Source organism: Centropristis striata, chromosome 1 (assembly GCF_030273125.1).
Source record: "Centropristis striata isolate RG_2023a ecotype Rhode Island chromosome 1, C.striata_1.0, whole genome shotgun sequence".
Lineage (NCBI taxonomy): Eukaryota > Metazoa > Chordata > Actinopteri > Perciformes > Serranidae > Centropristis > Centropristis striata.
The window spans coordinates 21,459,522-21,585,606 of NC_081517.1; the positions used below are offsets into that span (position 1 = coordinate 21,459,522).

At 41.3% G+C, this 126,085-nt stretch overlaps 3 protein-coding genes across 3 annotated transcripts; 1 reads left to right on the top strand and 2 right to left on the bottom strand.

The window, feature by feature from the left end:
* Positions 1–18,057: 18,057 nt before the first annotated feature.
* On the top strand, positions 18,058–46,439 carry LOC131972789 (adipose secreted signaling protein). The gene is made up of 6 exons (XM_059334509.1): positions 18,058–18,237; positions 32,824–32,922; positions 38,221–38,357; positions 41,640–41,793; positions 42,853–42,978; positions 44,789–46,439. Exons 2-6 carry the CDS (start codon positions 32,904–32,906, stop codon positions 44,884–44,886), a joined length of 534 nt encoding a protein of 177 aa, XP_059190492.1. The 5' UTR covers positions 18,058–18,237; positions 32,824–32,903; the 3' UTR covers positions 44,887–46,439.
* A 2,224-nt stretch (positions 46,440–48,663) lies between these two features.
* On the bottom strand, positions 48,664–72,780 carry btr01 (bloodthirsty-related gene family, member 1). The gene is made up of 11 exons (XM_059334498.1): positions 72,655–72,780; positions 65,090–65,630; positions 63,880–64,060; positions 62,037–62,132; positions 60,846–60,935; positions 60,162–60,305; positions 53,703–53,850; positions 53,246–53,290; positions 53,091–53,117; positions 52,832–53,007; positions 48,664–50,151 (listed from the first exon to the last, which is right to left on the bottom strand). Exons 2-11 carry the CDS (start codon positions 65,617–65,619, stop codon positions 49,783–49,785), a joined length of 1,806 nt encoding a protein of 601 aa, XP_059190481.1. The 5' UTR covers positions 65,620–65,630; positions 72,655–72,780; the 3' UTR covers positions 48,664–49,782.
* Positions 72,781–86,060: 13,280 nt separating this feature from the next.
* Positions 86,061–111,588, bottom strand: LOC131958625 (transient receptor potential channel pyrexia-like). Its single transcript, XM_059331617.1, has 17 exons — positions 111,559–111,588; positions 108,950–109,036; positions 104,858–105,008; positions 103,844–104,005; positions 102,374–102,483; positions 102,024–102,135; positions 101,344–101,372; positions 98,964–99,055; positions 98,737–98,851; positions 94,615–94,785; positions 93,449–93,519; positions 93,128–93,295; positions 91,681–91,799; positions 90,601–90,805; positions 89,267–89,477; positions 89,088–89,146; positions 86,061–86,474 (listed from the first exon to the last, which is right to left on the bottom strand). Exons 3-17 carry the CDS (start codon positions 104,979–104,981, stop codon positions 86,195–86,197), a joined length of 2,028 nt encoding a protein of 675 aa, XP_059187600.1. The 5' UTR covers positions 104,982–105,008; positions 108,950–109,036; positions 111,559–111,588; the 3' UTR covers positions 86,061–86,194.
* Positions 111,589–126,085: the final 14,497 nt, after the last annotated feature.

Sequence of the window (126,085 nt, forward strand, 5' to 3'; positions counted from 1 at the left end):
AGAGCTCGGGCTGGTGAGGAGAGTTGAAACACTCACAACAACAACCCCGCTGCCCTCAAAACCTCCATCCACCAAAAAGGAGCTGATTGAAAAGTGTGCTGTGGTCTTCACAGGACTGGGTGAGTTTCCTGGAGTACATCACATACACGTTGACTCATCTGTCCCCCCTGTGATTCATGGTTGCAGAAACATACCTCTTTCGACCATGGACTCACTAAAACACACACTAGAAGATCTGGAGAAGAGAGAGGTGATAAAACCTGTCAACAAGCCGACTGAATGGGTGAACAGTCTCGTTGCCACAAAGAAAAATAACGGTTCACTAAGGGTGTGTTTGGACCCTTGTAACCTGAATGAAGCTGTTAAACGCCAGCATTACTCTATTCCTACTCCTGAAGATGTGCGCAGCAAACTGGCAGGAAAAACCATCTTCACCATCTTGGATGAGAAAGACGGATACTGGCAGATTAAGCTGGATGAGCCATCTTCAGAATTGTGCACCTTTAATACACCTTGGGGCCGATACCGTTTCCTCAGGCTTCCTTTTGGGATTAAGTCAGCCAGCGAAGTGTTCCAGCAAAAGAACTGTGAGACCTTTGGTGACATCCCAGGTGTACACATTGTTGCAGATGACATGATCATAGCTGCGGCCTCAGAGCATGAACATGACAAAATCCTCCACGAAGTGATGGAGAGGCCAAAGGCAGCGAATGTGAAGTTCAACAAAGACAAAATACAGTACAAGTTAGACACTGTAAAATACATGGGGCACATCATCACCTCAGCAGGACAGAGGGCTGACGATGCAAAGATCAAGGCAATCGTTGACATGCCGCCCCCAGAGGATAAACAAAGCCTCCAACGCCTGTTGGGAATGACCAAGTTCTTAGCGCAGTACGTGCCAAATGAAGCTTCACTGAATCAGCTTAAATCTGTAGGAGGAGTTCATTAAAATATGAAATGTGGTCATTTAATGAAAGTGGGCGTGGATATAGCATAAGGGGCGGGGCTGTATGAAATATTATGATTTAGAAGTGTTACGGGCTGGACTCTGATGAAGCATGAGAAGTTTGGAGCAGATCGGACAAAGAATGGAGAAGTTATAACGATCTCGTGTTTTATGGCGAGACGCCATATTTTGGCGCCATGCCACGCCCACATAGTGTGACTGTCGGTAAAGATTTGAATAACTTTTGATCCCAAAGGCCTTGTGATGGAACTGACCAACTTTGAAGTCAATCAGCTTAAATCTGTAGGAGTTCATTAAAATATGAAATGTGGTCATTTAATGAAAGTGGGCGTGGATATAGCATAAGGGGCGGGGCTTTATGAAATATTATGATTTAGAAGTGTTACCGGCTGGACTCTGATGAAGCATGAGAAGTTTGGAGTAGATCGGACAAAGAATGGAAAAGTTATAACGATCTTGTGTTTTATGGCGAGACGCCATATTTTGCCGCCATTCTACGCCCACATAGTGTGACCTCCGGTAAAGCTTTCAATAACTTTTGATCCCAAAAGCCTTGTGATGGTAGTGACCAAGTTTGAAGTAAACTAACCCTAGGTAGACACAAGTCATGTGTATTGGTGTATTAATTTGCGTTTCGATAGGTCATATAGTTTTTTATCAATCCCTGTTCAATGACCATGATCATTTTTGGAGAAATTCTGAGATTATAATTGGTGTGTATTGCACGGAATGTTCGTGTCACAGTGTGTGACATCATCGCCAGAGTGTAGAGGGAGAGAAAAAATTGTCAAAAAATAAATTTGAAAGCTGCGCTCCAGGCCGCAAATTGCACTATACAGAAATAATTTATACATAGAAACGTAGGAATATTTGTCTTCTCTGTCAGAGTTATAGTTTGGGCGTAGGACTCACAGATGCGCCACCAACACGCACCAACAGCCTCATTCGGTCCCATATTAAAAACGCAGGAGGATTTCGGAAAAAAGGAAGATGGAACAGTTTTTTAGATCGCTCTAACAAAGCAATTTTTTCATTCTTCTTAAAAAAAACACATATGTAGACGTTCAGGAAGAACTCAGGAAGCTCAAAGTGAAGTCGGATCAATGATAGGTATTATGGTTTTGCCAAAAATGCTTTCTGTTCGAGGCCAGAAATTCCACCTGTCAATGTTCCGGGACATTAGCAGGTGTCAGTTAATTCTGTTGATGGCTTTGATCTGATTGCCTTTGATCTTTAATGTGATTACAGTTACAGACACACACACACACACACACACATGCGTGTAAGCACGCACATCCCTCACACATGCATACACATGCTTCAAACTCGCACACACACACACACACACACACACACACACACACACACACACTAACTTTATGTGATTTTAATTACACACACACACACACACACACACACACACACACACACACACACATTTTGAGGTTAAAGGGCATAGTTTGAAATCTCTGAAGAATCTCATCATAGTGTACACACACCGGCAGTTGCCCCCGTGGCCTTTTCAAAATTTCCAAAAAAGGAAATTTTCTAGTTTGTTTTATCATTGTCATCATTCAAAGCAATTTTGTAATGATATGCAAGACTTTGTAAATGAAAAAATGGGTACTACTATACATTTTACTGTGTTTGATGTGATGCTCTATTTTATTTTCGATAAGATGGACAACAACACTGCCTACATAATACAACTTCTAATTATCCTTGGAAAATGTCATATACACAAATCTAAATGGTCTGACTCCAAACCCTGCTTCCGTCGTTTTATTATTGAACTCGAGCAGTATGGCACCACACTTGAAGGTGTAAACAACAACAAAGCTGCAAAGACACTCAACCTGTTAAAGACTGTACGTTTGATTTGATCTTTTAATTTTAAAGGACTGGCAATGGACTCTTGAACCCCCTGATGTATTCAATGTTCAGTGAATAAATTTATGTCATTTGTGAAAAAAATAAAATAAATAAAATAAATAAATAAATAAAAAAGTATATGTAGTGGAGTGCTGCATTTACACCCTTGAATGCAGCTCCAGGATTGACTCCTCCCCCTCAGCCAACCCCCTAATCACGGCTAAATAAAAGGCAGCTGGGAGCCTGGCTTGGCCTCTGCCAAGCCTTGGTCATTGGTGTGACTGCTATTTGCCAACAGTCTGAACAGTGTGCTACAGAAGCCTGCCATTCCATTAGTCCCATAGAGTAGAATTCCTGCTAGAGATGGTGTAGAACCTGATAATGTAATAAATTCCCGATAATGTAATAACCCCGATAATATGATAAAAATCTGCACTTGAGTCCACTGAAAATGTAATAAAACCTGATAATGTAATAAATTCCTGATAATGTAATAAGTTGCATTTCCCAATAATGTAATACACTTTTTTTTTTACCAATAATGTAGTAAAGTATAACACCAAGCACCTTTAGATTTCAAGAAGCTGTTGAATGCATTTGTGTGTCATGGATACCTCGTTTGTGAAAAACGGATGAACGGGTCAAAAGTTAATAAACATTCAACTTTGACCTGTTGGTGGCGCTAGAGGTCTTGAGCTAGTGTTGCCTACACAGTATCACCACTTGAACTCAAGTAATGGGTGGTCTGCTGTTAAATTATTACAATATTGGGGAATTATTACATTATCAGGACTTGCAAAATGAAGGCTAACCTGATAATGTAATAACCTCCAATTAATGTTTTTACATTACAACTTTATTACATTATTGGTAAAAAAGTGTATTACATTATTGGGAAATGCACTTTATTACATTATCGGGAAGTTATTACATTATCAGGTTTTATTACATTTTCAATGGACTCAGGTGCAGATTTTTATGACATTATCAGGGTTATTACATTATCAGGAATTTATGACATTATCAGGTTCTACAGGTGGTGAGTAGGATGAGCTACAAAATTCACAATTGCAGCATGGTGAACTAGGAAACTATATAACTTGGGGTTGTCTTTTTGTAGGTTCACCTGCTGCTGTTCTGCTTGTATTTGCTTATTGTTTTCATACTGTTTTATTTCTGTTAACCAACTGGATTGTGCTTGTTGTTTTGTTCAGTGGCGGTTATACACAGGGGCCTACAGGGGCTAATGCCCCTGTTAAGAAGCCCTTGGCCCCTGCTGTGGCCCCTGTGTCAAATGAATAATAAAATTATCAATTTATAATAGACGACGGAACAATTCTCACCTATTTTTTGATCATTGTACACAAAAGGAACCCAGAATGTGTATATTGTATAATAGTTTAATTGTGCAATAAAAGCTTGTGTATATATATAAAAAAATAATTCTCACTGTACTGCACTTTCAAAATAAAAAGTAATTGTGCACAAAAATTTGAAATGTCATTGTCATACAAAAATAATTGTTGTTGTTAAGTCTCATTGTTTCAATCAATGTATTTGTATCTTCCAAATATACTTAAATGCGATTATTAAAAAAGCTAAAATAAATGTTTTGAATGCTTAAAAATCATATTTTCTTTTTTTTAACCTCTGATTAAACACTGGCCCCTCCTTGGCCCCTACAGTAAAACTGGTCTAGAACCGCCACTGGTTTTGTTGTTTAATTAATTTTGTTTCATTTTTCTTTCAGCAAGTTGAGTGTCAACTGAAGGGAGGCTAGTCCCTTATGGTGGGGTCCCTTTACAGTGTGTGCATGTGTGTAAATAGGTTCACCAGGGACACGTGTGGATTTCCACCAGTTTGCTGTGACTTGCTGTGCTGCACTAGTGGTGAGTATTGGTGGCACCCCTGGGCACTCCTTGTAGTAGACTGCCTGCCTCAGTTGACTTCGGCTTAGCTCTTATTTTCATTTGTCATAATTTACTAATGGCAGTTTGTATATTTTAAGCACTATTTTAGAGCATAGATTAAAGAATTGTTTTAAAGAAAAATAATTTAATAAACATACTTAATTGTCATTCTGGTTTCTGGTTTTAATATTGTGTGCATTAACTTCTTTTCTCCCTTCTTTAGCCTGCTATTTTAAATAAACAAGTGGTATATTTTATTGTTACTTTAAAGTAAGTCTCCTGCTTTAGTTAAATGCCACATTCTGACCTCCCGATTGTGTAACAGCCAGTTTAAACCAGAAATAACGTGTTGAAGGGATCTAGGATTTGTCAGACATTAGAGGCGTTTCTAAGCAGAATATAAACAATATTAGTTGTATCCTTTTAAGGCTAAAAGTAGACCTAGCATTGTGCGCGTGCACGGAAAACTTTTCTCACTCAAGAGAGGTAGTAATTCCACTACAAGGTTATATTGGTTATTGCCACTTCCACTTTCATTATGTGATGTCCACTAGTGATGTGTCGATTGCAAATAACTGATTCAAAAGAATGACTGTTTAGATGAATGAATCTAATCACTTCCTGAAAACAGTTGTTCATTTCTCAACCTCATGTTTCTCTCTCTAGACTAGCAGTGTGAGCACACTCTCCTTCTTTTTCTTCTTGTGTTCTGCTCCGGAGCTCCCTCTCCATCTTGACTGAACTGACTTTCTGTCTAGGCATGGTCAGTCAGTGATTTGGTTTGTCTACTCAACTTTCAACACAGAACCGGATTTTGATTAGCTCCAGCCTGCCTGTCTCTCTGTCTCTTGATCAGTGAGTCAGTGATTCCTACTCTGAACGTACAAGTACAGGAACATACTCTAAGCCACATTAAAACCAACTTCTCATCTGTGTGAAAATTTGGTAACACTTTACGATAACCATAATTTACAAATGGTAAATAGATAATTTATTAATGTTTAATCATTATTTATAAATGGCAAATATATAGTATATTAATGTAAGTTACTATACCATTAACAAACAATTCAATTATAATCAATTATGTTTAGTAATGGACTATTTATTAACGGTTTATAGTTGCACTCATAACATTTTTAACACTATATTAAGCATTTGTTTGATTTATATAGCTTTAAGAAATTGGTTGTAAAACATCTATTACGATTAAATATGTAGACCTATTTGTAGAACTAGAATTTGTAGAAAAGTGTTACCCAAGATTTTAAATGCATTATATTATGTAATATATTGTAATATTTTATTTCATTGTACGTATGTATCTCATATTACATGCCAAGCAAGGCCGGATTAACCATATGGGCAAGAGGCCCTCGACCTCTAAAGGGCCCAGGGCAGTGTGGGCACAAGCAAAATATCTGGTTGTCTCTCACTGATATGTTAAACTGTCCATCAGAGCAGTTGATCAAAAATGAATTTTGAGGTGATGATGAGGGTAATTTCTGTTTAAAATGAGCTGAGGACCAAAATGCTACTTGATTCTAGATTCTTGATTTTTGTTTGTGTCTTGTCTTCCTCTGTGATGCCTCTATCAATTCAATACGTTTGTACTGCTGGGAATAGGTGTTGTTAAATAAATATTGGATGCTTTGAAAGTGGTTGCTTACTTATTTTTTGTAAAAATTGAGGACACTTCCTTCCCTATCTTTTTCTATCTTTTTGTACGGTGTCCTTGAGTGCCAAGAAAGGCGCCTTCCAAATAAAATGTATTATTATTATTATTATTATTATTAATAATAATAATAATAATAATAATACTATTATTATTATCTATGTAAATGGGTCAATTTTGCCAGATTATAATTAACAGAATGGATTTAATTAATAATGATCTATGTTGGAAGTGTGGGGCAGAAAGGGGCAAATTTATCCATGATGCATTATGGGAATGTTCTAAGATCCTCCCCTTGTGGGAAAAAGTTATAGATTATATGAATCATTAAATTGTGAACTTCCCAGGTCACCAAGACTATGTCTCCTTGGAGACAGAACTATGGTACCCCTGTTGAACAAATACAGTTTTAGAATATTAAAAACTGGCCTAATAACATGTGCACAGACTATTCTGAGGTGTTGGAGGGACCCCAAGCTCCCACACTGAGTCTGTGGAGAACACAGATGATGGAGACTGTGGCATGTGAGAAGTTGTTGGGGAGGTAAAATTGTGAAAATGATATGATAAAAGAAAAATTTGATATTTTTGGTAGACAGGTGTGTTTATTTGCTTGCCTTGCCTACTCACTTGACTGTCTTGTTTTTAGTTAATTTATTTTCAGATTTTGTATTTTATTTGTTTATTTGTATATTTCATTTATTTATTTATTCACTATTATTGTATTTTTATGACCTCCATCCTGTTTGTTTTGTTTGATGTTCGTTTGTATGTTGTAATAATGAAAATATAATAAAAACTTTGAATTATATATATTGTGGCGTTTGCAGCCCGACACGGCGGGGGCTAGCTGGCAGCGGGTTTTATTACCTCTGTTAACAGACTATGAACAGGGTTGGAAGAGTGCCCAAAATAATAGACGCTGATAGCTGAACACTAACTGGTTTTCTAACTATGGCGTTTTGCAGCCTCTCTCCTCCGCTGTTTCTCTGAACTACTTCTCTTTTACTCCTGCTTCCCGCTTCCCGCCCCCTTATCCCAAACTGGCCTATCAGGCTGAACTAGGGCAACTCCTTCCCCCCACAAACTCCCCATCAGTCCCCCCCATAGTCCTGCAGGGTCGCTACACGTGTGTCATAGCATCGCTTCTGACGGACCCCTGCCAGCTGGGCTTGGCGTCTGGCAAACCCGTGGGCTGTTTCAAGGTGGTCCTGTAACTGTCTGGCATACTCCGGGCCAGCCATGGCATCTGGTGCATCGGGCGGTTGTCCAAAGGCCAGCTCCGGTGGCGTTCTAAGCTCCCTGCCCAACATCAATAATGCAGGAGTACAGCCAGTGGACTCTTGGACCGCACTGCAATATGCCATGAGGATGAGGGGTAGCTGCAGGTCCCAATCCTTCTGATCTGGGGCGGTGGTGAGGGCTAATTGGGCGCCCAAGGTCCACATGAATCGCTCCACCAACCCATCGCTTTGTGGGTGAAGGGGGGTAGTTCTGGTCTTTCGAATGCCAAGCTGGCTACACATTGAGGTGAATACTTGCGATTCGAAATTCCGCCCTTGGTCGGAGTGGAGCTCGGAGGGTGTTCCAAAGCGACTGAACATTCCCTGTACCAGGGCTTCGGCCACAGTCGCTGCTTCTTGGTCAGGAAGGGGGTATGCTTCCACCCACTTTGTAAAGTAATCGATAGCGACCAACACGTACCGGTTCCCTCTAGTGGTACGGGGAAGTGGACCCAACACATGAACTGCCACCCTGTCCATGGGTGCCCCAACACGGTGCTGCTGTAAAGGCGCACAGGACTGACCTTGGGGGCTTTTACGGGCAGTACAGGAATCGCAGCGGCGACAGTAATCTTCAACATCTCTTCGACTCTGGCCCCAATAGAATGCCTGCCGCAGCCGTCTCAATGTCTTCGTCACCCCAAAGTGACCTACTCCGGGGGATCCATGATGTGCCTCTAGCACTTTGTCCCGGAAGTCCTTTGGGACGACAACCTGCCATCATGGCTCCCCAGTGGCCGGCTCACACCAGCGCCTCTTCAGGACTCCTTCCTGCAGGTCCAACCCAGGCCATTGGGACCACAGGCCTCTGACTGCTGCTGACTGGGCCACCACATCTTCCCAGAGCGGCCGGTTGCCTGTTTCCAGCCACCCCATGACCATTTTAAGGTCAGGGTCCTCAGTTTGCAGTTCACCCCACCCACTCACATCATTGGGTAATAGGGCTCGACAGATCACCTCTCCGGTCTGTAGGTTAGCTGCCTCCCGTTCTTCAGCTCGATTGCAGTGGTGACAGCCTGGAGCACACGGTCGGCGGGAGAGGCTGTCTGCATTTGTGTGACTCTCACCGGCTCTGTGTTGTATGGTGAACTGAAAGGCCTGGAGTTGTTCGATCCATCTGGCGACTTGTCCTTCAGGCTCTTTAAAGGACATGAGCCACTTCAATGCAGCATGATCAGTGCGGATGGTGAATGGAAGGCCGCAGAGGATGTGTTTGAACTGGTTTACTGCGTCAATCACTGCCAACAGTTCTTTGCGAGTGACACAGTAGTTCCTCTCTGATTTATCCAAGGTACGACTGTGGTAAGCAACAACACGCTCTCCGTCAGGGGTCAGCTGTGAGAGTACAGCGCCAAGGCCTGTGTTGCTAGCGTCTGTGTCCAGGATAAACGGCAACTCCGTGTTTGGTGCAACGAGCACTGGATCCTTACATAAGGCCTGTTTCAGCTCATGGAAGGCGGCATTCTGTTTTGGTCCCCACTCGTAGGTTGTTTCTTTGCGTAGTAAGTCAAACATGGGGGCAGCTATAGTAGAGAACCCAGCCACGAAGCGTCTGTAATAGGATGCAAGTCCCAAGAACGATCTTAGCTGGTGGATGTGGGTAGGAGTAGGCCAGTCCCTGACAGCTGCGACCTTGTCTGGCTCTGTCATAATGCCAGCTCCACTGACCCTGTGACCCAAGAAGGAGACCTCCTGCTGCAGGAAGCTGCATTTCCCAGGGGGAAGCTTAAGGCCTGCATGCTCGATCCTCTCCAGTACCTCTGCAAGGCTCTCAAATGCTGAGTCAAAAGATGGCCCATGGACAAGGACATCATCCAAGTAGACGAGGCAGCGTTCAGGGGGCATATCCACAAGGACCTTTTCCATCAGCCTTTCAAATGTGGCCGGGGCATTGCATAGCCCGAATGACATGGTGGTGAACTGCCACAAGCCGCGTCCCGTGGTGAAGGCGGTCTTGGGTTTGTCCTCTGGGGCCATGGCCACCTGCCAGTACCCACTCTGGAGGTCCAACGAGGAGAACCATGCTGAACCGGCCACGTAATCGAGGGATTCGTCTATCCGGGGCAGTGGGTAGGAGTCCTTCACAGTTCTGTCATTCAGGGGTCGGTAGTCAACACAGAACCTTGAGCCCCCATCTTTCTTAGGAGCCATTGCTACAGGCGACACCCACGGACTCTCCGATGGCTCGATTATGCCAGCATCCCTCATCTCTTGTATCATCTGGTCAACAGCAGCTTGGCGGGCTTTGGGCAACCGTCTAGGCCGCTGGCGGATTGGCTGTGCATCACCTGTTTTGATGGAGTGCTGCACCAAATGCGTTTGGCCAACGTCATTGGGGCCAGTGGCAAAACTGTGTTGGTACTCACACAGAAGGTTCCATAACCTACCCTGCTGTTCAGAGTCTAGCCCCTCTCTATTCTTTTCCCAGATGCCTCGGATTGTTGTATTGGCTGCTGACTCTCCCCCGGGTAGGTCGACCACACCTGCAGTCTGTACGACAGCAGGGGTATGTGACTGGATGTGTGTGTCTGGTTCTGGGGCCATGAGGTTGTCGTTGGGCAGAGGAAGAGGGCTATCTGCAAAAGGGGCCTCCCATTGTGGAGGACCAGGAGAGCATGGTGGGTTCCCCTCTGTGTCACTGTTCCTATCATTCTGGAAGGGGATGGATGTCCCGTCTTCGAATTTAACGGTCCGTTCTCTGAAGTCCAGTGTCACCCCTGCCGCACACAGGAAGTCCATTCCAAGCAGACAGTCCTCCTTTATTTCAGCGACCCAGACTGGTTGGCTGGCTGAGTAGGTCCCCATTTCCATCAGAGCCTCCCACCTCCCCAGCATGGGAGCCTTACTTCCGGTAACTGTGGTGAGTGGAACATCAGTGGCTTGGGTTTTGGTCCCAGTTGGCAGGAGGTCTGGGTGAAGGAGTGATGCAGTCGAGCCTGTATCCAGCAGGGCTTGGGTTTGTTGGCCATTAACCAACACAGGTACCCTACAGCAGCCAGCCATGAGTGGGCTATGGTTGAGAAGGGCATGGGTGACAGGGAGGTGGAGTGCTCTTGCAACAGGTTGTGTGCTATTGTCTGTGGGGAACGAAGGGTGGCTCGGGTTGCTCCCCTCTACACCGAGCCCTGAGCGTTTCCCAACTCCGGCACCTGCAGGGCAGAATCGGGCACTGTACAAAGACGCCATGTGTGACCTCTTTGGTGGCATCTCCAGCAGACTGAGTTCTGCCGGTCATCCGGCGGCACTGCCTTGCGTACCAAGCCTGTTGGGAATGAGGCAGATCCATGGGGATGAAGAGCTTGGGTCTTAGGCTGCAATGAGGCCTGTCTAGGTTGGTTGTCAAAGCCTTCTGTGAAGATGTCTTCCACTGCCAATGCTTTCTCCAGTGCTGCCTCCAAAGTCTGTGGATCCGCAAGTCGAACTTGCTGGCGTAATTCGGGGGGTAAGAGGCCACGAATGAAGGCTTCTTTAGTTAACACCAAGCGTGTTGCATCATCAAAGTCAGGGAACCCCCGTTGGGCGAGGTAGCGCAGCTCTGCTGCAAACACCCCTAATTTTTCTCAGTGTTCCCGCACTCGTTCGTTAAACCTCTGCCGCATCACAACTGCAGGGCTGGTGCTCCCAAACCGTCTCTCTAAAGCCCTTAATATAGCTTGTGGATTTTCTAGGTCGGCTGTGGTCACATCCAACAGTACTCTTCTTGCCTCCCCTTCCAATGCAGAGACTAATTGAACAGCCCTTTCAGCTGGGGACCAGGCATTGGCTGTTGCTAGCAGCTCAAACTGGGCGCAATAGGTTTCCCAAGAGGTGAGGCCATCATAACGTCCGACTTTAATGTGGCCGATCCTGGGGGTAGGGTCTGGGACTGCTTTTTGTAGAGTTACCAAGGCAGCAGTCAGTGCGGTAGTAAGAGCCGGGACCAGGTCACCTTGTTGGTTAGCAGCAGCAGTCATGGAACTAACAGGGGCTGTGATGGGGGAGCGACACCTGTCAAACCTCCCCTTAGGGTAATTAGCCGTCTCTGTACCCTCGCCTGAACGGTGGCTAGATTTTGCATTTTTGTAAGCATTATTATCATCAGCATCCCCAGCTTGAAGTGGTTTTCTAACACTGCCTTGTGGTTCCCCCATCATGGGCATTATACTGCCTCTAGAGCTATCCAGGAAATGTCCAAAGGCACGCTCCATTGCAATGCTCATTCTCTGCATAAAGTCATCTTCTATTTTAGTTGTAATGTTTTTTTGTAACTCTGGGATAGAACTTGGCTGGCCATCCACTTTACCTTGAGGAGCTGTCAGAGTGGTGACGTCATCGTTGTCTGATTGGCCGAGGTGAGGTCTCCGTGCGTGCCGATTGTTTACCTCCGTCTCGCTGGCGTATGGTTTGGCCGTTGGGGCCATCGGGGATTTCAGTCAGCAATGTGGCGAGTGGTGAGTCAGACTTTTTTTTCTTTTCTCCTTACAACTTGGCTGGCATTAGATGGCTTTGTCTTTGGCAATTCTGGTGGTGTGTATGGGTTGAAGAGGTCGGATTTTCCGATTCCCTCAGCCATCACGTTCCTCAGCTAGCAGCTAGCGGTAGCCCGCCTATGTGTGGGGAATGGAGGTTTGGCGATCCCACTTCTGACACCAGTGTGGCGTTTGCAGCCCGACACGGCGGGGGCTAGCTGGCAGAAGGATGAAGACACAGTGGCTGACGTTTAACCGGGTTTTATTACCTCTGTTAACAGACTAAGAACAGGGTTGGAATCAAATCAAATCAATTAAGAGTTGGAAGAGTGCCCAAAATAATAGACGCTGATAGCTGAACACTAACTGGTTTTCTAACTATGGCGTTTTGCAGCCTCTCTCCTCCGCTGTTTCTCCGAACTACTTCTCTTTTACTCCTGCTTCCCGCTTCCCGCCCCCTTATCCCAAACTGGCCAATCAGGCTGAACTAGGGCAACTCCTTCCCCCCACAAACTCCCCATCAGTCCCCCCCATAGTCCTGCAGGGTCGCTACAATATATATATATATATATATATATATATATGTGTATAATTGCCAGATTATACTGATGCTTTCATCGTTAAATTCCTCCGTTTCCAAGAGAAGGAAAGAGTCCTCAGATGGGCCAGACAACATAAAATGGATTACCCCGGCTCCGTGCTGAGAGTGTATCCAGACATCAGCGCTGCTCTGGCAAAAAAAACGGGCCGCATTTAACGCCATCAAAAACTCTCTTTACCTGAAAGGAATTAAATTCCGCCTACTACATCCTGCCCGTCTCCATGTCTCGTTCCGGAATGAGAACTTTTACTTTGACTCTCAACAAAAAGCCCAGGACTTCTATGATGAGCGCATCTCTTCCACTGATAAGTAGGAGCGGCTCATTAAAGACGCCGGCTACATCCGGACTTAATGCACGGTAAAATTTATGAACGATTATAAACTGTCAGTTTTGGAAAAGATGTTCCAGAAAGACATTGGACGTTGAACATAATGCGCCTACTGTGCATTGTAGACACATTTGCAGATATAGGAGCCCTGCCCGCTCGGTGTGTGATTAGTTCACAGATTTATGTCGTACGGAAGTAACAGAGTTTATGGAGTCCCGCTGCTAGTTTTTGTTCTTAGGACAAGCTTAGGGAGGATTAGGTGTGTTTATCTGTTCCCTGTTCTAAGGGTTTTTGTTTTTGTTTTGGGGAATCGGGGTGGTAGGTCCTACAGATTTACTTTCATTTTTATTATTATTTGTGTGTTAACACTACTTCCTTCTATAGCGCAGTGTTTCTTCTCACCATATTCTTATAAATTTGATTATGGCTAATACTGCAAAAAAAGGAGTATCTGGTTTGAGATTTGTCTCTTGGAATGTTAAAGGCATCAACGGCCCAGTTAAAAGGGGTAGAGTTTTTTCCCACTTAAAGCATCTTAAAACAGAAATTGCTTTTTTACAGGAGACACATTTGATTAGTAAGGATCATCATAGATTAAGGACTTCATGGGTTGGCCAAAGTTTCGACTCCAATTTTCGTAGCAAAGCAAGGGGTACAGCAATTTTAATACATAAAAAAATACAGTTTAGTCCAACAAATGTAATAACTGACCACCAAGGCCGGTTTGTTATCGTCTCAGGCTCCCTTAATAGTTGTTCTTGTCAATCTCTATGCACCCAATTGGGATGATGTGGCATTTATTAGGAAAGTAATCTCGCTTTTACCAGATCTAAATTCCCACCACTTAATCTTAGGGGGTGACCTTAATTGTACAATAGACCCTTTGTTAGACAAATCATGTCCAAGGCAGGATCCCCCCTCAAAAATGGCTAAAGTAATTTCATCATTTATGGATCAAATAGGAGGTGTGGACCCATGGCACTTTCTATACCCTGATAAAAAACAATTTTCTTTTTACTCTCAGGTCCATAAAACATTTTCAAGAATTGATTACTTTTACATTCATAATTATTTTATTCCTGTTGTCGATAACATAGAATATTCAGCAATTGTGATATCTGACCATGCTCCACTGCTACTCGACCTTTCGTTTACACTCTTACAAAAAACACGCCCTTCATGGAGGTTGAATTGTGCATTGCTGAACGATGATGGGTTCTGCAAAACAATCTCAAAAGTAATTGATGATTTTGTTATTACTAATAAATCTAATCTCATATCCCCATCTCTGCTTTGGGAGACACTAAAGGTGGTAGTCCGAGGAGAAATTATATCTTACTCTGCGAGACTAAATAAACTGAAAAAACAAAAACAGAAACAGCTCATGGAAAGCATAACAGAATTGGATAAGAAATTATCAGTATCTCCATCCCCTGAATTAGACAAGGAGAGACAAAACCTTCAAATGACCTATAACTTAGTGTCAACACAAGAAACTGAACATTTTTTGTTACGATCACGTGGATTTCTTTATGAGCATGGTGAGAAGGCAGAACGCCATCCGTCACGTCAAATTAAAAGCCAATCCGTATCCCAGCAAATTAAACAGATTAGAACCCCTACAGGTGAACTTACAGTAATGCCATGTGTCATAAATGAAACCTTTAAAACATTTTACTCGGAACTATAAACTTCACAATCCCCAACCGACAAAACAAACATGATGAGTTTCCTGGACAACTTGAAATTTCTAACTATATCCCCTACTCAGAAGAGTGAAATGGATCGACCCTTAGAAACTTGCGAAATAGCAGATTCAATTAAACTAATGCAAAGTGGTAAGGCCCCTGGCCCTGACGGCTATCCTATAGAGTTTTTCAAAAAATTTGCTGATAAATTAATCCCTCTCCTTTTCGACATGTTCAACGACTCTCTGGACCGGGGAGCCCTACCACAAACTCTCACCGAGGCATCAATAACCTTATTACTAAAACCGGGCAAAGAAGATTCTGATTTTAGTTCTTACCGTCCCATTTCTCTTTTAAATGCTGATTATAAGATTTTAGCCAAAGCACTGGCCTTAAGACTTGAATCAATTATGCCAAAGATCATTTCAACCGATCAAACTGGGTTCATTAAAAACCGACACTCGTTCTCCAACATTCGCTGTCTCCTCCAAAATTCTTTTTTCCACGGCATCCGGGGAGACACCAGAAGTGGTGGTCTCCTTGGATGCGGAGAAAGCCTTCGATAGGGTGGATTGGAGTGATCTGTTGGAGGTATTAAAGAGGTTCTACATTGGGTCTAAGTATATATCTTGGATTGCACTTTTATACTCCTCCCCTAAAGCATCTGTAACCACTAATGGGATGAAATCCCAATATTTCACTCTTGGCAGAGGAACCCACCAAGGGTGCCCTCTGAGCCCACTGCTGTTCGCCCTAGCGATTGAACCTTTATCAATTGCACTTAAATCGGCCAGTTTTACTAAAGGAATCCACAGATATGGTTTGGAACATACACTTTCCTTATATGCGGATGATTTATTATTGTTTATTTCTGATCCAATAACTACCATCCCTAAGACAATCAAATTGCTAAACAGCTTTGGTACATTTTCTGGTTATAAATTGAACTTCTCAAAGAGTGAATGCTTTCATGTAAATAACTTAGCTCTCCAAATCCCCGATGTGCACCTCCCATTTAAAATATCTAAAAACAGCTTTAAGTATTTAGGTGTGCATATCTGCCGTAAGATGTCAGATCTATACAAGAACAACTTTCCATCCCTAATCGACAAGCTTAAATCAGACTTGGAAAGGTGGCATAATTTGCATATAACTATAGCAGGCAGGGTAAATTGCATCAAAATGAATGTGCTTCCACGTTTTTTATATCTTTTGCAATGTTTGCCCATCTTTTTACCTAATTCCTTTTTTCTTGTCATAAATAGACTAATTTCATCTTTTATATGGAAAGGCAAGACTCCCAGGATAAAGAGAGAGTTTCTACAAAGGCATAGTTCCGTAGGTGGTTTGTCACTCCCTAACTTAAGACTCTACTATTGGGCAGCTAACATACACAAAATGACTCTCTGGATCCACGAACCTGAATTAAACTGGTGTAAACTGGAAGCTAAATCTTGCTCTACCTCACTCTCAGCCCTGCTTACATCAAAATTGCCCTTTCAATCATCACAGTTTACATGTAACCCAATTGTCATCTCCACCCTTAAAGTTTGGTTTCAATTTCGGGGTACTTTTGGACTCCAAGGAATGTCTAATCACTGCCCTATCCATAATAATCATCTCTTCCTGCCTCCCATCACAGACAATGCCTTTTCTTTATGGCAGAGCTCAGGCCTTGCCAGGTTAAGGGACTTTTATATTAATAATGTCTTTGCTAGCTTCAGTGAACTATGTGAAAAATATAACCTTCCAAAATCTCATCTATTTCGATACTTCCAGGTCCGTAGCTTTGTTAAATCAAATAGCCCCTCTTTCCCCAAACTTCCGCCTAACTCAGTAATTGACTCAATTTTGGACATTCCTACAAATCAGAAAGGCCTTATCTCAAAAATGTATACCTTAGTCTCCCATCTTAGAGAGACATCTCTTGATAAAATCAGGAAAAGTCTGGGAAACAGAACTTGGCAGAGTTATAGATGACAGTGACTGGGACTCTGCATTAACTCGAGTAAATAACAGTACATCTTGCCCCAGGCTTAATTTGATACAATTTAAGGTTGTCCACCGTATTTATTTTACCAATTCCAAACTCTCTAAAATCTATCCCAATATCGCAGATACATGCAATAGATGTCACATGACACCAGCAAACATGACACACATGTTTTGGTCCTGTCCCCGTCTGCAAGTTTACTGGACAGCTATTTTTAAACATCTTGCAGAAGCACTAAATATTATTTTGACACCTTGTGCAGAATTGGCCATCTATGGAGTATTATCAGACCCTCAAACAGTTAGGAAGAAGTTTAAGGATAGTATCGCCTTTGCATCTTTATTGGCACGTAGAAGAATTTTGTTGGATTGGAAGTCGCCATTTGCCCCCAAAGCTTCCCTTTGGCTTAAGGACCTCATGCTGTATTTAGACCTGGAGAAAATTAAATATAATCTGAGGGGAACACCTGAAAAATTTGTTTCTGTTTGGGGCTGTGTGATTAGTTACATAGCTAAATTGAAGACACTACAGGATAAATAAAATGCTCTCCCCTGACAATTAACCTCTCACCATATTTAATTTCTCTCTCTGCCTCATTTCAACCCATGGACAATGCTATATCTCTGTATGTTGTTGGTTTTCATGTACTCATTTATTTTTCTATCTACTCATGGTAAAAAAGAAGGATGTGTATTATTTCTAATTTTCTCTGATTTGTAACAAGACTATGTAGGACTGGGAGGGGGGAGGAGGGGAAAAGGGGTTGTTTTTTGTTTTTGGAAAAAGAAAAAAAGTCTTTATTTCTCACTGTATGTACTTTTGCCTGTCGAATGAATAAAAACATTTATAAAAAAAAAGATTATACTGATGCTGATGTGTTTTGTTTTCATAACATCATATGTGAGTGAGTAGCCTTGTGGTGCATTTGTAGTTCTATGGTGTATTTGTAGTTCTATGAGCGTTTAAACATCTCTACATGAAAATGTAATTGATGACAGTTAGTTATTGATGTATTGAGTATATTAACTGTATTTTACAGTAATTTATTCTATATTTTGCCAGATTATGGTGATTTTGGGGTCGTGATAATGGAGCCCTTGAATATTGTTGCCCAGGTTTACAGCGGAGTGTTAATGTGGCCCTGATGCCAAGACACATTCATCTAAAAGCAGGCAGGTCAAACTGAAACACACAATCTGACCAAAGCCTTATCTGTCACCGTGTCCTGTGTTGTAGCGCCTCCCTCTGTTAACTCCTTGTTTATTTCATAACTTTAATCATCAGACAGACTTTAGCGACGCGGACAGCACGCGCGTGTCCGCAGAGAAGGCGCACGCCCGCGCGCATGTAGCATGTTGGAGCGTCATCTGTACCTGAACACCGCAGGAGCCTCCACCGGGACAGACAGGCTCAGACGGACGGACGGGGTGCTGTGGATGTTACCAGACCGCCATCACCGGGACTAACGGTACGTATCTCCCAGGGGAGGGTCGTGGTCGGTTCTAGAGCTGCTGCAGGACCAGACCTTGAGGGCGTGTCTGTGTTTTCACCGGCCGAGACTCATTTATTTATCCGTGAGAAATAACGAGGCTATTTCTGTCCATTGTGCAATCAGACTCAGTGCAGCGACAAAGGGATGTCTCCAGAGCTCAGAGCAGGTCACGTTTATCATGAGGAGGGTCTCAGTCACTGACAGCAGGGTGTTGCCTTCTCTAACTCCACAAATGAGAGGCTCACTTCAGTCGGGATAACTTCAAGTGTTGGGACATGAATACAACATGTTCATGTCATGTAGCATAATCTGTGTCCATGGTTTTGAAGCTAAAGACATAATGTTAGAGATTCTGCCATGTAGCCTATGTCCATAGCCAAACATCCAAAAGCCACATGAAGAGAGGAAAACAATTAGTGAATATCTGATTACAAAGCAACTTGTTTCAGGTTGTTCCACACCCCCCTCTCTGCCAGAGATTCCAATTTATGATGACATAAAAGGCATGGATCATTATATAAGTGTATATATATATATATATATATACACACACACACACACACACACACACACACACATATATTATGGCGAGTCGTTCAGGAAATTATTATGTATATGGATTCAATACCTGAGAATATATATATATATATATATATATATATTAAAACCTGAGAATATATATTGAAACCTGAGAATATATATTAAAACCTGAGAATATATATTGAAACCTGAGAATATATATTAAAACCTGAGAATATATATTGTAACCTGAGAATATATATTGAAATTTGAGACTATATATTGAAAATCTGAGAATATATATTAAAAGTCTGAGAATATATATTAAAACCTGAGAATATATATTGAAACCTGAGAATATATATTAAAACCTGAGAATATATATTGAAACCTGAGGATATATATTGAAAATCTGAGAATATATATTAAAAGTCTGAGAATATATATTAAAACCTGAGAATATATATTGAAATCTGAGAATATATATTGAAAATCTGAGAATGTATATTAAAAGTCTGAGAATATATATTAATCCTGAGAATATATATTAAAACCTGAGAATATATATTGAAACCTGAGAATATATATTAAAATTTGAGAATATATATAAAAACCTGAGAATATATATTGAAATTTGAGAATATATATTAAAACCTGAGAATATATATTGAAACCTGAGAATATATATTAAAATTTGAGAATGTATATAAAAACCTGAGAATATATATTGAAATTTGAGAATATATATTGAAAATCTGAGAATACATATTAAAAGTCTGAGAATATATATATTAAAACCTTTGGTTAAAACCTTTACTATATATTCAATATATATTCTCTTCATATATATATATATATATATATATATATATATGAACCCAGTTATCATAAACAATTAAATACAAATAAATACAAATACAGGCATCACAACAACAGTGAAGGAGCCTCAGTAGAGACTCATAAGGAGCAGTCACACTGACCAAAGGAAATGGCTTCTTTATCCTTTAGAATCAATTTAAATTCACTGATTGTGATCAGTTCAGTTTCTAGTCCTTTTGCAAACTGTTCCATGACAAAGGGAACCCCTCCTCCGCTCCCTCCACTGGCTACCGGTGGCTGCGCGGATACGCTTCAAGACTCTAGCTCTGGCGTACTCCGCTGCTAATGGTTCAGGTCCTACTTACATCCAGGACCTTGTCAAACCCTACACCCCTGCCCGTCCTCTCCGCTCTGCATCAGCCAAACAGCTGGCAACCCCCACCCTGCGTGGGTCAACTCGCCTCAAAACCACTTCCAGACTTTTCTCTGTCTTGGCTCCCAAATGGTGGAACGAGCTCCCTACTGACATCAGGACCTCAGACAGCCTGTGGGCTCAAGGCCTACCTCTTCCAACAATACCTCTGTTAAGTCATGGTCACCTAACATATATATTTATAAAAAAAAAAGCTCTTCTTTTTTCTCTTCTTCTTTTCCTCTTTAACATATAGCACTCCTGTAGCGATAACAGTTAGCTCTTAAAGTTATGTACTTACTTGATTCCTGTGGTCTAAGTCTAGTACCATCAGGTTGAATGCACTTATTGTATGTCGCTTTGGACAAAAGCGTCAGCTAAATGACATGTAATGTAATTTAATGTAAAAAGGGACAGAGCTAAAAGTAACTAAAAGCTTTCTTACCTAATTCAGTTCTCACTCTTGGCTCCAGCATCTGTACAGTGATTTGTGAGAGTAGACCATGTTGAGTTTTGTTTCGACACATGTATGCACACAGGTAAGAGGGAAGCAGCCCAAGAATACATTTATAGATAAAAACTAACCAATGAGATAACCTGCGGACATACAAAGACGGCATTTCAGCAGTGGCATACGGGGAGAGATTTAATCCCATATGGTGTTTGAGAAACTGAGAAAAATATATACACTGTCTTGATTATGTTCTAATTAAGAATGAGTTAACTGTGTGTCAGCACACTCAAGTTAATGAGCTGCTACACTGAGGACAAAATTAGAACACATCTTGTGATGAAATCACACCAGTTGATGCCAAACACACACACACACACACACACACAGATGAAAACACATGCTGTCACGGCTGGTAAACCTTGCTCTAAGATACAGGATTGAAATTAAACATTGTTTAAATAAGATAAATAACATAATGCTATTTATTTTGTTTAATAAAAGGACAAGGTTCTCCTGTTCAATAGGAAAGGAAACCTTAAATGACTTCTGTTGTGATCTGGTGCTATATAGAAAATACATTTAAGTAAAATGAACTGCACCTTATATATATTAGGACACAGTGCATTCATGTCCAATGAATAGATGTTACTAACTTGACTTGTTCCCCGGAAAGTGACTATGTCTCCTTGTGTGGTCCTGCTCAACACCAACTACTGTGGTCCTACTAGACACCAAGGTTATTATAGTTAACCAAAACTAACGAAATAACGAAAACTAGAATTGAAAAAAAGATTTTGTTAACTGAAATAAAAATAAAAATGAGACTTTAAAAAAAAAAGATACTAACTGAAACTGTATTGTATGGTTACAAAACTAACTAAAATTAAAGTGAAAATGTCCTTTGTTCTCGTCTTTGTCAACTTTTTTCATATATAATCCAGTGTTTCTATTAGAAAGAGGATTCTGTTAGTGAACATGCAGGAACACATGGTAAATATGTTTACTGAGACTGGGATGTCTACACTCCAAAACCAAAATTCAAAAGACCTGGAACTGTAAGAGTTAATAACCTTATTGGGGCTAATATGGATAAACCAAAGGAAATAAAAGCAACATTTATTATGACCTCTTTGAATCTCGCACCCAACACATAGCCCATTACAAAAAACTAAAACTAATAAAAACTAAACTAAAACAAAGCATTTTCAAAGAATTAAAACGTAAAAAAGTAAAACTAGCAAACTCACTCTAAAAACTAACTAAAACTAAAACTAATTTGAAAACAAAAATTCACAATGAAATTAAAACTTAAACTAATGAAAAATCCCAAACTATTATAACCTTGCTAGACACCCACTACTACCATTATCATCATTAGGGCCACGGGGCAATCGCACCGAGCACTGGTCCCATACAGCAATAGCTGTAGGGACAAAGCCCCGAGCACTACTGTTATACTGTGGATTTTTTCTTCTTCCTCTTCCGGACGCAATTTCATCCCGCTACTAGTCCTACAACTCAAAGAGTTGCAGGACAAATTATACATCAAAACGTGCGGTTTGATCTGGATTGGTGTGCTATTACTTTTCTCTACAGAATACGAATTTTTCGCGACGTAAAAAAACTGCCCAAAATTTTGCATTGAAATGAATGGGACAACCGAAAGAAAATGAGAGAAAGGACTTCCGGCGGCGCCATGTTCATGTAGGACGCAAAGTTTGAGCTCTGCTGATTAACCACCCTAACAAACGACATTTGAACTATCCATCCATCCATCCATTTTCTTCCGCTTATCCGGGGCCGGGTCGCGGGGGCAGCAGGCTAAGCAGGGCATTCCAGACGTCCCTCTCCCCAGCCACAACGTCCAGCTCCTCCTGGGGGACCCCGAGGCGTTCCCAGGCCAGGAGAGAGATATAATCCCTCCACCGTGTTCTGGGTCTTCCCCGGGGCCTCCTGCCAGTTGGACGTGCCCGGAACACCTCTAACGGGAGGCGCCCGGGAGGCATCCTTACCAGATGCCCAAACCACCTCAGCTGACTCCTTTCGACGCGAAGGAGCAGCGGCTCTACTCCGAGCTCCCTCCGGATGTCTGAGCTCCTCACCCTATCTCTAAGGCTGAGCCCAGCCACCCTACGGAGGAAGCTCATTTCAGCCGCTTGTATCCGCGATCTTGCTCTTTCGGTCACTACCCAAAGCTCATGACCATAGGTGAGGGTTGGAACATAGATGGACCGGTAAATCGAGAGCTTTGCCTTCCGGCTCAGCTCCTTCTTCACCACGACGGTCCGGTACAACGTCCGCATCACTGCTGACGCCGCACCCAACCGCCTGTCCATCTCACGCTCCGTTCTACCCTCACTCGTGAACAAGACCCCGAGATACTTGAACTCCTTCGCTTGAGGCAGTACCTCTCTCCCCACCCAGAGGGGACAGTCCACCGTTTTCCGGCAGAGAACCATGGCCTCAGACTTGGAGGTGCTAACTCTCATCCCAACCGCTTCGCACTCGGCTGCAAACCGCCCCAATGAGTGCTGGAGGTCCCGGCTTGATGAAGCCAAAAGAACCACATCATCTGCAAAAAGCAGAGATGCAATTCTTAGGTCACCAAACCGAATCCCTTCCTCCCCCCGGCTGCGCCTTGAGATCCTGTCCATGAAAACCACAAACAGAATCGGAGACAAGGGGCAACCCTGGCGGAGGCCAACACCCACTGGGAACGTGTTTGACGTTGTGCCGAGTATGCGGACACAGCTCTCACTTTGGTTATATAGGGACCGGATAGCTCGTAGCAACGAGCCCGGTACCCCATATTCCCGCAGTACCCCCCACAAGACTCCCCGAGGGACACGGTCGTAGGCCTTCTCCAAGTCCACAAAACACATGTAGACTGGATGGGCAAACTCCCATGACCCCTCCAGAAGTCTCGCAAGGGTAAAGAGCTGATCCGTTGTTCCACGGCCAGGACGAAAGCCGCATTGTTCCTCCTGAATCTGAGGTTCGACAATCGGCCGGAGCCTCCTTTCCAGCACCCTGGAGTAGACTTTCCCGGGGAGGCTGAGAAGTGTGATTCCATGGTAATTGGAACACACCCTCCGGTCCCCCTTTTTAAAAATGGGAACCACCACCCCGGTCTGCCACTCCACTGGCACTGTCCCAGACCTCCACGCGACACTGAAGAGGCGTGTCAACCATGACAGCCCAACAGTGTCCAGAGCCTTCAGCATCTCAGGGCGAATCTCATCCAACCCTGGCGCCTTGCCGCCGGGTAGCTTTTTGACTACCTCGGCGACCTCTGCCAGGGATACTGGTGAGTCTTCCCCTGAGTCTTCAGACTCTGCCTCCTCTACAGAGGACGTGTTGGCTGGATTGAGGAGGTCCTCAAAGTGTTCTTTCCACCGTCTGACGACATCCACAGGTCGGGTCAGCAGGTCTCCGCCCCCGCTGAGCACAGCTTGGGCCAAGCCCTGCTTTCCCTTCCTGAGACGCCCGACGGTTTTCCAGAACCTCTTTGAGGCCGACCGAAAGTCCTCCTCCATGGCCTCCCCGAATTCCTCCCATACTCGAGTTTTTGCTTCAGCGACTGCCGCAGCTGCAGCCCTTCTGGCCGAACGGTACCTGTCTGCTGATTCCAGAGACCCCTCGGCCAGCCAAGACCGAAAGGCCTCCTTCTTCAGCTTGACGGCCTCCCTCACCGCTGGTGTCCACCAGCGGGTTCTTGGGTTGCCGCCACGACAAGCACCGACGGCCTTCAGGCCACAGCTCCTACCAGCCGCATCAACAATTGAGGCTTTGAACATGGCCCATTCGGACTCCATGTCCCCAACCTCACCCGGGATGTTGGAGAAATTCTTCCGGAGGTGTGAGTTGAAGACCCTGCAGACAGGGACCTCCGCTAGACGTTCCCAGCACACCCGCACTACCCGTTTGGGTTTGCCAGGTCTGTCCAGCATCCTCCCCCGCCACCTGATCCAACTCACCACCAGGTGGTGATCAGTTGACAGCTCTGCTCCTCTCTTCACCCGAGTGTCCAGAACATGCGGCCGCAGATCTGATGACACGATAATGAAATCGATCATCGATCTTTGGCCTAGAGTGCTCTGGTACCAGGTACACTTATGAGCCACCCTATGTTCGAACATGGTGTTCGTTATGGACAATCCGTGACTAGCACAGAAGTCCAATAACAAAACACCATTCGGGTTCAGATCGGGCAGGCCGTTCCTCCCAATCACCCCCCTCCAGGTACCATCATCGTTGCCCACGTGAGCGTTGAAGTCTCCCAGAAGAACTATAGAGTCTCCAGGCGGTACCCCTTCCAGAACACCACCCAGAGACTCCAAGAAGGCCGGGTACTCCGAACTGCTGTTCGGTGCATATGCACAGACAACAGTCAGAGACCTTCTCCTCGCGACTTGCAGCCGCAAGGAGGCGACCCTCTCGTTCCTCGGGGAGAACTCCAACAAAGCGGCGCTCAGCCGGGGGCTTGTGAGTATCCCCACACCCGCCCGGCGCCTCTCACCCTGGGCAACTCCGGAAAAGGAGAGAGTCCAGCCTCTCTCCAGGAGTTTGGTTCCAGAGCCCACGCTATGTGTGGAGGTGAGCCCAACTATTTCTAATTGGTAACGCTCCACCTCCCGCACAAGCTCGGGCTCCTTCCCCGCCAGCGAGGTGACGTTCCACGTCCCCAGAGCTAGCCGCTGGAGCCGGGGGTCAGCACGCCCAGGTGCCCGCCTTCGCCTGCCGCCCGACTCACACTGCACCCGACCCCTATGCCCTACTCTGCGGGGGGTGGGCCCACAGGTCGGCGGATCCATGTAGCTTCTTCGGGCTGAGCCCGGCCGGGCCCCATGGACAAAAGCCCGGCCACCAGACGCTCGCCTGCGTGCTCCCCTCCCGGGTCTGGCTCCAGGAGGGGGCCCCGGTTTACCCGTGCCGGGCGAGGTACGCTGATTGTCATGGCTCCGCTTCATAGAGGTCTTTTGAACTAAACCCGGCAAAAAACATGCCCAACGACACCACAAAGACAAACGCTACCGATAGACTCTCCAGATATCAATTTAGAAACAAAGAAGGGGAGGAGAAGTCGGTAGAAACAGCTGACGCTAACAAGCCTGCTAAGCCTGACACAGCTAGCACTAGCAAAGGTGCTCAAGCAGCGGCCAAAAATATGGATGAGATGCTGCAAGCTATCGTCCAATCCAACCGAGAAATACAGGAGGATATTTTACAGATGAGAATGGATGTAAAGGAATTTAAAGGCCAAACCAAGGAATCATTCACAAGACTTGAAACATCAGTTGGAGGTTTGAGTGCACAACTCACGAAACTTGAGAAGAGGGTCGTTGATGCGGAGGAGCGTATAACAACCACGGAGGAGTCCACCGCGGCTCACGGGAAAGCCATTGGCTTCCTACTGCAGCGTGAGGCGGAACTTATGGAACGGTGTGAGGATCTTCAGAACCGGGCGAGAAGGCGAAACTTAAGGCTGTATCAGGTCGCTGAAGGAAGCGAGGGAGGTGACATGGTGGCCTTCATTAAAAAACTACTGCCGAAGGTGCTGACAGACTGGCCGCTAACGGAGGATGACATCAGGATTGAACGGGCGCACAGAGTGCCTATGTCGAAACCGAAAGATAATGATCCCCCTCGCTCCATCGTGATTGCGTTCGTGGACTACGCGGTGAAGGAACAGATCCTGCAGCGAGCCTGGAAACAGCGCATAGTCAAGATGAATGAGAGGCAGATCTACTTCGATAATGACTACTCACCGGAGTTGCAGAGGAAACGCACTCAGGTCAGATATGTTGTTAAACAGCTGAAGGATAAAAATATTAAAGCTAAGTGCATGTACCCAGCTCGGCTGAGGATGACGGTGGACTCGGAGGAAAAAACTTTTCAAACGGTGATGGATGCAATCCCGTTACTGAGGGACTTAAAGATCCAGGTCCGAGTTGACGAGCGGGATAAAGTGGAACGGGAGCTGACCAGGCACAGGTGGGAGAGACGGGACGGCAAACGAGGTAGACGGAAAGTCGGCATGTTTACAGAAGAAGACTACAGGTTTTTCTTCCCCTGAAATATCTGGTTTCTTTTTCTCTTACATTAGACAGCTTTGTACAGCTGTGAATTATATTTTGTTTGATGGACTTAAGTTTAAAAAAAAAAAAAAAAGTTTAATGTTCTCCTTAACCTCCCATTACAGTGGTGTTGTTGGGGTACATATATGTTAAGACTTATTTTAAGTTTATATTACTATTCTTCTTATATATTTGTTTCTCTCTATATTATGCCGAGCTAGAATATAACAATAGCATATTATTTAATCGTTTTGGGTGGTGGCATCAGCTGCTCTTGACTCAATATGAGTGATTTACACTCAGCCATTATAAGGCCGCAGCAGTTTACCCGACGGAGTGGGACTGCTGCACAATGTGACATTATCCCGGAGGGACTCTGCCACCCTCCGCCCAGTTCCACACGGGGACTGGTCACTCCTGGAGTTAGGCCAGTTGAGGACTTGGAAGCCAGTTTGATGTGTTTGTTTTCTGATGTTCTTTGTTGGAAATTGTTCATAGTTTCTGTTTTTTCGTATGTTACTTCCTTGACAATTGATAAGACTTTTACAAATGGTGACAGTGCATCTGGGACTTTTGAACTGAATGCAAGGCATTATGACAGCGAAGATTAAAAATAGTGTCCTATGGATGGGTTGACTGTGGTTAGTTACAACATAAAGGGTCTGGGAAGTCCGGTTAAAAGAAAGAAAATTGCAATGTTACAAGAGACACACTTGTCTGAGGCAGAACATCTTAAATTAAAGAGGGATTGGGTGGAACAAATATACAGCGCATCTTATGAAAGAGGGAGAAAACGAGGGGTTGCTATTCTTTTTGGAAGGAATGTCTTTTTTAACAATGAAAAGGTACTCGAAGATAAGGATGGCAGATATATCATGGTGATAGGTACGATTGGGGACAACAGGTTTACATTCCTGAACCTGTATGCACCAAATGAGGACTGTCCAAATTTTTTTAAGAAAATAGCATCCAAATTGGCAGACGAAGGGGAGGGAATCATAGTGGTTGGAGGAGACTATAATTGTGTACTAAATCAGAATATGGACCGACTACCTGTTGAGAAGGGACCTCGAACTAGAAAATCAGTAACTGTTCGGGGAATGATGGATGAGTTGGGCTTGATTGATGTATGGCGTTATCATCATCCCAGAGACAAAGATTATACATATAGGTCCCAGGTTCACGGGAGTTACTCCAGATTAGATATGTTTCTTGTTTCAAAGGCTGATGCACATAGAGTGACAGAGTGCAAGATAGAACCTATAACCTTGTCGGATCATGGCCCCATTAAAATGAAAATAAATTTAGGTCGGGAAAAAACATTCAAATATTGGAGACTTAATGTCTCAATATTGAATGACCCCCTAATCCAACAGGAACTTTGTGACAGGTTAAAAGAATATATGGTTATAAATGACAGCGGAGATGTTACTCTGTCTATTTTATGGGATGGTGCCAAAGCTGTTATGAGGGGACATATCATTGAAATTACATCAAGGATTAAAAAACAAAGAGAAGCCAGGAGACAAGAATTGGAGACTAAAATTAGGAGGTTAGAAAGGGAACACAAAATATCAAGAAGGGGGAATATACTGGAATTGCTAAAACAGGAGAGACAAAAATTAGATGACCTACTCACATATAAAGCAGAGGGAATGCTCAGATTTGTGAAAAGGAAATATTATGAAATGGGTAACAAAGCAAGTAGGTTATTGGCATTTCAGTTACGGAAGGCTCAATCAAACCGTGTTGTACCCAAAATTAAACATCCTGACACAAATAAAATTACCTCTCAACCGAAAGAAATTGCAGAGGCGTTTGCTGCATACCATAAAAAATTGTATGAAGGTCAAGAATTATTAGGGAAGAAGGAGAAAATAACAAAACTTTTGGATACGATACAACTGAATAGGTTATCACAAGATGAGGCTGAGATGCTAAGCTCCCCCATAACTATACAGGAAGTTAGAGATAGTATTACTAAGTTAAAGAACAATAAATCCCTGGGTGTCGACGGATACTCTGGGGAATACTATAAAGTTTTTGTTGACGAGCTAGCCCCAATTTTATGTTGTGTATATAATTATGCTCTGGATGAAAGGGATCTCCCAAAAACCTGGTCAGAGGCAATTATTTCGGTTATACACAAAGAGGGAAAGGACCCCACTCAATGTATGGGATACCGGCCAATAAGTTTGCTTTGTCAGGATTTAAAAATCTTGACTTCCATCTTGGCTAATAGAATACAGAAATGCATTCAAAGATTAGTGAACTCGGACCAAACAGGGTTCATTTCCGGACGGCAGGGCACTAATAATGTTAGACGAGCCTTAAATCTACAATCCATTGCTTCTAATAGAAAGACCCCATCAATGCTCCTCAGCCTCGATGCCGAAAAAGCATTCGATAGGCTGGACTGGACATTTTTGGAGCAAACGCTGGCTCGTATGGGCTTTAACGAAACCTTTCTGAGTTGGATTGGAGTGTTTTATAAGAACCCGTGTTCTAGAGTCAGAGTTAATGGTCAATGCTCCGATCTCTTTGATGTGGGACGGGGGACAAGGCAGGGGGACGCACTTTCGCCGGCCCTGTTTGCTCTCAGCATTGAGCCCCTTGCGGAATTGATTAGATCCAACCCCCTTATACAAGGGATAAGAGATGAGGGTGGGCACCAACATAAAATAGCTCTATACGCTGACGACATATTATTATTTATTGAAAATCCCGTCCAATCAATCCCAGCTCTTTTACAAAATCTTAACGACTATGGGCTAGTATCTGGTCACAAAGTGAATCAGAGTAAATCGGAGGCAATGATGGTGTCTGGGGCATGGCCTAGCCAGCTTGATGATATAGTGTCTTTTCACAAATCTAAACAGGGTTTCAGGTATTTAGGGATCACACTCACTCCCCAAGTATCACAATTATACACAGCGAATTAAAAAAAAATTATTTGCAACATTTATGGATGAGATGGTGAGATGGGATGTTCTGCCGCTGTCTCTTTTGGGTAGAGTAGAGGCTGTTAAGATGAACCTGCTTCCCAGACTCTTGTTCTTGTTTCAATCTCACCCAGTCGGGATCCCGACATCGGTATTCAGTATGCTAGACAAGCTCATATCTAGGTTCATATGGCAAAATAAGAGACCAAGAGTGCGGCTTAAAACGCTCACTCTTGAAAAGAACAGGGGTGGACTCAGCCTCCCCAATATAAAATACTATTTTTGGGCAGCGCAATTTACAGCAGTGGTAGCCTGGATTAACAATGACAGCGAGACTGGATGGGTAGACATAGAACAGAACTCGCTGCCAGCTATACCTCTATCTGCCCTAGTGTTTCTGAGCAAACAGTCCCAGAAAAAAATTGTAATAAAAAATGTATGGGTGAAGCACACCTTAAAAGTATGGTCGACTGTCCAAAAGAGAATCAGAGGGACGTCTGCCCTTTCACGGGCGATGCAGATTGCTGGAAACCTGGATTTCTCCCCCTCAACAACAGATATTACTTTTAAAAGGTGGGCAGGCAGGGGGTTGAGAGTTATTGACCAGTTGTTCTGTGATAATGTTCTACAGCCATTCTCATATCTCCAAGACAAATTCTTTTTACCTTAAAGTGATATGTTCAGGTATTTTCAGATTAGGCATTACATCACAAATCAGGCAGATTGGAATACAATTAAAGGTGCCCCGTCACACACATAAATGTACTTTATCAATATAATTAGACATCAAGTACCAAACAAAAAACATGTCACCCACATATACAGAAACTTGTTATTAGATACATCGGATAATACTCTTTATTTTAAAAATAAATGGGAACTGGAGTTAAATATTATAATTGAGGATGGGGAGTGGGAAACAATATGCACTGGATGTCATAAGGGTATAAATAGTAACATGTGGAAAGAGTTTGACTGGAAAATGAAGACAAGATTCTTTAAGACACCTTTGGTGGTTTCCAAATTTGTAGATGAGCCAGCTGCATTATACTGCTGGAGAGAATGCGGGATGGTTGGCGACCACTTACACATATTTTGGGATTGCCCAAAGCTGCTTCCTTTTTGGAAGGGGGTAAAGACCGAGATCGATACAGTATTGGGGATTGATTTACTGTTTAGCCCAAGTCAGTTTCTCTTTGACCTAATTCTTGGCGACACTTACACCAAGGACCAAAAGTACTTGTTACACATACTTTTGATGACTGCTAGAAAAATGATGACAATAAAATGGAGGAATCCACGGCCACCTACAGTGGCACAGTGGAAACAGAAGTTGAGGGAGGTTTATGGAATGGAGGCTTTGACTGCTCAGTTACAATTACGGTCAGATATCTTTAAGAGGAGGTGGCTACCTATTGCAAGGTATTTCTCTAGCTGAAGGGATCTCACACTGTGCTGTACTGTCCTGACTGTCCAATATTCTTTCATTTATTTATTTAATTATACTGTATTCATTATTATTCAGCTTGCTGTAACCCAGTATGTCTTCTGTCTTTGTTTAGTTTTTTTCGCACTGCCATGTGTACTCTGTGCTGTTGTCAAGGAATGTTTTGTACCATGTTCTTTCTTGTTAATTAAAAATAAAGTTAAAAAAAAAAAGAAAATGAGAGAAAAAGAACAATAATTGGAGATTTTCAAACGTCTACTTCTCCGACATAATTTCACCTAGAGACTCCATTTAAACTTTAAACAGTAGACACAAGTCTTGTGTATCGGTGTATTAATCCACGTTTCGATAGGTCATATAGTTTTTTATCAATCCCTGTTCAATGACCATGATCATTTTTGGAGAAATTTTGAGATTATAATGGGTGTGTATTGCACGGAATGTTCGTGTCACAGTGTTTGACATCATCGCCAGAGTGTAGAGGGAGAGAAAAAATTGTCAAAAAATAAATTTGAAAACTGCACTCCAGGCCGCAAATTCCACTCTACAGAAATAATTTCTACATAGAAACGTAGGAAAATTTGTCTTCTCACTCACAATCCTCTGGTAAAGCTGTCAGAGTTATAGTTTGGGCGTTGGACGCACAGATGTGCCACCAACACGCACCAACAGCCTCATTGGCTCCCATATTAAAAACGCAGGAAGATTTTGGAAAAAGGGAGATGTAACAGTTTTTTTAGATCACTCTAACAAAGCTATTTTTTTTATTTTTCTGAAAAAAAAAAACATATGTAGACGTTCAGGAAGAACTCAGGAAGCTCAAAGTGAAGTCGGATCAATGATAGGTATTATGGTTTTGCCAAAAATGCTTTCTGTTCGAGGCCAGAAATTTCAGTCTGTCCACCTCTGCTGTCACTATGCTGGAACAGGTGTCAGTTAATTCTGTTGATCGCTTTGATCTGATTGCCTTTGATCTTTGATGTGATTACAGTTACAGATACACACACACACACATGCGCGTAACCGCGCACACTCCTCACACATGCATACATATGCTTCAACCACACACGCGCACACACACACACACACACACACACATTTTGAGGTTAAAGGGCATAGTTTGAAATCTCTGAAGAATCTCATCATAGTGTACACACACCAGCAGTAGCCCCCATGGCCCTTTCAGAATTTCCCCAGAGGAAATTTTCTAGTTATCCATAATGTTTGGCCAGGTCTGTTGCTACACCTGCTGCTGTGGTCCTGCAAAACGCTCACTACTGCCATGGTTCATCTTTGGGCCTGGACTGCACCTGCTACTGTGGTCCTGCTAGACACCCACTTCACTTTCATCATTATTAGTCATATTTATTACACCATTACTGCTAATTAATACAGACTTCTTTTTTTAAATTTGATTATATTCACTGCTACTATTGGTATTAGTGTAGCGGGTGTCACTCTGCATTGTGTTGAATTTTTGGGTAATTGAGGACACCACAACGACAAGATAGTTGAAGCTTGTTTATTGGCTCCTTCTCTTTGCTCTCAAGGTCTTCGCTTTGTTATACAGTACAGTAGTGAGCAATACAGATGGCCTCCTACTGTCACCACCTTCACTCTCAAAGTCCCAAAACACAGAGAGTAGACATATATAATAGTTACAGTAACAGTAATAATTTTCATTCAAAACAATATTTACATCTTTATATTAGCATTCATCTTAGTCCTTCTATTATTACTGTTACTATTACTACTGTTCTCCATATCAGTTGAGGTCCAGCGAAGCCCTGTGATATCGATTCACAATGCACCATCTCACCAAAAAACCCTCATATGTAGCATAATGCTGACACCATCAGAACTAACAAGCTCTGTTTTCCTCTCTGTCATAGTCTGTCCTTTTTACTCGGGAGGTCAGTGATGACATCACTCGGCTATTGCCTGAAACTTCCCAATTCTTAACCACATCACCATGGCAACAGGAAGAAAAGGTAAGTTTGACATGTTTAGACTTCCACCACTTGGCACCAGTTTAGTGTGTAGCTCCCAATAGCACGTCTACTATAAAGTACACTGGATTTTACTACTAGGCAGTTGACTCAGCAGCTCCTCAAAGTGGAACGTCATGAGACTGAGAGAGTCCATGAATCAGACACTTTGTGGCAGTATTGCTCTTCTAGGCCATGACTTACATGTTGCCTTGTCTGTTTTTCTGTTCACCTCTTTTGTTGGCTTCAAATCCGAAATGTTGTCATATATCATGTCGGTTATATTTTCCAGAGGCCAAGCAGCCTGCTAAACCTTGAAAAAGTGAACTCATAACATCATTGCAGAGCCACTTGTTCAATCCTGGCTGCCCACGATGTGACAGCAAACTGTTATTGTGCCCAGGGCACACTTACGGAGCCCGTAAAGGGACTGAAGCATCGAGTTCATCGTTACACTCGTCACCATCTTGTGTCGCCATTTTGATTCCGATACGGGGAGCAGACCATATTTGGAATGTGGAGGAGCGAGAGGGATCTGATCACTGACTACATCCTCTCTACACCTCAACCTGACTGAGAGAAGTCACTGCTAATTCATGTTAGCATTAACTGGAGCATTAACTGGGATGTTAGTTTTGGCTAGCAAAAAACAAAAACAAAGTGTTCGTTACTGACCTCAGAAAACTGAACAGCGACTCCTTGGCGTGTCTGTTAGTCCAACCAAACGCTGAACAAGACATTTTTACTGAACAAAACGTTCAAATAAACTGTCATTAAGTGAAAATACAGTGAAAGGGTCAAAGTTATGAGACCAAACCGCTAAACGTCCTTTTTTATATCTATATAACCTTATATATAACTTTATTGACACGTTGCCGTGGATACGCATTGTCCTGCTTCTCTCCTGATGACGGCTCGCCTTGTTAGTGACCTGTCAATCAAAGGTAGCCACGCCCCATATCAGACGATTCTTTATCTTCTATTCCTTTTCTAAATGGGGCCATTATTAGAACTATTTACATGAAATTCTGTCAAAGAAGATTTTTTACTAGTGACTGAGACCATAGTATTGTCCTAAAAACATTTCTGAGGTAATAAATCAAGTGAGAAGTTTCAAATTTTGCATTGAAATGAATCGACAGATTTTTCTACTACTGCTTAATGATGTGGAATTTTCGGTAGAATGCAGCTTAAGGCACTTCCTGGTTCGCCTCCATGCTCAGACATGGAGGCATGCCGCCTGCATGTGACACAGACATCTAAACAGCTGCATCTTCCAGCTGATGCTCATCAAGCATTAGATTTGTACCTGCATTAGAAGAATGAGATAACATCTGCTCTCTAATTTGAGATGGAACTACATTTATTATCCATCTAAACTGAACACGTGATCAGACAATTCTTCTGCACTCCAAACATTCTCAGTTGAGTTGTAATGTTTTCCCAGGAATTCTGTCGAGGCTGTATTTGGAACTTTGGATTATTTCTCCTTGGAAAAGGATTGATCTGTCACTAGAACAATGCTATGTCACAGACATTAACAATGTTTGCAGCGATACTGAGGGGCAATTGAATCTTCCAGTGAAAAGAAAGAAGAATCAGTACTGTACAAAGTGAGGATGATTACAAAAATAATGTTATAAATTGTCAATCAATTAACTTCATAATGAGTGCTGTAAAGAGAACAAACCTAAATGAAACCCATATTGGTAGTACTGCAGTGTTTTGCACTGAGAACTTATTGCACAAGCTACACCTCACAGGGAGGAAGGTACGTATTCTCCTTTGAACCATGGGCCAGGAGAGAGTAGTAGGAAGTAATATTGTGTCAGGGCTGGAGGTTGCAGCATTGCAAAACTCCATGCCTGTGAACAGAGGAAATATTCCCACCGAAAAGGATATTGAACGATGGTCACATCTAAAGCACATTTTCCTACCTCAGATTGATGCAGGAATTGAGCTACTTATAGGAGCCAATGTTCCTAAAGCACTTGAACCTCTGGAAGTGGTATGTAGCGTGAATGATGGACCATATACTATCCGAACCTTGCTGGGCTGGACTGTAAATGGTCCACTGACAGGAAGCAGTGGAGACTGTTAACTGGGAGCATCCTCAAAAAAACTGGGAGCATCCTCAAAAAACTCAACAGAGTTTCAGTCGTGAACCTGGATGACCTTGGCAGCCACAATTTAAGCATGACTTCCCTGAAAGCAGTATTGAGGAGCAACAAGCAATGTCAAGGGAGGTTAAAGGTTTTTAATGGATGGAGATTGTCAACAACTCTGTGAAACAGGTGGAGGGGCATTATCGATTGTGTTGCCTTTAAGAAACAGTGACATCAGCATGCCAAACAACAGGAGAGTTGTTGAACAGTGCCTGTGTTATTTGAAAAAGAGGTTTCTGAAGGACTCAGTATTTCATACCGAGTATAACACCTTTATAAATGACGTTCTGGCTAAAGGCTATGCTAAGAAAGTGCCTGAAGAGGAGCTGGACCGTGGTGATGGAAAAGTATGGTACATAAAACATCACAGAGTCTACCATCCCACTAAAAGGAAGATCAGAGTTGTGTTTGACTGTGGAGCAAGATATAAAGGAACATCACTAAATGCTCAGCTTCTACAGGGCCCTGATCTTACCGGCTCTCTGATTGGAGTAGTGATTCGATTTAGGAAGGAACAAGTTGTCAACATGGCTGACATAGAATCTATGTTCTATCAGGTCCAAGTCCTTCCTGAAGACAGAGACCTCCTCAGGTTCCTCTGGTGGCCAAAGAGAGATACGCAGCTACCACCCGCTGAGCATAGGATGAAGGTGCACTTGTTTGGAGCGACATCATCTCCCAGTTGTGCCAACTTCGCCCTCAGAAAGTGACCATGGGCATGACTACAGCAAGGAGACAGTGGATAAACTACTGCACTGTTTTTATGTGGATGATTGCCACTTGTCTGTAGACACGGAGAGGGAAGCAGTGATGCTTTACAGGAACCTGGTGTCTTTGTGTTCCAAGGCTGGATTCTCTCTCTCAAAGTGGTTGAGTAACAGGACAGGACTGGAGTGCTGGAAGTCATCCCAGAGAGTAACAGAGCAAAAGGCATTGAAGGATTGGACATGGAGCTGGACTCACTACCGGTGGAGAGAGTGCTAGGTGTGGAATGGAGCATTAAATCAGACTCCTTCAAATTCAGAATAGTACTTTAGGACAGACCACTTACCAGAAGAGGAATCCTCTCGACTGTTAGCTCCATCTATGATCCCCTTGGAATGCTAAGCCCTGTTGTTCTAACAGCTAAAAAGATCCTGAGAGACCTGTGCAGGAGAGGGATAGGCTGGGAATATACTGTGCCTGTCTCTCAAAAGAATGGTTGGGGTAGCTGCAGCAGCTGCATCCGTTGGAAAGATTTGAGGTCAGCAGATGTATGAAGCCACCAGGCTTTTGACAAGTTACTGCAGCCCAGTTGCATCACTTTTGCGATGCCAGTGAACATGGATACAGAACAGTGACTTACCTGTTGTTGAAGGCAATCCCCAGGATGGAGTTTATCGCTGCAACTATGGCCAGCCGAATCGACATGCTGTGGAGGAAAGAGTTACAGATGGATCTTTTGGACTCTGTATTCTGGACGGATAGCACATCGGTGCTGAAATACATTAGGAATGAGACTTCACGGTTCAAAGAATTTGTTGCAAACTGGGTCTCACAAATCTTCCAGGTTTCCTGTACTGCTCAATGGAGGAATGTGGACACCAGCAGCAATCCAGCAGACATAATCTCCAGAGGTGTGAAAGTTGAGGTACTCATTGCTGATGCTACATGGGTGCCACTTTCTCTTGCATCCTGAGAGTGAATGGCCTGTTGCACCTGATGACCTCTATCACCTTTCACTTGGTGACCATGAAGTCAAAGAAGTGGTTGCAATGAATGTTGTGCAGGCCAGGAAAGAACCTGTGACTCACCTAACTGAGTACTTTTCCCCCTGGATAAGGCTAAAGAAATCAGTGGCATGGCTCTTGAGGATTAATAGTTGTCTCATGTCCTGTGTATTGAAAAGAAGACAGTTATATCTGACCTTTGCGCAGTCTGACATCAACAAGGAACAACAGGCATCATCAGGAAATGAAAGATTCTAAGAGGACAGCGGTGCACAGTAGTCTCACTGTGAAAGACCTGGAACAAGCTGAGTTAGCCATCATCAAGTTCTGTCAGGGAAAAAGATTTCCTGAAGAAATAACTACTCTCGCAAAAGGGCAGCCAGTTAAAAGGTCCAGTCACCTTTATAAGCTCTGCCCACAGCTGCAAGATAGAGTCCTAAGAGTTGGTGGAATGCTCAGTAGATTGTCTTGCCTGTGGAAGAGAAACATCCTATAATACTATGGACTGTGAGTCAAATGTTTCAAGGAGAAAGAAGATTCAGGTGTGGATTAATTACTGGACATTAATTTTTAAAACTTTATTGTTGAGTCTTTTCTTATGTTTATGTCTCCCACATGATGTAATTATTTACATTAATTCAATAATTAGGGGCTGGTGTATAGGGGCCATATATTGCTCTATTGATTGATTATTTTGTGTTCAATTAGTTTTGTCTTCTAATCTAATCACTCTTTTGAATTGGGCATATGAAAACACCTACATATTTGGTTACCCCATGTGAGGGATTGTACTATTGTTGCCCCAGTGCACAACAGGGTAAAACTTATTTTACAAAAATAAATTTTGCACAAAGTAGGTCGGCATTCAGAAGGTTGAATTCAAACAAATGAAAACAAATAAGAATAACATACCATGTATTATGTTGCCAATTCCAACAGCTGTGTCTGCTGCTGTGGTCCTGCTAGACTCCCACTATCATCATTACCTTGGATCATGGTTGGGCTAGGACTGTGGCAGTGCCAGCTGCTGTGGTCCTGCTTAACACCCAACACTACTATGATGGTTATGACTCATAATTTTTTTCATAATAACTGGTATTACTACAGATAATTATGCTATCGTATTCGCTATAAACTTGCTGTAAAAATCAAACAAAACAAAACAAAAACGTTTTCATATTGGCACATAGAGCTTGACCAATATATCAGTGGACTGTTATTGGTGGCATATCAGTTTAGGCATATAGTTTGTTCTCTATTACCAGTGGGATAAAATCTAGATTTAATGCCGTGACACAGTTGGCAGGATGCTGATGCAAGCTACTTTTTATTTTTTTATTTTTTTTTCTGACTGTCTTAATTCTTTGTTTTTTTTTTGCTATGGTTGCCATGTAAATTTAAAATCTGTATTTTCTTTCTGTCACCAGGATCCACTTCGAAGGCTGGTGGGGTGCGTTTCCCTGATGACGACCAGCCACCTGGCTCTCCAACAAGGAGAGACAATGAGTCAAACCTCTGTACTCTCATTGCTGTCCTAGAAAAAGATGGCAGCTACTTGGTCAAGGTGTGTATCCTTCCCTTTCTTGGTGCGTCATAAGCATGCAGCTATAATCCATAATTGTATCTATCTATAAATTCAGTTATCTGTTTGTGCTTGTGTGTGTGTGTGTGTGTGTGTGTGTGTGTGTGTGTGTGTGTGTGTGTGTCATCCCATCGACATCACACTTGCCAGGTGTGTTGCTGAGGACCCAGGGAGGTGCAGTGCTAATTTTAAAAGATGAGCTCAGATTGTGGCTAAAAGATTGTTAATAGTTTTGCTGTGGCGCAATGCAATGGAATCAAAACAGAACACAACTATATCATGGCAGGTGTATTGTTCAAGGCCTGAGGATGCACAATTTTGCATGTGAAGCGGTTTGGCTGAGCACTTCTGCACAAAACTGCAAATTGCACCTGCCCCAACAGGCGCTGCACTAGAATAACAATGAATGAAATGACACGTAGTGATGAACCAACAAATCTGCAGCTCTCCTAAACTTTACACAGCCTTTTACTTTCTGCTTATCACTATTGTGTTTCACTCATATATCATAGGAGATACAATCCTGGTCTCGAAATAAAGATATTTGTTCTCATTTTCCAGACCTAAGTAGCAAATGGTTCTCAAGGAATCTGCCCCTATCCTCTCCCATAGGAATAGATCTGACTTTTTCCATTTTAGATCTGACACTACCCAGCTTGGTTTGGCAAAGATAACAGAATTTACAGTGACCCCTGGGTCAATCCAGCCATGTTACACACATGAAAGGACCAAAAGATCTCTCGAGAATGGGAATGGACCAGAGGCCATTAAAGAGCCTGAATAAAGAAAATCAACAGGATTAATCAATTCCACTTTGAGAATAACCTTTCCGTCTCTCTATTTTACACACACATATTATATCTCTTCCCCTTTGCTCAAGCACATCCTCCCTTCTTCTTCTCGCCCAAATGTGAACAGATTAGACTGACCTGCGATCACACATTAGAATGCAATCTCAAATGACTTGACACTCTATTTTGATTTTCACATGATGAGACAGAACAAAAACATCGAAAATGCAGAATATTCATAGAATATGTTTTGTGTTCAAACTTTTCACACCAAGTCTGACACAAATATTTGCCTTCTAAGACTTCCACTGAAAATTCTAGTTTCGCACCATCACACAGCTCGCCATTGCCTGTACTATAATAAACCCACAATATACTCTACATGCTGCAGACAGGCTTTGTGTTTTGGAGCATAGACTTAGTTAGTGCAGAAAAGTTGTCACATCTGATGGTCACATCTCCTCTGGTTGGTGCCAAAGACATTTTATTGTAGTAATCTCTCTCAATATGCTGAGATTTGTTGTCTGTATCTCTCATGACTGAACAGACTCTAATGTGTTTATCATATTTGTTTATAAGTGATACATGGCCTGAATACAAGGCTTAATCAGAGAAAGAAAGAAAGAAGTCTACTTACTTTTACGGTAAAAAGATATTGGCACTGTTGATTTCACATTTAAGATTGCCATTTTATTCCATTTATCGTATAAATAAAAACTTTTTCCATCAAAAGAAACGCTGTTCTGCCATATCATTTTGTCAGAGATATGGTGTTTAGTGCATTTAACAGTGAGAAAAAGTATTTTTTACAAAAGATAAATACAAAAATTACAGTGATGCTTGTTCATATATTACAGTATATAGAGTATTTTACAGTGGAGTAATGTCTTTTTTAAAAACAAAAAAACTGTAAAAAAAAAAAAAAAAATACAGTTTTGGCTGATATATACATTTACGGTGTTTCATTGCTACTAAATCTGAATTAACCCATTAAGGCCTAAAGCGCCTGGAAAAAAATGCCTGGAAAACCTATGGGCGATTTTCAAATGACCCCCTAAAACCTGAGGTTTTTCTGGAAATTCAACACCTACTAAATAATAGATTTTTCAGCCTCTGTAGCAGATAAAAATGAAATTCAAAAAGTATTTGAGAGCTTATACCCGTGGCTTTCATACGAAGTTGAGTTTATTTGTCCAAACCTTCAATACATTTTTTTAAAAAATCAACAAACTCAGCAAATGTTACATTTGACTGAATAAAAAATCCTATGCATAATACTAATACATGCCCATTAGCAAGATGCAAACATGATATGACCACTGGAAGAACAAGACAGTTCTTATTAGCCTACTCTAATAAAAAAAAAATCATAATAATAATAATAATAATAAAAATTAATAATAATACATTTTATATATTGCACTTTTCAGGGTACTCAACGACGCATAAAGTAATATAAGACATAAACAGTCATGATTTCTTATATCATCATCACAATCAATTAGCCTATTATTATTATTAATATTAATATATTATTAATAATATTATTATCTCCAGATGGCCACAAATCTGTCTGTTCTTTGGTGAAAATATGTTGTCTAAAAACATATTCCTCATCCATAACTCCCGGTCGATTGGTTCCGAGGTTTCAAAGTCGGATCAGCAATTAAATGATCGGCGCTGTTTTAATCAGACCGCTTCCGTGACTTACTGCTGAGCTCCTCCACTATAGTCATCTTCCTTCATGATTTCAAAGTTCTGGAAAAGTCCGATGTTGCATTTTGACACTCCCACATGTATTCTGATCATGTTCTGATGCATTTCATTGGCCAAGAGACCGAAAATAGGTGGAAAAAAATACAAATACTACAAAATGACATATCCGCTGTCCCGGCCTTAATGGTAGAGTGACGCAACAGCGCTCCCGGCTTTAATGGTAGAAATGCGGTAATGCTTTCCCGGCGTCAATGGGTTAACCCATTTATCATTTTACAGTCTTTTACTGTCATGGTTTAGCAGGATGCGCTTAACTCAAAATCCGTGGATTAGCCACGGAATCACTCAAATTGCCGTGAAACTGACACGGATTTTGCTACAATGCAAGTTAATGACAGTCATATCCCGTGGCTATTCCAACATACAAAGTGATTATGTACATTCACTGAGTGAATATTTAGAAAGATTCCGTGGCTATTCCACGGATTTTGAGTTAAGCAAATCCGTGGCTATTTCACGGATTCCTGTGAGACCAGGTTCGTTTTTACAGACAAAGATTTCACATTTACAATATATATGATACGCTCATTTAATGTGTTGCATTGCTGCAGGCAAATTAACCTGGATATATGGAGCAGTTAGCTTAAGTGCCCCCTGGTCCAGATGACAACAGAAATGGTGCTTACCCCTACAACAACAACACCCACCTCCAAACTTTCTTCACCATTTGCCTCTATTCTGTCATTCCTCTCTTCAGGCTGGTTTCCTGAAGTGCCACCACTGTTATGAAATTGTCTTCACTGTCCCAGATGTTCCCACACTGGGCAAAGAGCTCTCCTGTCTTCCTTCCTCCTCACCATCTCGGAGGTTCCCCAGTCTCCGGGTTCGTCATATCAACTCCACACTGGAGGGTAAGACCAGGAATCATTACGGAACAGTTAGCTGCCATGTTTAATTCATAAAAAGTCAGCCTTTTATAGTTAAGAAGTTGAAATTATTATTTAATGAACAAGACTAGAGATAGACCGATATTTGCGTTTTTTACTTGTATCGCCATCGGCCGATACGTGCTTGTGTTCGCCGATCAATTAGCCCATTTCACTGAGCCAACACCAGGCAAGGCTCGGTGCAACATCTGCCATTCTCTGGTGAGCTGCTGCTGATACCGGAAAAAAGAAAAACACATCAAATATGTGGATCATCTGAGGCGCCACCACCTCGAGGCCGAGAACAACATACACATTGCTTGATATCCAACTTAATATTAATATGTTTTGTTTGTTTTGTTAATAAATGTTTATTTTTTTTGTTTAAATTGAGACTTAACATTTGTTATCATTGTGTCATTTTTATCATGTAAATGGAGGGAGAAAAGGCAATATCGGCTTCAAGAATCAGCCCAAAAAAATCAGCAGCACATATCGGGGAGGTTAAGACTGATATAACTGAAATAATCGGTATCAGCATTGGCTTTAAAAACCCGTATCGGTCGACCACTAAACTAGACTGATCTATATACAGTACTACAAATATCATGTAACAAACATTTTCAAGCTGCTGTGAGGCAGAGCAGATTGTTGGGTTAGTAAACCATTGTTTTTATGTATGTACAGTAGTGTTCAATATAATAGCAGTCCAATGTGACTAACCAGGTAGTAATTCAGGTTTTTAGTATATTTTTTATTGCTACATGGAAAACAAGGTACCAGTAGGTGCAGTAGATTCTCAGAAAACCAACAAGACCCAGCATTCGTGATATGCAGCTCTTAAGGCTGTGCAATTGGGCAATCAGTTAAAAGGGGTGTAAATATTGAGCTGAATTTAATTCAGAGTTTTGGTATGGCCCCTGCGAACTTCGTGGTATTGGTCATGTGGCCCCTTGGGAAAATTAATTGCCCACCCCTGCTCTTGAGACTCTAATAACGTAATTGTAACTGCGTATGTTAAGGAATCCTCTTTCTCTCTTAAAGGAGGAGTAAAGGTAACATGTGAGTACAAGACGCACCAGGAGGGGGTGCTGCAGGAAGAGATCACCCTGGTAACCAGGGGGAGTAAAGGGAGCAGTCTGAAGATCAGATTCCAGGCCAGGGTCATTGGTATGTGCACACACACACACACACACATACACACCTATGTGTATTATAAGGACACTTCTCTTCAAACATATCTGGTGGAGCTGGAGTAGGGTACCCCCCCTTTCCACACGCCCTAGACCAGTGGTTCTCAAATGGGGGTACGCATACTCCTGGGGATTCGTGAAGGCACTTCAGGGGGTACATGAGATTTTAAAATATACATTTAAAAAGTAGCATCCATGCAAAAATCCTTTAAAAATAATTATTAATAAATATTTTAGGAAAATATAAGTGTAAGTTCACAAAATTAATTTTATATTCAGTAGGATATTCAATATCATGATCCTAATAACCCAGAGTCTCCCCCATACCAGGATGGTTGGACCCAACCTGTCATATGCCACCTGGCATCACCTGTCAATCACTTGAAAACTCAAAGATGAAGTCAAAGCAGTTATAGTTTTAAATGCTTATATGCTCACTGTTTTTACTACATTAGTTTGAATCACTACATTTTAGTGATGAGAAATATTTGCAATAAATGTAGTCATGGATTATTAACATTCAACATGTTTGAAATAGTTTTTTTTCTTCAAATGTTTGAATTTTGTATGTGTTTATCAGTTCCAAAGTTTAATAAATCAGACATTGTTGGCACAGCGCTCTGGTTTTAAGCATTTTTTTTTCAACCAAAAATGCTTTGCCCTGGTTAGGGGGTACTTGGCGGAAAAAACATTTCACAGGGGGAACATCACTGGAAAAAGGTTGAGAACCACTGTCCTAGAGCAATGTGTTAGATATCAAAAAATCTATTTTGAGCCATACAGCACAGATCTCACTTCAAAGTTAGTATACACACAACAAAACTCAAAATTTTACAACCTGACTTTGTGCATCATTATAAGACATGTGTGCATAATTACAAGACATAGTTAATTAGATAGATAAGTCCCGCCCATGACAGAAAACAATTATGAAGTCTAACATGATTTGAAAGGACAGTGGCAATACAACATAAGCATGTCACTGAAATGTATTAAAGGGTCAACCATGAATAAATGGAACATGGCTAAACACAAACACAAACATGAAGGCACTGTGCATTAAGAGGACGAAGTTCATATACAGTGTCGGGTTGTTGTATGCAACACACAGCACACCTGCACTGTGCACTGTAAAAAAGAAACTGTTGTTTTTACGATGAAAGACCAGCAGCTGTGGTTGCCAGAACTTTACTGTAATAAAGCTGGTGCAAATATCACAGTAAAATGATATTAGCACTGTTGATTTCACGTTTAAGATTGCAATTTTATTACATATTTTACCTTTACATATTTTAGAAAATACTTCATAAATTCTGCATAAATTAAAGATTTTACCATAAAATATTACAGTATATTTATGTTAGAGATATGATGTTTAGTACATTTAACAGTGAGAAAAAGTATTTTACAAAAAATAAATGCAAAAATTAGAGTGATGGCTTGTATATATATATTACAGTACGGTGCCAGTGTATTTTACAGTGAAGTAATGTTTTTGTTTTGTTTTTTTTATAAAAATTTTTTAAAAATATAGTGTTTTGGCTGACATATACATTTACAGTGTTTCATTGTTCCTGAAACTGAATTAACCCATTTATCATTTTACGTCTTTTACTTTCATGGTTTAGCAGTTTTTCACCGTAAAATCTACAGACATTTTTTACAGTGTATAAATTTACTTTAGCTTACTTAGCTCTGATTAAGGCTGACACCTTACAAGTGTAACACCATGAGTGAACACAAACTTTCTTTGTCTTTTCTTCCTCCATCCCTCTTCCTGTGTACAGACCCACATCGCGGGACTCCCATGCTGCTGGAAGGGGTGAGGTGCCTGGGTGCTCAGAAAGACGCCAACAGAAAGCACAGCGATCGTGGGAGGATATGATGAAAAAATACACACATATAATAGATATGTATCCACAATAGTGTTATTCAGTGACTGGGTCATGGCCCAAAGTGGTACTATGGAAACAGCAAGATGTGGTCCCCAAATTTGAAACATATTTATTAGGGCCGGGACTCAATTAAGAAAATGAATCTAATTAATTAGAGGCTTTGTAATTCATAATTCGAAATTAATCGCATTTTAATCACACATTTGACCTGAGAACAGTGTGAAGTAATTTTTTTCACATGGATTTTTAGTATACCATTGAATAATGACTAAATACGTAAGCTTAAGCAACAAAAATATTTTTTCAGTCCAACAGACCAGTAGCCTGGCTAACACCAGACTAATCACAAATGAGATTAGTCTGGAAACCAGCCATTCGTTTCTCTGTAGAGGAGGCGTGGTTTACGATCCTCCAGAGCCGTTTATTGGGCGCTTAGAATGTCAATCAAAAGCGTCTGTAGGTAGCTCTTAGCCAATCGTATCAGTTATATCAGATGACGTATGTAGAGCGACAGAAATTGATGTTTGTTGTGTGTGTGTGTGTGTGTGTGTGTGAGAGAGAGTGTTGCTTGCTGCTTTGCTTCTCCAGTTCTCGCTTTCTGCAAGATTATTTATTTTCACGCCTTCATCTACATCCACTGATTTTATGGGCAATAGACGAGCTGCTGCGGGTCTCTCGGCGGCTCCGCTGTCCCCAGGGTCGTAGTGAGATCACCGGTGTTACAGCATTGAGCGGTATCGGGGCTAGTTGGTAGATCAGGCTTTTGCCAAATCCTGTCAGAAGAAAGGCTAAAACATCCTTTCTCGTGGTGAAACATGAGTGTAAAGTCAAACGTCCTTTTTTTAAAATAAACTTTGGCTCTTAACTATTTAAAACGGCGTCTACAGCTAAAGAGAGTTTCGCGTCTAATGCAGCCATGTTGGATCCGTAAGAAAACTACAAAACTACAAGCTTCCGTCTGCCGAGTAGTACGCGTCATCGTCTTACCGTCCCTCTGTGATTGGATCCCTAAAACAGGGCTAAGAAACGGCTGTAGTTTCCAGACTGCCTGGAGGTTTGAAATGAAATTTGAGCATGCAAGGCAGTATGGGTATACCCAGGCTAACAGACCAGTGCAATTTTTGCCATTAAGTGTAGCAATAGCATATTTAGAAATATAGTACATTTCAGAAATTCAGGTAGCCTATAGGTAGGTAGACCTCCTGTAAACTATAATACTTTGGTTTTTTAAGTAAAACACAATCCACGCTAGCTACCACACTAGCCGCTAGCTGCTATATGTTTTGCATTGAGGTGATACTTGAGGCTCGATGTGCTGATATGTGAATTCCTTGTTGCTTAGCAACACAACTATGCTCTTATTGACGCTTCCATCCGTTGTTTTTTTGTAACAAAATGTCCCATCATCCATGGGGCCAACCAAAGTGCTCTCATCAGCTTCTTCCTTCATGTTCACTGTGGTTTGTTGTTGTCTGAACTCATGAACGCTAGTTGGTGCTCCAGTATAATCGGTCAGCTTGAAACCCATCCAGTGAGAAACGTTCTGCGGTGCAAAAATAAGTGTGATTAAAATGTGTCAATTTTTTAAACGCATTTGTTTTTGTGTAATTAATTAATCTTAATTAACGCGTTAAAGTCCCGGCCCTAATATTTACTTACCTCGGAAATAATAGGTCTGTGATGTTTTGCTCTTGCAGTATTTTGAATTATTTGTTGGAAAATAGCAGATCAAACAAATTCTGTGATCAAAATGGATTAGTTTACAAAACAATAAAAGATGCAGTGTCATATAAAATATGTGCTTTATGACAAGGCTTCACTGCAAAAAAGCTTGAATACCAGCGTGCAGCTGTGGATGAGCATTTAAACAGTTGTTAACCCGTTTAGATAGCCATGAGCCTTTGTTGTTTGAGGTACAGGAAACCAGCACTCAGCACAAGCACAAGCACACACGCACACACACACTTACTATTCTGCCCTACAAAGTCTAACTGCAGTAACTACATTTTTGGTTGATATTGAGTTATAACCAGAAATGAACTACTTAATGTCTGTTTTATGTTTTGACAAAGTTTTAGATTTCAATTTTACTTCATTTTAGAGAAATAATGATGTAAAAATTGCAGTAAATACAAAATCCAACTCAAAAACTTAATAGGGACATTATTAGATAGTGATTAAGTAAAAAGTGATAAAACCATATTAAGACTAAAATATAACATTACTTTATAATATTAAGTCTAAAATACACAAATATTTGAAAAGAGTTGGTAAACACTTTTAAATAAATTTATAACAAAATCAATTTGAAAATGTTTATTCACTGAAAAAATATAAAAGCTGAAAGAAGACAACAACATTATAGCTACTGCACTCTGTTTATCATTACTATTAGAACCTTTTACAGCAAAACCGGAGTGAAGTAATTATATTTTTGGGGTCAAAGGTCAAATAAATCGTCATGATTTTTTAGTATAAAAATTATCGACAATTCATGTAGAAAAATATGTCATATCACTTATCTACCTATAACCCATTTGGCTGGCTAAGTAACAAACGTTATAAATCTTGAAAGCAGATTTTCTCAGTTTTACCTTATTGCGCAGTTACTGCTGTTAGACTTTGTAGGGCAGTACACATTATGCCACTGCCTAGAGGACTTAAAGTTACCTTTTACTTTGCCTACAGTAATACAATGTTACTCTTTAAAACATATGTGTTTGTGATTTACATTAAGAAAAACAGTTGACTTGCACATTGGTAGTGGTGCAATAATCAATGCTATTCAATCTTTTCACAACATTTCATGGCGGTTTCATGAGTAATGCTGAAAAAAACAAAGTAATTTCTTGTTAAATATTTAAGACAGCCAGCTGGCCTGGAGCCACTTACATTTTTTTTTATGTTGACTACCTGCAGGCAGTACGCTTGAAATTCAAAACAGGCATGGGGATCAATATCTTATCTTTGGACATCATGAAATATGGATTTTTGACAGATTGTGGTGTAGAACAGAAAAAAGGGTTTATCTCTGATTGAGCTGAAATGTTATTATTATCGTTTTTATTATTATATTCATGCAAATCTTTTTTTTTTTAGCAATAAGGGCTGCATTTTCACTGCATGCTTTGTAAAAAAAATGCATTAAGCACATTTTCAGTTGATATCAGCATAACCTTACTTATGTGTATTATTACATAAGAAAATCATACAATAATTTGCCAAGTATGAGTTCTATTGAGTGAGTTGGCTAAATAGACATTATACTGCTACTGTATGTCAAAGTGTAACTAAATCACCTGTTGTGATCTGTGTGAACAAGTTATGCAGGTCTGGTGAATTATCTTAGTGGCAACACAAACATGTAATTTACTATTACTATGTTATTTATTGCATTGTAACTTCAGAAAATCTCACAATGTTCCACTTATTGATTACAGGAGTGTACTTTTTGTACTACTGTCTGATATGATTAACATGAAGATAATGTGTCTATTCTTGGTAGATCTTCAGCTTCATGCTTACATGTTAGCCTACAATCACTTTTTATATGGATGCCCAATCAGTGTTCATGGTATTTTTTGTCCACTATAGCAATAAATTCCACATGTGTACTATACTTACTGAGTGGGCTGAGTTCAGCTCACAGAACTGTGACTTGTGTCACCGTCACCAACTTCACTACCTGACGCAAGCTTACTTTTGGTTTCACAAATAACTAAAATAACAAAAAAAACAACTGTACACCCTCTGACTTCAAGTTCCTCTCTATTAGCAAACAAAGACAAACAAGCGTAAACTCAATGTAAAAACACTTCATTCTAAATGGACAGAAAAACAAAGAGTGAATTTTTATCATTTTATTTTTGATTCTGTTGATGTAAGTTTGTTCAGACAAAATAGACAGCTGCTAAAGGAAATTTTGTTTTAATGCATTTGATGTACCATTACATATATTGTCTACATCTCGACATGTTGTATATATGGACACGAGAAAAAGACAAAGTTAATACAGTGAACATGAGGAAAAAGACAATGATTCATTGTATTTGGAAAATGTTTAATAAAACTTTCTAGGTAGGCCTTGTGGAACAAATATTCCATCCACATAAATTGTAGGTTGTGTTGTCCAAGGGCCTGTTCATCACAGCTTGGAGCTTCAGTTTTTTTCAGGTATTCATTTTCTCACAATGCAGCTGAAAGAGTCTGAATTCTTCTATTTTTTCAGCACATAATAAGCCAAAACCTGAAGATACTGACTGTGTTGACTTCAGTCTAAAAGTATTGATATTGGCCCATAAAACAATCACATCAGTGTCACATAATATAATGGTCTCGAAAAAATGCTCTCACTACAATGAAATGCTACGATGGTGACTCACATCATCAACAAGAGTCTCAGTTTTGCAGTTGTACCCAATTTATGCAATTCCATGTTTAGGGACACCAGCATGCAGGAATATTTTATTACCGTAGGCAAAATTAAAACATTTTACTGTAGGAGAAAGAATGCATGGTTTCTGCATGGTATTAACGTAAAGTAAGCTTATCTGTAAAGGGGAGACTCATGGGTACCCATAGAAACTATTTTGATTCAGATATCTTGAGGTCAGTAACCCTTTTGAAAATGGCAATGCCAGTTTTTACTTTTGGGTGTTTTTTTTAGCTCAATTCCTGACAAGATATCATGACATGGTTGGTACCAATGGATTCATCAGATCTTTTTTTTATGGTAATGGATCACAAAGGGGTTAACATACGGCCTGCTCATTATCTACTCTATTGCAATGAAGGAATCAAGCAGATGTGATCAAATCTGTTCAGGAGGTGTCTTTCTGTGGAAGCATTCCTTATTAGTAAAGATGCTCTTAACTTGTTGGCTCATTTCATTCTGTCATTGCAACAGGGCAAATGATTAGTGGGGCCTCATTCCGGCCTGATTTATTAGTACAGGGGCTAAAGAATGCATGGATGGTGTCAGGAAAATTATCTGTGAATGTATGGATGAGCAATTTGGCCTCCACATTGTAGAAGGACAAGAGTCCTTTATCACAGTCCACATAGATTCCAATCCGGGATGGTCTGAGGTTAACTGTCAGGTTGTTTGAGGGTTCTGTTCGGAAGGCATAGTCAGTCCGATCTCGGAGGCTGAGGAACCAGTAGCCATGGGCTGGACTTACGGTGATCTTACCCTTCCGATTGATGGTACGGCTTGCAACTCCTAGATCCCAGTCAGTCTTTCCTCCCACCTCCACCTAGAAGGGGGAAGCACGGTACAGATCACTCCAAACAGTATAGCCTTTCTGACTATCAGGGTAGGGTCAATATTAAATTAAAATTAAATTGAATATGGAAATTGCATGGTCAAGTTATTCCCTTGTGCTGGAATTTCCTCCCTTGATCAAAGCTGTATCCTCAGTTCCAATTTTACAGTTTCTCTGCAAGTTTGAATCTCTCCATTTTATTGTTCAGTGTTTAGGCTGATATCAAAGAGGACGAGAAGTCAAATCATTGACATCAAAAAAGCAAATAGAGAGAGAAACGTGTAACCGTGACATACTACAGAAAATGAATGGATAAGTTACAGGGACTGAGCTCCTTATATACTCGTGTTGGCACCATAGACTGTGTAAATAATGGATGTAGTGACCGTGACATCACCCATAGGTTTGTGGACTGCCCGTTTGAGGCTTCGAGTTCAGCGTTACACTTGTCGCCATCTTGTTTTCGGAAAGGGAGCAGACCATATCTGGACTGTGGAGGAGCGAGAGGGATCTGATCACTGACTACAGCCTCTCTACACCTCAACCTGACTGAGCGAAGTCGCTGCTAATTCAAGTTAGCATTAACTGGAGCATTAACTGGAATGTTAGTTTTGGCTAGCAAAAAACTAAAACAAAATGTATGTATGTTACTTAGAAAAACTGAGCAGCGACTCCTTGGAGTGTCAGTTAGTCCAACCAAACGCTGAACAAGACATTTTTAATGAACAAGACTTTCAAATAAACTGTCATGAAGTGAAAATACAGTGAAAGGGTCAAAGTTATGAGACCAAACCGCTAAACGTCCTTTAAATATATAACTTTATTGACACAGTGCCGTGGATAGGAATTGTTCTGTTTCTCTCCTGATGACGGCTCGCCTTGTTAGTGACCTGTCAATCAAAGGTAGCCACGCCCCAACTCATACAACTCTTCTATTTCCTATTTTGTTCTAAATGGGGCCATTATTTACACTAACATCAAATTATTTTGAAGATAATTTTTTAATAGTGAATGAGACTATAGTGCTGTCCTTAAAAAAAATTCTGAGGTAATAAATCAAGTGAGAAGTTTTCTCATTTTGTATTGAAATGAATGGACCAAAATGCTTCCGCAACCTGTTCCCTGACATTTTTGGTAGAATGCAGCTTGAGGCACTTCCTGGTTTGCCTCACTGCTCAGACCGGGAGGTTGCTGCCTAGTTGGCACAGTGGCAGTTATTTTTAGACATGTTTATACATGGTAACTTGTCAGACAGATGTAACAACATATATGTCTGATCAGGTGTGGTCATCTTATATGGTCACCCTGTCATAGCTGAATGAAGTTCTATTCCTGAAATACCACATACCTATGCATCAAGTTTGCTGAGTTTACGAATACATGCTGTGCAGATTTATTAAGAAATGCATCCTAACAGTCACTTACTAAAGAGAGTTGGGGATTTCAAAGTCACACGAGTCACCTAGAGCTTGGTGAATGTTTCACAAACCCCAGCTCTCTCATAGAACAAGCCCACCAGGCATCTCCACTGAGCGCAACATAGCAATTTATTGGCCCACCACCCGCCCAAACCAACTTTAGGACGTGGGTTTGCAGTGGCAATCACTGAGTGCCTAAAATGTAACTATTCTGATTCATCAGTGGTGCACAGATTGATTTTGTGATTGCAACTCAAGGTAGACACTATAGGACTGTCACTTTTTCCCAAAGTCAAGTTCAGATGAGTCCAAAGTAAAAGACAATTTATTCAAACTAATTTAAACTTGTACCTCAGCACTTATTTCTCCAATCTATGGAATGCAGTAATTTATGGACAATAGACAATAACTAATTCATTAATGGTGTATATTAGCCTGGCCAGACTATAACACAAATGAGATATAGTCTGGAGACCACCTATTAATTTCTCCGTAGAGGAGGCGTGGTTTACGATCGTCCAGAGCGGTTTATTGGGCGCTACAAATTTCTATCATAAGCGTCTGTACGTAGCTCTTAGCCAATTGTATCAATTATACCAGATGACGTATGTAGAGACGACAATGACCGGGGTCTCGCTTAACCCCATTAGCTTAGCCACTAATGGGGCTAGTTGGTTCATCCCTCCTTGTTCTGTGATTGGATACCAAAAGCAGCTCGGGCAGCAGAATTTGTGGCCATATGATATGATCAGTTTGGATGACTTGTGCTGACGATATCATCGTCCATTGCGATGTTTCACTGTGGACATCTTCATATGCCTATTCAGTAGACATCGCCCAAGAAGGTAGGAGGGACGAGTCACTGAACTAGTTAGTTTAGGTGAGAAGAATATAAATGTATGTATACATGACCGGCTGCCATTGACTTGTACAACACAGCTACACATAGCGCTTTTCTAGTCGCTTTGCGACCACTCAAAGCGCTTCACACTACAGACTGTGCTCAATCATCCGTTCACACACACATTCATACTGGTGGTAGAGGCTACCCTAAACGGTGCCACCTGCCACCATTGGGATTCATTCTCACACAGACGAACGCAGCATCGGGAGCAATTTGGGGTTCAGTATCTTGCTCAAGGATACTTCAACAGGTTGGCTGCCATGGTCAGGGATCGAACCACCAACCCTCCAATCGGTGGGCAACCCGATCTACCAACTGAGCCACAGCCGCCACATTCTGTCTCACCTACCTCCCAGTAATGCCGTCCTGTGCTGAAGCCCTGGCGGCCCAACACACACACCACCCGGTCAAATCTCTCAGGGTTGTCAGGTACTGATTGATTGCGGTCACCACAGTGCACCTGCTTCCCATCTGCTGAGATGATGAGGCGTGGATGGGCCGTGCTGGCATCCAAAGTAATGTCAGCTGACAGATTAAGAGAGGTGGTTGGTGATAATAAAGAAAGAGTTAAAACAAGCAACTAAAAACTTTTTTTTTTTTACATTTACCTGCATATTCTTGAACCCTTCTTGTCGCTGCAAAGAAAAGAAAACATATTAACTATATGATTGATTTAGCAATTTTTATTGATTCATTGAATTGAACAGTATGAGAAGAACTTGATCCAAATAAAATTTTGTGCTGAGGAGGCTCCGAATCTTACTTGGGTTGTGCCTTGGTACAGACTGGTCCAACAAAGATTGCTGGCCTGTTGATTAGGGGAAAGAACATTTCTTTCATATTGCTCTTTGGATCTTGTACAGTTTATTCTTTAGTGGACACATGAGTTAAGCACTAAATCAAAAAGGCAAGAGACATCTTAGAGCTTCTACAATCCTGATTCAAAAAAAGAGTTGTTACGCTGTGTAAAACGTAAAGAAATACAAAATGTTTTACATTAAGAATTCATAGGTTATATTTATAGAAAAAAGCAATTGAATACATTGAATCATTGCATTCTGTTTTTATTTGCTTTTTTTGCAGCGTGTAAACTTTTTTGGAAACAGAAATATTGATCTTTGATTGGACATATAATGACTGTTTACATTTTTAGAGGGGAGAGTGTTTCCCTTCAACACATTTACTTGACTAATTTCACTCAGCTCTGAATGAAGACTTACAGACTTTTGGCAATTGCTGCATCTGTTCCTGAAAGCACTCCATCATTTGATTGACAGTCCTGAGAATCACTCCTGAGGTCAGCTTAGACACCACAGAGACACTTGACCAGTCCTTAGCCTGTGGAGGGGTGGACAGAGCAGGGAACGTCTGCAGAGACAAGAAATGTCAAAACAGTCAACCTCAGATGTTTTGTCTTGGAAAATTTAAAGGCGCTAACAACATTCAGTCTGGGCTAGTATTGCTTCCACACGGCTCTCACCAGAGTTTCATTTACAGTCAGAGTCTGGGCCAGGAGTGGTTGCACATGTCTCTCCTCTCTAATGTCTTATGCAAATATGTACTGTAATGCTCCCTATACACCAGAAGACTCTCAGAAGATTTGGAAAAGACTCCTGGAAGACTATCAGCTCACACCTGCTCACATCTAAAGACAAGTGAGAGTTTTTAGTCCAAGCCTAGTCTCACACTGAGATTCTCCAAAGACTCTTTCAGGGTCACTGTTTGCAAGACTACAACTCGATTCTTTTAGCAGTTTTTTCCTACCATGCAATTTTTTCCCCATCAAGCTCTTAGTAAAAACTTACTAATGGAGGAGAAGCAGCTTTTGGCTCCAGCTGCTCTAGTGTGTTCAGTGGTTTGTGTTGTTTTTCTGACATGAAAAGTTGACTATTTCACAGTAAAAATAGATATAAGGAAGAATAAAGAAAAGGAACATTTAGAAATGAATTCATGATATACATGTATGTCCTATTTAATTATAATGTGTTTAATTGAATAATTATATTTATCAGCTCTATCTACTTTCATTTAGTTAATCATACATTAATCATTGATTATTAGTTACTTATTTATGTACACATTTATTTATATTTTATTTATTAGGGGTGCACCGATCGATCGGCTGATTCTTTTACGTCAAACCGATCTTATCTAGCATCTGATCTACCTCGATAATAACCCCCCACAGGCGAAGCAGTGCTCCCAACTTTGTAGCTAAATTTAGCAACTTTTCAGACCCCCTTAGCAACTATTTTTCAAGAAAGCAACTGGAGACAAATCCAGCGAATCCTTCTTACTCTTAGTAAGTACAGTTAGGCACAGTTAGCTCTGTAGCAGTACACTCAAAAAAACGATTCAAGCCCTTCTTAGATGTGACACATTAATGTATTGTTTGTCTAATGAAAATATATCAATTAAAATCAAATCAAAAGTAGTTTAAGAAGTGTAACTTAAAATTTATTAATTTACTTCCGTCCTACCCTTCAACCCAAAAAGAATGAGTTTCATTAGCGGAGCATGCGCAGGTGACCACCGTGACCACGCCCTCTCAGTCTAACGGTCCATGCAAACTGGCGCGCACCATTTCCCCCCCGTCGGACCTTCTAGGGGGGTCGGGGTTATGCCCTTCTGGAAGAAAATTTGACTCAAAGTTAAATGCATCAATCTGGTGTTTTTGAGAAATTAAGAGGCTAGAACACACAAACTGGAAGCTATTGAAGAAAAACACATGCATTTTCTGTAAAAATATTGATATAAAATAGAATATGCAAAAAAAAAATCCAATTTAAAGAGCTGTGTCCTGAGGACTATTTTCTGGAATAATTTGAGGTCATATGACATGGAAGTTAATGAAGTCAAATTTCTTATTTTTTTATTTACACAAGCTATTTGTTCCATGTGTATTTTGCGATGTTATGACACTTTAAATTGTTTTAGCGCGCATAAAATCATTTTCAGTCTGTACAACAGCAACACACCTCAAAGTGCACCTCAGCAGTAAATGACACACACTAAGCATTAGTTTTGTTCAAAAAGTAATTGTAGAATGTAAAGATCTAACGTTAAAGATCATAGGAAGCACTCTACAGAGCTGACACGTATCTTTCTTGAAATGTGTGGTGTAGACTTTTTTTTTGTTTTTGTTTTTTTGGTCGTTGTATTCGGTAACATCAGTGTTGTTACAAGTGTATTGTATGGGAAATTTTCCACACAGCGGCAACCCTAGCATGGATCTCTGCAATATTCACTGTATTCATCAATATTTCAAATTCTGTGGGAGGGTTATGTTTATGATCTGTGCAAATAAATAGTATATTTTTTTATGTTAAATGATTGTTATGTGTTTCTGTTTTTCAGCCATCTGCTGTTGAGGATGCCGAGAATGACATTGTCTCTACAGTTATGGGCATTCACACAGTCCGAAGCCATGAGTTTGGGGAGCCAGATCACGTGTGTGGGTCATCATTAAAGGCGTGAAAGTCCTCACCAATGTAGGAAGTGCCATAAGGTCTTTCATCTCACTCTTTGGGCTAATTTATGCGCTGGATCTTAGTTTTCCAGAGAACCTGAAATACACTTTTGAGTTTGTCCAAAAAACCCTGATGAATCTGGATGCACACCGGCTAAACACCAAAATACAGCAACTGAAAATCAAGCTGTTCATGTAAAAGATGAACAGGTGAAAAGTAACACTTGGACTGGGGACTTGTTTTTGTTTTGTCTGAACTGAGCTTTGATTCATAGATAGTAGAGCACTGTACTGTTATTGCTCCTACCTGATGTTTTGCTTCCTGGAGCAGTTGTCTTAAGCCTGCGGAATTTTGGAATTGCATTTGTAAAATGGGCAGCATTATCCAAACATGTTTATGCACTTTTATTGTTGAGTTTTACAGAGTGTACAGTACTTAAAAAAAGAAAGGAAGGATGTGTTATGTATTTAATTGTGCCAATTGTGATATTTACTACCCAGTGACTTCCTGTTCTGTGAATGGTTCAAAGCGCCCACCTCTGTAGTATCACTGTTTGCAACTGTGGGGCATTAAGGAGAGTTGGGTTTCGTAAGATTTGAAAATGTGGCTGCCAAAAGTGTGTTTTAATGTAACTTCCTGTATGTAACTACCATATGTGTTTTAAGGTGCTGAAGTTTCATAAGGAATGTTATTGACTTTACAGGTTACATTTTAAGGTTTCTAAAATCTGTAAAATGCATTGTTTATCTGTTGAGTTTCAAATGCTTATAAATAAAAGCACCTCAACCAGGTATGGTCTCATGTCCAAATTAATTTATCTTTAATTTTCATTTCTATGTTTTTAGGTTGAATGAACACAATTTCTTTATTTTAGCACTCCTTGACATAAATTAGTTGAGGTAACTCAATTTAAATACAATACATACGTTTTTAATTTGAGTTCAACCAAATGTAAAAAATTGAGTTACATTAACTCAAATACATTATATTGCATCGATGCGCTTGTTTTGAGTTGGGGCTACATATATTTGTTGGATGGAAATTCTGCCCACAATTTAATTGACTTCATCCAATTAGTTATTTTTTTATGTGCTGCTGCTGCAGGAGGTGTTCACTTAGCGATCTCTGTTTGTTTACAACAAGCACCGGACACTCTGTGCGCAGTTAGCGAAGCCGGTTAATTAACAATCACTATGTTTATGATCAGCTGGGACTCTGTGCTTAATTAGCCATGCTGCTTTCAGCTGCTGACGTTGTGCACAGTTTGCGACGGTGAAAACCAAACGTCACCTCCAGAGTCTCTAAACCCCTCTGGGAGCTAACTTGTCCCGCTGTGGAAAACCGTGGAAAACCCTCTCCTCGGTTTTTTTCTTCTTCTTCTACAGTTTGGTATCTAGCCGCCGCACTGTATCATCAATTGCTACGCTGCCCCCGTGTGGAAGGCACCAGTAATACAACTTTTTTTCCTTCCAGATATAATGAACTATTCGATTTTTTTATGATTTAATGACCAAAAAAAAAAAACCAAAAACTCAGGACACTTTATTAATGGTTGCAGTTCTTCTGTTAGTTTGTCCTGTAAATTGTTGCTATTTAATTTAAGTTCAATATTTTATTAACTACCTCAGGCATTGTGATTTCCTTTATTTGTTAAAGAAAAATACTGCTGTGTTATTGTTTTTCAATAAAATAAGATCCAAACATTGAAGGTTCAGCTGTGAGTTATTTAAAAAATCGGCATCGGCCAAAATCGGAATCGGCAGGTCAGGCTTTTTAAAAATCGGTGATCGGTGATCGGCCAGAAAATTGCAATCAGTGCACCCCTATTATTTATGACTGAGTCTACGAGCATTATTGTGATGTGACTTTTTCCTGTGGAAGTGGTTTTACTGGCCGGTCTGGAACCGGGGACCTTTCCCCTGCTCATCTATTGGTTGTTGATGGTGTTACGTCACTGAGACTTGAGATAATATCAAACACGTTTGATATGATCAAACACAAGACTAGGAAAAGACTGATATGAAACAGAGCAGATTACTACCTTAAACTTAACCATGGAGATGACGGGAGCGCCGTGACTCCAGTAAAACTCCTAGATTTAATAAAGACTTTCAGCTTTTAGTCTGGGACTGTGGAAAATCTTTTGGTGTAAGCCCAGCATAAGTGGTTGAGCTCAAATTACAGCAAGCAGAAATGCTCCTACTGGCTAGCTAGTAACCACTCGCTCTGCAATGTGCACTTCCCAGCCAAGCCTCCACGGGAGAGCGGTTATATGGATATTGCAGCTGATCAGCAGATCATGAATAGGGTTGCCAACTCCCCGAAAAATAAATAAGGAACACCTCATTGGCAGGGCCGGCTGTCCTGATTGCCTTCGGAGGAGTACCAGTGGCATTGCTGTTCGAAGGTGTATTGCCCCGTAAAGCAATGTCGGCATCTGTGTCACGGTCACCTACGCATGCTGCTTTGTTGTCTTCTGCCATCTTCTCCTCGACCAATGGGATGAGCGTATTCTGTATTGTCATACTGGTGTGTGAATATGCTGTCAGCTCATTGGTCACAGAGCAGGACGGGGCCTGGGAACAAGTTTACCGTAAGTTTACATATAAAGCGCCCTGTTACTCATTTTTCATTGGCATTTACTGACTATTTTTTGACTGTCACAATAATATGGGACAAAGTGCGTCCCTTTTCACCTCAATACGGGACGGGTGCTTTTGTTTCTTAATACAGGAAGATAGGGCTGCACAATTAATCAAATTTTAATCGTAATCACGATTTTGCCCGCCACGATTTAATTAACCTGATCGTCGGCGATATTTCCATTTTAAAATGCGGCCCTCCTGCATATCTAATTAATCACTTTCTACACCAGTCGTCCACCAACCACCAGGGGGCGAACACATAGTTAAGGTTTCATGCAGGATATGACGTAGTAATGGACGCCACAACAACACGCGCCATTTGTAAAAGCCGGCGAAGCCGTGTTGCCAACTTTGTTGCTATATTTAGGGACTTTTCAGACCCCCTTAGCGACTATTTTTCAAGGGATGGTTGGCAACCCTAATCACGAAGGAAGGGAGAGGCTGGAAGAAGGGTGAGTGCTAACAGTACTAACAACAACAGTGCATTTAGTGCTAACCATAGAGCTATCAGTAGTAATGGGAGTTTGTTAGGTCACATTCATTGGGGCTGGGGCTTCTGTGTGTAAGCAGTGTTGATCAGAGACACCAGCGTAGTTAGCAGTAACTGCAAGCACAGCTCACCCACAGAAGTGCAGAGTGTCAGCAATTAGCAGTGGGAGGGAGGGAGAAAAAGGGAGGGAAAAAATTTCAAATAGAGGGAATCACATACATTGAAATATATATGTGCAGCCGGACCAGCTGCCACAACAATGAACAGAGATTATGGATTACAACACATTCACTGCTCAGGACAACATTACTCAGAACTACTTAGTCAGCAAATATATTAACTTTTGTATGATAATTATAATAATAGTAATAATGGCAGTAGTAGTAGTAGTAGTAGTAATAATTAATAATTAATAATAATAATAATAATAATAATAAACACAAATATTAATTATCTTTTTTTCTATTTAAATAGAAAAAAACACAACATTATCACCAAAGAGGGTTATACAACACTGTCCATTTTCTATACTCTCCATGGCCAATTTGGCGGGTTTTTACAGCAGACCTAGAATATACAATACTTTGACTTTTATTATTGTGACCAGGGTATCATTACTGTACCTGATTGGCCACAATGAAGTCAATATAAAAAGGATTTAGTGAGTAAATGAAAGTCGTAACCATGTTGCAGTAGTCTGAACTGCACTTGTAAACAATTTATGCATAATAGCATAAACAATTATGCTATTTTACAAGTGGAGAACCACTTACTGTTATTATTCTGTTATTATATTCTGTACTGGCCAGAATATTCTTCTGGCCAGTACAGCAGGATGCAGGAATTACAGCCTAGGAACCAAAACTACAACCAGGTTCATGCGCTCAAAATACAAATAGACGTTTCAAAGTCCACAGGTTCCTGGAAAAATTCCTGCATTGGAGAAGGTACCTGATGATACATTCCTAATTTTCTATAATTTCCTGTGAAAGGGTTAATAAAGGCTCTATCTAAACACTCCCATAAGCATTGATTTAACTAATGGATGTCTGGGGGGATTGCTTTCATTCATACCTTGAGAAAGAGTATATAGTCTTCAGACAGAGCCAGCTGGCTCAGTGCTGCACTCTTCTTTTTAAGCTCAGCTATCTCCTCCTCCAGCTCTCTCAGCAGGCCCTGAGCTCTGTGCTCAGCTGCTCGCCGAGTCATCTCTATCACCTGGGGGAACAGATGCCATGGAGTTTATACCTCACAATGTTTATGTTTATATACAATCATAGGACTTGCACTGTAAAAAAGGTGTGTCTAAAAACACTAAATGTAAGGGAAATGATCTTGCTGCATGGACAGATAATTTCACTTGACAAGATTTCTTAAATTAAGATTTAAGAAATCAATCTAAAGAAAGCAATCTAGAAATAAGCATGTTGAAAGCTTAAAATAAGAAATTAACTCTTAAAACAAGATAAATTAAAGCTGCAAGCAGCGATGAACTGACCCCAACAGAGTGCACTGCAAATTATTTGTTTCTTACCAAGATACAAAAACTTTAGATTTAGAAGTGTCAAGATTAACAATCTTAATTTAAGATTCTTGTCAAGGTAAATTATCTGTCCATGCAGCAAGATCATTTCCCTCAGATTTAGTGTTTTTATCTTGTTTTTAGACACACCTTTTTTGCAATGTGCCTACTTTTATTTCAGGCCAAGAGTTTTGTTCTAGGATTCTCTCCACAGTTCCTGTGTCAGTGTTATTTACCTCCAAGACTTCAGCTTGGCAGTACTCCAATCTGGAGATCAGTTTGGAAAACACAGTAACAGCTCCGTCGGTCTCTCTCTCAGCAGCAGACTGAATAAAAGAAAAAAAGAAAAAAAAACACTAATTACTGCACATGGTGTATACAGGTAAATGTGGAGCAATTGGCTGCAATCTGAAACAATTTCTTTCTAATTGAACATCTCTACATGAGAAATGGAGAAGTATCCTAATCCCTGGGATGGGATTATAACACACAGGCTAGTTGCCGTATTGATAATCATATATGATTGTGGTGTACATTATTTCTCTCTGTCAAGTCAAGAAAAATGAAAAACTTCTGACTATAAATGCATATCCCCTCCAAGACAATAACAAATTGCAATACGTTTGTAGAAACAATCCCAGTGCAAATTTCAGTCCCTTCTACCCACTCATCAAAGTCCACTTTGCCATCTGAAACAGTGACTTCTTCGATACTATCACTTAGCAAAGCCAAAGTCGATTTTACTGTTAAGATTTTACTTAACCCATTTTAGCCGGGAAAGCATTATCGCATTTCTACCATTAAAACTGGGGGCGCTGTTGTGTTATTCTACCATTAAAGCTGGGAAAGCGGATAGTTATGTAGTATTTGTCGTTTTTTTCCAACCAATTTTCAGTCTCTTGGCCAATGAAATGCATCAGAATACATGTGGGAGTGTCGCAATGCAACATGGGACTTTTCCAGAACTTTGAAATCATGGCGGAAGACGACTATAGAGGAGGGAGCTCAGATATAACAGCTATAAACTCTCAAATACTTTTTGAATTTCATTTCTATCTGCTGCAGAGGCTGAAAAATCTATTATTTAGTAGGTGTTGACACTTCTGTTAAATTTCAAACTTCAGGTTTTAGGGGGTTATTTTAAAATAGCCCAGAAGTTTTACAAGCATTTTTTCCACGCGTTTTAGGCCTGAATTGTACACACATTGTAGCACTTTAAACAGGTTTTATCAAACAAAAACAGGCATGCAAGTTTGATGCATTACTCATGAGAGTGTTATCAGATTGCACCTTTTCCTAATCTCCTCTTTACTTGTCAGACTGGACAGTCTGGTGTGAATAACAATGCTAACAGTCTAATGTGTCTGCAGTCTTAAAGCAGGACTGAACCTGGAAAACATCCATCTGAGTAAAGACTGAAAACTCACCTGTATCTCTTGTAAGGAGTTGCATATGTCCTTGACTTTCCTCTCTCTCTCATGAATGAGATCCTTTAGCTCCACCTCTGCAATACCTAACTGGGACTGAAAAGACAGAAAACCCGTTTGTTTAGGACTGACTACCCAAAATGTTTTCATAACTGCACTTGACTGCTGTATGGGCCACAGTGACCGTGGCTGTAGTTGAGATGAAGTGAAACTGCAGTCTGCAAGTTATTGACCATAACATCATCTTTAATGAGCTAACACCATAACACCCACATATATTAAATGCAACCAGAGGAGGTGAGAGGATGATGAGAACACAGTGCTGTGAGTGAGTGAGAGGAGGTGGGGCTGTGTGGGCACCCCTGCACTATATGTGTGAGAGGGAAAAGAGGGCATTTTTAAAATGTGTTTTAAAAGTGAGGACAGCCTCATGGAAATTTGTGAAGCCTATATCTTGCTTTCAGACCATTTATTTTCATTGTCAAATTCATGTTTTTGGCATCTAGCACAGTGTCACGAATGTTTTAATGTTTAATTCAACCACAATGACACAATGTTTCTCCTGATAATGGATCCATTCCATCCATCCATCCATTTTCATCTGCTTATCTGTGGGGCAGCAGGCTAAGCAGGGCATTCCAGACGTCCCTCTCCCCAGCCACAACGTTCAGCTCCTCCTGGGGGACCCTGAGGCGTTCCCAGGCCAGGAGAGAGATATAATCCCTCCACCGTGTTCTGGGTCTTCCCCGGGGCCTCCTACCAGTTGGATATGCCGGGAACACCTCTAAAGAGAGGCGCCCAGAAGGGTCCTTACCAGATGCCCAAACCACCTTAACTGGTTCCTTTCGACGCAAAGGAGCAGCGGCTCTACTCGGGATGTCTGAGCTCCTCACCCTATCTCTAAGGCTGAGCCCAGCCACCCTACTGAGGAAGCTCATTTTGGCCGCTTAAATCCGCAATCTCGTTCTTTCAGTCACTACCCAAAGCTCATGACCATAGGTGAGGGTTGGAACATAGATGGACAGGTAAATCGAGAGCTTTGCCTTCAGGCTCAGCTCCTTCTTTACCACAACGGTCCGGTACAACGCCTGCATTACTGCTGACGCCGCACCAAACCACCTGTCCATCTCACGCTCCGTTCTACCCTCACTCGTGAACAAGACCCCGAGATACTGGAACTCCTTTACTTGGGGCAGCAACTCACTCCCTACCTGGAAGGGGCATTCCACCATCTTCCGGCAAAAAACCATGGCCTCCTGAGACTTGGCTGACTCTCATCCCAGCCACTTCACACTCTGCAGCAAACTGCCCAAATGAGTGCTGGAGGTCCCGGTCTGATGAAGACAAAAGAAACACATCCTCTGCAAAAAGCAGAGATGCAATTCCCAAGTCACCAAACCTGCCTTTGCCTGCTGCCCGGCTCTCTAAGCACCTGACCCCTATGCCTAACCCTGTGTAGTGGGCCCACAGGGTTGCGGATCTACGTAGTTAGCACAGTTGACGGTGGACACAGGCCCAGGCACCAGACACTTGCCAGGTCTGGCTCCCGGAGCGGGCCCCGGTTTACTTGTCCTGAGCAAGGTACACTGTTCTTTCGTCTTCCGCTTCATGGGAGTCTTTGAATCACACTTAGTCTCACCCCTCCCCTGGGACCACTTTGCCTTGGGAGTCCTCACCAGGAGCTACTCCCAGTCACTGGGGCACACAGACCCTCCAGCACGTTCAGGTGGCCATTCTTGGAGGGCAAAATGCAGTTACAGTGAAAACAGAATTTTCATCTCCAGTTTGCCAACTTGCACTAACTGACTGGCACACACACACACACACACACACACACACACACCTTCCTGATGTGCCATTCTCTTTTGGCAGGGATAACGTTGTGTCCCCGATGCTCTGCTGTCTCTACACAGAAGCAGCAGACACAGGTGTTATCAGTGCGGCAGAAGAACTCGAGACCTCCCAGGTGGATGGGACACACAGGCACATCTGGGGAAGCGTCACTGGGACCGCTCAGAGTGTACCTGTCATAAATATAATTAAAGATAATTGTTTAATAATTTTTGTCATTTGTCATATGCTGCTGCACACATCTTTAATCATGGTGGTCGTCTTTAACAAACAACTCACTGCCATATTAACTTCATCATGTTGAGGAGTGAATTACAGCGTTTGCTTTGGATTGGCCCAACAAGACATTGAACAATGCAAACTGGGGTGGGAACTTTTAAATTATTTTTCAAATTTTATAGAATAAACAAGTCTTCATTTGCAGACTGGAAGGCCTGGTAATACCAAAGAAGGTATTACAGACACCCCTTTCCTGAGCAACATTTGAGGCATTTCCCAGGTGGTCAAACCCTAACCTCTTCCATAGAGGACATCTTGGTCAGGTTCAGGACTTCCTCAAAGTGCTCTTTCCACAACTTGATTTGCCAGGCCCTGCTTTCCCTTCTTGAGTTGTCTAACATTTTACCAGCACTTACTTAAAGGCCAACCATATTTCTTTTCAAAAGCCTCATTAAACTTTGGGTAAGAGAAATTAAACAGAAATGAAATTTTCTCAGTAACATTTTTAATGGCCTTTAAAAACTTAATGTAAGGATTTGAAAGTATCTAGCTTTAATGAATCTAAGTGGTAGCATCAACAACGGCATTTACAAACATAAAATATATGTCTGGATTGTGTAATATTTCTACAAAGGATAAAAAAAAACAACTAACCATTAAAATCAATTCTTTGGACCAACATTTTAAAAAGTGACTAAAATGAATCTAAAATGAGATGTCACACACTAACCTTGCGACAGCTGCCACCTACAGTACCGTAGGCTACTGCGGGTGGCAGTTATCGAATATTTTGTTTCTTTTACTCCGCCCGGTTAAAATATACAGTCTATGGTTAAAATACGGGAGATTTACAGGAAAATACTAATACTGGAGGACAGCGGGAAAGAAGGGTAAAATAAACAGGATACCCGGCCAAAACAGGATACTTGACAGGTATGGAGTCATGCCCCTCATAATGTAGCTTAAGGAATGTAGTTTGGCACCTGCGGGGAGGTGAGTAGGGTGGAGGAGGGTCTTGGTGCACATTGTTCTGAGCCTTGAGGGAGTGTCGAGCATTAACTGGACTGGAGCTTCGGCGGTTATTGGTGGTGTGAGGCCTGCCAGGAGTTGGCAGCCGCTGAAAACGAGTCATCATCTCAGCAAAGACGGTCTCTGGCATCTCCCCTGGCCTCTGAGATGGAGACAGGGCCAGGTGTTGATGATGATCCTCCACTCCTCCTCCAGCTCTTCCATCCATTGGCATATTAGGGTTGGCCACCTGCTTGAAGTGTTCAGTGATTTCCTTCAGGGTTCGGTTGATATGGAGCTCTGGTCGCTTCTGGAAGGACTCCTTGCAGAGGGGACACTGGTAGATCTTGGCGCTCCCTCCTCCTCCATCCCAGTAGGAGGAGATGCATGCCTGGCAGAAGCTATGGCCGCATGGGGTGGAGACAGGGTTGTTGAACACCTCCAGACAGATGGAGCAGGTGAACTGGTCTTCAGACAGAAAGGCTGCAGGCAGCGCCATAGCCATCTGATGTTTAGCTGTATGAGAGACAGTGTCACCATTAGCAAGTCATTCAGAATATATGACATACATAATGACAGACTGGATCCCTTTTATGATCTGCTAATGTTGCATTTGGGTTGTGAAAGATGTGATTATTTATTACTTATTTATGGATACATTTATTTATACATTTTAACTGGGTCTCCTTACTGTTGTCTTTACTTAGAAACAACGCCCCCAAAAATCTAAATATATGACATCGCTATATTTTTATTTAGGACTGAGCTTACTAGCATTACTACTGTTACTTTATCATCAGGGGCCTTATGTATCAATGCTGCGTACGTACAAAAACACTGCGTACGCTGTTTTTTCTGCACACGCCGCATGTATGAAAAGTGAACTTGCCGTGAGAATGTGCAGACCGCTCCGCAACCTTTCGAGGTGCCGTGAGAATGTGCGTTGGCACCGCAAACTTTTGTTTGGCAGAAACTACTGTCTTTTATGCTCTATTTAAAACGTGTTTCATGTCTTAACTCATACTACACACAACAGACATTATTTTTATAGTTCATAGCTCTCGGAACATCAATAACCCTTTCTGAATATGAGGGGATAGATGATTTTTGTTATGATATTTTACATGTCACTTGCCACCTGCAGACTGCGGCTTATTAGTGCAATAATAGTATGTTGAAGTCTGTATATTTCATGAGTAGTTAGTATAGGTTACGCATGTTTTTAAGTGTGTTCATTTTTGTAGGTTAGTATATATTCATAAGTCTATATGTTTTACTATTTGTACTATTTTTATAAACATATATACTTACATATATTATATATTTATATTTTTATTGGAGTAAATGGAGAGAAACCAAAGTTCCCCCGGTAACCAATAAAGTATTTATGATTAATATGGAACCCAATAAAAACCTAGTGAAACACGTTTTTCACAGATAACATTAAGCCTAAATCACTGTGTCAAAGTTCCGACTGTTTCCCCTTTGGTTTAACACGGAGATGTTAACACCACAGGTGCGCAGCGACCCATGACGCACAGATCCCTCTCTCCCCGGACAAAACACGTGTGGGAAAAGAATAACTCAGGTGAGGGACATTATTGATCCTGTATGTGATGATTAATTAGGACTACAAGGTGTAGGCAATTAAGTGTGGCTTGTACGATGCGTAAACATGATTTTGGCACACATTACACAATGGCTGCTTTGTTGGCGCTGGAGGATATCAACAACGGTAGAGGTCGTAGGGAGCGGGTCTTCAGAGACCACGCTGATTTTCTGGCCCATGATGATGACTGGCTTATGAGCCGGTTCCGGTTGCCAAGAGCAAACCTCTTGGAAATCTGTGCCGAACTGGGCCCAGATTTACAGAGGGCGACTGCAAGGTCCCGCGCATTGCCAGTCCCATTGCAGGTCCTCACGACCCTGGGGTTCCTCGCAACAGGAGCTTTCCAGAGGGAGCTGTTGGACATCTTTCAGTCATCCCTGAGCCGAGCTATGCCAGCCATATGGGATGGCTTAATCCGCATGCTGCCCAGGTACGTCAATTTCCCTTACACTGTGGGTGAGCAGGCCAATATCAAAATGCAATTTGCAGTGGCAAGCCGATTTCCAAATGTAATTGGAGCGATCGACTGCACTCATATTGCTATACGGGCACCATCAGAAAATGAATTTGCCTATGTAAATAGGAAGCATTTTCATTCCGTTAACTGCCAGATCATATGTAACGCTGAAATGCTCATTATGAATGTTGTGGCAAAGTGGCCTGGCTCAACCCATGATTCCTTCATTCTGAGGAATAGCAGTGTTGGGACTAGACTCCAACCAGGAGCTGTGCGTGACGGCTGGCTCCTTGGTAAGTTATGGCGTTATTTTTATGATTCAGATTATAGCTGTTTTACAGTTAATTGGCCCTTTGCCTGTCAATTTAACAGTATGTGGATTTTTAAAGTAAGTTTTAATTAGCTATAATTAACTTTGTGCATTTTGTCAAATACCTCAAAGGTGACAGTGGCTACCCTCTAAAAACGTGGCTGCTAACCCCGCTCACCAACCCATTAACCCAGCAGGAGCACCTGTATAACCAACTCCACACTCGGGCTCGGTCGGTGGTGGAAAGGACAATTGGGCAGCTGATGGCGGTGGCGGTGCTTGGACAGCAGTGGTGGCGTGCTGCTGTACAAACCACTGAAGGTGTGTCGCATTGTGATGGCCTGCAGCGTGCTGCACAATATGGCACAAATGTGTGGCGTCCCCATGGCGCAGGAGCTGTGGGAGGATGGACCAGAACCCGGCCCACTAAATGTGGTACCACATGTCGCAGCCATACAACAACGCTTGGATGTCATTCAGGGTAATTTCAAACATTTATTTAATTTTTTTAACCATTTCTTTTAACACTTCACATATATTTGTCAATATGACATTTTGATTGTTGATTCCATCACGTATTTCACTCATCGTGTGAATGATTTCTCTCTGCGTCTCCAGCACTTCATTTGTGAGGACACGGCCAGACTGCTGCCTTTGGGCATAGGGCGCAGTCAAGGTGGACGCACTGGATCCCCCTGGTTGCGCGTCAATAATGCCAATGACAACAACGTCCCCGATTATGGCGGCCACCCGTTCATCTTCTGCCGTCAGCGCTGGTGCTCCTTGGCCTCCACCCGTGGCAGCCACACTCTGTCTGTGTGCTGATAGCCATAGTCCACCTTGTAGGGGTTCAAGTAGGAGATCTGTGAGCATGACATCCAGTATGATACCTGTACAATATATTACATGGTTTTACAACATCTCTCAACTCACCTTAATGTCAGACCTTTTTTTTTTATTTATTTCTGCCATGGTGCGGATCTGTGATCCAGCTGTGTTCACAGCCACAGTGACACCTTGCCACTCTGTCTGCTATCGCTTGATGCTGATCCCGGAGCTGAGGCCACAAAACAGCACATTTTTCCTGGCCTCCACCTCCGAGATCAGCACATCCAGCTCGCAAGCAGCGAAGTTTTTCTTCTTCTTCATTGAACGTACATTTGCCATTGTTCTTTCAAATATCAGCGAGCAAGCCGGCGTGAGCACAATTTGATACATGTGGAGGTGAGTTTGCGTACGTACTTCTCGAGTTTTGGGAGTACGCCATCTTTCAGTATGAAAGCTACGCACTATTTGATACATGAGGCCCCTGATGTTTAGCTGTATGAGAGACAGTGTCGCCATTAGCAAGTCATTCAGAATATATGACATACATAATGACAGACTGGATCCCTTTTATAATCTGCTAATGTTGCATTTGGGTTGTGAAAGATATGAATCTACATCAACCCAGTGCAGATGCAAGAATTTTACTTTCTTGCAAACTGGTACTGACACACTAAAATAATGCAGGTGAGTAGTTAAGCAAGATCTAGAAATTTGGGCATGGTTGGTTCAGATTCCATCCGACCATGAGGCTAAACCTGCAGCTCATCCATCGTTAAAGTAATCTGATGATATTCTATCATTTTTCTTACTGACAACAACAGACTGAAACCAACAGTTAATGTACTGTATATTACAGTCTGATATCCAGTGTGGGCAAGTTGCTGATAATTAGTAATTAATTACAATTACTTCTATGGAAGACTAATTTAATTACTTTCCAATTACTGTATTATTAAAGTAATTAAGTGTGATGATGCTTCAGGTCTCTTATAAACACCCAATATTTTAGTGTTGCTTTTAGTGTGGGAAAAGTATTACGCAACATGTTATTTGCAAAGCAGTTGTCGGTCACAATGTTTGAACAACCAGCTGTTTATTTAGCAGATGAGTCATAGATATACTGGGTAGGCAGTTTAATTAGGTTTGTCTGTCTCTGTCATTGTGTGCTGTATGTTAAACTGTGTCTTCATCCCTAAAAAGAATGAATCCCAAAATGAATGCTACTTGAAGCCAGAAAGAAGCCATGTTTGGATGAAGAATCAAAGTATACATATTTCTCTTCCTGAGGAATAGAATATAAGCACATACACAAACAGCTTCTGTACAGGTTGTCCCAGTTTGCCATTGGTGAACCTGATTTTGAAATCGGGTTGCAGCATTTACAAAAGTGGAAACTTCACAGACAGCCTTCTCTCTTGTCTCTAATGCTGGGCTTACACCAAATGATTTCCCCAGTCCCAGACTAAAAGCTGAAAGTCTTTAGTAAATCTAAGAGTTTTACTGGAGTCACGGGGCTCCCGTCATCTCCATGGTTAAGTTTAAGGTAGTTATCTGCTCTGTTTCATATCAGTAACACAATCACCAACCAATAGATGAGCGGGGGAAAGGTCCCCGGTTCCAGACCGGCCAGTAAAACCACTTCCACAGGAAAAAGGAACATCACAATAATGCTAGTAAGCTCAGTCCTCAATAAAAATATAGTGATGTCATTGTTTAGATTTTTGGGGACTCTGTTTCTTAGTAAAGAGAACAGCAAGGAGACCCAGTTACAATGTATAAATAAATGTATACATAAATAAGTAATAAATAATCAATGATTAATGTATAAATAAAAATAAATATAATTATTCACTTAAACAAATAATTAAATGGGACATAAATGTATATCATGAATTAATTTCTAAATGTTCCTTTCCTTTATGCTTCCTTATATCTATTTTTACTGTAAAGTAGTCAACTTTTCATGTGATATAAACAGAAACCCCTTTTCAGCTTTGTGAGGGGCATTTTGTGGTGTCTTCTTCTCTTCTTTTTTTTTTTTTTTCAACACAAACCACTGCACACACTAGAGCAGCTGGAGCCAAAAGCTGCTTCTCCTCCATTAAGTCAGTTTTTACTAAGAGCATGATGAATAAAAAAAATTGCATGGTAAGTAAAAAAAAACAGATAAAAGAATCTAGTTGTAGTCTTGTAAATAGTGACTCTGAAAGATTGACAGTCTGTCTAAAATCTCAGTGTGAGACTAAAAACTCTAAACACTTGTCCTAAGATGTGAGCAGGTATGAGCTGACAGTCTTCCAGGAGTCTTTTCCAAATCTTCTTAAGGTCTTCTGGTGTATAGGTAGGATAAGATCTAAATAATGCTGCATCACACACTGCAGGATATTAGTTTGAGCAGACAGACACTGTCCAACAACTTTCTGTAAAAATGCTTTCTAAAAAACAAAAGCAGAAGGCTAAATGATTCTGGATGAGAAAATAGTTTTGTTGACACGGTCAACAGGGGTTGTCTATTTTTCAGTCAACTGGAGATCAGTTTTAATATCTAGCAACAGTATTATGCTAGCTAAAGTTAGCCTCAGTTAGTCTCTGAGGTTTCTTCTTCTTTTTCCCCTGTTAAACGGGTTTTTGAGGAGTTTTTCCCTGAGAATCAAAAAAAGTCATACATTAACTCATATTGTCCAGATTAGATTACTGCAACTCATAGAAGACAAATCATTCTCTCGCCTTTAACTGGTTGAAAATGCAGCCGCGAGGCTTCTTACTTGTTTTAACAGATGACATCACATTACTCAGATTTTAGCTTCTCTTCACTGGCTCCCTGTTCATTTTAGGATTGATTTTAAGATTTTACTGATCACTTTTAAAGCACTTTAGGGGCTGGCTCCAAGTTACATTTCAGAGATATTGACACCTTATGAGCCGGCCCTCAGTCTCAGGTCCTCAGACGGGTCCCTTCTGGCTATTCCAAAGTCCAGGCTCTAAACTAAAGGTGATAGGGCGTTAACCATCAGGGCCCCTCAACTCTGGAACGCCCTGCCTGAGGCTCGCAGAACCAGTGAATTCTTTGAAGTCACTTCTCAAAACACATTTTTACAGACTTGCATTCACGTGATGTTGGTCTTTCTAACTTGTGTGGTATTCTTGTTCTGTCAAAGCACTTTGTGAACACTGTTTTAAGTGCTATTTAAATAAAGGTATTATTATTATTATTATTATTATTATTATTATTATTATTTAGCTCCCTATTGGTTGGTTAGGACATAAATTAAATAGCCTGCACACAAAACCCCCCCAATACAAACAGAACCATAACTTGTGAACAAAGGCAGGAATAAAGGCAGAGAAAATGACAATTCAGTCCGATATTATGAGGTTAAACTTTGGAAATTAAATATCTAAATTTCATGGAAAAGTTGCACATTCTTGAGGTCACAATCAACATGTTAAGAGATACAATGGCCTGCTGTCGTACCCAGAGTCAAATGAGGAAATAAGCCTTTTCTCTATGTGTGTACAGCACAAAGAAAGATTAGAAACACCAAATGCAGGAGTAACATCTAGCATAGTTCTATCCCCCCACACAACTCAAACTATACTCTACAATTCCTGGTCCTTTGTAAACTTGAAATTATTTAACTGAAGTATTGGAAATTTGTGTTGTTGCTCACTGTCACAATATTTAAACTGGTTTCTCTTTGTGTCAGTCATAGTTTGGAGTTTAACAACAGCTTTACATCACCCATCAACAGTACCACCCAGTACACTGTTACGTATTGAGAAATCAGTCATGAGTTGAGTTCTGCTTGGTGAAAGTGTAAAGCTACAAGGTAAACCGAAATGCTGTTGATAAAAGTGCCTGGTGCTGGCAACTGTATTATCTTCCATCCTTTATCACGACATTTGTATTACGTTCATTTAATAGGTGCCTTACATTTTTTCACACACTACCCACAATCTAATATAAAACAATGATGCAATACAAACAACACACGACAAACACTGTGGTCAGCTTGAACCGTTTAACAACTGTTATCGCAAGAACATGTTGTCAAGGGACTTTTCTACTCATTCTCCACATACTTATTATTATCTTCTATCTCACATAGTTACTCATATAGTTAGATATAGTACTCTATAGTTAGAGATCAGACAACAGTTTAAAAAACCTTTTGGTTATTGCAAATGTCCTACGGACTGCTGTTTAGTCCATTAGCATGGACTAGATGCTATCCAGATGCCATAAAGAAAATGTCATAATATGGTAAGAGACAACATGAGAGACACATTGTTCTTACTGAACTGTGTTAGTAACTATTAGTTAAACATGCCTTACCTGCTCTGAGGACTCGATCGTCTCCAGACGAGATATTATTAAACAGCTACAGTGTATCTCTCAGTGCCAACTGTCTATTTCCTCTAAAGTCTCTTCTCATCTGCGTCTATTTGTCAGTTACATTCCTCTCCTGTTTCATTCCTTCCTTCTGCCTTTGTGCTATTAACCCCTCCTTCCCCGCCCCCCACCCTCCCCACACAAAGTTGATCCAATCCAACCTGCTCAACAGGTGCAGCTACAAAGGTATGCCTTTTTAAAACAAACTCCACTTCTCCCTCTGCCCCTACTTCTCCACACTGACACTCCTCTCTGCTCTTTGAATCACTTGCCAAGGCCACATTTTGCAAGTAACGCTCTGGCTGGGGAAAAAACTAAATGTGGGAATAAACATCTGTAGAAATTGTCAAGAGAATCCAAAACAACTTGATTTAACATCCATGTTGTTGAAGGAAAGAGTACAAGCAGCAATGTATTAATATTTGACATTTAAGAGAGAAAGTTGTTCTTCCCATATGAAAAAAGATACTTCATGTTCATTTTAAAAAGTATACTTCAATAAAGTTAACTATATATCTAAAGTATACTTTAGGGTGAATGAGCGCAGTCTGTAGTGTAAAGTGATTTGAGTGGTCGCAAAGTGACTAAGCGCTATATAAGTGCAGGTCCAGATACTTTTGTTAAGTATTTCTCTGGCAAGTGCAGAAAAAGTTAAAAGTAAAAAAATAAGTATACTTATAATACACTAATAATAAAAACTAGACGGCAGGGCCACGGGGGCTACTGCCGGTGTGTGTACACTATCATGAGACTCTTCAGAGATTTCAAACTATGCCCTTTAACCTCAAAATGTGTGTGTGTGTGTGTGTGTGTGTGTGTGTGTGTGTGTGTGTGTGTGTAGCGAAAATCGCATAAAGTTACGTGTGTGTGTGTAGCGAAAATTGCATAAAGTTATGTGTGTGTGTGTGTGTAATTAAAATCACATGAAGTTACCTGTGTGTGTGTGTGTGTGTGTGCGTGTGTGTTTGAAGCATGTGTATGATTGTGTGAGGAGTGTGAGCGCTTACGTGCATGTGTGTGTGTGTGTGTATCTGTAACTGTAACCACATCAAAGATCAAAGGCAATCAGATCAAAGCAATCAACAGAATTAACTGACACCTGCCAGTGACAGCAGCCAGAGGTGAACAGAGGTCCAGAGGTGGACTGAAATTTCTGGCCTCGAACAGAAAGCGTTTTTGGCAAAACCATAATACCTGTCATTGATCCGACTTCACTTTGAGCGTCCTGAGTTCTTCGAGAACGTCTACATATGTTTGTTTTTTAAGAAAAATGAAAAAATGGCTTTGTTAGAGCGATCTAAAAAAACTGTTCGATTTCCCTTTTTCCGAAAATCTTCCTGCGTTTTTAATATGGGAGCCAATGAGGCTGTTGGTGGGTGTTGGTAGATCATCTGTGCGTCCTACGCCCAAGCTATAACTCTGACAGCTTTACCACAGGATTGTGAGTGAGAAGACAAATTTTCCTACGTTTCTATGTATAAATTATTTCTGTAGAGTGGAATTTGCGGCATCGAGCGCAGTTTTCAAATTTATTTTTTGACAATTTCTTCTCTCCCTCTACACTCTGGCGATGATGTCACACACTGTGACACGAACATTCCGTGCAATACACACCCATTATAATCTCAGAATTTCTCCCAAAATGATCATGGTCATTGAACAGGGATTGATAAAAAACTATATGACCTATCGAAACGTGGATTAATACACCAGCACACAAGACTTGTGTCTACTGTTTAAAGTTTAAATGGAGTCTCTAGGTGAAATTATGCCGGAGAAGTAGACATTTAAAAATCTCCGATTATTGTTCTTTTTCGCTCATTTTTTTTCGGCCGTCCCATTCATTTCAATACAAAATTTTGGGCAGTTTTTCGCAACATATGTCGCGAAAAATTCGTATTCTGTAGAGAAAAGTAATAGCACACCAATCCCAACCAAACCGCACGTTTTGATATATAATTTGTCCTGCAACTCTTCAAGTTGTAGGACTAGTAGCGGGACTAAATTGCGTCTGGAAGAGGAAGAAGAAAAAATCCACAGTATAACAGTAGTTTTGCCCCGAGCACTGGTCCCTACAGCTATTGCTGTATGGGACCAGTGCTCGGTGCGATTGCCCCGAGGCCCTAATAATCTCTTTGTTTAAGGGTTGGCTTGCAGTAGGCTTGCCATTTTTTTAGAGGGACATTTTCATAGTTTTAAGAACACATTTATTGTGTAAAGAACAAACATAATGGCTGGTCAAGAGAAGTGAAACACATGAGAATTGACATGAATAGGCTACATTAGTTTATTGGCAATATGGCAGCTAAGCAAAGTGTTTAGCAGTTGCAATACAAAAATGACAGTGCAAATAAAATGTTGGTGTTAGCTAACAAAGACACTGCAATGCATTGATTCACTATGACCACTAATTCTAATGGCTCTACTGTTTGCTACCAACTTTGCTGAAGGAGAAAAGTACGGAAGTGCATTGCATTCACTGGATTAAAAAAAATAGACACCTTTTCTCGTAATTACGAGATCCTGATCTCATAATTACGAGATCTTTTCTCGTACAAGATCTTTATGAGTTTAACACTCACATAATGTTGGTCAAAGCCTGTATGTTGATCATGGTCCCCTGACACAGTACCTGTATTACACCTGAATGTCATTTTATTATGAAGATTATTGAAAGTCGTGAGGTATGTGTTTAAAGCCTTGATTATGCAGATACCGTATAATGTATATAAACTGTGGGCTTTGTAAAAAAAAAAAAAAAGAAATAATTTTCACCCTATTATTACTTTGATTCAACCCTTTACCTGATTTATAAAGGGACCAACTGGTAGCAACAGTGCCCAAATATTTTGGATATAATGTTAAAATTCAAACAGTCTGTTTTTGTTGAATGCAATTAAGTTTCTAAAAAATAAAAACTTTTTTGTAGTTTGTGTTGTATTAACTGAATACATATTGATAACTGGCACCTAACAAAAGAAAATTCATGATTCAAGATGAAGTAAAGAACACATTTAATTAATGGCACGTATAAAGTCAGGACATTGTAACTCATTTTATAACAACCACTTAGAGGGCTTGCCTTTACTATGAACATAGTAATTTAACATTTAATTTATCAAAAAGTTTATTGGGGCAGCCTACCAACATACTATTGGCCCCACCCAGAACAATCCTTTTAATTGTTTGTATAAAACATTTCTCTTGCAATAATAACTCTGAGTAGAATTAAAACCACAGAACACAATGCTGGTACTTTCAGGTTTTCAAGTTATGTGATGTGAGGAGGTGGCCACATGCCTTTGAAACCATCACTTTGAAAAAAATACCTCTGGTTCAACTGAACATTGACATATCAATGTCTGAGGGGCTGTAGCACATCGATAACACAATTGCCAGCCCCAACAGTCAATTACAGAACCCAGTAGTGGTGACAGTCCAACATAATCGAGCACCGAGTGCTCAATCCAATATACCACATCCCTCTTTTCCAACTGAGATGTGGTCTATGAATCAGTTACCTCAACAGTTAACTCTTTACTATACCATTAACACTATGGCATCAACATTGAACAAGTCTTTTCTGCTTGCATACTTCAATGATTAATATAACATATTTTCAATTGACAAATGGCTCTCATTAACAGCACAAACCACTATCCTTTCGCATTCTGTTGGTTAAACATGAACACTTTGAACATTCAACACTTGAAACATTTCAGGTCAGACAATCATTCACTTTTCATTTTCTTTTTTTTCCTTTTTTTTTTTAACACACTTGAATGATCACATAAAACGTCTCTTGAGATCAGTCATTCTAACCGCTCTGCCACTCCTTGTGTAGCATGTGGGTGTACTGCCCATAGGCACAGGAGGAGGGTCGTGTGGTGGCAGGTCATGTGGTGGGGAGTCCACTGACATAGACACCTGAGAGGGTTGTACCTCTGAGTCCAAATGCTCATCACGGTCAGTGTCTCTGAACAGGTTTGGGTGTATCTTCCTCAGATGCCGCCTGTTCCTCATTTGCATCCTTCCTGCCGGTGTCTGCACAGTGTATGAGCGTGGTTCATCTCACTGTCGGATAACAACCGCAGGCTCCCAGCCTCACCGCGTCTGCATGTGTACGGTGTCTCCTGGGGTCAACACCGGCAGGGCCTTTGCACGCTGATCGTATTGCTGTTTTTGACGGAACTTTAGGTTCTGTATTTTGCTGTGAAGATGCTGTGGGGCTGTCTGTGTCAACACGGCACTGGAACACGGAAGTGTGCTGCGTAAAACTCTTCCCATCAACATCTGTGCAGGAGACTCATTCAGCCCTGTCACCGGTGTGTTCCTCAGTGACAGCAACACCAGATGTGGATCAGTGCCGGTCTGCGTTGCTTTCTTCAGCGCATGTTTTACAGTCTTTATGGCCCTCTCAGCCATTCCATTGGAAGAGGGATTACCTGGGCTGGAGTGTGTGAGCTTCAACTCCCATGAAGCTGCAAATGACTTCATCTCATGGCTGGCAAATGGGACATGGTCACTCACTATCTCCCTAGGAATCCCGTGCCTGGCAAAACAGACTTCATCTTCTGGAACACTGTGTAAGCTGTTTTATCAGATATGTTGAGCACTTCAGGATATTTGGTCAGGTAATCAACTAACAACAGGTAGGACTGACCATGTAACTCAAAGATGTCAGCTCCGACTTTCATCCATGGCAGTTCTGGAATCTGATGTGGTATGAGTGGTTCAGCCTGGTGTTTGGGCTGTAGCTGGTGGCATTGCATGCACTTTTCCACCATTGTCTCTATATCTCATGCCATACCAGGCCAGAACGGGGATTTTCTTGCTTTGGCTTTTGTGCGCTGTACTCCTTGGTGAGCAAGATCTAGCTTCTCCAAAATCGTGCTCCTGAAGCTCTGGGGTATGATGATTTTGTCTCCGACCATGACAATGTCATTCTCTATATTTATATTGTCCTTCAATGGCCAGTAGCCGTGTAGTTTCCTGTCCAAACTTTTCTTTTTCAAGGGCCAGCCATTCTTGTGTTTCTCACACACAGCTTGTAGCACGCTATCTGCTGCCGTTGCCTTTTTTAGTTGGCTGAGGGTTTCCTCGCTTAAGGCATCTGTGGCCTCCAAGGCATACACAACTCTCTCATCACAGGGGTCCTCGTTAATGTTGTCACCTTCTCTGCTTGCCGTGGCACGTGAGAGTGTGTTGGCAATGTACATGTGCTTGCCTGGTGTGTATGTTACGTGTAGATCATACCTCTGCAGTTGTAAAAGCATCCCTTGCAGCCGCGCAGGATGGAGAAGATTGATTTTCCTGCCAGCCTGCTGCGTACGTCTTCCGGGGTAGGAATGGAGTAGTGCTGACGCTTGACTGCCTCATTCAGGTTGCAAGGATCCAAACACACCCTTAGCTTACCATTCGTTTTCTTCGTGGCAACAAGACTGTTCACCCATTCTGTTGGTTCATTGACAGGAGTTATCACCTTCTTATTCTGTAAGTCCTTGAGCGTCTCTCTCAATGAGTCCATGATAGAGAGTGGCACATTCCTGCATGCGTGGATCACAGGTGTGATGCTGGGGTCAATGTGTATGTGATGAACTCCGGGAAACTCACCCAATCCTGTGAAGACTTCCGCATACCTCTGTAGTAGCTCCTCTTAGCTGTGAGTGCCTCAACTCTTTTCGCCAGCTGCAACTCTTCACATGCAGCTCCACCCAGAATCGGCTTGTCGGCTCGGCTAGTCACGTGAAAGTCCAGCACAGCTTTACGTTTGGTCGTCCTGCATTCTAGAGATGCAACACCGTCTATGGGAAGCACATTTGCATCAGCGCCTGTGTCCAGCTTGAAGGTGATTGCAACACCTCTGACTGTGGCTGTTTCATGCCATACAGTGCCATTAGCTTGGTGAGCTGCTTTCCTTTTGTATTTTCCATTCATGGCTATATATAAGGAATTCACTTCACTTTCCACATTATGTATAGTCTTCGTCTTGTAGTTGCTGCTTTTCTCAGTGCCTGCTCTACATACTTTGGAAAAATGGTTGTTTTTACCACATTTGTGGCACACTGCACCATAAGCTGGGCATTGGGGTTTATTTCCACATTTATGGCAGACAGTTGTTACATGCCTCTTGCTGCTTGTCTTGCTCTTGTCCCAGCTGCCTATGCACATTTGCCCTGTTGCTTTCCTTAAGGCATCTACGGAGGTGTCTGGGACAACATCTGATGTCTGCATCGCTTGTATATGAGATTTGGCGAGCTCTGCCGATCTACATGTCTCTATGGCGCTGCGCAAAGTAAGCGCATTATCACTTAGCAATCTCTCTTTCAAACGAGCATTGTTTATGCTAAACACTAATTTATCCCTAATCATGTTATCTTCATTTCTGCAAGACTCACAGTCTTTACTCTTCTGGCGTAGCTCTGTAATGAATCTGTCCACCGATATTCCTGCTGACATCGTGTGTGACCATCACTGATGGCGTTCGAAAACGACGATAACAGGGCGATAACACAATTGCCAGCCCCAACAGTCAATTACAGAGTCCAACATAATCATAAAAATGGATAATGCTCGATCCAATATACCACAGATGCAGAGCAGGTGAACTGATCAGTCTCTTTATTTTCAAAGAAGGCAGCAAGAGTAATCCACACAAGGTGAAAACAAACAGGCTATGAAAGTCCTGGAATTGAGCTAGAAAATAAAAGCAAAGAAAAACCACTCAGAGGGAGGAAAAACACTATGAACAATCTACGCTTATAAATAAAACTAAAAGGTCCTAATTCGAGTTACGGGGCTTTATAGCTAATCTAGGAAGGGGATAAACTAGTAAATAAAAGGTTAAACAAACAAAAGGCGCTCCAAAAGGGAGGATCCAAACCCGATAGTGAAAACAAAGGAATCTACAAAACTCTACAATGAACTGGGAAATAGACTTAAGGGGGGAAATAAAAATGAACACAAAATCACTCCAAAAGGGAGGGAAACAAAACTGCTGACAAGAGAAACTATGAAACTAAATCCTAGCGCTAGGCTGACAATAAACTACAAAGTAAAAATCACTCTTGGGAGGAATACTCAAAAAAGCAAAGCGGGAAAATCTGAGGCTGTGGCATAAACGAGAAAAACAAGCTGGTATGGTGAGGAGGTCAAACACACTGGACCAAGACAAGGGAAAACACAGACTATTTGAGCACAAGGAGGGAGGGAGCACCAGGTGAACACAATTGTAAAATAGAGCCATACTATTCAGTAACCCTGCACCTACTTTCATGGCATGGATCCACCCATTCTCACCTGACTTCACTCACTCCTAATCAATGCTCTACGCTATGTGTACCGCCCATTTCCTTTGTTTTGGCTGGCAGCAACACAAAGCAGCATGTTAGGCCCTCTGTCCCTGTGATTCACATACAAACCTATGGTTGTGCGTGATAAAGTGAGTTTACTGTTTTCTATAGGTAAATGCTATAATCATCTTGTTTGTTTGCCTTGAGACTACAGACATAATATTGTGTGTAAGTGTGCAGTGCACATGATTTGTTAATTGTAGCTCTACAGGAAATGAAATGAATCCCTATAACCTAATTTAGAATGTTGAATTTCTTATGTTATGTAATTGTTAAATGGATGTTTCTTTGTTATGTAGCACTCTATAATTTCAGCAGTGGTAAAAAAACTCATTCCAGTTCTGTTTATCATTTATAGAAACCATAACCGTCACGCCCCATCATCTCCTATTGCTCTAAATGTGTGCATAGTGACAATAAATGGCTTAACCGGAAACATCAGCTGTCCCTCCTACATTCTTACCCCTGGATTCCACTGGATGCGTAACGGCTGCAGATCCGTCGTCGGAGCCGTCACGCACCCATTATAATCAATGTGTGAGATTCCACCGACTGCAGATCCGCTGCGTAATGAGTCCGACAACGCATGGCCATCCGACAGCCCTCGCAACACTTGCGCAGTGCTTCTATTTTTGTCGGACGACGGAGCACGGCGCATAAATTCAGCACAGAACAGATCGTTCGGGACAGGAAGTCGTGCACAGACACAAAATAAAACATCCGGTATATTTTCAAAATAAAGTACCTCGGGTTCACGGCGGATCTTATTTCATAACTTGAAGACCTGAAATCAACAGGTTAGAGGTTTTCACTCGTCTTTTCACCCCACTGACACCGCTCACTCCGGTGCTTGTTGTAAACAAACAGAGATCACTAAGGCTTGTTAACAAGAGGCTCTTGTTAACAAGCCGGCCGACCTCGTTAGCGCTCGTTAAGACGGAGTCGCTGGATTTGTCTCCAGTCATTAACGAGGAGATGTTGATTATCTTCCAGTTATATCAATTGATTAGGCGTGAATTCGCGAGATCTCGTGCGTCCTCGGGACTCTGCTGTCCGCAACCGCTCCGACACAGACGGATCCGGTGGATGTTGACGGACTGCGTAGATACGCAGCCGTTGCGGACGGACCCCTTTCGGAGTCGTTACGCATCCAGTGGAATCCCGGCGTTATCGATGTACCGTGGTGATGCTCAACCACCGGTGAACCAATCCTAGAGAGACTCTACAACAATCGGTAATTAGGGGAGACAATCAGACAGATGACACACGGGGAAGGGCAAGTGACCTGAAACGAGAGGAGAGTTGCTATTTCAAAGTAAAACAGGAAACGACAAGACCAAAACACCAAAATAAAACACCACTTCACTGCGGTGTGACAGGGAGATTGTTGGGGTTTACATATGCCTTGAAGCTGAGTACCATCTGTGTGGGTTTCACAGTTCAAAAGTATGTTTTAATAATAATAATAATAATAATTATTATTATTATTATTATTATTATTATTATTAATAATAATAATAATAATAATAATAATAATAATAATAATAATAATAATAATAATAATGATGATGATGATGATGATGATGATGATGATAATAATAAAATATTATTATTATTATTATCATAAACAATTATTGAGCTAAACAGTAGTGTAGTGGTTGCCTCAAAGCAAGAGGGTTCCTAGTTCGACTCCAGCCTGTGGCTCTTCTGTGTGGAGTTTGCATGTTCTCCCCGTGTCAGCCTGGGTTTTCTCAGGGTCCTCCGGCTTCCTCCCACAGTCCAGAAACCTGCAGCTTAGGTTTCATTGGTGACTCTAAATTGCCCGTAGGTGTGAATGAGAGAATTAATGGTTGTCTGTCTCCATGTGTCTACCCAGTTTTAGTCTGGTGACCTGTCCAGGGTGTACACCGCCTCTCGCCCAATCAGCTGGGATTGGCTCCAGCCCCCCCACGACTCGAGTTCAGATAAGCGGTTAAGGAGAATGGATGGATGTGAAACAGAAAAAAGACTAATTAATTGAATAATTAATTCATAAATAAAATTACCCTTTTTTTGCCAACATTTTTTTTTATTGTTTTCACAATATTACAAAAAAAACAACAAAGAAATACAATTGCATGTATTGAACAAACATGTCAACCCCCCCACCCCCGGCCCTTACAGGATTTCAAATTCTTCGTTGGGAATCAGGTTAGTGAGTTCATTATAAATAAGAAAAGATAAACAATATTAAAACAAACATATTTCTGTAATAAGTACTGCAAAGCGCTACTGTTTACATGTCCCCAGGCTCTTCCAAACATAAGACAAGTCTGTCCTCAATACATAGCAAATAAAGGGATCCCAGATCTGGTGGAAATTATGTTGTTGGTGTTTTAATGTATATGTAATTTTTTCTAAAGGGAGAGTTGAAGACATTCAGACAACCACCTCTTTACACTTGGGCTACTGGTATTTTTCCATGAGAATTTGGATATAGACCAAGTATAAACAAATGTGGGATTAAGGTTATTTGAATCTGGAAAATATTTTGAATACATTGTTTTATTTCTTGCCAGAATTTTTGTATTTTTGTACATTGCCAGATACAGTGGAAAAATGTACCTTTTTCCTTCTCACATTTAACACAAATATCAGGTATAGCGCTGTTATATTTGTGAAGTTTTTCTGGAGTGATATATGTTCGCATCAACCAGTTGTATTTTAGTAATTTCAGGCTAAAATTACCATTTTAATACTTAGTAATGTTGAAGGAATTTAGAATTAATTTCATATAAGAGGTTGGCATATCACTCATACATGTACAACATTAAATGGAAAGTCCAAAAGTATTCTTGAAAATCAAAGTGAAACAAAACAAACACACAATGACTAATCTAGACAGACTAAAGCCGGTGGAGAGGGGGAAGGTCTTTGAGTTTTCTCGGAGTATGTCTGTGTAAGAAGCCAATTTAGTATTTCTGTGTAATCTTGTGCAAGATTAGAAAGAATTAGTAAAGCAGAGTCAAATAGCATGTACGACCTTGTCTCTGTGTAAAGCAAGACTAACATTTAACTTCAAATGTTGTGGCAAAGCCTTTTACCAAATACCACAACAATAATACTGAATAATGCCCAGTATATGTGTTGTGGAAATTTCTCTGCTGCTGGTGAAGATTGAAATGGAGACTTCTGTCAGCCAAGAAGGTTTTTATTTTATCATTTAACATCATTTACAAAATGTCATCAGAGTCAGATTCTGAGCTGGGGTAATGATAGGGATCAGACATGTCAAATGATTTTGGTTTTGGATTGGCATTGTCAACGTTTACATGAACATATGTAGAGGATTGAATTACCTTTTTGGTGAGTATGTTAGATAGTGTTTTCAGCACACACAGAATCAAGGTGCTGAGCAAAAAGAGAATAACTATGATTCGGATAAACATTGTTAAAAACTATGATAACCATCATTGGCCCCAATACTTTAGCCATGAGAACCATGAGTCATCTACTACTGGTGGGGGTCGAATGGCATCTTGCATGTGTTTGATGATGTTGGTGATGTTCTCGTATTCATCAGGGACATAAAAACAACAAGATACATTGAGTACTTTGCAATTACCTCCTTTTTCAGCAAGAATAATATCGAGAGCAAGTCTGTGTTGGATAACTGCTGTTCTAATTGCAGACATTAAGTCCCTTGGCCGTGATGGTCTTCTCTAAAAGTTCAGTTTCCAGACCAAGTTTCCTGGCCATTCCCCAATCCATAAAGCTTTCGTTGGCCCCAGAGTCTATGAGCCCCTTTATATCTCTGGTGACACCGTGATGTGTTACCTGGATGTTTGTCAGGATCCGGCAAGCAGGGCGTAAGGTCTTGCAACAACTCACCCTGGTGGAGTGTTTGGCTGGACAGGTGGCGACAAGATGTCCTGTTTCGCCGCAGTAAAAACAACGACCCTCCTGCTGTCATCGCTGACACTCCTCCCGGGATAGTCATGCATGTTGCATGCAGTTGCATAGCCTCTTCTCCTCTGGGTGTGGGTGATTGCGCATGGGAATAAAGATGGTGACTGGAACGGCGATGAGCCCTCTGGTGCTGGAGAGGAGGGAAATCTTGATCCGTTAAATACACAGAGGATCAGGGAGATTTCAAAATAAAACACAGCGGAGCGTGTTTTTCTGGCAAAATCTTTGCGACAAAGTGATTATGTACATTCACTGAGTGAATATTTAGAAAATAAAACATATTTCTCGCTAGAAATGCAATCAAAATCCATTTTTATGCAGAAACTAAGTCAAAATATTGATTTTTTTCAATAAAAATGAGAGAACTGTCCGCCATGTTTTTTGTTCTGACCGCCGGAACCTTGAAAGTCACGTGACTTGGACACACACCAATAGGAAAAAATATCCATGGAATAGCCACAGGATATGACTGTCATTAACTTGCATTGTAGCGAAATCCGTGTCAGTTTCACGGAAATTTCAGTGATTCCGTGGCTATTCCACGGATTTTGAGTTAAGCGAATCCGTGGCTATTTCCTGTGAGACTGGTTGACAGAAGTGTGCAAAGCTGTCATCAAAGCAGAAGGTGACTTCTTTCAAGAATCTAAAATATAAAACATATTCTGGTTTGTTTAACACTTTTGCTTTTACTGCATAATTCCATGTGTTCTTTCATAGTTTTGATGTCTTCAGCATTAATCTATAATTTTGAAAATATTAAAAATAAATTAAAAACATTGAATAAGAAGGTGTGTCCAAACTTTTAAGAGGTAGTGTAGAGGTCGGGTGCATTGTGAGCCAGGTGGCAGGCAAAGGAGGGTACCTGGGCGTGTCACCCCGCTGGTGGGGAAGGAGCCTGAGCTTGTACGGGAGGTGGATCGTTACCGGCTTGACATAGTTGGGCTTACCTCATCTGTCTTGGAGTTCTTCCCAAGGAACAAGATGGTCGCCTCTATGCAAAGTCAGATTCAGGGATTCGGTTTGGTGACCTTAGAACTGGATCTCTGCTTTTTGCAGATGATGTGGTTCTTTTGGCTTCATCAGACAGGGACCACAAGCGCTTCTTGGGGCACTTTGCAGCCGAGTGTGAAGCGGTTGAGTCAGGCATAGGAATGCCTTGGGGTCCCTAGGAGGAGCTAGACTTTGTGCCTGGGGGATGTCAGGTATGTCTTGCTAAGCTTGCTGTCCCCGCAATCCAGCTCTGTAAGTGGATGGATGGATGGATGGATGGAGGGAGGGATCTTTTTAACAGGATATGGTCATTCCAAACCGTTTCATTTAAATGAAATGTAGAATAAAGTAATTTTGAAGGACATATCACTTTGTTTTAAATGAAATGTTCGTAACCAATGATCTGCTTAAGGACCAAAGAAAAGTTCCTTCAGTCAATAAAGCTATGATAAAAGACCAACCAGAAGCCTTTCCTGCCGCCACCTCATTATCACCATTATGTGCAGGAGCAATGCTGGAAAACAGTCCATGGAGCCTTCCTCCTACAGGCCCTATCCACAACCCTGTTACCCTTAAACAACACATCAATTACCTTAAACCATTAGCAACAAACAAAAAAAAAGTTCAATTGACCCAACATTCGCTTTAACTTAAACCTAACCCTTTTATTGTAACCAACATCTGTAAGGCACACCTATGCAATAATTAATCATTAAATTTGGTATGGTACATCTGTCAGGTGGATGAACTATCTTGGGAGAGGAAAAGTGCTCACAGATTTAAACAAATTTGTGAGCAAAATTAAAGATAAATAGGCCTTTTGTGTATACATAGAAAAATACTTTGATTTTTAGCTAATTAAAAACTGGAGCAAAAACAAAAGTGTTGCATTTAAATTTTCGTTTAGTATAGTTAGTGTGAAGGAAAGAACCAGATAAAAGAGTAATTCTGAAAAACATGCAATAAAAACAAACATATTATAACAAACATAAAAACCTTTGCATCCTTAAAAGGCGAAGTCACAGACTGAAAACAGCCACCAGCACACAAGGCATAACATTTGTTATTATTTCATTTTATTTTACATTACTGAGAGTTTAGAGACTCAGAACATTCCAATCTGATCCAGTCTAATCAGGTCTGATCAGGTTCACAAATCAGTCAGGTTTGATCTCCGTTCAGATTCAGATCTGTTAACCTGAGTCCGTCCCAATCTGAACCAGACTCTGCTGGATCAGAGCCCGGAGCTGTTTCAGCTCTGCTCGGATAGCCTGTAGCTCCTGGTTTAACAGGTTCTGGTTGGATTCCTGGTTTTGGATGTTTAGGTCCTGAAGTTCCTGGTTTGGCAAGAACTGGTCCTGAAGCTCCTGGTTCTGCAGGATCTGCTTCTGAAGGTCATTGTTCTGCAGTTTCTGATCCTGAAGCTCCAGGTTTGGGAGGTTCTGGTTCTGCAGATTCACGTCCATATGGACACTGGTTGAGACAAGAATAAATAGCAGCATTCTCTCATGAACAGGTACATATAATATTGGTGAAAACTGTTTATATATACATTTGAAATGCAAATCTCTAGTTTCATCAGTAATTTCCTCAAACAGTGTTTTCTTTGCATCACAGCTGGATTCTGTAGTGTAAATTTACTACCTCTCTGAGTGAGAAAGTGAATTAAAGATCGTCAAAGTTCCTTTTAGTTTTCTTTATTATCAGACATCAGAATACACTGCCTAGGTACAGCGGAGGAGAACTTTGTCCAATCTCAAAGGCTTCTGAAAAAAGGTGTCCCTCCAATAAAAGCCGGTGTTCTCTTTGCCTTTTCTGTCTGTGTCATGGCGTTTTTAAGCAATTCTGTAAACTATAATTGTAACAACCCACATTTTCAACGTATGGGGCACGTTTTCATGAACGTGCACGCTGCTAGGTCTACTTTTCACTTTACAAGGATACAACTTATACTGATTATATTTCTTTCCAAACTCCTCTACTGTCTGACAAATCCCAGATCCTACAGTACGTTATTTCTGGTTTAAACCGGATGTTATATGATCTGAAGGTCATACTGAGGCCTTTTAGGAAAGCAGAGACTTTATGATTAAAAGTAAGAAAATATACCACATATTCTCACAATGGCCCTCATTTATCAAACGAGCACAGATCTGAGTGTATATTTCGTCTTACGACAGGGTTCACGTGTGATTTATCAAATGATCGTATCTCTCCAATCACAGCATAAAAATGATCGGTTGTTGATAAATGTGGCGGCTGGAAACAAGCGTCATTTAGATACCACGGCCTAATATATACCCGATTCAGATGGCTGGCCTTCAGTTTACGACACCGAAGGGCGCAATACGGCCAAAAAGAGGATGTTTTTTACCCCCTAAAGTCAACTTTATTAGCAAAGTGCACCGTTACAATGAACAATAGGGGCAATATAGACATATTACAGAAATACGCATCGACAGAGGTTTATGAAATAAAAGTACTTATATAGTTATAAACTCAAACAAGTTCAGTGAAGATTTTACATTTTGAGCACGGACTTAGAAGTTTTCACAGCTTTTTGGTTGAAGGAGGTAAACAATATTTTAAAGTAAGTTTTAATTAAAAAAGAAGAGGAATTTCTCAGAGGCAGAAAGTGAAACCCTGACGTCCAACAGCTGCAACACAACAAACTGGTTTTGTTTGGCAGCATAAAAAGTGAAAAGGAAGGAAATCAGTGGTGCTGTCAGCAGAGTAGCGGACCATTAAACTCCCGGCGAGGTTTGAGTAATTACATCGTGATATATCAAGCCTAATAATCTATGTAATATCCGAATATTGCTATTATTATGATGGAGATATATTTTTCACCTCTTTACATTTACTAAGAATGATGTCCTAGTCAGAGGAGCGTGTGGTAGCGCTGATTGGAAATGTTTCTATTCAGGCAGCACCGCTGGTGAAGAAGACGCTTACGCTCTGGTGTCGGAGCTGGATAACAGTAAACAGCAGAAGATTTAACATTTAAGAGACATTTAATATCCTCGGCTGGTATTCTGTTTAAAGAATTTCACAATGTATTTATTTTTGGATTATGTTTTAATGATAAATGATGTAGTCTAAACATGTTTTGCTTTGTCACCATTAAAAATCAAAACACCACAGAGTTTTATCAGCTCCAGGCATCGATACAATAGTCTAAGATCAATTCTCAGACTAAAATGTGTGGACTTCACGCTGACTGAAATTTGTGTACACGAGCTGAGAGCAGACTGAGATCTGATCGTACCCTCCGCTCACATCCAAATTGATAAATGCCGAGGTTTGCGTAGAAATGATCGTACACCCACTTTACGCTCGCTTTCTGACGTACGCTTGTTTAATAAATGAGGGCCAATGCCACCACAATCACAAGATTGCAAGTCAATCTTGCCAGGCTCCAAGTAATAAATTCAAGTGGCACTGTCAATCAGAGTCCTGTGAGAAGCTACTGGCAGCTACGTGTTTGTCACGACTTCACCAGAGGACCAGAGGACACCACCATCATTGGACTCATTGGAAATGAGGATGAGTCTGCATACAGACAGAAGGTTGATCAGCTGGTCCTTTGGTGCAGTCTGAACAACCTGGAGCTGAACACGCTCAAGACTGTGGACTTTCGGAGAAGCCCCCCATCACAATCCAAACACTGGCTCTGCTGTGGAAACCTTCAGGTTTCTGGGATTCACTATCTCCCATGACCTGAGGAGGTCTTCCAATGTCACCTCAGTAGCCAAGAAGGCGCAACAGAGGCCGTTCTTTCTGCGTTAGCTCAGAAAGTACAACCCGCCTCAACAGCTACTGATCCAATGCTACACAGCCATCATCCAGTCTGTTCTCTGTTCCTCAATCATTGTGTAAAATAAAATAAACATAAAATAAATAAGATTTTTATATTTTGATGCACTTTTATACAGCATTATTTACATTCATAGTTAAAGACAAGATAATAACATGTGAATCTATTTATTTTCATGGTGAATAACAAAATGGTATTGTATTTATGCCTTTTTTTAAGAACCGAACATGAAAAAACATTAAATATCAATTTTTACGACTGGTTCTCACCCAGAACCTCCTAGTGTCTCCACGTCTCTCTGCAGAACCAGGAATTGATCCAGAGTCTCCTACAGGACAAACACACACACACACACACACACACACACACACACACACACCCTGACTTTCCAAACTTAATTTTAAATATGAACTTTAAATTCCTTTAAATTTCCAGTTTATTCACATACTTTGATCTGTGCAGTGATGCGGCCCATCTCATCATGGTAACGAGAATTTGTTTTGATGATGTCATCATCTCGGGAATCTACCAGAGGTGCGCAGTGGGTGGAGATGTAATGGTTGTCATAGAAACGGCGGAGGAGGGGCATTGAGTCCTCCACCTGCAGGATGACGGAAGCCTGCTGCATCACAGCGTTTGCCTTAGAGTTATCATGCACCCTGAGGACAGACAGGTAAGGACAGACTCAGATGAAGACAGACAGGTAAGGACAAACTCAGATGAGGACAGAGAGGTAAAGACAGACTCAGATGAGAACAGACATGTAAGCACAAACAGGTGAGGACAGATGTAGCGGGGTGCAGAATGATTTTTTCATTTAATTTAGATTGTTCTGCAAATTGCGAGAAATATACTTTAGGTTACAATCGCTACACAGCATCTTGTGCTTCCATCTAGTACACAGGATTCTCATTGTCTGATGTACTATATTAACCACAACTCAAATTCACAACCTTATATGATAAAAGATAGTTCCTCATTCCAATTAGCCTGGGTATACCCATACTGACTTACGCGCTCGATTTTATTTCAAACTGCGAAAGGGTCTGGTGTCTATGGCCGTTTCTTAGCCCTGTTTTAGGGATCCAATCACAGAATGAGGAGGGACGGCAAGACGATGACATGTACTATTGGACAGACGGAAGCTGTAGACAGTGTTCTAGGTAGTTTAGAGCCAAAGTTGACCGATTGCTGCTGTAACGCCGGTGATCTGGCTATGAGCCGGGGGACAGCAGAGCCGCCCAGAGACCCGCAGCAGCTTGTTTATTGCCCATAAAATCAGTGGATGTGTGGCTGAATGACATGAGGGGGGATAAGACATAAAAATAAATAATCTTGCAGAAAGCGAGAACTAGAGAAGCAAAGCAGCAAGCAACACTCTCTCTCTCTCTCTCTCTCACACACACACACACACACCAACACTGCCTTCATTGTGGCTCTCCCTGCGCATACACCACTCATATAGCAACAATGACACCTGCTGGCAATACCCTGGCGCTGCTTGTACAATAATACTAGCAAGAAATTACACTGTAACCATCATTTTTAACAACATAAAACACTCTAAGCTCTAAGCACATTCAAACATATAAAGCAGATGAACACCCTCTACACCCAAGAATTATACAGTTTCACAACCTATATATGACTTATTTTGCCACACAGACAGGCCAGGACATACAAGTAAGGAAAGACGATTGAGGATAGACAGGTGAGAGCAGACTCAGGTGGAACAATCAGGTGAGGACAGACAGATGAGGACTGACAGGTGTGACCTCTGACCTCTGGAAGGTGTCAGTGAGCAGGGCGATCAGCATGTTGACACACAGGATGGAGGATGCAGCAAGAAACGTCCCACACAGGAGAGGAGCCATGACGCTGTCCACCGTAACCATGGCAGTGTACTCATACTCATCCACCAGAGTGATGCGGTACAGACTGTACAGTAGGCCGGGGACAGACTGCATGCTGGGAACTGAGGATGAGCCTAGAAAGAGGAATGATCCATTAAGAAGTCCATTAAGAAATTAGTCGATTGACGAAAAAATTATGTGAACAGGGCATTTTTACTGTGTAGTATGATTATTTTTACTGCAGAAACAATAATGTTGGGGTTTCACTGTAACAGAGTACTGTTAGCCTGCGTGGTATCAGAAGAAAAAAATCAGATTAGAAGAAAACAGCAGGGCCTTTGAAAATTGAAAAAAAGAGTTATCTTCAACTTTTTTTGATAATCTAAATGTCTTATGTGATTTTGTTCTTTGTCCTAAAACATGCACCTAGCTTTTCCCGTTCTAGCTTTGATGCACTTGCTCACTGTAAAATCTTGAATTGTATTTAAAATCCTTGTCTCTAAAAAGGCCTCAACAGTTAGGCAACATCATATCTTAAAGAGCTCAGTGTACCATTACATTACATGTCATTTAGCTGACGCTTTTGTCCAGAGTGACTTACAAACAAGTGCATTCAACCTGAAGGTACTAGCCTTAGACTGCAGGAATCAAGTAAGTACCAGGTGGCAACCGGGTCTGAGCATGGAGGCAAACCAGGAAGTGCCTTAAGCTGCATTCTACCAAATATTCCAGCATTCAAACACGTTCCTGCATCACACACACATGCACACATAACCTTTACAAAACATTGTATGATTTTGAGTTGTCTGAGAAATCTTTACTAAAACATGAATATTAATGCCAGATGAATAAATTCAGTAAATATGTGTTTGTGTGTGTGTGTGTGTGTGTGTGTTACCACAGGTCCCGGCTAAAACTTCCTCTCATCCTGTGAATCTGTTTGAACTGGTCCAAAAGGAAAACTTTCTACTGCACACACACACACACACACACACACACACACACTAACCTCCAAATATGATCCAGAAGCTGCAGGCGTAGGGAATAAAGATCTCAGCATACAGGAACAGGAAACGCATCACATCCCCGACAACGTTTCCCAACATGACAATGAATGGACCCATCAACCTGCACACCCACACACACACATATACAGACTTGTAACTTAATCTACAGACTGAAGATATAAAACCACATATAGATCACTGGTTCAGGGTTTCCAAGGGATTAGAGGCCCCTGTTTAAAGTAACTGTTGACATGATATTAGATGTTGTTGATATGATCCCAGGGTGAAAGAGGCCACATCAGTGCAACCTCCCTACCCTCCAGCAGAGTGATCTAAACTACCCTGTTGTCATGGTAACAATGAGTGAAGTAAGCTGAGCTGTGTTCCGATACCCATACTTCCCGTACTTACTATACTTAGTTTGAGTATGCAAGGTGTTCCGATTCGGATCGTGTCGAAAAGAAGTGTACCTAAAGGACCCGGATGGTGCCCTCATAACGGTCAAAACACTGAGTGTGCAATGATGTACACTTTACGCCCTCAACGGCCGCCATCTTGTCTACGTAGCGGAAGAGGCGGAGCCAGGCAGCCGTGTTTGTGGAAATCAAATAGTGAGGGGTCATTATTGCCGTGCCACGAGCGAACGTAGTGGATGCCTGTGTGCACACTCGTCACTAGCCTTAACTGTCTCATCGGTCTCTCTTGGTAATACATGTACTGCTTTAATTGTGAAGTGAAGCAGCTGTTAACTCTATGGAGTCTTAGACTATTTTGTCCATTTTTGAATCCCTGTCTTTTTGTGGGGTTTTTTGTGTCTATTTTGGTCATTTTGTGTCTGGTGTTGTGTCTTTTTCTCGTTATTTTGTGTCTTTTTTTGTCATTTTGTCTTTTTATGTGTCTTTTTTGGTCATTTTGTGTCTGTTGTTGTGTCTTTTTTTGGTCATTTTGTGTCTTTTTTGTCATTTTGTCATTTTTTTTGTCATTTTGTGTCTTCTCTGTGTCTTTTTTGGTAATTTTGTGTCTTTTTTTTCTAGTCACTTTGTGTCTTTTTTTAGTCATTTTGTGTCTTTTTTGGTCATTTTGTGTCTTTTTTTGACGTCATGAAGAAGTCGTGCTCCAGCGCTTTCGTGGACTCCAGAGGGTTAAACTCAAAATTCTTCTTCATAAAGTAAATAATTATTTGTACATTGAGACGAGCGTGAGCACAGGCGTCCGCTACGTTCACACGTGGCACGACACTTGTCACGACACTTGTCACCCATCACCCCTTCATTATCTGGTGTACTCGCAATACGCATGCCTGTAGGCACGCCTATTTATCATCTTTATGCAGGCGCAGGCGATGCGGTTAAGGCGTTTTAGTGTAGTAGTCGCTGGCATAAAATGCCCCTCATAGCATGTGTGTATGTGTGATTATGTGTGTGTGTGTGTGTGTGTGTGTGTGTGCACCTAAAGGCTCTGACATGCTTCATCAGTCGCAGCCACAAGAAGATGATGGTGACAGAAAAGAGACGCAGACTGCTGGTGTGAAGAACGACGGAAGGACGAAACACGTCAGCCATGTGGACGCTGAATGACAGCGCCAGCAGAGTGTACACCAGCCAATCAAACACGTTCCTGCATCACACACACACACATGCACACATAACCTTTATAAAACATAGTAAAGATTTCTCAGACAACTCAAAATCTTACAAATAAATGAATATTAATGTGAGATGAATAAATTCAGTAAATATGTGTTTGTATGTGTGTGTGTGCGTGTGTTACCATAGGTCCCGGCTATAACTTCCTCTCATCCTGTGAATCTGTTTGTACTGGTCCAAAAGGAAAACTTTCTCCTACAACACACACACACACACACACACACACACACACACACACACACACACACACACACACACACACACACAGTTAAAGGTTACCAAAGGGTTTTAAAACTGGCCCCACCCAAACATTTAAGCCCCCTTGGCATTGGACAGGATTAGGCTAACTGTGTCTCCCAGTTTAGACTTTTGCTAAATTGGCTGAATCCCTCTGTTTTCAGTCTTCATGCAAAGCTAAGCTAGCTGCTCCCATGTTTCCATGCTAAGCTAAGTTAATCAGCTGCCATCTGTGGTGTCGTATTCAGCATAAGGACGGACAAAAAGAAAAGCGCAAACTGACCCTTTCAGTCGTTTTTTTAATTGAGTGTGTTTGACAAAAGCACACTATATATTATTCACCGGGCTTAATCCTTCTGTTACTTCCGTGTTTTTATCGATCGACTACTCCTCCCAGAGTTTTGGTCACACATAGCCTACACTAAAAACCTGCTCGGCCATGACAAGTGTGCTATGACTTTTCTAAGGATTTCTGCAAACGGTTTTCAAATTATTCGGAAAAAACACGCCAAAAAAATCCCCCCAATGTTTTCCTATGGAGAGGCTACAGTGGATGACATCATCACTAGTGCACGAGGGAGAGAAAAATTTGTCAAAAAATAAATTTGGAAACTGCTCTCGAGGGCGCATAGTTGTTATAGTTGAACCATTTTGACTGTTTTTCGTGGCTTCCACTTTTTTTTCTCATTTTGACTTTTTTTTCTCATTTTGACTTTTTTCTTGTGACCTTTTTCTTCTAATTTTTACCTTTTTCTTGTTATTTTTCCTTTTTCCTTATAATTTTAACTTTTTCTTGTAATTCTCAACTATATTCTTCTCATTTTAACTTTATTCTCGCGACTTCAACTTTTTTCTTGTTATCTCTTTCTCTCTCACAGACACAGACACACACACACACACACACACACCTGCTTTATTATCTTACATGACTTCCTCCTCTTTTCCATTTTGAAAACAGTTCAAATTGTAATCTAATAATGTATGGGTGACTCACGGGCCAGAGTCAAGCACACTCAAAATTTCTTAAGAAAACTTCTAGTTTTTATTTTATACCTGAGGCCACATGGGGTGAGAGCAGCGCAGGTCATCCTGAAGATGACGCTCTGCCCACCGCCGCCAGAGGCAGCGCTTCCTCCTCGAACGCAGGATGTCTTGCACCTCCCTCAGCACCTCCTCCAGAGTCAACAGGAGTGCAATGATCACAAGGAAGACACGCCACCAGTCCTGGGACAGAGAGACAGGTAAAGTCTAGTCATAATTCCCATAGGCCCAATAGCAAACCCAGAAATGTTGAGTACCCTAAAGTTTGATTGCAGAAATGTCATCTATAGGCCTAATGGATGGAATTTACCTTGGTTGCTAAAAGTTGCACTTTGGGCAATTTGCATAATTAGCATAATAAGACAATAAAGTAAAGACACCACAGGGGAATAGGGTAAAAAAATTAAATAGATATCACCATGAAACTTTCTCAGTTGATAACTTATGTTAAGATGAGAAAAAAATGTATTGCATGTTTTTTGTATTGTTTATATATGCAAATGAGGCCATAAATCAACAAATATGCGCTCATTTGCATACATGCAAAATCAGATCGTTTGATAAAGTCATGCTCAAAATATTTTTTCCAAGGGTAAACATATATACTTGGGGGTCTGAGTTGAGTCTGAGTTGGTGAAAACCTTTAGGGAACCTGGTCAGGAGGCAGTGTTGACCTATGGACGGACGGATTAAGAAATGAAGTGCCCCATGCAAAATAACTATATACAGCATGCACATACACACAAACCCACAAGAACTATATACAACAAAAGACAGAACTTTATACAACACATAACTTTATACAAAAACTGCAAACAGCATGCGCGCACACACACACACACACACACACACACACACATGCTGTAAAATAACTATATATAGTATGCAAACGCACACACACATATATTTAACAACAACCACACATTCCCACACAATAGCCTTCATCATCTTCATCATTTCTTTCCTCATCCCCTTCAGTCTCATCATCTTCTTGCTCTTTATTTGTATGTATTGTGAATGGGTTGCAGCAGCGGACCTCACCCCTTCATACTTGCAGTAGTCAGTGCAACTGAGACTTGCAGCATGGCAGCTATAGTTTCCTTTGCTGCAGACCTTCAATGTGCTGCAGCTACAGCTGGTGACATCAGGTAGATTTACTGGACCTGCTGCCTGGATGGCAAGAACGGCCATGACAGCCCCTTCATTAGCAACTTCCCATCCAAACTTTGTGATGTCTCTGGCCTCTGCAGGAGGCTCTCTCTGACCTGAACCCTTCCACAACATGACCTGAAGATGAGCATGCAGTATGTGCAGCATCAGGTTGGCATCAGATGGAGGAAAATGTTTCACTTTAGGAGCGAGTGATATTCATCCACTTGGCCTTCTTCTGCCCATACAGTGCGACAAAGAACTCCGTCCCAGTATCTTTTAGGTCACTATGAGTGGCATCAGGTTCCCCAAGCACTGTATTGAGACCAGGAATGGGATTTCCTAGGAGTAAAGCCTCCTCAAGTGAAAAAGCTTCCTCCAACTGATGCCAACCTGATGCTGCACATACTGCGTGCTCATCTTCAGGTCATGTTGTGGAAGGCTGCAGGTCAGAGAGAGCCTCCTGCAGAGGCCAGAGACATCACAAGTTTGGGTGGGAGGTTGCTAATGAAGGGGCTGCCATGCCCATTCTTGCCATCCAGGCAGCAGCTCCAGTAAATCTACCTGATGTCATCAGCTGTAGCTGCAGCACATTGAAGGCCTGCAGCAAAGGAAACTATAGCTGCCATGCTGCAAGTCTCAGTTGCACTGACTACTGCAAGTATGAAGGGGTGAGGTCCGCTGCTGCAACCCATTCACAATACATACAAATAAAGAGCAAGAAGATGATGAGACTGAAGGGGATGAGGAAAGAAATGATGAAGATGATGAAGGCTATTGTGTGGGAATGTGTGGTTGTTGTTAAATATATGGGTGTGTGCGTTTGCATACTATATATAGTTATTTTAGCATGTGTGTGTGTGTGTGTGTGTGTGTGCGCATGCTGTTTGCAGTTCTTGTATATAGTTATTGTGTGTGTCTGTGTGCATGCTGTATAAAGTTCTGTCTTTTGCTGTATATAGTTCTTGTGGGTTTGTGTGTATGCGCATGATGTATATAGTTATTTTGCATATTGTATATAGTTCTTGTATATCCCTCTCATGCATGAATTATGATAAACTCAATCAGGATTTTTTCACTAAGTATTTTTAAACATCATTAGGGATGTAAAACAAGGTTTGAAAAAAAAAAGTGTTTCTATCTTTATTCTATAAAGAAATATTTTTTTGTCCACTCAAGTGTACTTCATGCATTTTGTACTGTAAAAACACATCAATGTAATAACATGGTAGTTATATGGGTATAGTCTTAATTTAGTTATACAGTTGTAATATTGTATTCTGCTGGAATGGTGGTTCCTCCAATACTCTATAGGCCTCTCTATTTGAGCTCTATTGACAAATATAGTAGTTAACATAATCATAAAACTTTTTTTTTTCACTAGGCGTTTTTATTTATCTTTAGGGATGTCATACTGTATTCTTGTTAAGTCTCTGAACTGAGCATATTCTCTCATAGTGTCTTATAGCATGTATCATATTTCCTGTCAAATCATGCTTGTTGCTTATGTTTGAGACTATTTTCTATGATAGTTGCCGAAGCATCCGGGGCACAAAGCTGCAAGACACTGCGCGTAGATCTACTTGGTTCTTTGTGTGCATGCAGCATCTAGGCATCTGCTGGCATTTTTGGCTGGGGCTAGTGGTTTCCAGGGGCAAACCAGATCTAAGGGGGGCCCTTAGACACTGCTCTCTGTTTTGCCAGTGGTGGAGTGGCACTGGGTCTGCCTCTGGTGTGTATCTTCATGGATCCTGCATTGATGAGAGCACGACCTCTACTACTACTTTTGAGCTCTACAAAATATAAGGATATATAAAAAAAATCTCATATTACATGATAAAAAACATAAAGAAGTTGATCTACAACCAAAACATTATAGAATATGAATTATTTTCAAGAACAACATTGTTAGTAATTGACATTGCATTGAAGTTGAAATATAGCGAGTGATGCATGATGTACAATTGAGTGGACAGACGATTAATCCGTATTTCCTCCAAATATAAAATCAAAACTTGGAAAATCTTTACATAATATGTCACCTTAGATGTTACTTGATGTAATTATATTTTTTTTACCTGAAGTGGTATCTTTTTATAGAAGCTAGACACCGAAATAGCCGAGATGTTTGGTCTTTCTCCCTGTCTGTCGGACATCTTGGTTTCACTGACTACTTTTTCCCATTGCAATGATCAGCCAATAGGATTTTTTGTATGGGATGATGCATTAGCTTCCACTAGTGTGGACTATATGCAGCAGTGCCCAAAATTACAGGCATATATAGAGAAAAAGCACTTTTTAACAGCTGTACACTGTAGTGACCTCTATGCATGAAAGGGTTAAAGTTCTTGTGGGTTTGTGTGTGTGTGTGCATGCTGTATATAGTTACTTTGCATGGGGCACTTCATTTCTTAATCTGTCCGTCCATAGGTCAACACTTCCTCCTGACCAGGTTCCCTAAAGGTTTTCACCAACTCAGACTCAACTCAGACCCCCGAGTATATATGTTTACCCTTGGAAAAATTATTTTGAGCATGACTTTATCAAACGATCTGATTTTTTCTGTATGCAAATGAGCGCATATTTGATGAGTTATGGCCTCATTTGCATATGTAAACACTAAAATACAAAAAACATGCAATACATTTTTTTCTCATCTTAACATAAGTAATCAACTGAGAAAGTTTCATAGTGATATCTATTATTTAATTTTTTTTACCCTATTCACCTGTGGTGTCTTGACTTTATTGGCTTATTATGCTAATTATGCAAATTGCCCAAAGTGCAACATTTAGCAACCAAGTTAAATTCCATCCATTAGGCCTATAGAAGACATTTCTGCAATCAAACTTTAGGGTACTCAACATTTCTGGGTTCAAGAAATTACGACGAGACTAAAGGGACAGGCAAACAGGTAGAGACAGGTAAAAAGACAGACAGACTATTAGAGAAACAGACAGAAAGAACGACAGACAGACAGGTCACCTGTGGGAGGACGTAGCGATAAGATGAGTCTCGGTACACGGACATGGAAATGGCAACCGTTGTCCAGGAGAGGTTGAACAGAAAGTTGAGGATGAGGAGAAGCCAAGCCCCCAGCCTGGCAGCATCACAGAAAGACAGGTACATTTGTATAAACAAGTAGAGAAGTGACCTTTCAGATAAGAGATCAATTATGTAAAATCCATCAAACCAATCAGATTGGAGTTTACCTTCCGTAAAGTTTCCATTTGACCTGGATCAGTTTGAGAAAGACTGGATGCATGATGAGGTCAAGTTTCCCCTGCTGCACTACCACCTCCAGCTGAGCCCACAGGACAGGGAGGGTAAAGTTGGACACGCAGTGAGCAGTTAACCCTATACTGTCCACTGCTCACTGTATTGTGTACACTGTTCAGTGTATTCCATTCACTGATCACTATCCACTGTTCACTATTCACTGCACACTGTTCACTTCACAGGCTGTTCAATTCAGCTGGTGACTGGGCACTGCAAGCTTTTCATTGTACACTGTTCACTATAAACTATAATCTTTAATTAAAAGCTGCTGACTGTACATTGTTTTCTCTACCCTGTCCACTGTATGCTTGTCATGTAGTGGAGTGCTGCATTTATTTGAATGCAACTCCAGGATTGACTCCTCCCCCTTGCCAACCCCTTAATCAGGGCTAAATAAAAGGCAGCTGGGAGCCTGGCTTGGCCTCTGCCTCATTCCCTCCTCGGTCAGTGGTGTGACTGCTGTTTTTTGCCAACAGTCTGAACAGTGCCATTCCATTAGTCCCCTAGAGTAGAATTCCTGCTAGAGGTGGTGAATAGGATGAGCTACAAAATTCACAATTGCAGCATGGTGAACTAGGAAACTATAACTTGTGGTTGTCTTTTTTGGTGTGTGTGTGTGGGTGGCGTTGTGTGTGTGTGGGGGTGGCGCTGCGTGTGTGTGTGTGTGTGTGGGGGCACTGTGTGTGTGTGTGTGGGGAGGGGCGCTGTGTGTGTGTGGGGGGGGTGCTGTGTGTGTGTGTGGGGTGCTGTGTGTGTCTGTGGGGGGTGCTGTGTGTGTGTGGGGGGGACGCTGTGTGTGTGTGTGGGGGGCACTGTGTGTGTGTGGGGGCGTTGTGTGTGTGTGGGGGGGGAATGTGTGTGTCTGTGGGGGACGCTGTGTGTGTGGGTGTGTGTGTGGGGGACGCTGTGTGTGTGTGTGTGTGGGGGGCGCTGAGTGTGTGTGTGTGGGGGGGCGCTGTGTGTGTGTGTGGGGGCGCTGTGTGCGTGTGTGTTGGGGGGGCACTGTGTGTGTGTGTGGGGGAGCGCTGTGTGTGTGGGGGGGCGCTGTGTGCGTGTGTGTGTGTGGGGGGGCGCTGTGTGTGTGTGTGTGTTGGGGCAGCGCTGTGTGTGTGTGTGTTTGTGTGTGGGGGGGCGCTGTGTGTGTGTGTGTGTGTGTGGGGGACGCTGTGTGTGTGTGTGTGTGTGGGGGGCGCTGTGTGTGTGTGTGTGTGTGGGGGCGCTGTGTGTGTGTGTGTGTGTGTGGGGGGGACGCTGTGTGTGTGGGGGGGTGCTGTGTGTGTGTGTGTGGGGGCGGCTTCTGTGCTGCACTAGAGGTGAGCATTGGTTGACCTCGGCTTAGCTCTTATTTTCATTTGTCATAATTTACTACTGGCAGTTTGTATATTTAAGCACTATTTTAGAGAATGGATTAAAGAATTGTTTTAAAGAGATAATTTAATAAACATACGGTACTTAAATGTCAGTCTGGTTTTAATATTGTGTGCATTAACTTCTTTTCTCCCTTCTTTAGCCTGCCATTTTAAATAAAAACTCTATAATTTTGAAACACGCCTCTGTCCTATTTGTAGCAGCAACGAACCTGTGAGTCCCTATCATAATCTTGGGCTTTCCATTCTATTTCCTGGGGTGCAATTCCCCCAGGTGGCGTTGTCGCAACTATCTGTCCAAATTAACACCACTCCGCTACACTAAATACAAGATAAAAACACTAAATCTGAGGGAAATGATCTTGCTGCATGGACAGATAATTTCACTTCACAAGATTTCTTAAATTGAAAGATTATTAAATCTAGAAATAAGCATGTTGAACACTTAAAATAAGAACTCTTAAAACAAGATAAGTTATCTAACACTTCTAAATCTAAAGTTTTTTGTTTATCTTTGTAAGAAACAAATAATTGTCAGGTCACTCTGCTCGGGCCAGTTCATCGCTGCTTGCAGCTTTAATTTATCTTTTAAGAGTTAATTTCTTTAAGTGTTCAACATTCTTATTTTTAGATTTAATAATCTTAATTTAAGAAATCTTGTGACGTGAAATTATCTGTCCATGCAGCAAGATCATTTCCCTCAGATTTTTAGACACACCTTTTTTGCAGTGTACATTTGTCACTGCATGCCGTTTACTGTATTCTTTCACTATTCCTTGTGCACTGTTTCGTGCTCTTCACTGCACATTTCAGTGTTCATTTTACACTGCTCACTGCAAACTGTTTGTTGTTCACTTTACACTGTACACTATATAATAAAACAGTGCAGTATCTATTTCAGTCAGCTCCAAACTGAACTGGACTCTAGGTAAATGATGGAACTTACTGGAGACGTCGGCTCAATGAGAACTGCTTCTAAAAAAACAAAACAGATGCTCAGTCAGACAAACAGGTAGGGTCAGACAAAAGATTGAGTGAGACGGCACTATACCACTATACAGTGTGAAGGAAATTTGGTGTTTCCTGCATGGTGGGACAGTTCCCACATGGTGGGAAGTAGGCATCGACCTACTTGGTATTCAAGACACAAGGCATTGTGGGAACTGACTCTGTGAACTTAACAATTCTAACACCATGACTGAGGGGAACGTGTTGACCAGTGGGCTCTGTCCTGATGTGATGTTTAGGGCAGGAAGATAGGGCCGCATTGAGTCTTGTTGAAAAGCCAATGCTGAAAAGTGCAACAGTCATAAGTCGAGCGGTGTATGGGACTTTGTTGTATTGTAAAATAGCCATTCTGAATTGTGCGATGTATGGAATACGAATGTGCAAATAAAAATTGCTGAACAGAGTATTGAGTGCTTTGTGTTTGGCCAGCTCACCCATTAACTTAGTGCAATTGACCAGAATTGCCACGACAACAGGCAGGTAGAATTGTGCCTCGAAAAATCAGCAGCATCACTAGTGATACAAACAGTGCTATAGTAGCTCTGCAGATTATTGAGGGCAGTGGAGGACTGCAGTAATCCTATACTAGTACTGCAGTAGTTTTATTAGCAGTGTTACCTTGCAGGTGGGACTCAGGTGAGTGTGGTTCCGGCTCCAGCAGGTTTAGGTAGTAGTAATGCTGTCGGGTCATTCTGTCAGTCACATGGAACTGACTGAGTGCCAACTGGGCCTGAGCACAGCATACAACCACATTCATCACAACACCAGGACACCGCATGTTGGATTGTATTCTGTTCTACTCTATTATTTTCTATTTTATATGATTTTATTTGTCATACAACATCAGAATTTAAATGCAAATATCTAACAGAAACACTGAACAACAGTTTCAAAAGTTGGCAGTATCAATTGACTTTTCTTTTGACCAATTACAGCCCTGTTTCTGTCAGTAGGCGGGACATTGTTACCACTGGACTCATCCGACCAATAAGAGCAGTTATACAGAGTTGTCCATCAGAGTCCATCGTCCCTGCCTCTGCCTCAAGCTCCAACAGCACCCGAGCTGCTTCACTTCGTTCTGAAAAAATAACAACACATGGCCTTTCTCAGGCTACGTTTACATGATGATGGTCTGAACAGAAAATGCAAAAGTGGCGTCACATCTTCACTTTTAATTCTGCGTTTAGACGAGCGTAGTCTGTGTGCATACGGTGATGCAAAAGTGTGTGGAATTGGATTGGGTATGCATGCCAGGCGGCATCACTTAAAGCCATAAGAGCATCTTTGGGCATGTGGAAGTTTTCATGCCACGCATTGTCATCAGCTACTCCTTCCACAAAGTTCTCCACCATCCACTAGATCTCCCAGGTCTCGTCCAAAGCCGTCTGGCTCGCCTCCCACCAATCGGTGCATCCAAAATGTGATAGAGGTAATTCCAGATCCTTCTCTGTTCACTAATAGTATCTGTACATATCCTGTACATTTGGTGGAAAGACTCCTGTAAGTTTATTAGAGCTGCCAGAGGAGCTTGAAGGTCCCACGCATGGAAATAATCCCACATGTTTGTTTATTTCCCTGTACTGGAGCATGTATGTGACGTAAATGCGTATGTGACGTGAGCAGATCTGAGCAGAGTTTTGTGTCTTGGCAGTGTAGACGGACACGCTACAGCGGAGCGGATTACAGTTTTACACTCTGGCGGGTGGTTTCACTCTTTTGCGTTTTTAAGCCCCAAAAACGACATCATTTCCCATAAAATATTTTGTCATTTTTTCCCCGTAAGCGTCCTCGTGTAAACGGGGCCTCAGACTTCCCTCTACTCCTCTCCCTGTCCACTTTCACTCTGTTTATGTGTTTGTACGATGGTTACGCCATAATAGGCCATAACAGCAAGCTGCAGGCTTACTTCCCATGTGGAACGCTTGTGTTGTGTGATGACATTAAACACGATCCATAGTAAAAAGTTCTTTGCGACCAAAAACACAAACTGCTGTTAACTTAATGCTACACTGTATTTAGGGTCCAGTATACTCTTGTCTAGTCTAGAATTGTAAAGTAGCTCATAAACATCTGAGTGAAAAACAAAAAAAGAGAGAAAAATGCAACTAAAGAAGCTGAAGTAAATATATGGGCTGAAATATGTGCCACCAGAAACTGAATTTGAATTATTTATATTTTAATTTGAATTGCTTAACTTGAATAACTTGAATTTATTAGTTTGGAGTTGAACATTCAGTTCTCACAGTTCAAATTCAGTTCGCAAAATTGAATTTCAATTTTCTGCGACAAACATTCGGGTAGTTGAGGCAGAGCAATCAAGTTTAGAAAAAGGATGTGCTGATTTTCAGAAGATGCGTTCTGTATATCTGCACTCGATTGGTCTGACTCAACTACACTATCATTTTAGTGATCAGTGTGAGTGGTGATGTCAGTAGTACCCATGTTGGCAGCGAGCTGCAGTGGGGTTCTGTGTTTGTAGTCAGTACAGCTGATGGAGGCTCCGGCCTTTAGCAGCAGTCTGATGGAACCAACAGCATCATTCTTGGCAGCAAAGTGAAGAGGACTCTGCTGGTCCAGAAGAGTCCGAGCCTCTGGATCAGCTGAGGACAACAAACACAAAAACATTCATAGATGGATTATGAGATACAAGCCCATGGGCACAGCAAGGTTATAATAGTTTTGTATTTTTTGTTTTCAAATTCAGTTAGTTTTGATTTTTTTAGAGTGAGTTTGCTAGTTTTAAATAGTTTTTATTTTTCGGAAAATGCTTAGTTTTAGTTTAGCTTTATTAGTTTTAGTGTTTGTGTAATGGGGTATTTGTTGGGTTCCAGATTAAAAAAGTCACAATAATTGTTTCCTTAATTTCCTTTGTCTGATCCATCTCAGCCCCAATAAGTTTATCATGTCATAAAACCAGATAGATGAAATAGATTTCATATCAACCAAGAAGGTTTACGTATGAAAAAAGTTGATAAAGACGAAAACTAAAGACATTTTCACTATAATTTTAGCTAGTTTTGTAACTACACAATACAGTTTCAGATAGTTATCGTTTTTTTAAAAACTCTCATTTTTATTTTTATTTCAGTTAACGAAAATGTGTTTTCAATTCTAGTTTTCGTTATTTCATTAGTTTTCGTTAACTATAATAACCTTGGGGCACAGACATGTAAAAGGCCCCATCCACCCCCCTACATCGGTAAAGCAGCCAGACTGGCAGATACCCAATAATGTGGCTGCATTTTTTTATCATTGTGTTGTGTCTCTTTCTAGTCATTTTGCTATCCCAGACTCTCTGGTTTAGGATCTGAGGGGTGAATGAGCCACATGGCCACTAATAATAATTGATCTATGACAACAGCACCCAACAACCTCAGTAGCTGTTGATTCTGGGCAACATAGACAGGATCAAAGTGTTCCTTTGATTCGCTCCTGGACTCGTCCACACAGACCTTGTCGCTCCAGCAGGAACTGAACCATGTCCTGGTAGTCCAGTGCAGAGGCCACGTGAAGTGCAGTGACTCCAAACTGATCCGGTTGGTGGAGGTCTGAGCCCCGGTCCAAGAAGAACTGCATCACATCCACACTCCACGCCCTGGAGATCTGAACACACACACACACACACACACACACACACGCAGGCAGGCGGGCAGGCAGGCAGGCAGGCAGGCAGGCAGGCAGGCAGGCAGGCAGGCAGACAGACAGACAGACAGACAGACAGACAGACAGACAGACAGACAGGCAGGCAGGCAGGCAGGCAGGCAGGCAGGCAGGCAGGCAGACAGACAGACAGACACACAGACAGATAGATGCAGGCAGAAAGGCAGAAAGGCAGGCAGGCAGGCAAACAGACAGACAGACAGGCAGTCAGGCAGACAGACAGGCAGTCAGGCAGGCAGACAGACAGACAGACAGACAGACAGACAGACAGACAGACAGACAGGCAGGGAGACAGACAGGCAGACAGGCAGACAGACACACAGACAGGCAGTCAGGCACGCAGGCAGACAGACAGACAGGCAGGCAGGCAGACAGACAGACAGACAGGCAGGCAGGCAGACAGACAGACAGACAGACAGACAGGCAGACAGACACACAGACAGATAGATGCAGACAGACAGACAGACAGACAGACAGGCAGGGAGACAGACAGACAGACAGACAGACAGACAGGCAGTCAGGCAGGCAGGCAGGCAGGCAGGCAGGCAGGCAGACAGACAGACAGACAGACAGACAGACAGACAGACAGACAGACTATATAATGGCTTAGTTTTTCAAATCAGTAAAACCTGAATCAGAATCGGTAAGTCTGTTATTGTGTTAGTTTTTCTCAGTTATTTTGTTGTTGTGTGTTTAAGATGTATTCAGTGTTAGGCGACCTGAGTCCTGGACTACAAAGCAAATTCAACACACCCAGGATAACTTTTCGTTATCTCGTTCACTAAGCCTAACAACCACAGTCTTAAGCTATATCACAAAGGTGGTTATCAACTTGCTGAGTTAACCAGGCTTTCCTCTTCAGGCTCTGTGTGTTCACATAAAGGAGCCGTTGGGAGCATCATTTTACTGAGCTACAAGAAAAAACAATCGCGTTCCGCTCATTTCTATATTATAATATAATTATTACAGCTAAAAGCAATACTGTTGCTCTAAATAAGGCATAATATAATTTAATAATTTAATTTCAATAATTTTGGCAGAAAACAACAAGTGTGGATTCATGAATGAATATATTTATTTAACCACTCCATGCTTACTGAAAACAGCCTTTTAAACATTATAATCATGAAGTGGATTTAGATCTGAGACTGTCCCAGAATGAAGGATACATCAAATATATTTTGTTTTTGCCCACTTCAAAAATAAATTATTGTTAGGCCTATTATCTTAGATAAACAGTCGAACAGAGACATTTTCCAATCAGTATTATATTAGCTGAAATATCGGGAGTTTTAAATGAACATCAGCAAATCATTATAAAGCATAAAACATAATGTGAAAACGTCCTGTTTAATGGAATTATACAGTTTTCCAGATGCAAGTAAACATCATAGTGATTAATAATATAGTGAAGTATTAATGTAAACTCTCTGATTAATGATATAGTGAAGTATTACTTTCTGCTACCTTATTCTACAGGAGAGTCATTTTAGAGACTGTGTGGTTAAATGTGCAGAGAACACTACATATTTATTCAGTAGTTCAGTTAGAAACACATCAGCTGACTGTTACAGATACACACAGTGGCCCTCATTTATCAAACCAGCGTACGTCAGAAAGTGAGCGTAAAGTGGGCGTAAGATGATTTCTACGCAAGCCTCTGCATTTATCAATTTGGACGTGAGCGGACGGTACGATCAGATCTCACGTCTGCTCTCAGCTCATGTACGCAAATCTGAGTCAGCGTGAAGTCCACACGTCTGAGTTGGAGAATTGATCTGAGACTATTGAATCGATGCCTGGAGCTGATAAAACTCTGTGGTGTTTTGATTTTTAATAGTGACAAAGCAAAACATGTTTAGACTACATAATTTATCATTAAAACATAATCCAAAAATAAATACACCCTGCAATCGTGAAATTCTTTAAACAGAATACCAGCCGAGGACATTAAATGTTGTTGTCTTCTGCTGTTTATTGTTATCCAGCTCCGACACCGGAGCGTCAGCGTCTCCTCCACCACCGGTGGTGCCCGAATAGATACATTTCCAATCAGCGCTGCCACACACTCCTCTGACTAGGACATCATTATTAGTAAATGTAAAGAGGTGAATAATATCTCTCCATCATAATAATAGCAATATTCGGATATTGTATAAATTATTAGGCTTTATATATCACGATGTAATTACTCAAACCTCGCCGGGAGTTTAATGGTCCGCTACTCTGCTGACAGCACCACTGATTTCCTTCTTTTTCACTTTTTTAAGCTGCCAAACAAAACTAGTTTGTTGTGTTGCTGCTGTTGGACGTCAGCGTTTCACTTTCTGACTCTGAGAAATTCCTCTTCTTTTAGAATTAAAACTTACTTTAAAACATTGTTTACCCCCTTCAAACAAAAAGCTGAAAACGTATAAGTCCGTGCTCCAAATGTAAAATATTCAGTGAACTTGTTTGAGTTTATAACTATAAGTACTTTTATTTCATAAACCTCCGTCGCTGTGTATTTCTTTAATGTGTCTATATTGCCCCTATTGTTAATTGTAATGGTGCACTTTGCTAATAAAGTTGACTTTAGGGGGTGAAAAAATCCTCTTTTTGGCCGCATTGCGCCCTTCAGTGTCGTAAACTCTGAAGGCGAGTCATCTGAATCAGGTATATATTAGGGCGTGGTTTTTAAATGACGCTCGTTTCGAGCCGCCACATTAATCAACAGTCGATCATTCTTACGCTGTGATTGGAGAGATACGATCGTTTGATAAATCTCACTGTCGTAAGATGAAATATACACTCGGATCTGCGCTTGTTTCTACGCTCGCTTGATAAATGAGGGTCACTAACTCTACTGTAACTGCACGGCTCCCATTGGTCACATTAATGTAACGTTACGACTCAACACGTTCACATTTATATCTCATTCTCCTCGCTGAGAATCTGTATGGATCATAGATACTTGACTATTGACTCTGGCGCTGTTTCTAAAGGAGTAAGAGGTTTTCTAGCCAATTTCAAGCCAAAACTCATTTTTTAAAACATGCTGCTACTTAATCAATTCCTTGTGTGTATCTCTAGTTGTCGATTATATTGGTTTAATAGTTTGTTTATTTCATTTTAGTTTTTTCTGCTTTTATGACCCTGTTTTAATTAATTCCACGAGGCACTTTGTAACTATGTCTTGAAAGGTGTTATTATTATTATTATTATTATTATGGTAACACTTTAGATTAGGGAACACATATTCAATATTAATTAGTTGCTTATTGGCATGCAAAAAAGTAACATATTGGCTCTTAATTATTCATTATTAAGTAGTTATTAATGCCTTATTCTGCATGGCCTTATTATACAACCAGTAAGTCATTAACTAAAGTGGGTCACTTTGCACCAATGTTAGTCTACCAGTGAGCCACTTTGTAGAGTAATGATTGACATTACAATCTACCAATCCTCATCCAATCATCCAAAAGGAGCCACCAGTCACGTCAAAGGTCTGGAGAAGGTGGCTATTTGCTGTTTCCATGGTTTCCTTCACCGATATGTAGAGACTTATAAAATCCATACAAAGTAAAGCATATTAAGATCATAACTAATATACAACAACTTCCTTACTTACTACTTATAAGCAATAATTCTGAGGTTATTGAGGGAAAACTCTTAGTTAATGTCTTACTGGTTGTATAATAAGGCCATGCAGAATAAGACTTTAATAACTACTTAATAATGACTCATTAAGAGCCAATATGTTACTTATTTGCATGCTAATAAGTAACATGTTAATGTTGAATATGTGTTCCCTAATATAAAGTGTTACCATTACTGCACATTCATATGTACAGTCACTGTTTTATTGTTAGTGTATGTAACAAATGATAAAAATTGTTGACCTCATGCAGGATGGTTTGTCCATATCTGTCACTGCTGTTTGGATCAGCTCCGTCTGAGATCACCTCATCAACAAACTCAAGGTCCACCTGCACAAACAGAAACAAACACACACACACATGTTTTATGCTTAGGTTTCTTCACCAGAGAGTTAACTCTATCGAGTCTGGGGCTATTTTTGTCCATTTTTGAATCCTTTTCATGTGTTTTCGTGTCTTTGTAAGTCTTTTTGTGTCTTTTTTAGTCATTTTCTGTTTTTTTTTTGTCATTTTGTGTCTTCTTTGAGTTTTTGTGGTCATTCTGTCTTCTCATTTTGTGTCTTTTTTGGGTCATTTTATGTCTTTTTATAGTCATTTTGTGACTTTTTGTGTCTATTTTGGTAATTTTGTCTTTTTTAGTCATTTTGTGTCTTTTTTAGTCCTTTAGTTCGACATAAAATGTGATTTTGAATCTTTTTTTTACTTTCAAAACACTATCATGCTCAATAAAAAATGTTAAATGTTGCAAATGTGAACAAAGGTATCATTTTATACTAAATATATTTGAGCTTGTCTCCAGTTTTACTTGGTATATCATCATCAAACTGAAACTGTCCTCGTGGAGTTTACAGCCAGAACTTTAGAGGTAAATTTACAGTAGGGCTCCACGCTGCTTTGTTTTCTAGTCTGGATGTCATGAAGAAGTCATGATTTGGAGCTTTTGGAGACTCCAGAGGGTTAAAGAACAACTGTGTGAATCTGTGAACACAGTGGCCCTCATTTATCAAACGAGCATACGCCAGAAAGTGAGCGTGAAGTGGGCGTAAGGTGATTTCTACGCAAGCCTCGGCATTTATCAATATGGACGTGAGCGGAGGGTACGATCAGATCTCAGTCTGCTCTCAGCTCGTGTACGCAAATTTGAGTCAGCGTGAAGTCCACACTTCTGAGTCGGAGAATTGATCTTAGACTATACCAGTATCGATGCCTGGAGGTGATAAAACTCTGTGGTGTTTTGATTTTTAATGGTGACAAAGCAAAACATGTTTAGACTACATCATTTATCATTAAAACATAATCCAAAAATAAATACATCGTGAAATTCTTTAAACAGAATACCAGCCGAGGATATTAAATGTATTAAAGGATATTAAATCTTCTGCCGTTTACTGTTATCCAGCTCCGACACCGGAGCGTCAGCGTCTCTTTTACCAGCGGTGCTGCCCGAATAGAAACATTTCCAATCAGCTCTGCCACACGCTCCTCTCACTAGGACATCATTATTAGTAAATGTAAAGAGGTGAATAATATATCTCCATCATAATAATAGCAGTATTCGGATATTATATAGATTATTAGGCTTTATATATCACGATGTATAAATTAATTACTCAAACCTCGCCGGGAGTTTAATAGTCCGCTACTTTGCTGACAGCACCACTGATTTCCTTCCTTTTCACTTTTTATGCTGCCAAACAAAACCAGTTTGTTGTGTTGCAGCTGTTGGACGTCAGCGTTTCACTTTCTGACTCTGAGAAATTCCTCTTATTTTTGAATTAAAACTTACTTTAAAACATTGTTTACTTCCTTAAACCAGAAAGCTGTGAAAACTTCTAAGTCCGTGCTCCAAATGTAAAATATTCACTGAACTTGTTGAGTTTATAACTATAAGTACTTTTATTTCATAAACATCCGTCGCTGCGTATTTCTGTAATATGTCTATATTGCCCCTATTGTTAATTGTAACGGTGCACTTTGCTAATAAAGTTGACTTTGGGGGGGGGGCGAGCCATCTGAATCGGGTATATAAGCTAGCGGTCAGCAAACTTGACCTCTGGAGGGGGAGTATTACTCGGTGTCACGGTTTGTTAGAGACCATGGATTAAATTTACACCGGAATATCCCTTTAAATCTTCCCCAGATCACTGCCTTTTTGCCAGAGATGTCACCACTGTCAAACCAAAGACTAACAGCAGGGAATCTGCGTTATTAGCTAGCTTGACATTAGTCATTAATATTGCCACAGATAACCTTAAGGTAATGTTACCAGTAAGAATTAATAATGCCGTTAAAAATCCATAATTTCAATTGTAACTGCAGTCAACCTCATTAACCTTTCATTTAATCTTTTATTTAACTTGATATAAGACTTGTCATTAACGCAACTGCAGTTACAGGCAAACCCCCCCCGCGCGCTCGTTCGACCAGCTCCGCGCCGCATCCGGCTGGACTCCGCTGACCGACTGCTCTCACCATATTCCCGCTCCCGGAAACCCGCGTCCGGCCCGTGTCTGTATCCCAGCAGTAAAACGGATGTGACTGTTACGCGGATCTGCCGGTTTGGAGGCGGATCCGGCGCAGAGTCAGCTGCTGTCTGGGTATTAGGGCGTGACATTTAAATGACGCTCGTTTCGAGCTGCCACATTAATCAACAGCCGATCATTCTTACGCTGTGATTGGAGAGATACGATCGTTTGATAAATCACACGTGAACCCTGTCGTAAGACGAAATATACACTCAGATCTGCGCTGGTTTCTACGCTCGCTTGATAAATGAGGGCCACTGTCGGTTACCTGGTTGACGTTACCTCTGTTCCAAATCACTTGTTACTAGTGTTAATGGTTGCTGTTACCTGGTCAGTGTCCTGGTTGGTAGCAGCCAGCTGTCTGAAGTGATTCAGCAGTTTTTTGTTCAGCTGTCGTGTTTGATTTTTTTTATTTGTTGTGTCGGTTTCATCTCTTTGCTCTTCATCACCTTCATCATCCTCAGCCAGACCTCTGTACTTCGTCTCCAGCTCAACACCTGAATATGAATTGTTTATATGAAAACTTTGATAAACCCAGAGCTGACACACTGCAAAAAGTCACCTCACAAAAACAAGAAAAAAGGGACAAAAATTAAGTGTATTTTGCTTTAAAATAGCAAAATGATCTGCCAATGGAACAAGAAAATTTGGCTTGTCAAGACTTTCCAAAACAAGTAAAACATATCTAATCTCAATGAACCCACAAATACCTTAGAATAAGCGTATTCTAACTAATAACAAGTGCATTTTTTCTTGATTCTTATGAAATACATGTGACGTATTTTCTCAATATGTTGAAAAATATTCTTGAATTAATAAATAAATGCTAGAGCCACCATCTTGACATGATGATATGCATAGGCATTATATTTCTTGAAACCAGAAAAGTCAGACTAAAAACTAGTGAACTTTTCTTGATACAGCTACAAATATTTCCATCTGGCTGCTTGTTTTAAGTATGTGAAGAGGTAAAATTGTGTCAAAGTTATGATTTCTTAGTTATGCTTGAAATAAGAAATTATTATTTGGAAATAGCAGTTTTATACTTGTAAGTGTTGATAAAAACAGCTTTGTAACTGTTGATATTCTAGTTTCCAGCATGTTTTTACTCAGTATAGGTCATATGTCAGTCGAATATAAAAGATACTGACTAAGAAGAACTATCTTATCAGACAAAAAATAAGCATATATCCCCTTGATCTAAGATATTTAATCTGACTTAGATTTCAGTTTTTGCAGTGAGTGTCTGTGTCACCTGTCACTTTTCTTCTCTGTTTCCAGCGGCCACAGGAGTACGATGCCCACCACACAGCAGCCTTTTCTGCTGCTGACACTGAGGACCCTTGAGGACACTCTGAGACCTGAAGACAAAAAAAAGACCTGAGGCCACTCAGAAACCTGAGGACACCCAAAGACTGCAAAAACTGAAATCTAAGTAAGATGAATTATCTTAGATCAGGGGGATATATGCTTATTTTTTGTCTGATAAGATAGTTCTTCTTAGTCAGCAGTTTTTATTTTAGACTGTTTCACTTGTTTAATATTCCACAGATTTTGCTTAATTTCAAGATTTTTAAGAAAAATATTCTACATACAGAGAAAAATATTTGTAGCTGTATCAAGAAAAGTTCACTAGTTTTTAGTGTGACTTTGCTGGTTTCAAGAAATATAATGTAATATTATACCATTATCTGAAAAATATAATAATATAATTCATTAGAATCAAGAAAAATGCACTTTTTATTAGTTAGAATAGACTTATTCTAAAGTATTTGTGGGTTCATTGAGATTAGATATTTTAACTAGTTTTGGAAAGTCTTGACAAGACAAATTTTCTTGTTCCTTTGGCAGATCATTTTGCTATTTTGCAGCAAAATACACCTAATTTTTGTACTTTTTCCCCTTGTTTTTGAAAGCTGGCTTTTTGCAGTGCAGTGGAACCAATAAACCCATAACGATGGTGTCCATAACGAGTGTTTCAGGTCACATGATTAGCGGTAATTTGCTCTCACAAGTGAAAGTGGACCAAACAAACACTCCTGTAGGCAGGTGGATCTGGCTCTGGTTCTGACTCAGACTCACCTGGATTTTGTTGGTGCTTTCTGTCAATTCCAGCTCCAGTCCAGCATTCAGTTGGCCTGTCAAACCAGCCCGGGTTGTCTTCTTCATCTTGGTTCTGTTGAATCTTTGTCCAATGCACCTTCTGAAACCTGCTGGATCTTGTGTGACCTGCCACACCTGTAGAAACTCGGGAACCCGTTGTCGGACCTCCTAAAGACTCTTTGACCTGTCAGAACTATTTCCAAATTGTGTATATTGTCTTCTATTCACCTTGTCATTCTAACTGAGCAAATCTGGAGTCTTCATGTTGTGGTTTGAGCTTCAGCTTCTCAAAACAAAACCATAAAGTCAGCTGACAGTGACGTTTATCAGCCTGCTGCAGAGATTTACAGTTTACCTTATCAGTGGGTGGAGGAGGAGGGTTCAGGTCGAGCACTCATTCTGAACATAAGTGTCAGTCTTCGTTATTCAAGCTAAGAAATATGTTTTCTGTCTTTAAACTTTAACATTCAAGAAGAGTAACGGCTGTAGCTGAAGCCACACAGACACACATAGTTGAGCAACAGAAGTCATATATATATATATATATATATATATATATATGTTTGTATGTGTGTCTCTTCTTTACGTATGTGTATGTATGTACTGCGTGCATGTGAGGGTCAAAGGACAGAGGGTGTCACCATGTACACACTGTAAAGCCCTACACTGTAAAATTTCTGTAGATATTACGGTGAAAAACTGCTAAACCATGACAGAAAAAGACGTAAAATGATAAATGGGTTAACTCAGTTCTGCAAAATACACTGGCACATTGTTTGTAACAAAAATATACTGTAATATATACACAAGCCATTATTGTAATTTTTGCATTTATTTTTTGTAAAATTATTTTTCTCACTGTTAAATGTACCAAACACCATATCTCTAACAGAAATATACTGTAATATTTTATGGTAAAATCTTTAATTTATGCAGCATTTATGAGATATTTTCTTGTCAATTATATGGCAGAACAGCATTTCCTTTGATGGAATTTTTTTTAATGGTAAAATATAATCTTAAAAAAAAACAAATCTTAAATGTGAAGTCAAAAGTGCTAATATCATTTTGCCATAATATTAGAAAAAGTTGCACCGTATTTATTACGGTAAAGTTCTGGAAACCACAGCTGCTGTTTTTTTTACAGTAACATATATATAGATAAAATTGAATTGAAATTGAATATGTATGCATGCTCTTCATGTAAGCGTGTGTATGGACTGTATGTATACATGTATTTGTGTGTATGCGTGTATTTATTAAATTTATGTATGCACTGTGTGTGTGCGTGTGTGTATGTATTTCTTTTCTGTACGCATGTGTGTTCAGCTTTACACTGGCCTGAACGTTGAACAGTTACAGCACATAGTAATATTAATAAGCCCTGTCTTTGTATTTACTGGCTCTTTCAAGAAACAAAATAGTGCCAAGTGAACATGGTTTCTGATATGCAGGAGGACCATTGTGTTGTGGTGGAATGGGTCCCCTTTTAGTGTATACGTAGTTTCGTTGAGTAAAACCTTGTAGTTCTTGTGATCCTGCCTTGTGGTCTCAACTATAGGTTGTCATGGTTTAAGATCACTAAAAAGCTTCAGGTCAGGTTTTTAGATGTGAAAGTGGCTCCATCAAAAGTGGGATGAATGTCTCTCCTAACCAGACCAGGTCTTCTCCAGAAAGTCCACCAATGATATAGTCCACATTACTTGCTGGAGACCACCTCACAGTGCTGAAAGGATGTGGCTTTGTCATCACTGGTCAGATTTATTAGGGGACAGTCTAGCACAGGGATGGGCAACTGGAGGCCTAGGGGCCGCATACGGCCCTCACACTCACTTGAAGTAGCCCTCAGTACAACTACATGCATTTAAGCATGAAATCTTGTGCAGTGTAAAAATGCAAAAAATTACTTCTTGCAATTAATGTTGGTCTGCTGTTCTTGCACTGAAAAAAAAAAAGAAATCACAGTAAGTGGTTATTTTTTTATTTGCTTCAAACATTTTGTTTTCCTATTTATACTGTTATACATGCATTTGAGCATGAAACATGTTAAGTTACTGCACTGTTAAAATATTTAAAATAGCAGTTTCATCATATCTGGTTAAGTGCACGGTCCTATATGTGGCCCTGTGGTAGTGAACATGAAAAATTGTGGCCCCCTCCAGCATTTAAGTTGCCCATCCCTGGTCTAACACTACAGCTACAGTTTTTGTAAATCAAGATTCTTTCTGTGGTGATTTACATTTGGATTGTAATTGTGCTTGTTGTTATAAACTTTTGTATGCTTTTGGTTTCTTCATTTTAAATTGTCTGTAAAGCTACACTAAAGTGAATTTCAGTTATGTAGTCTACAAATCTGGATTTACAAATTAATTATAATTTAATTATTTATCATTCATGTCACATGTAAAGAGAATACGTTCCCTACCAAATACACTAAAGAGAAGGGAAGAGTGATTTTTGGGGTCAAAGGTCAAATAAATCGCCATGATTTTTTCGCGTAAAAATGACATCATTAATACATGTAGAAAGAAGTGTCATATCCCTTACCTACCTAAAATCCATTTGGCTGGCCAGTTAAAAAACCTTGAAGCGGTTTTTCTCAGTTTTAGTCTTTGCCTAGTTACTGCAGTTCGGCTTTGTAGGGCAGTATTGACTCGCTTCTTTTGGATAGCCACCCAGCCACCTTGGTTTCCTGCCACACAGGAGGTGATGGGGAGAACTAGCAGGACCATGCGAGCTACAGAACTGGCTAACTGCAGCAGCTGATTGTTAACAATTGGTTTTCCATGGAGCAGTGACACACTTTCAATTCAATAAGTTTCACCTCCAACATGAGCAATGCACTACACTTATTACATGTGCCATTATCAGTAATATCAGTAGTATCTAGACACTTGACGCACTAGGAGAGATAAGCGCTTAAGAAGGGTGGGTTTAAGTGAAAGGCATACATGTATCCAAAGTAAGGACAAATATTATCACAATAAACTGTAAACACAAGACTTTAGTGTCTAAATTTGCTAATCCTTTTTGACACACATTCAATTGAAAACTTTACATGTTTGTTTATGTTCATGTTCTTTTGTAAAGATACACTAAAATTGATACATTCTGTAACTGGTCATGTTTAACACTGCATCCCAAAATTGTAGGGATTGTACTACATCTATGTATGTAGGCCATAGACTGTCTAGGCCCTCTACCTCCAGGAGCTGAGTGGGCCGAGTCAGTTGGTCAAGGGCTCAATTGGTCTGGCTCATAGACTGCGAAATAATGGACGTAGTCACCGTGACGTCACCCATTGGTTTGTGTCCCATTGGAAGCATCGAGTTCAGTGTTACACTCGTCGGCATCTTTTTTCCGATACGGGGAGCAGACCATATCTGGACTGTGGAGGAGGAGAGGGATCTGATCACTGACTACAGCCTCTCTACACCTCAACCTGACTGAGAGAAGCTTCTGCTAATTCATGTTAGCATTAACTGGAGCATTAACTGGGATGTTAGTTTTGGCTAGCAAAAAACAAAAACAATGTGTATGTTACTGACCTCAGAAAACTGAACAGCGACTCCTTGGAGTGTCTGTTAGTCCAACCAAACGCTCAACAAGACAGTTTTACTAGTGATGTGCCAATGAAGCCTCATGAAGCATTTTCAGTATTTCCTGACTCCACTAGATGGAGCTCTCTGTTCAACAAAGGGCTGAAAACCTCTTGATTACCATTGCTAGAGCCTTTTTCAATGAACCAAGGGCTCCATCGAGTGGGCTCAGAAAATAAAGAAAATGCTTCATGAGGCTTCATTGGCAAATCAATAATTTTTACTGAGCAAAATGTTCAAATAAACTGTCATTAAGTAAAAATACAGTGAAAGGGTCAAAGTTATGAGACGAAACGGTACTTTTTTCTTTTTTAACTTTGACAGTGCCGTGGATACGCCCAAATCATGATTCAGTTTTTGCTTCTAAATGGGGCCATTCTATTAGCATCAAATTTATTTTGATTTTTTACTAGTGATAAAGACCATATTGTTGTCCTAAAAAAATTCTGAGGTAATAAATCAAGTGAGAAGTTTTCACATTTTGTATTCAAATTAGATTAGATTTACTGTCCCTGTAGAACCTAATAATGTAATAAATTCCAGATAATGTAATAACCCCAATAATGTAAAAAACACTGCACTTGAGTACATTGAAAATGTAATAAAACCTGATAATGTAATAACTTCCCGATAATGTAATAAAGTGCATTTCCCAATAATGTAATACACTTTTTTTTAACCAATAATGTAATAAAGTATAACATTAATGGGAGGTTATTACATTATCAGGTTAGCCTTCATTTCGCAAGTCCTGATAATGTAATAATTCCCCAATATTGTAATAATTTAACAGCAGACCACCCATTACTTGGGTTCAAGTGGTGATACTGTGTAGGCAACTCTAGCTCAAGAGCTCTAGCGCCACCAACAGGTCAAAGTTGAATGTTTATTAACTTTTGACCCGTTCATCCATTTTTCACAAAGGATGTATCACTGGAACCCTTGGGCCAATCCGAGCTCAATGCATCCTCAATGGGGTTTTTCGGCCATATTGGATTTTTCGCCATCTTTGATTTGATCAAAAACCTTCCATTAATGTTATACTTTATTACATTATTGGTAAAAAGTATTACATAATTGGGAAATGCATTTTATTACATTATCGGGAAGTTATTACATTATCAGGTTTTATTACACTTTCAATGGACTCAAGTGCAGATTTGTATTACATTATCGGGGTTATTACATTATCAGGTTCTACAGTCCTCAAGGGGAGTGAGGTCAAAAAAGAGCCCTAGAGTCACAGCTTAAGACTCAAGACTGAAGAGTTATTGGGAGTGGTTAACATCTCTGTTCATGAGTCTACCATAGTGTCCATGGCACGACCACATGGAGGAAGCCGCTGCTTTCCAAAGGAAACATCACTGCATGTCTGAAGTTTACCTAAGAGCTCCACTGCTCAACACTACTGGGAAAATGATTTGTGTTCATCAAGGTGTCCTACAGGATAATATCAGGGTGGCTGTCTGCAGCTGAAGCTAAGTAGAATGTAGGCGACGCAGCAGGACATTGACCCTAAACATTGAAGTAAATCTACCTGTAGGAGCCACCTTTTGGGTTTCTTTAATGATATTTGATTTGTGCTTGATTATGTGCACCACTAATTTCTGTTGTGTCAGCTCCTCCCTCCTCAGGTGGTGAGGAGGTATCAAATAGGCTGGGAGATGGCCCAATCAGTGGCAAAACTGTCATTGACCGCAGCCAGGCGCAACACAGTTTTTGGACACTGTTATTTTCAAGATTAAACCCTTTTATTGTTTAGAATAAAAACATATCGTTTAACTTCAGTCACTCTCCTGACCTTTTGTTTTTACCGTGCGCTCCTGCGCGTCATACACATTGCCCTTTTTTAGTAGCGGGCAGAAATTAAGAAGAAGAAAGAAGAATATAGGAAATAAGGTGCTTTTTTTTGCCCGTTACAATCGTCAATGACAAGCCGTGGATCTAAACTGAAGAACCTTTGAGGAAAGACAAAGGAAAAGTGGATTCGGGGGCGGAGTTGGACGCGTTCAACACCCGGCAAACGAAACAAAGAAACTCATCCAAGGAGGTATGTGCTGTAAAAGTGCACATTTTTGAAAGTTTTTTCGTGATGGAAAAATACCTGAAGCATTTTGAAATGAACTTTGCCGCTATTTTTTCTGTTAATGGGCTGTGATTTGTTTGTTTCTGACCGGCACGACCGGATAATTAAGAGCGGTGACTGCGCACCTGAATGGACCTGCATGGAGCAGAATTGGATGTAAACGCAAAGATATAAGAAGATGTAAAGCTGTTTATTAACCTTTGTTGGCATTAGTAGGAGTTTTGCTGTGATTACAATGTCAAGCTCGGATAAAAGAGAAATGGAGCCCGATGTTGGAGACGTGGATGACGCTGCTGCGCGTCTGCGCGCATCGAGATCAGGAAAGGCTTCACATTTAACAAGGAGAATGAACATTGTAAACAATCTGCTAACTGATGAAGAATACCTTGAAGAGGTTAAAGGAAACATGCTCAAATTTAACGAGTTATTGGAGGACTTTAGAGATTTGCATGACACTTATACAGAGATGCTGGATGAGGACGCACGGAAAGAGGACAGGGATAATTGGTATCAGCCACGGTGTGACCAAATTATAGCCTTTCTTGCCACTGTATCAGGATGGATAGAAGATATAGAATATAAACGTCCACCCAGTCCATTTGAACATCCTGTTGCTGGAACTCAAGAAACAGAAAACCCACCTGGGCAATGTGAACCAGCACAGGCGCAAGCAGGCGCAGTTGACGCAGATGGGCGCTCAATGGTGTCACTTAAGTCACGCAAATCCAGCGCATCGATGGCATCCTCTTCATTACGCATCAGTGCAGAGGCTGAAAGGGCAGCTTTAATGGCCCAAGCTGCCAAGTTACAAGAAAAACATGCCATTGAAGAGCAAGAACAAGTACTGAGAAAAAGAAGAGAAACATTGGAACTAAATACACAAATAGCAGCCACTACAGCCAAAATTAACTATCTAATAGGAGCTGAAATGGCCATGCTTAACCCCGTTCAACCTGTTGCAGCTCCAGCTGTAGTTCATAAGCAGGAATTCAGTGCATCAGCAGTTGCTCAGGTGCAGCTGGATGAAAAGCCACTATGTTCACTCCCTGATGAAAGCGCTCCAGTGGTTAGAGGCAGAGCAGGAGCTACTTTTCAGTCCCCTTTTTTTGATTTTGATGAACAGCAATACCAAAGTCACCCTGTTATTCAACCTGAAGCCAGTAGTCAAGTACAGCAGTGGCCACGCCCAACCTCAACACCCCCTGTTATACCCAAAGCTCAAATCCCACAGTCAATACTGCCCCAGGGGCAAAACCCTCCTGCATCCAGCTCAGCACAGAACCACATGATGGAAATATTGGAGAATCAGAACAACTTGACAAAAGTTCTCGTGAAGCAACAACTCCTGTCCACCCTACCACAACGAAGTATTCCACAGTTAGATGGGCAAATTCTGGAGTACAAGTCTTTCATTCACACCTTTGAGAATATGGTGGAAAATAAAACAGACAACAACAGGGACAGGCTACAGTTCCTTATTCAATACACAAAAGGACAAGCACAAAAACTGGTCAGAAGCTGTGAGTATATGTCTCCCGAACGAGGTTATCAAAAGGCAAAACAGATGTTAAAGGAAAACTTTGGAAACAAATACAAAATCTCTTGTGCTTACCTGGAAAAAGTGTTATCCTGGCCTCAAATTAAATCTGAAGACTCAAGGTCATTGCAGGAGTATGCCATGTTCCTTAGGAGCAGCTGTAATGCCATGGAGGACATGGAATACATGGAGGAACTGGACACAATATCCAGCATGAGAAGCATCGTTCTTAAGCTGCCATACAAGCTCCGGGAGAAATGGCGCAGCAAAGCCTATGAACTGCAAGAGGAGGGCAGTCGAAGGATTAGAATTTTGGACCTTGTCCACTATGTTGAAAAACAGGCCCGGATGGCAGCTGACCCTGTTTTTGGTGACCTCCAGGACCAGACAACTGTTAAAGGTAAAGTGGCCACAAAGATCAGACCCCCTGCCAAACCACAAACCACCAAATCATCAGGCAGCAGTTTTGCTACAGGTGTCACTGTTGCCCCAAAGGAAAAGCAGTCTCAGCCACCTGAAACCTCCTGTCCTTTCTGCAACTGTAAACATACACTGGACATGTGTAAAACATTCATAGCACAAACACACAGGAACAAGCTCAACTTTTTAAAATACAAAGGTATATGTTTTGAATGTCTCTCCACAGGACACATTAGTAGAGACTGCGGAAGACGTCTCACCTGTAGAGTGTGCAAGCAAGTCCACCCAAGTGTCCTGCACATAAACGTCAAAGAGGGTGCAACTACTGGCTCGGAAAGACTCTCTGGTACGGTAAATGAAGCATCAACAGAGCTATGTGGTCATATAGGGGCCGGAGAACAGGAGAATGTGTTATCCATTGTCCCTGTTCAAGTTAAAGCAGCCAAAGGCAGTCAAGTCCTGCAAGTGTACGCCCTCCTGGATCCTGGCTCCACTGCTACTTTCTGTTCCGAATCCCTCATGTCTCAGCTCAACCTGAAAGGTAAAAAGACACACATTCTCTTAAGCACCATGAATCACAAAAAACTGGTCCCATCACATGTCATCTCTGGTATTGAAGTTTCAGCATTGGACAGCGACAACTTCTTACCTCTTCCCGATGTCTTCACCCAGAATGAAATGCCTGTAACCCTGAGCAGCATTCCTAAGCAAAACGACTTAAAACAGTGGGATTATCTGAACAAAGTCAAGATTCCCAGTATTAATGCTAAGGTGGAAATGCTGATTGGCACAAATGCTTCAAAGGTACTGGAACCTTGGGAGGTTATTAATAGCCAAGATGAGGGTCCCTACGCCGTACAAACACTATTGGGGTGGGTTGTAAATGGGCCACTCAGGAACGGGGGGGATGGCAAATCAGTCACTGTGAATAGAATATCAGTCGCAAGTTTGGAGGAGCTTCTGATCTCACAGTATAATCAGGACTTTAATGAAGTACCATCCCAAGAAGAGGCTGAGATGTCAATTGAGGACAAAAGATTTATGGAAATAGCCGGGGAAGCCGTGCTACAGGATGGACATTACACCTTAAAGTTACCTTTCAGGCGAACCAATGTCAACATGCCAAACAACCGCCAACTTGCTGAGCAATGCCTGCAGAGCCTAAAAAGGAAAATGAAAAAGGATGAACAGTACAAGCAAGAGTACGTTGCTTTCCTAAATGACATGATGGAGAACAACTATGCGGAGAAAGTCCCGCCAGAAGAACTGAAACATCCCCAAGGAAAAGTGTGGTTCATCCCACACCATGGGGTGTATCATCCAAAAAAGAGAAAACTTAGAGTGGTTTTTGACTGTTCAGCCACTTATCAAGGCATATCCCTTAACACAGAGTTGCTACAGGGCCCTGACCTGACAAATTCTCTCGTTGGAGTTATAATGAGGTTTCGCAAAGAACCCATTGGATTCATGGCTGACATCAAGTCCATGTTTCACCAGGTCAGGGTGGACAAAGCTCATGTGAATTACCTGCGTTTCCTGTGGTGGCCACAAGGTGACACCAGTAAAGCTCCTGAAGACTATCGCATGCTGGTTCACATTTTTGGTGCAGTGTCCTCCCCGAGCTGTGCAAGTTTTGCATTGAGAAAAACAGCTGAAGAAAATAGGAGCTGCTTTCCTCCTCAAATGGCTGACACTGTCCACCATAACTTTTATGTTGATGATTGTGTGAAGTCGGTCTCCAAAGAATCTGAGGCCATTCATCTTATGAAAGACCTTACTGCATTATGCAGCAAAGGTGGGTTTCTGCTCACTCAGTGGGTCTGTAACAGCCGAGGAGTTCTAGCTTCCATCCCCCCAGAACACAGAGCCAAGGATGTCAGAGCTCTGGATCTGGATAAGGACAGTCTCCCTTCTGAAAGAGCGCTGGGATTGCAGTGGTGTGTGGACTCTGACCACTTCTGTTTCACCATCCATCCCAACCAAAAGCCACATACAAGAAGAGGGATGCTTTCAGTCGTGAGCTCTATCTTCGACCCACTTGGTTTTCTAGCTCTTCTAATTCTCCCAGCTAAGCAGCTGCTACAAGCACTCTGCCAGAGAGGCTTTGGATGGGACGAACCTCTGCCCCAAGCTGTCTCAGACCAATGGATGGAGTGGACAGCAAGCCTGGAGAGCATTAAAAGCCTAAGCATTCCACGGTGCCTAAAGCCAAAGAACTATGGAGCACAGAAAAGTGCACGGCTGCACCACTTTGCGGACGCCAGTGACAGTGGTTACGGTTCAGTGAGTTACATCAGGCTGGTGGATGTTCATGATGTCGTGCATGTTACCTTTGTTGTAGGAAAATCCAGAGTCCTCCCCTTAAAGCAAATCACAACACCACGACTGGAGTTGGCAGCTGCAACGCTGTTGGTAAAGGTGGATAAAATGCTGAGGAAAGAACTACACCTGGATTTGAGCCCCTCACTTTTTTGGACAGACAGCCAAACAGTCCTCAAATACATTGGAAATGAGCACACTAGATTCAAGACCTACGTTGCCAACCGAGTGGCACTGATTCGTGATGGTACAAACCCATCTCAGTGGAAGTATGTGGGGAGCAGAGACAACCCTGCTGATGACGCCTCAAGAGGGATGAGTGCGGTCAAATTCATGCGCCAGAAGCGATGGTTACATGCCCCGGAGTTTCTATGGAAACCAGAGGAGGAGTGGCCTGTGGAAAGGTCAGTGCAATCTCAACCATTACAACAGGATGACCCAGAGGTCAAAAAGAGTGCCACTGTCTTTGCAACGACGACAAGCATCAAGACTCCCACAGACCATCTCCTTTCCTTTTTCTCCGATTGGATGAGCCTACTTAAAGCTGTGGCATGGTACATCAAAGTAAAAAACACTCTGAAATCCATCATCAGAAAGAGAAAAGAACTTACCTCAGGTCAGATCAACACCTGCTCAAGCAGCCAAAGGATGAGCTCTGAGCTTGGCACTTTCAGGACCACACTTGGTGGACAGCGCCTCACTGTGGACGACATCGCACAGGCAGAGAGGTCAGTCATCACCTTTGTTCAAAGGCAGGCATTCCTGGCTGAGGTCGCAGCACTGGAAACAGCCCCATTTCAAGTGAGGAGGAACAGTAAAATCTGTAGGCTTGACCCAGTGCTGGATGAAGGTGTCATAAGAGTGTGTGGCCGCCTCCACAAATCTGCAATGCCTGATGAGATGAAACACCCATGTATCCTGCCCAAAGAGTCACACATCTCAGAGCTCATATTAAGACATCTTCATGAGCGCACTGGGCACAGTGGCAGAAATTACATGCTGTCCGAGCTCCGTAAGAAGTACTGGGTGGTACAGGCTCACTCAATTGCAAGAAGAGTTACCTCAAAATGTGTTGTGTGTCGGCGTTCAAGAGGAAGAACAGGAGAGCAGAAAATGGCAAATTTGCCACAGGAGCGGCTCAGGTCAGACCTGCCTCCTTTTACCAATGTTGGATTGGATTATTTTGGCCCGCTGGAAGTGAAACAAGGACGAAGTTTGGTCAAACGGTATGGAGTCTTGTTCACATGCATGAACAGCAGAGCTGTACACCTGGAGGTGGCTCACTCATTGGATACAGACTCGTGTATCCATGCTATCAGACGGTTTGTATGCAGGAGAGGCCAGGTTAAGCACATCAGGTCTGACAATGGTACCAACCTGGTGGGCGCACAAGCAGAGCTGAAAAAGGCTTTGAATTCAATGCATGAAGGAAGGATTCAAGGTGCTCTGCTTCCTGATGGGATTCAATGGACAACCCACCAGCAGCTTCGCATTATGGTGGGGTCTGGGAGAGGCTCATTAGATCTGTCTGCCAGGTGTTGACCTCCACTCTACGTCAGCAGACCCTTGACGACGAGGGCTTACAAACCATCTTCTGTGAGGTAGAGTCCATCCTCAATAACCGTCCCCACTCTACTGTGTCCTCTGAGCTGCACGACCTGGAACCACTGACCCCAAATCACATTCTGCTATTAAAAACACAGCCTACTCTGCCCCCTGGAACCTTCTCAAAAACTGATCTTTACGCCCGACGCCGCTGGAAACAAGTTCAATACATGGCTGATCTCTTCTGGCGCAGAATACCTCGTTCTGCTCCAAGAGAGACAAAAATGGATGAAGATCAGAAGAAATTTGAAGGTTGGAGACATTGTGGTGGTAGTGGACCCCACGGCTCCCAGAGGATCATGGCCACTGGGCAGAGTGCTGGACATCAGAGCGGATGCAGGAGGTCTGGTTCGCTCAGTAAAACTGCAGACCAAGACCTCAATCATCGAAAGGCCTGTGACCAAGCTTTGCCACCTCCTTGAGAGTGAAGAGTAAAAGACTATACTGTAATGTATATGCTTTATTTCTTATTTAATTGCTAGTAAATGGCTCCTTTTTCCTTTATAGTTAACCTTATTTATATTAATTGATTCTATAAAGAACAATTAGGGGCCGGTGTGTAGGCGCCGCATTTAGGTTTCTTGAATGATATTTGATTTGTGCTTGATTATGTGCACCACTAATTTCTGTTGTGTCAGCTCCTCCCTCCTCAGGTGGTGAGGAGGTATCAAATAGGCTGGGAGATGGCCCAATCAGTGGCACAACTGTCATTGACCGCAGCCAGGCGCAACACAGTTTTTGGAAATTGTTATTTTCAAGATTAAACCCTTTTATTGTTTATAATAAAAACATATCGTTTAACTTCAGTCACTCTCCTGACCTTTTGTTTTTACCGTGCGCTCCTGCGCGTCATACACATTGCCCTTTTTTTAGTAGCGGGCAGAAATTAAGAAGAAGAAAGAAGAATATAGGAAACAAGGTGCTTTTTTTTGGCCTGTTACACTACCTTTTGGAGTGGCCCATTCACAGCCCAGACTTTAATCCAATAGAGAGGTTCTTGAGAAAGGTGTAAGCAGCAATAGCCTGTTACCACCTTTGAACAGAGTTAAAGAGTTCCAATGATAGTTTAGTATCATTTACTATGAGTTAATTAGTGGCTCTCTTTCTATTATGTAACCCCAAGGTGATTGAATTGAAATTGTAATTAATCATTTTATGGTAATTAAAACTATAAGTTACTTCTGA

Coding starts and splice junctions, on each gene's coding strand:
- LOC131958625 (XM_059331617.1), bottom strand. CDS start 104,981: ATGCAGTTCTTCTTGGACCGGGGCTCAGACCTCCACCAACCGGATCAG. Junction 104,006..104,857: donor GTTCCTGCTGGAGCGACAAG/GTCTGTGTGGAC, acceptor TGTTGTCCTCAG/CTGATCCAGAGGCTCGGACT. Junction 102,484..103,843: donor GCAGCTCGCTGCCAACATGG/GTACTACTGACA, acceptor TTATTTTTTCAG/AACGAAGTGAAGCAGCTCGG.
- btr01 (XM_059334498.1), bottom strand. CDS start 65,619: ATGGCTATGGCGCTGCCTGCAGCCTTTCTGTCTGAAGACCAGTTCACC. Junction 53,851..60,161: donor ACTATATACTCTTTCTCAAG/GTATGAATGAAA, acceptor TTGTCTCTGCAG/ACGTTCCCTGCTCTGTCCAC. Junction 53,291..53,702: donor GCAGCAATTGCCAAAAGTCT/GTAAGTCTTCAT, acceptor CCTAATCAACAG/GCCAGCAATCTTTGTTGGAC.
- LOC131972789 (XM_059334509.1), top strand. Junction 38,358..41,639: donor ATGGCAGCTACTTGGTCAAG/GTGTGTATCCTT, acceptor TCCTCTCTTCAG/GCTGGTTTCCTGAAGTGCCA. Junction 41,794..42,852: donor TATCAACTCCACACTGGAGG/GTAAGACCAGGA, acceptor TCTCTCTTAAAG/GAGGAGTAAAGGTAACATGT.